This window comes from Phyllostomus discolor, chromosome 8 (genome assembly GCF_004126475.2).
Source record: "Phyllostomus discolor isolate MPI-MPIP mPhyDis1 chromosome 8, mPhyDis1.pri.v3, whole genome shotgun sequence".
In the NCBI taxonomy this organism is placed as follows: Eukaryota; Metazoa; Chordata; class Mammalia; order Chiroptera; family Phyllostomidae; genus Phyllostomus; species Phyllostomus discolor.
Window position 1 is genome coordinate 14,171,072 of NC_040910.2, and position 144,179 is coordinate 14,315,250.

At 44.5% G+C, this 144,179-nt stretch overlaps 1 protein-coding gene and 2 pseudogenes across 1 annotated transcript; all 3 read left to right on the forward strand.

Moving 5' to 3' along the window:
- The first annotated feature begins 16,562 nt into the window (after positions 1 to 16,562).
- Positions 16,563 to 17,058, forward strand: LOC114503580 (annotated as a pseudogene).
- Positions 17,059 to 18,779: 1,721 nt separating this feature from the next.
- Positions 18,780 to 19,596, forward strand: LOC114504189 (annotated as a pseudogene).
- Positions 19,597 to 26,603: 7,007 nt separating this feature from the next.
- Positions 26,604 to 108,960, forward strand: LOC114504168 (hedgehog interacting protein). Its single transcript, XM_028521879.2, has 13 exons — positions 26,604 to 27,391; positions 33,135 to 33,327; positions 39,690 to 39,846; positions 40,676 to 40,877; positions 80,448 to 80,599; positions 80,999 to 81,172; positions 81,625 to 81,768; positions 84,974 to 85,095; positions 87,365 to 87,488; positions 88,422 to 88,552; positions 91,100 to 91,181; positions 99,670 to 99,818; positions 102,170 to 108,960. Exons 1-13 carry the CDS (start codon positions 27,113 to 27,115, stop codon positions 102,361 to 102,363), a joined length of 2,103 nt encoding a protein of 700 aa, XP_028377680.1. The 5' UTR covers positions 26,604 to 27,112; the 3' UTR covers positions 102,364 to 108,960.
- Positions 108,961 to 144,179: the final 35,219 nt, after the last annotated feature.

Below are 144,179 nucleotides of genomic sequence, written 5' to 3' on the forward strand. Positions count from 1 at the left end.
TCCTTGAGCATCATGGAACTGGGCACTTTGGACCCAGTAGTCCAGCCTCTGACCCTCAGACCCCAAGACAAACCCACTGATTAGCTCAGGAATAAGATGCCCATTCTGTATTGCCAGGTATCATTTCCATGACTCAGATCGATGTACAACAAAAGGCATTAAATCAGGGCTCCATTCCAAGAAAGAGGCCTTACTCACGCCTGACTGAAAGTAGGAAAGGCACAAATCCATTTCCGAATGGCGGGCCCTGTATAACCTCAGAGCCACTTCAGTGGTCCCGTAGCTGACGGCCAACTGAGATTTTCGCTTCATTCATCTTTCGGAAAAGTACTTGGCCACATACATCAGCTGGAGTTCGCAAGCAGAGCAAGTAATGAAGAAAAGGGATGAATTTTAAAGGAGAATAAAACAACCACAACAGGACAAACAGCCCTGAATCACAAATTAGAATGCTCCCATTGGCAGGCGCACAAAGGTAATATTTTCACGAGAATGAATAGTCCCAGAAAAATCTGTTCTCCAATATCAGACACCACCAGGCCTTTCCTTCCAGATGAGACATGAATGTCTCCTTTTTCCACCTCATCTTTTTCAGTTATCCAAACAAAATTTTAGCAGCAGAACAAATAATGAATTTAGTCATTTTAGGTCCAATATTTCCTCATTAATGTATTAACTCCTGGCCTGGTAGTAGTCAAACAGGGCGCTCTGACTCCAGAATATTTCTTTCTCTTTCATCACCGTTAGAATTCCAATGCCACCTAGTAACTAATTATAATTCACTGCATTTTCCAAAAGGAGACCTTGAAACCTTAGAAGCGCTTTCATTTCATCCTAGGGAACCTTCTGGAGGCTTTGCATAATAGCACCGAGGCAGGCTGCTGTGTCAATGTTCTCTTTAACATTTGTCAGAACACTTTCACTTCCACCGCTCTGCTAGGAGGCTGTTGTTTCAGTTCAAAGTCTACGTGGAGGAGAGGATCCCCACGTATGAACGAGCACTTGCTTAACCACCTTCATGTCCCCAGTGCCATGCTGTTCAAATGCTCTGTATTCCTTCCTTTAGCTGTCATGCTGTTTTGGAGTGCAGTGTATGCCAGGGTCTAGCATTCGGCCTCAGACTTCTCATAACTATGCGTTAAATGACACTTTTACTTTCATCTGAGGCTAAGGGGCAAGTGGTAAAGGACAGAGTGTGGCCTGGGGCGGGGGTGTGTGGCTCAGGTCAGTTTTGGGGCCCCGAGTTGCTGCTCTCTACTCCAGAAGACAGAACATCTGGTTCTCCTCTCTTACGTAACCATTTTGAAAATAAATGACTGCCACCCTGGGTGGGATTTAAAATAAATGTAATTACAAAATCAACACCAATGAGAGAGGGAGAGAGAGAGAGAGAGAAAGAGAGAGAGAGGAGGGAAAAGGAGAGGAGAAGGAGAAGGAAGAGAAGGAAAGGAAAAGGAAGAAGACGGGAGAGGAGAAGAGGTGAGCAGGGAAGAGGAAGAAGAAGAGAAAGGAAGAGAAAACAGGTAGGAAACGTGTCCCTGTAGAAAGATCTGGACATGCACCTGGGACAGCCGTTGCCAGTGCTCACTGCTCTTGGCTGCGGGCGACAGCTGGGCGCGATCCAGTGTTGTCACTCATTCACTACCGAAGCTGTCACATGACTTGAGGTTGCAACACGGAGCCACAGTCCCAAAGCCTGAGAAGCAGTGCAGAGAGGAAGAGTAACACGCCCATTCCCTGCACGTTGCTACACCGCTGCTTTTGGAAAGATCTCAAAGTGCCCTCCATCACTTCTCATCTTTCCTTTACCTGACCTTCATTTTCCCTTCCCTTGTCTCATCACTTCCCCTTGAGAACACACTACACGCTGTATCTAAAGGCAGGGATACAGTCTAAGCCGTGGAGGATGGTGGAAGGCACCTCCTGCACCTGCCTCCTTCGCCCAGCCTTCCCGCCTAACTTCCCAGCCACCCCTGCTGCCACCCGTGGCTTCCGCGACACTAGTTAGGCCCCATTATTTCACAACCAAGTTTCCCAGCATCACCCTGCCCTTTTGCCCCCTTCCAGAAAAGACTTTTAGCCTGCCTAGAGTGCCTAAAGATCCCAATGCCATATCTTTTTTCAATCCACCCCTTCATTGCCATTACGGTCCGATCCATTCAACTCAGAGCAAAGCTATTTACCCTCTAGGTGCTTAATAACAGCCCTGGTCCCTGGCCTGCCAAAATAATGTCTCCAGGGACTCGACCCCGGGAGCTCTCCGCTTTTTCTCAGTGTTATTATACAATAAAGCTCTCTTTATAAGATTGTTTTTCAATTGAGTGTTGCAGACAGAGAGGGGGGTGGCAAGTCCTATTTACCTTCACAGTTTCATACCCATTCATCTCGAGAGGGAGCGTGTGTCTCTCTTGGACCACTGGGCGCTGCGGAGTGGAGCCAGGAAGGACAGAACAGTGTTCTCCTTCTGCTCCCCCATAAACCAGGCCTCGTGGCCCGGGCCCAGCAAGGCGGCCGCGCACTGCTCTGCATAGCAGCGAAGCCTGTGGTCTCCTCTCCCGGCCTCCCCAGGAAACACAGCCTAGAACTATAGTTGATCCACCTCTGAATAGAAGTGGTTTACTGTCTTTCTGCCGCCAACACCCCCCGCCTCCCTGCCCCAAAGTCCTTTTGGATTTTTTTTTCCCTTTGCAGGCCCCGTGGAGACGTCTCTCCGCTCAGTCAACATGGCAGTTGTCTCTGGCTGGGCCCTCTGGGCAGTAAATAGGTCAATTGTGACCAAAAAGGTTCCAGTTGCTGTTGCTTCTTGCTGCAGGTGGCAAGCAGGTTCCTGTGGGTGGTTCTCAGGGGGCTCCACTTATTACGACAGCCTGGCTTACCTGTTCTTTCTTCCTTTTTAGCCCTCTGGCCTCTAGCCCATTTCTGCAAAGGTAAGGGTGTCGTTTCTTCAACAAACAAGGGATTTCCTCTGCGCACTCATAGGTTTGGTTAAGCTCCACTGCTTTAATATTTCTCTTCTCCACTTAGGAGTTCTTTCCAAAAAGCACTACACCACAAGTGCTATTGGATGGCAGGCAATGCCAGGCTGTTTTTTAAAGTTTCATTTTGAGGACAAGCACTTGGAAAACCTCAGTCACCTGCCTGTGCCTGGGTGCTCACCAGGCTGTGGGCCTGCATATTCAGAGACTGAGTTCTTTTCTTTACCCTTTCATCAGGAAAGGGATAGACGTGGGGTCGGAATTATAGCACTGGATTTTACTACGGGTTAGTCAAGCCTCTTTGGGGAAAGGATGCTGCAGAAATAGGAGAGATCCGTTTCTTAAAGTTTTAAAATAATGTTAAGTACACAAACCATCTGTTGAGGGCTTCCTTCAAGCACTGGGTTATAGGCTTATACACACGACTCTGTGCAATCAATGCAATAACCCTATGAGGGTCTCATTACTATCTTCATTTTACAGATGTACACACAGGCTCAGACTAAGTAACCTGCCTACAGTCTCAGAAAATACCAAAGCAGATGTATGAATATGGAATTTATTGAATCTAAAACCTGTTCTATGAGGTGCCCTGCCAAACAACCTCCCTTACTGATAAAATGACATCATTTGAGCTGTCCTATCATAATTGTCATTGGGAATTTAAGGCAACATAGCTGCCAGCATTTTTTGCTCTATCTATCTATCTATCTATCTAATTTTTAAAAATCTGGACTACTGATCCCCAGGACACTTGAATATGCTTTTGCCCCTCCTGAATTATGTAAGGCCCATGTGCCTTACATGGCCTTTAGTGTATTTTTCTTTAAAAAAAAAAAAAGATACTAAAATATTCACTGTCCTTCGAGGCTAAATGCCGATGCCACTTTCTCCGTGAAAGTGTCTGGTTGTAATGTGTTCTCTCCCTCTTCATAAATTTTGGAGTCTCCGTCTCTCCCCGGCACCTAGCACAGGCCGAGGCCACACCTGCGGGTACCACTGACTCCCTAGAGAGGTGTTCGCTGCCGGCAGTCACCGCACCTCAGCCCCCTTGGCGTCCCCCCAAGACAGACGTTGGTGTCCTGCACCTGCCGTGGCGATTTGCTCAATGACACCTGTTCACAGACCTCATTTGTTATTTTTGGGGGCTTTTGTGTATTGAATTTTTATAGTTTGGATGGAATTCAGTGACTCTTTTAAAGGACTGTGGTCCTGGTGCATGGGAGTGCAGATTCCCTTCCAATTCTATGGCATAAGAATATTTTTTTAAAAATCAGCTCATTACAGGGGGAGCTCAAATAGGCTATGATCGGCACTCTGATAGAAGACAGCCTAAGAAGTTAAGAGTTTAGGAGAGGAAGACAGATGAAATCCAGGTACTGGGCTTAATGGAACCTCCTAGCAATGCCAGTGGACATTGCTGAGCAAACCTGTGGACACTGATGTGTTCCAGACATACAGATGCCCTCATGTGTGATACAGCTGAATTGTCACTTTGCCGATATTGCTGCCAGGCAGGAGGAGGGAACATTCACAGAATTTTTTTTTCTGCAACCAAAATAGTCAATAAATTCTATTCTTTCTTTTATTGGAGCCATCTTCTTATTTTTTCAGTCTCCAAATACTGATCACCCAGACATTCACATTCAGGAACAAAAAATATTCACAGACTTTGCCCTGGCTGGTGTGGCTCAGTGGATTGAGTGCTGGCTTGCAAAACAAAGGGTTGCCGGTTCGATTCCCAGTCAGAGCACACACCTAGGTTACAGGCCAGGTCTCTGGTAGGGGGCAAGAGGCAACCACACATTGAAGTTTCTCTCCCTCCCTTTCTCCCTCCCTTCCTCGCTCTCTAAAAATAAATAAATAAAATCTTTTTAAAAATATTTACAGATTTTGACTTTACTGCTCCTTAGCATTAACTCCTTAATATAAGCCTCAGATAACTTTTTGATTTTATTGGATCTAAGCAAAGAATATTTTTTTGGTCTTCATCATGGCGTTCACTGCATCATGGCCTTCATCGGGATGAGAGGTGAATCACCCACCACGGCCAATGACTTGAGTTATTAGGAAAGGTCATGGAATGTCTGCCTCCAGGGCTTAAAATAATACAGATGGTAGACTCTCCTCTTCCCTAGTTTGTTCAAATGTTTGTTCTGAAGCTTCGACTCAAACCGCCTCTCACTATGTCTTTCAGTCTCTGGTTTTAGGATTCATGTGTCTGTCCCATTGCAGGGTCCGAGAAGAGACTCAAAGGAATTCTAGAAGAAGGAAGCCTGGCAGTAGACTGTGCAGGAGGAAGTAAGGAGCTCTGAGGTTCTCAAGGGAGGGGCTTTACTTGTAGAGACTACTTCTTTCCTGTAAGGTTTGGCACACAGAGTTAGGCTCTAAGCGAGCAATGCAGTATCTTCCCACTGCTGGGCAGGCCGGGGAGCTCAGGATGCGGTGGCCCAAAGGGAGGGCCCATCAGGCTGGGAGAGAGGGAAGGGTGGGGGCCTGAGCCAGGGGAGGGCACATTTCTAGCTAACTGGGCACGGTGGCATCTCAGCACCTGCTTTGCTCTTTCGCAAACACTTCCTGCTGCCCCATGGGCAAGCATCCTAGAGCGAGGGCTTCCTTTCCTGGGTGTCTGCTGGGGGATGGGCGCTGCAGGTGGTCCGTGGGCACACCCCGTGGCTTTCGAAGTTAGTGCACAAAGCAATATGGCTGACGTCAGAGACCACTGGGCGTCGATGTTACCAGCTTCCATGCTTTAACAGGTAAAAAGTGACAGGGATGATACCAGCCACTGTGTGTGTGTGTGTGTGTGTGTGTGTGCATATGTGTGATATGTGTATGATACAGTCACTCTCCTTTGTTAGTGGAGGGGGAGACAAAAAGAACAAAAGTTGCAAAACAATGTAAGAAGTACTATCACGGCAAGAAAAGTAACGACACAAAGGTCAGAATCATCAAATCATGTTAATACTTTTATTGTTCAAAAGCCATACGCTTAGAAAGCAGCAAAGGCAAAGCAGTAGTTCTCGGTATTCTGTGAATAAAATACTTAAAAAATTCAAGCAAACAAAATTAAACATAATTAAATAAAATGGCTTCTCTAGAATGTGACTGCAAGATTACATTTTCCCTTTGCGGAACCCTATGGAAAAGAAAACAATTAAGACTTAGCCTTGGTAAAGCATTATGTGTTAGCCTTCTTTCCAAGTTTAAATTGATAGATGATTTTTTCATTCACTTAATAAAGAAGCGCAATAACCCATCTTTTGAATGAGTTAAGTGTAAATTAACCAGAAATACTTGTGCTTGGTAATGTCATTTATAAAATAATTGAGCTTGGTCAGGGTGTTGCTAATTTAAACAAGGTGGCCTAGCCTGCACATGACACGCTTGCCTTGACTAGGAGGTTCTTGGCTGCTGGCATCAGAATTTCCAAAGGATATTCCGGAAGACACCCACCTAGGAGTGACATTATCATAACAGGCTCCAGGGCCATCACTCACCAGGACCATCCTGGTCCCTCTACCCTTTCATTCAGAAAACAGTCTCTGGAAAGAAAAAGAAAAAAAATAAGGGAGTAGTTGGAAGAACTTGCGAGAAACGGAACATCTACGTTTCTCAGAATCACCGCTTTTCCTGTGGCGTTTCAGCAAGTGTCTTAATTTATTATATTATCTTTGCTTTTATGTCGCCTTGGGTGAGGCTCATTTCCACCTTTCCCTTTGAGTCATGCGGCATGGCTGCTCCTGGGAACGCTGACAGCAGGGGCTGAGTCATCCAGCCCAGAGGGAAAGCAAAGCTGCCGCGGATGACCACGGTTTCTCCAGACGCTGCAGTGGAGCTCCGAGCAGCAGGGGTTGCAAATTAACCAGCGCAGGTCCTTTCCTCCCGGCGGTGGCGAAGTCACACCGAAGAGCGATCAACAGCGATGCATCACGCGTGTATTGTTGTGGGGCGTCTCGTGGCTGCAAAGTGTCTTCCTGTCTTCAAGCATCTGGCAAAGCAGCTCCAGAGACAAGCGCTAGACAGAGACGAGATATGGGTTAGCAAACACGGAGTGGGGGTCTCACGGCGCAGTCCTCCGCCCCTTTAACAAACTGTGTTGTTTCTACCACCGCGCCCAACTGAACACAGACCAGGGACGAGGTGTAGGGACAGGACCCATTGGTCAACATTCCTCAGGAATGAGTTAACGCTCCTCAAGAGAGTTCTTGATCCGTGGAGGACCGTCTGCTTGAATGTGGTCAGAGAGGTAAGCAAACAGTTGGAATGCCCTTGACCCCAAGGACACCGAAGAAGGTGAGTCTGAGACGACAGTCGTCAGAAGCGTGCAATGCTGAACCGACTCGTGGCTTCTCTTTTCAAAGCGCTTGTCTCTTGCGTCTCTCAAGACGCAATCCTATCTCCTCCCTTAAAAGACCTTTAAGTTGAAAACTCTTCACCACCCCATCAGCACATCCGTGGGCCGCGCAGTCCACAGAGGTGTCACAGAGACATTCTACCGTTCACCCTTATTCGCCAGGTCTCTCCACTTCCCCGCCGCAGCTATCTGCCGTCCAAGGCCGCGCACCCAGGCACGCTCGCGCAGTGCCCTGCGTTGGCCTGAGTCTTCTCACGAAGTGTGGTGACTTCTGCACTTGCAATGGCTCAGCTCTGAAGGAGCCTGGGTTTGGCTCCCTTGGCCTAGCCTCAGGGAACCGTCAGTTCCCTGAGAACTGCATCTTAAACGTGTCAATGCTGTAACTGCCCAGCTGCTCTTCAGCAAACGGGACAGGAACGGATCTATTGCACAGATTGAAGCCAATGACTAACGTAAAGTGATGGCGTATTTACGCCAGATGTCACTTCGCATTAGCAGCAGTCGTCGAGGTGCAACCTACCTGAAATACACTTACAAACACCATAACAGTTTACTCGAAGACATTTGCTTCCCACAAATGATCTGCAAGTAACTCTGTTCTGCTTCTCTCGGTAAAGATGGCCTGAGAAATTTAAAAAAAAAAAAAAGGTTTTAAAAGAGCATTTAGGTTATAACATCACAAGATGATTTTCTTCTGTGGCTCATAAAATCATTATAGGGCAATTCCAAGCAAATGACTTTCAGTCCTGTGTGGTAAGGATGCATCAGTGGGTATGGGTCCAGTTTTCCTTCCAGAGTGACTTTTTTCAAGGGCACGAAGCCAGGGTGCCTTCATAGGTTGTGGAGTGTCTATTTAAAAAATTGGTCTTTCAACTTAAAAAATTACACATGCCCATCACTCAGATTTTTCAATAATAATAGGTACCAAATTTATTGGCTTCAAAACTATACAATTTTTTAAAAATAGACCAAAATACTGTGTTTTTATCTTGGGGTGGCAGATAGAAGGGATTATGATTTTCATTTCCTTTGCGATTTTCTGCATTTTCCACATTCTCTCCATCAAGAGTATTTCTTTTATAATCCGAAAAAAATTAAAGATGACTTGTAAAGTGAGCTGATTCGCATTGTACTCTGGGTATGTTCAGCAGCACCCATTATTCTGAGAAAACCCAAAATTTCCTTTCGAGAGGAAAAAAAATAAGGTTTATATAAGAATTATATAACCAGTTTCTGGTTGGCACCTTATTGAAAGAATTTTCTTTGAGTGACTTTCATGATCCAAAATATTAACTCAGCACATTTCCACTTTCTCTGCTCGGGGAGGCGCGTTAATTTCCTCCCACTGACTTCCGAGGGGTCTGTGCGTGAGCAGGCCGCGCAGGGGCGGGGCTGAGACCCGCCCTAGCGGGCGTCCGGCATCCCCCATCACGGCTCTCCTCGTGGTTTGCATAGCGCAGGGTTCTTCTGGGCCAGGAAAACAGTTGTTTATTAGGTTTTCCTTAAAAAGCCTGTGGAGCTGTAAAGAGGACTTCTTTAGACAAACAGCATGCAGGGGGTTTTCACAACACAACACGTTTGAGAAAGTGGAAACGTGTTACCCATTCGTTTGCTTCTCTCAATCAGAGTACTGTCGCTCGCCCAACTTGGGACCCGGACAAGCCTCTCTATTCTTTTTTAAGGCTCCTTTGAAATGGGTAGCCGTTAAAAAATTATTCTACATGTTTGTAATGTGATTAAAAATCCTGGTTTTTTTCACTGCCTTGAGGATTTTCTCCTTTATTCCTATTAACCCTGCTAGTTCAGGTAATAGTATAAAACCCAGTTTAACAGTTACATATTGATGGATAAAAGTGAACCGTTACATTTTTTCTGGTTTTCATAGTCCCTCCCACCCCCAGCTCCATGAGGAACTAGTATCAAGAAGTCAGCAAACCCCACTTCTCGGAATACACGATTCAGTATTTGCCCTTTAGCGTATGTTGTGTTATCAGCAGGACACTAGGCGTGGAAAATCTGATTCTGCCAGTGGATTTTAATTTAGTGATGAAGTAAAAGTAAAACAAAAAACATCCTCTGTGGTGTTTGGTTAGACAACTACTTGACTATGTATTTTTTAAGGGCACCTCACTTCTGTTTTATGTTCCTGCAATCCTGGGCGTCAACCTCCCTCCAAACAGCAGGTGTGAAATGGTATCAGTTAAGAAAGTACTAGCAGCCTGGGGCACCGTTCACACTTTTGTGAGACCCTCTTCCCTGGAGAGTGGGCGGGACCTCTGACTTGCTTCACACCAATAGGGTACAGCCAAGGGGACGGGACACAGCATGGTTATGCCTCTGTGATCACACTCCCCAAGACTGTAATGGCCCCTGTGAGAGACAGCCCCTCCTCCTTGCTGGCTTTAAAGAAGTACCTGCCGTGCAGTGAGATGACCCACGCCGAGGGCCACATGGGAAGCAACAGAAGGGGGATTCTGGCCAATGAAGAAGAAGAAACCGTCAGTTCCACAGCCTGTAAGAAACTCAAAGCTGCCAACAATCACAGGAGCTTGAAAGTGGATCCTTCCCCTTTGTGGAGACCGCAGCCCCCGCCGCCACCTTCAGAGCAGTGCGGAGGGGCCCTGAAGCTCAGCCCATGCTCCTAATTCACTGGAACTATGAGATAGAACAAGTCGGGTTTTAAGCTGCTAAGTTTGTGATGACATCATCATGAAGCACATACAACTAATGGACAGGATGTAGTCAACGAGAGGAACGTCGAACCAGAGGTGGCCACGAAGCACAGGGTGTTATTGCAGAAGGAGGTGCAGGAGGTAGGGGGAAGGAAGGAATCAGTGGAAATGAGGACAACTCAGAGGAACAGGTTGAATTGTCTGTTCCAAGAAGTCCAAGAAGTTATATTTGCAATGAGCTTCAGGCCTAAAGACAGACGATGAAAGAAGGTCCTGGGAACTCTCAGCAGTGCACATGCACACAGGTGTGGTCTCACCGGTAATGAGAGGAGGAGCACAATGCAGGGACACCTGCGTTTAGGATAAAACAATAATCCCAGCTTTCGGAATCACTGCAGAGAACTGACTGAGCCTGTATTTGTACCATGGCTCTGTCATTGACAAGCTACGTGACCATGAGAAATTTCTTCGGCTCACTGAGGTTTTGTTTCTTATGGAAAATGTCTTTTTTTCCATTATAGGATTTTGCTACAATAATTAAATGAGATGATATGTGCAAAACACTTATCGTCGCACCTGACATAAAGGGTTCAGATATGCTTTCTGTACTGGCTTTTCACACCAGAAACTTCATGTCACAAAAATAACTGATCAAATGCATTCAACGACTAGAAGGAAATGTCACACAGGTGTTGAACAGAGAAAGCTCTTAGAAGAACCTATATGAAAAAAAAATAGCCATATGTTTACACAAATAGAACAGCGCAAACGGAACTGAGAAATGCGTTACGTCCCAGAAGGCACGAAGGAAGAGAAAAATGCTGGTTTCTAGAGAAATGAGATAAGGCTGGATTACACACTTACAGAATGCAACACTGAATGTCAGAAATGTGATCTCATCTTCCCCCTGAGGATATACCAACTCAATATCCATACCTCACAAGATCAACGCATTTTAAAAAGCTCCTTTTCCTGACTGTGAGCGCAGACTGTGCCTCAGGCCTGCCCCCGTGTGCGGCGCTGGCCTTGGGGCTGGTCTCCCAGGCGGAGCCCCCGCCTTGTTCAGGATGAAAATACAGCCGTGCCTCCTCAGGTGCATATTAATCATGCTGAGCTACTCTTTAAAAGCAATAAACAACGCACACATGGTGATTAGGAGAGAATTATTTTTCATAGGAAAATAAAGTCTGGCTCCATATGTTTTGGATTCATGCTCCCAAAAATAAACCCACAATTCTCCATTCCCTTACCAAAAAGGGAAAAAATAATCATCTGTTTTAAAGAATAAGGAATCCTGACATCTTGGTTAATTTACATTTCTATCTATCCGAGTGTATTTCAAGAACTAGTTAATATTTGAGAATATGCATTTCAGCTATTTTAAATAGAAAAATCACATTTATGGAAGGCAAACAAACCAGAACACCCAAAAGGTTGGATCTTGGAGAACCTATGGTTTTATGACATACAAGTAGACTTTAAAGTTAGAAAGCTTTCTCTTATATCCAACATTTATTCTAAATTTATGCATGTAAAAATATCTGTAATGTCTACAAAATGCCCAGGTGTTTACAACATTTAATAAATGAAAATGTTTGCAGAACTTCAGGCCCTTGGGTAGGACATAAAATTCAGACATATTTCCAACCAAGACCTGAAAAACTTCTTTATAAGCAAACCGCTCATTTTGAAAATAAATCGGATACATGCTATCCATGAATTTTAAAATGAAGCAGAATCTGTGGTCTCGAACCACACCGCGTAGATAATTTTTTAATTATATCACATTCTATCAAGTCAGGTATATAGTTGCCTCAGATGTAATGGTTTCTTTGGCCCTAAAATTTAATGACTAAATTTTTGCTTTAGTCTGTCAGAACATTCCTTCACAAATACCTCTCTCCCCTTCCAGATCAAATAACCACAGAACTATTGCAAATCCACAGTTTTAACTACACGATAAAGGTTTTCATAACACACCATTTTTGCAGGGCAATTATTTATAGGATAAATAATATTTTAAATATTTATTTGAAATGTTTAAATGATCATATATTTAGGTTTGATCTAACTAGCTTCATACTGAATTAATCTTTTATATTTTATTTTATATTTTAAAGAAATGTTTTGCCAGATCGTCAAATTGCCACAATTGTACACAGCTTAGAATTTCTGAGGATTAGTTCTGTAGCTTCATTAAGGTAGCCTGTTTTGAATAAATAAGTCAGCATTTTTACATTATGCTTGAATTAAGTACATTTAGAAATAGAGCATGTTTTCATTCAATCATCAGTAAACATTCATTTGCATATGTTGTTTTTACGGATTGGTTGCCAAACATGTAGTTAAATGATAAATAGATACTCACTCATCCAGGAATTAAACTTTCCTACAGGGTGGTCTTGATATGAGTCAAAGCCAGAAAATTAATGCTTAGTTTCCAAAACACCTAATGCACACAAATGTAATTAATTCTATAGCTGTGTGGGCTTTCAATTCTGTGAATTTATAATGTCTTCCACACTTTATTAATTGTTTACATGGTTAAGGTATTGTAGTTTCTCACATCATTTATGTAGGGTCGAGATACAAATGAGTTAATTTAATTGATGTAATCATTAATTATTGAATCATCTCAGTTGTGATCATTCTGTTTATGAGGTCATTTCAGGATGCCAACTGTTTTCCATTATTTTATAATTAAGTCCCATTTCTGCACACCCTCAGTCCATTAGCTCACCCTTCCAATTCCATCGAAGGAAAACATATTAGCAAATTACACACTGCAGCTGATTCAGGTATTATAAGAAATTGACATTTACTAAGGAAAAACTCTAGTGGGTACTATAAAAATAACATTTTAAGTCATGGCGATTAAATTGGGCTATTTTTTAAAAAATTAATAAGTGTGAATCGACCAGACAACTCCAACAGACACAAGTGCCAGCCGTCACAGGAAATCTACACGGGAGATTCCTGTTGCCAGGCACCCAGGGATCTCCACCCAATCTCTCTCCCACTGACACCAGCTCTAGCCCCTGTGCAGAGCCGGGGATGTTCAATGGCTCATCAGCAGAATCTTGGAGACTCAAACACACTGTGAGATGCAGGGCTGGCTGCACAAGAGGTTAGGTGATCATGGCCATCACAGCCCCCGTCACTGTGCCCAGGGGCAGGGAATGTTGCAGAGAGAATCCATCTGACTCAGACATGATTCCATCGTTCCATGGTGGTTCCGACATGATTCCAGACCGACTGTAGAGATTTAGGAAAGGCCAGCTATTGGTAAGGAAACTTAGCAAATACCATCTGCTAATGGGCGCTGCTGCTTTTAGGGAATTTATACCTACCTATAGCCACAAAATTGTATTCAGCTGAAGAAGTAGGTATAATGTGCAAAGTATAACAAATAAAGTGTCATTAATATGTAGTCTCTCATAGTTGTTTTATAATCAGTTATATGTAGCCCAATAATTATAATGAATTATGAATAAATTAAATATAAATGGAATAGAATTAAAATTAAGTATAGAATTACAATTCTATTTCATATGATTTCATGAATTAAACCACAGTTATTTACATCTACATAGTAACTAAGAGTAAATATCATGGAAGGAAGCTTGAAAAAACAATACAACCTAAGTAAACAATATACATTTTTTGTGAAACTTATCATCAGTACATTTGGCAATACAATTTTGCTCATGACACCACAAAATATAAAGGCCATTATGTGAGGTGATAGAGGTGTGGTTGTGGTAACCACTTTACAATACACATTACGTCCTCACCATCGTTGATAGGTTCTTGGAAACCATGACTTTCAGTGAAACAGTGTATAAAGAAGTCAATTTTCCCATCGGCTGATATGCTGTTCCTACAGCATATTTCTGATCACAAAATATCACCAAACTTGTAAATAAAGACCCAAAACACTTTTAATATTAAACAGTGAAATAAATGTGAGCTATACATGCCTTGAAGACAGATGAATATAAACAAGTAAGACCACTATTTTCCAGCCAGCTGGGTGCCAGGTCAAGGTTACAGACTGAGCACATGAATGTACCTCCTCACTCTCCGCAGATCCCATCAAAATAGGGATATACCAGTTAAAAGGGGGAGGGTCAAAAACAGCAGTGAGAAGAACATGAGGGAGTTTGTCAGTGGATGAACTATTTCAACACAGTTCTAGAAGGTGAAAAAGGCGAGTGGAGGAATGAAGCAGACCAGGAAAAGACAAAACCCAGGATAAATAAGAAGAGGCTGCAGCTCACGAGGGAGCTATTCTGCCGTTCAGAGCTGGGGAGGGGCGGGGCTGCAGACCCAAGGATGCCAGGTGTGATAGGCAGCGGGGTACAGTGCAGGGCTGAGAACAGCAGCATTTACTGAAGTCTTGCTGCCGATTTCCCCATCTTTATATTCAGAATACACAACCAGGTGTTACCCTCCAGGTGAAAGAAAAAAAAGTAGAAGAAGGTTTTTTTTGTGTGTGTGTGTTTTCTAAGTAAACTGAACACACTGTCTAACATAAACAAAAGAAGTAACTGTTGCTAGTAGAGCAGAGAGAAAAACACATTCTGAGAGTCGGGGTTCCCCGGGGGTTCCCCAGGGTAACGGAGAGCCCAGAAGAAGGCCTGGGCGTGGCTCTGGGAACAAAGGGTGGTGGGCAGAGCTCAATGGCCTTGATATGAGAATGGGAGAGGTCATTAGGGTCACTGCTCACGATGACGGGCAAACATGGAAAATCATTGAAATACACTCTTCCCAGCTACTTTGTGAGGGTACAGATTATATGAAGCTACGAATCCCCCACTGACTTGGTGGCGGGGCCTGTTAGATCCAACAGTTTTAAAGAAGTTGAGTCAGTTATTAAAAACCTTCTCTCTCTCTCTCTCTCTCTCTCACACACACACACACACACACACACACACACACAAGATATTGTTAGACTTTTGCTTCTGGCCAAGATGGAGTAACAAGGACCGACCTTACCACACCACATGAAAAAACTGAACTGTCCTCATTAGAATATTATAACAGTGAGAACAAAAAAACTGGACAAGGCTTTTAGGCGTTGCACATCAACCGACTAAGCAGAGGATGTTGATCCCTGAGAGAGGGGAAACAGATAAGGTGAACCTTCCGACTGTCTGAGCTCACGGCCCAGATTTTCCAGGCTGCGGTACAGGGCGGGGGAACCCAAACAGAACAAGGCAGTGACCTGGAGTTGAGAAGAGACATACGAAGTCTAGAGAGGCCAAGAACTGGAGTTCAAAACGCAGAGTCCTGAGAGAAGGCAGCTGCGCAGGATAAGAGCGGTGGCGACCCACACAGGATCCCCTGTGTGTTTCCAGCTGAGTAGGGAGAAGCACATACGACTGTAGAGAGATTACCCAAGGAAAGGAAAAGAACGGCCTGGGAAGAGCAGATACTCAGACCTCAGACAGGTGCAAGGACACTTCGTGTTCCAATAAGCCAGAGGGGAAAACCTAATAATTCAAGGAGAATTGGGTAGAACACCTGTACAATGGCATTGCCCCAGTAGTGGAGAAAATTAGCCTTTAGATTAAAGGTGATCCTGGTTTCACCTGATAAGGTTTTAACAGCAGGCTTAAGAGATCAAGCTGTCACTAAGGCATTCAACTGCACTGCAGAGCAGAGCTCAAGAATACTTACAGGAATATAATACGTATTTAATAAGATAAAATCAAAATCTTTGGAATTTAATAAAAATTAGCAAGCATGCAAAGAAGTAGGAAAATATAAACTACAATAAAGACAAAAAAATCAATGAATAAACACAGTCCCGCAATTGGCATAGATAATAGAATTGTCAGACAAGGATGTCAATACAATTATTTTAACTGTATTCCACATATCCAGGAATGTAGCAGAAAGATCGAACAGGCAGATACAGACCTGAAGAGACTTTTAAAAGATCCAAATTTAACTCTTTGAGATAAAAGGAAAACATGCTTGAAGTTAAATATATGTAAGTGGAATAGGTTAAACAGCAGGTTAGACATTGGAGAATTAAAGATTAGTGAACTTAAAGATATAGAAACTATCTAAAATAAAATACAGAGAGAACAAAGAAAAAACATTAAGAAAGCTTCAATGAACTGTGGAACACTTTCACGTGGCCTATTATACATAATTAAAGTCCCCAAAGGAGGAGAAAATAATTGAAGAGATAATAAAAAAATCCAAATTTGATGAAATCTATAAACCCACAAATTCAAGAACTCAACAAACCCCGAGCGCAAGAAACAAGAAAATACAGGTATATTAGAATTAAGGGGCTTAAATCTACCAACAAAGGAAAAATGTGACAAGCAACTGGGGTTGGGGGGAAGGCACATTATATACAAAGGAACAAAATAAGAATGAGAGCGAGTTCTCATTGGGAAAAAAAAACAATTAAGACACTGGAGCAGTACCTTTAAAGTACTGAGGGAAAAGAAATCCTTCTAAACTTAAAATTATATACCCAGCAAAAATGTCTCTCAAAAACCAAAAGCAAGGGGTGGTCCTTCCCAAAGACCCCACCAGATGGCGGAAGTGGAGCAGAAGAAAGAAGCAGACCTTCTGCAAGCTCACCTGCCCCAGCAGGGATCTCCACCAACTCACCGCTCGCGTGCCCGTGAGCAGCCGATGCAAGTGTACAGCGCACGGCAGCAGCGGCAGCTGAGCCCGGGCCTGCGAAGGAAGCGGCACTCTCTGCTGAGTGTCTGTGCACCCGAGAAGAAGGCTCCCCGTGCCACCATGGAGAAGCCCACGGTGGGGAAGACACACCTGTGGGACGTGATCATCCTTCGGGAGCTAGTGGGCAGCATGGTGGGCGTCTACAGTAGCAAGGCCTTTGACCTTTGGAAATCAAGCCTGAGATAACTGGCTACCACTGCATGAGTTCTCCATCACCTGCAAGCCAGTGAAGCTCAGGCGTACCAGCACTGAGGAGGGGCTCTCCTCCACTCCTTGTTCTGTTCGGGTTCCCCCTCCCTGTATCCATAAACGTACGGACTTCTCTTTAAAAAAGGCAAAATGAAAACTTTTTCACACATACCAAAGCTGAAAATAAAATCATCAGAATTAGACACTTACTGTAAGAACTCATAACACACGTTCTTCAGGAAAATTCTATACTAAGGTATGAAGAGCACCAGAAATGGTTAAATATGTGTGTAAATATAAAAGACTTTTATTTTTATTTTTAAATCTTTCTAAAAGGTAAATATCTTTCTAAAGAAAAAAATAATAATATCCATTGAAATTTATAACATATGGGAAGCATATGTACAAGGTCTGGGAGGGAGAAATTAAAGTACACTGTTCCTGGCTGGCGTAGCTCAGTGGATTGAGCGCGGGCTGCAAACCAAAGTGTTGCAGGTTTGATTCCCAGTCAGGGCACATGCCTGGGTTGCAGGCCATGACCCCCAGCAACCGCACACTGATGTTTCTCTCTCTCTCTCCCTCCCTTCCCTCTCTAAAAATAAATAAATAAAGTCTTTAAAAAAAGTACACTGTTAAGTTTCTTATATTATACATGAAGCGGCATACTATTAACTGAAGATGCACTATGATGACCTAAAGATACTCCAAACTCTAATGTAAGCACACAAAAAAGAAAAACTCATGCCAAGGCAGAGAAGAAATGTAATAAATAAAATCTAAAAGAAGAGAAAAAGAATGAAAAGGGAATAAATGATAAATGGAACAAATAAAAAACAATAAGGTAATGGATTTTAAACCCAACTGGATCAGTAATCACATCAAATATAAAGAGTCTAAACACTTCAATTAAAAGCTATAAATTGTTGTATTGACAAAAGTAAGCAAAACTCAATTATATGCAGCCTACAATAAATGCACTTTAAATATAAAGACAGAAATAAAAATTGAAAAAATCTGTTAACACTCGTCAGAAGAAAGGGTGGTTGCAGTAATAACAAAGTAGATTTTGAACAAAAATTATTACCAAGGATAAGGGGCACTTTACAAAGACAAAAGGGGCATAATCCTGATGAATTAATTCATCAGGAAGATGTGACCACCCTAAATGCTTACGCAACCAATTAAGCGACCTTGAATATATACGGAACAAAGGCTGATGGAACTGAGAGAAGAAACAGAAAAATCTGTACTATAGTCAGAGATGTCGACATCCCTCTGTTTCTCAATAACTGAGAGAACATGCAGACAGAACACCAACAAGGAAGCAGGAGACAGAATGAATACTATCTACCAAACGGACCCACTCAACAATTACAGACACTCCACCCGACAACAGCAAAATGTAAGTTCTTTCGATCGTACCCAGAACTCGTACCAAGACTCACCATTGTCCTGACCATAAAAAATCTTCAAAATTTTTTTTAAAAAATCAATTCATACACATTATATTTACTCTACAATGGAATTGAATTAGAATCAACAACAGAAAGGTCTCCCCCTCCCCAAGCCCTAAGTATTTAGAAACTATATAAACCACTTTAAATAACCTGCGAGTCAAAGAAGACCTCCGAGGGGAAATCAGAAAATATTTTGAACAGAATGAAACGGAAAACACATTTCCAACTTTGTCAGACGTGGCTAAAGGAGTGTGGAGCAGAAAAGGTACAGCGCGAAACACCTGCATGAGGAAGTGGGAGGCGGCGCCCCCGGCAGTCCCCGCCCCCAGCAGTCCCCGCCCCCCGATCCGTCTCTTGCTTCAACACTATTTGGATGGGACAGACCCAGGGACCCACTTCCAGCCTCCCACCACCCTCCAACCTCTTTTCCAGTCACTACCGGAGGAACCACCTCAGCCATCCTCAGCCTCCGAGACCAGCCAACACCAGTTGTTGACCTTAATTCCTTATTGCCAAACAACCATGAGCTCCCACATTCACCAGAATTACTCCACCGATGACGTGAAGGCCACTGTCAACCGCCCGGCCACCCTGCACCTGCGGGCCTCCTACACCTACCTCTCTGTGGGCTTCTGTTTCCACCGTGATGATGGGGCTCTGCAGGGCGTGGGCCACTCCTTCTGCGAGTTGGCGGAGGAGAGGTGCAAAGGGCCTAGCAACTCCTGCTGGTGCAAAACCAGCATGGGGGCCACGTTCTCTTCCAGGACATCCAGAAGCCTTCCCACGATGAGTGGGGTCAAACTCAGGATGGCAGGGAAGCTGCCTTGGCCTTGGAGAAGCACCTGAACTGGACCCTTTTGGGTCTGCAGGCCCTGGGTTCTGCCCACACAGACCCTCCGCTGTGACTTCCCGGAGAACCACTTCCTGGGTGAGGAGGTGAAACTCATCAAGCAGATGGGAGACAAGCTGGCTCACCTCTACAGGCTGGTGGCCCCAGGCTGGGCTGGGCCAGCATCTCTTCCAAAGGCTCACCCTCATGCACGACTAGGAGCCTTTGGAGTCCAGAGGCTTTGAGGGGCTCCTCTCCATCCCCCTGTTTCTGGCTTCTGCCTGAGCCTCTCCCTGCAACCACTAGGCTGACATTTAACCACCCTGGAGCCCTCTCTCATGCGTTGGACCAAATGGAAACAATAAGGCTTTTTGCAGGAAAGAAAGAAAGAGAAAGAAAGAAAAAAGAAAGAAGAAAGGAGAAAGAAAATGAGAGCGGTCCCACATTATTTACTTTAGTTTCCATCTTAAGAAACTAGCAAAACCAGAGCAAATTATACCCCAAATAAGCAGAAGAGAGTAAACAATAAAGCTCAGAAGGGAAATCAATTAAATAAAAAACAAAAACAACGGACAAAATCAATGAAATCAAGAGCTAGCTTGTTCTTTGAGAAAACTCATTAAATCAGTAAACTCCTAGCCACAGGGATCAGGACATAAAAAAGAAGATACACATTAGCAACGATCATTACTACAGATTATATAAATAAATAGGGTCACAAGGAAACATTATGAACAGCTTTCTGCCCACAGCTGAAATGGACAAATTCCTCAAAAATATAAAATATAGCTGTCCATTCTCAGAATGGACAGCTCTGAGAATGGAGAAGAGTTCTCCAGAATGGAGAACTCTTCTGGGCACCTGGGGGTTTATGTCTCACTAGGGAGCAGCACACATGGTAACTGTTACGTGGGTTAGAAAAACAAGTCCACCCCACCCCACTCTGGCCTCAGGCGAGGACAGATTTGGTGGTGCATTCAGGTTCTAGAGGTCCTGTGGAATCAGGCCGAACCCGGGCACCAGCTCCCGTTCTTAGTTTCATCCTCACTTAGCCTTCTCCGGCTGCTTAGCATGCTCCTTCAATACATTGCTTGCCTCAGTTTCCCTCTTTGGGGCTCTTCTTAACAGCCTGCCCTAAGACAGGGCACCAGAGGGAGGCTGGAACACCAGGGTGAGCGAGGGGCCTTCATTCTCACTTTTAGCTGGCTTTCCTGCCCGCGCCACCCGGACAGTGAGCCCTTGTCTTGAGTTACGGATTAAATTGTGTCCTCCCCCACCTCCACCAAAAAAAGATGGTGACGTTCTAACCCCCAGCACCTGTGACTGTGACCTTATTTGAAAATAAGGTCTTTGCAGATGATCAAGTTAAGGTGAGGTGTATCTTAATCCACTGTGATGGATGTCCTTATAACAAAAGGAAGTGTGGACAGAGACAGACACACACAGAGGGAACCCAAGGGACAGGCCTGGAGAACACCATCTATGAAATGAGGACAGGAACCCCTGAGGCTGCCCGAACCAGCAGGGAGGCCCCGACAGGTCCTCCCTTGGATCCCTCAGAAGACACCAACCCTTCCCTCCCTTGGACCTCAGACTTCTAGCTTCCAGAACTGTGAGAGAATACATTTCTGTTGCTGTAAGCCACCTGGCGTGTGGTGCTTTGTGGGGTAGCCCTAGGACACTAACACCTCCTGACAGTGGCAGTCGGTTCCAGTCTCGAGTTTTCCACCAGTGCTCCCATAATCCACTCATTTCACCAATGGGGGGGTGGGGTGTCGACGCCGGCGGCGAAGCAGCCCCATCTCCTCAGTCCCACCAGGGCTCGCCAACCAGCTTCTCCGCTGTCAGCCCTGACCTGCCTTGTTCCCCAGTCCCCCGGGGTGGAGCCACTCTGGGCAGTTACTGGTGTCCTCTGGGGCTCCCCTTTGGCCCTTTCAGTTTCCCGATCCCCATTCAGCCAATTCCTTATATATAAGTCATTCTGTGGAAACAGGAACTAACTAGCAGAGTTTCTTTATCTCTGGCAAGACCCCGGAGCGACCACCATTTCACTCGCAATACAAGCCAAAGTCCACAACATAGTTTACCAGAGTCTCCGCTTTCCAGGCCCCGTCTCCTTCTCTGCCCCACCCCCTTTCTGGTCATTTCCTCTGTCACCTACTCTGCCCTAGCCCCCTGGGTCTCTTTGCGAACCCTTCAACATACCAAGCATGCTCGCTTCGTGGTTTTCGTCTTGCGGCTCCCTGTGCTTGCCCACATCCGCAAGCACGTGACCTGCTTCTTCAAGTTTCCCCTAATTTCCATGCCCTGGGCTGTGCCCACACTTCTGCAAACACCTTTGCTGACAATGCACAGCCACGTGCTTGCATGGCGATGTTTCAGTGAATGACAGACGCCATGTACAGCGATGGCCCAGCAAGAGCATCATGGAGCTGAATAATTCCTCTTACCTAGTGACGCCGTAGCCATGGTAACGTCACAACGTCTGTCACAGCACAAGGTATTTGTTCATGTGCGGTTGTGATGCTGGTGTAAACAAACCTACTGTGCTGCCAGTCCTACAAAAGCACGACACGTACGATCATCTACAGCCCATAATACTTGATAAGGACAATAAATGACTATGTTACTGCCTTATGTATTTACTATGATATACTACTTATTGTCAGAGTGTACTCTCTGTACTTACACAAACGTTTTCCGTAAAGCAGTATGCCCTGTGACGCCAGCAGCCACCTTGCATGTCTGCTGTTCACCGACGCTCTTGACCGTGTCATTGTCTCTTGTGCTTGATTCACTCTCGTGTCGTTCTGTGCAGCGATGTGCTGCGCAGGCGCGTAGGCGCGGGGCGGTGGGCCGGACTGCAGAGCCTCGGTGCGCAGCAGGCTGTGGCGTCTCGGTTTGTGCGTGTGCGCTCTGTGTTGTTCACAGGACACATCGCTCAGAACGCGCGCCCAGTGTAACGGTCGTGGAAGTGTAAACTGTGTGTAGAGCTCTTTCTCTCCACCCCCGTGCTCTCCCTCCCACGAGCCCTCCCCTTCACCGCGCTTGTCTTCTGGCAGACCATCCTTTTTCTCCCCCGACAGCACGCGAGCTCCGTGAGACCAGTTTTGTTCACTGCTGTGTCCACGGTGCCCAGAGCAGAGCCTGGCACACGGCAGAAGCCAGCTTTTGAAAAAAAGACCGAGTGAATAACTAGAAAAAAAACCCTACCAGCAGCCCTACCGTTGTGGCACTGTATTTGAATTATAACAGGCTCTAATTTTTTAAAGACGTGCACTTACTCTTTGGCTGTGTTGTTGCCCTTCCTCTGTGGAATTGATAGCAACGTCTCCTGAAATTTCTTCGTGATGATGTGCATTGTCTTCCTGTTTAATAATTTAAAGTTGTATAATGCCAATGTTTCCTCCATCGTCAGCCTCTGAAAAGTATTGCGCCAAAGGAGATTGGCCAGTCAGCAGCATTTGCTGAGAGGTTGCCATTGTGTGGTGAGACTGAACTGGACTCTTTTCTGGGGTCACCAAAGAAGGCAATGTCATTCTTGTCCTGTGGAGCTCACTGTGTCCTGGACAGTCAGCTCCCGCATGTGAAAAAAAAACGTCAGGGTTATCAACAACACACAAATAGAAACAACGAAAATGTACTACATACGTGCTGGTTAGATGAGACACAATGGCTGCTGGGCCATTCGAACTGGAATGATTCCTAGGAGGCTGAGTGGAAAGCTGGGACTTGAAGATCTATGAGGATAAGGTGGGAAAGGGGACTCGCAAAAGGAAATGACAACTATGTGAGCATGACTTCACTGGTTACCTGACCTTTAAACTACGCTACGAATTTGACCTAGAGCCTTCCTCTCTTAGTCACTGACTATATTCTGTGCTTTCCGTTTAATGTTTCACATTCTATTTTGAATTCAAATGGCTCTGTACCTTCAACGACAGGGTGGAGTCACTTCATAGACTCCTTCCAACCCATCTTCGGGTCTCAGCTAAAATACCGTTTTCACAAAGAGGCTTTTCCAGTTACTTAATCTGAAATGAGTGTGCCTTGTTGTTCTCTATCTTGGTATTTCTTTCCTAGTTGTTACCATTTTAACCATAAATTTGTGACTTGATCATGCCTTCCTTGCTAGATGATTAACTTCCTAGAAAGCAGGGTGCTTGTATTTTTTTCACAACTGTATACAGATTACTTAGCACAGTGCCCCTATATTTGTAGAAATGGAATGAAATAGTGCATACTTCCACAAAGCCCAGAAATCCATATGCAAAACTGATTGCAATACTGAAAATCATTTTATTTTAAACATTTACCGAACTTAAATTGGGCTAACTTCTGATACATAGAGATGTGTATCAACATAACTATAAGTACATACCCATATAAATATATACATACATAATTCATATACATGGTAATATTTGGAGCTTTACCAATTCAATTTCAATGATGTCAAATATTTCATCTTTTTTTCCCCTGCCCTTTCATCATCTTTTACATTAAACCTAAATTGTTCATGAGAATCTTTCTTCTATCTGAGGTGAGGAATACAATCCTGGATAGGACTGGTGCATGGGGGTAGGTTGGGTCCGGCTGCTCCTAGCCCACTCAGGGGGCCGTGGTGCCAACCGGAAGGAGCCACGCTGTCTGCAGTAGACGCGGCCACGCGCCGATGCACCGTGCTTGGTGAGTGGAGTTCAAGCAAGCCTTCGCTCCCATCTGCTGCCTCAGCCACATGCCCTGGTTCAGGTCACTGCCCGTGTGTAGGCAGCTGCCCCGATGGGGTTCCTTTGTGCTGGTGCGAGCGGGACATGGGGACCTGGCCACCCTTGTGCAGCTCCATTCCTTGCTTTAAAAAAAGACCGATGTGTCTGGATGAGTATGGTCGGGTGGAGTTCCGTCTTCTGAAGAGGGAGTCGTCCCTGACAAAGAAGTCCACTTTCCCATGCTCAGTGTGTGTACAGTGTGCCGCCTCCAAGGGAGCTTTCAAGGTTTAATCTTAGGGAATCACCGGATGTTGATTCTTGAGTCCTAGAAAGTGATGCTGTCAACCTGGCTGTGGTTGAGCTTTGTAATTTCCCTCTGCAAAAGGTAAAAATAAAAAAACCCAGAAGTTAGTTTCCATGTTAGCATGGCTTAGTGACCATTTGGAGGTTCTATCAGTGGCACTGAGAATAGGCTCAGCTGTCTCATCAGTGACCCAATTTATTGACTGCCATGATTGTCTCGTTTCTGTGATCCTTTATAAACTCTCTATATCTTGAAACTTAGGGTCATAAGTTATAACAGCTGCCTGTTTTATAACCACAAGTAATTTACCTGTAAGTGACCTTAGTCTCGAAGTACAACCATAAGGAAGGCCTGTTTTGAACCAACGAAGATGAATTCATCCTTTGGAGCGAGAGCTCAAATGACTAAGGCATAATTTTGGGAAGATTTTTATTTTGGAAAAAAGAACATAACACTGGTATTGGGGTATAGAGCCTTGGATAGCCAAACACCACCTAGGCTGGGTCCCTGGGTTCTAGTTTTTAAACAACCCGATTAGATGAGATTGTGTACGTGATTCAGTCTTGATGGGGTTCATCTCCAGATCTGTTTATTAAATGGGAGTTTCTCCTCTTAAGATCTTTATAACTCTATGCCATGTTTTATAAGTCCTCAAAACAGGGAAAATGTCAGATAGAGCCGTCTGTGGATCAGAAGAAACTTTTGGGATCCCATGTACACAGGACTCACGTGTATACACAACAGCCCCTGGGAGAAACGGTAAGTTTTTTTTATAGGGGGCCCTGAACTGAAGTCAGTACTGGGCTGAATAGTCCAGGAGATTTTTTCACTTATTCTAAATTGGTCATCTTTTGGGGGGGTGGGGGAGGGGGAGGATGTAGCTCCACTAGTAAATCCGGGCCCAGGAAGTGAAAGGGGCAGAAGCCTCATCTAGCCACCGGGCCCACTTTAACAGTAAGTATAGTTCAATCAGCTACCCATCTCCACCACCAACAACAACTTTCACATTAGCTTGGAGAAATTTATGCCCAGCAGTGAAGCAAATCCAAATACGGCCAACATTTCCTCCATTGCCAAAATGGGAAAACGTCCTTATCTCCTCTTCAAAATCCATCTACCAGAACCGTCATCTCCCCTGTGAAACATTCAAGTGGCACTAGGCACGCCTTGTGCTCAGTCCCTGTGATGCCCAACTTGTGCGGATCTCGAAAACGTCCGGTCACCACGCTTGATAACTTGCAGATCTTTTTAGAAACTCTTTCTTTAGGCAGACTATGTTTAACTGGTGGTGGGCGGGGGAGTTTAATTTATTTAGGTACATGGGAGACATAGGGCATCCCGCTTCTGGACCTCAGCAAACCTGCTACGAATTCTTCCTCCCGAACTAACGCCTCCGTATTGAAACCCCCAGGGAACTCTCCCCAGGAATTTTTTTTTTTTCCATTGAAAATGAAGCTGATTCGCAGCCAGCTTCTTCGCCTCTCCTCCACTTGGGGCAGGGGAAGCCTGCGTTCCGGGGGAGCGCCAGCGGGGCCTGGCAGAGCTCCAGGGCACAGGTGGGGGTCCCGCAAGGGGCGTCAGGGGCCAGACCGCCCAGGTGGGCGCAGTCCCTCCCGCCGTCAGACTCCGCCGCGCACCCTGTCCGCGCCGTTTCCGTAGCGCGCAGGACCTTAGGCAAGGACGGGCATCCTTCTCCGAAGTCTTCAAACCGTCTCCACCTACTCAGCGGCTCGCAGGATCGGGGTTGCACTCGCCACTAAACCAGACCCCAAGGAAGATCTTTATGGACTACAGCTTCACACTGAAAATCACCAGGGCACTGGGGGAGCCCGTGCGGGCCAGCAGGGGGAAGGGGCCGGAGAGCTCCCTCCAGCCACCTCCAGCGGTCTCAACTCATCCTCCCTCGGGGTGAGGGGCGGGCCGGGGCCCGGACGGGGAGGCCGAGGAGGGGGCCCCTCCCTCCTCACCTCCCGCGGCCCACTCCTACTCACTTTCTCTCCGAGACTCAGCTCCGCCGCCTATTTAGCCCGGGGTCGCGCGGAGGGGCTGCGGCCAGGAGAAAGGAGCCGGTGGGGACTCTCGGGACCTCGACCTAGCCCCAGGCCGACCAGCGGGAGGACCAGGGCGGTGGACGCCCCCACCTGGGCATCCCGGCAAGGCGGGCCCCTTGGGTTCCGCGTCCGGGAGGCTGGCTCCGAGAGCTCGGCCCGGCCCCCACCTCCGCCCGCCGCCGGGGCCCTCCACCCCTCCCAGCGCATCCCGGAGGTCGCTGGGCCCCGGGGACGCGCTCGCGCCCGGGCCGCCCCGTCCCCTCCCCCCAGTCCGGGCGGGGGCGCGCGAGAAGCGGTGACGTCAAGGGGCGCGCGGTGGCAGCACCTCCCCGCGCGCTAGTTAAAAAGAAGAAGAAAAGAGGGAACGAAACATGAGAGGCTGTGTGAGAAGCTGCAGCCGCCGGCAGAGGAGACCTCAGCATCATCTAGAGCCCAGCGCCGGCCCTGCGTTCGCCTGCCCCGCCGCCGCCGGTTCTGTTCCAGCTACTGTCTCACCTAAACAACTCCCGTTACACGGACCAGTGAACCTCCGCGGCCGGCTTCTCTTCTTCCTCCTCTTCCAGCTCCCCCTCCTCCCACTGCCCAGCTGCAGCAGAAAGCCCCTAGCCCCACTGACACTGGCACAGCTGTACACGGTGTCATCCGCACAACTTTCTCTCGCGCCTCGGGCTCCCCCAACGCACTGGACCATCGTCTTTTATTTTTGGCCAAGTTGCATCGTCCCCGCCACCTCCTTCTGCCTCGCAAGTGTCCCGCCGCCCTGCAGCCTCCTCCCGGCGCTGCGCCCTAGTGCCCCTGCTGGGCAGTGGCGTTCCCCTCCTCTCGCCCGCGCCCACCCCCGGCCGCTCCGGGCAGACGATGCTGAAGATGCTCTCATTTAAGCTGCTGCTGCTGGCCGTGGCTCTGGGCTTCTTCGAAGGAGATGCTAAGTTTGGGGAAAGGAACGAAGGGAGCGGAGCGAGGAGGAGAAGGTGCCTAAATGGGAACCCCCCGAAGCGCCTGAAAAGGAGAGATAGGCGGATGATGTCCCAGCTGGAGCTGCTCAGCGGGGGCGAGATGCTGTGCGGCGGCTTCTACCCCCGGCTGTCCTGCTGCCTGCGGAGTGACAGCGCGGGGCTGGGGCGCCTGGATCACAAGGTAGGCACGCACCCGCCTCGCCGCCGCGAGACTGGCATGCTGGCCGGGCGGGGTTCCCTGCGGCTCCGGCGACGCTGGTGGCCGGGAGAAGGGCGACACTTGTTTGGGAAGTTCTTTCTGATAACTTTTTTATAGCTGTAGCGTGGTTCGGGTGTGCGTTCCTCCGGGGTGCGCAGACACCTCGCCCACCCCCAGGAGTCCGCGGTCGGGATGCTGGGCAAAACCGTCTCAGAAAAGCTTCTGTGGTACCCGCGTTCGGGGCTGGGTAAATATTTTAAAAGAATCGCGATGAACAGTGTGTGTTGGATCGAGCCGGGCATGGGCTGCAGGGAAACTGTAAATTAGGGTGGCTGTGGTTTCCGGTTTATTTTTCTAGAGTGAAAAGATTCGTGCGTCTTTCTCCACGTGCTCGGTTAGGGAGAGGGCTGAATCGTCAAGGATGTTGAAGCATGGTTGGTTTATGATCCCCAGCCCCGTCAGAGGGGGGTGTCTAACGTTACAATCGTTAAACAGCGAAAAGGGAACTCCTGGGACTCCCGGTGAGAACCCGAAACACTGGCGAGAGATTTCGCTGGGGCGTAGTGACCCCAGAAAACCAAGACAATCCTCCGTCTCTGTTTGGAACGTTTGGTGGTACCATCAGTTCCGGCTTTCGGTGGTATTTCGTTGTGTGGGAGGACCTCCCCTGGAAACGTGTTTCAGGACTAGGAGCGCTGACGTTTTCCTCGTGTCGATAAGTTTAAACGAGTATGAAAAGGGTGTTGGCGGAGTGAAAAGGCAGGCTTGTTTTGGAGTTTGCAACATCTCCCGTGCCACGATGGGATGCAGTGATGTGTGCCGTCCACTGGACGCCTAAGAAAGGCTGGGGGGCGCGTCATTAACAATCGCCGCACGTGAAATAAACAATCAGGTGTCTTTGCTCCCCCCTCCCTTTCCCCACTTTAGGTTTCATTAAGAATGCCTCTGTTACAACACTGCAGTTGTGAAGGGCTGAGAGACTCTTGGAAAACCTGTGCTTCGGTCTTGCTGGCCCAGGCATAATAAAAAAAAAAAAAAAAAGAAAAAGAAAAAGAAAAATACCCAGGCTGAATCTAATTTTTATGCTCAGTTCACGGTAGATTTCACTCTATTCTCATGTAAACAGCTCCTACGAATCAACATATGTGTCTGGGTGGTATCTCTCACTTTGTTTTGTAACAAAAAGCCATATTGCATCATTTAATTTGCTCAAGTCATGCAAATAGGAAAAAATCAATAGGACAAAAAGGGGTCGACTTATCCTCCTCCCCACTAAACTGCTGCCCACACACAGCGTCCTGTTGCTTATGGCAAAAGAATAACAACAACACCATTGTGTTTGTTAGTTGGTTCACTAATGGGTGAAACTAGAGAACATCATTCTCTTTCAGTCCCCAGCTCTGTCCAAATGTTCATGCCTTTTGAGGCAGCATTTGTCCAACGCGCTCTATTCCCAGATGAGTGCGAACTGTCTTGCTGCAGGTTTTCAGCTGCAGCTCACTCTTTATTCTTACCATATGCAGCCGGAGCCTGAGATTCGGGGACAGATATTCCAGCATTTTATTCAAAACAATGTCATTAAGCTCCTGTGTTGTAATTGAATTAAGTTACAGAATAGCGACATTCACATCATCTGCAGGGCTGTGCCAGGACCCCAGAAGAGGCAGACATGCAGAGGGCAGTTTAGAAATTTCTCCCATTAAGTCCCCCTGTGTGCAGCGTGTACTGTGGGCACACCCAAGATCTCCAGCCCCCTGCCGTACTGAACAGGAGCATGGGGAATGAAAACTTTGTTCTGAACTAAATGTAGTGAAGGGGGGGGGGGAGGGGGCTGATGGTGATGGGAGTTATAATCCTTAAGAGAAGTTACATCAAGTTTTTTTTTTTCAAGACATCATTCTTTAGGAAGTAATCTGCCATGTTAGCTATCCACATGCCTTTCCGTTTTACATCCTTCCAATCTCCAACAAACCCCTACTCATTTGGGAAATGTGTCTGAATTAAATTGGGTGCACTGGATTTTGCTGGCTTCCCTACAAATGCTTTGCAAACCAACAATACTCAAATTGTTCAAATCAGAGACTTGACATAGCTGTGCCTGTGCATTCTTGACCTACCTTAGCTCTCAGGTTGTAATCGTTTCTGAAACATGTTATTTTATAATAAACTTCACCGTTTCCCTTCTTTCCCTAAGCCTTCTCGGTTTATAATATATGTGAGGGTCTTATTTCATAATGTGCGCACAGAAGAGATGATGGCTATTTGAAAGGGCTCTTTTTTGTTTATGAAAAAAAAATTTTTCCCCCCAGAAATATTTCTGCAACTTTTCAAGAAATGACAGGAGCAGCCTTTTCCTATTGGGGGAAAAAAAACTTCGTAGACAAATAGATAGTAGCAAACTGGGTAGAGTATTGAGCAGGCTCTGCTGTGCCATTAAATCCAGTTTCCAGGCTGACACATTTTCTCTCATGTGATGAACTAGCTTTGAGTTCAGTTCTTTAGCCCCAAAGTATTATGCTTTTATATTTTAAAGTTTTTTGGACATTTTAATAGTTTTATGTATTGTAATGAAATGGCTAACGACCATTAGAAATAATGATTGCCAACATTTAGGAAGTTATATTGTCTTAATATTTTTGCAGCTCCCACGTACAGCATGCTAAAAGGCTCTAATTCCCATTAGCCAAACTGAATCTGCAACTAGCAGAAATACCCCCCATTTCTAAAACTTAGACTGTAGCCACAGAAGCATAGAAGATCTCTCTACCTTGGGTGGTTTCACAGCCAAAGCTGTCAAGGAATGGGTGAAAAGTAATTGTTTTCAAGTGTGCCCTTTTACAATCATTTGTTTGCTCTGGCTCTTTCAGGGACAAAGGCTATTGTTGAACACATCCAACTAAACAAATAACTCATCCTGGGGTCCCTTTAGCAGCTGCCTTGGTACAATGATCTATTTACATATTAGCCTAAAATTGAAACTGAACTCTTTAATGACATAATCCAGCACTATAGTCCAGAGACCCATGGGTTCTACCCCACAGCTGAAGAGCCGTGTAGTCATATGATTTTTAGAAATAACGTTTTATGTACCAAGTGATCCTAAGGTGACATCTTAATATACTGGCATGCATTTTCTCCTTTTGTCCACTCCTCAGGCCCATGTGGGGGCCTTTTTATTCTCTTTGTTCAGTTGCTTGATAGATAAAGAGAAATACAGAAGGTCTCTGTCACCCATTTTACTATTTGTTGATAAGCTATAGTTGTAGGCCACGCTTCACTGTGTATTCCAGGATTTATCTTACCTTTTTTCTATGGATTTTACTTTTCATGTGGCTAAAGATTAAAGGATGACCTGCCAGATGTTATAAATTAGTCAGCAACAGCCACAATCATTACTAGGCATGCTGTAATAATGTTTCGAAGTTTTACATGATTTCCAAAAGTATATTTAGTTTAAACCACTATAATTTGATGGTTTCGTATATGGCTTTTAAAAATCGAAACAGGAAATTAGCTTAAATTTCTTCTTAAGATTGATGACATTGTCAGGCATAAAGTTAAGGACCTATATAGGCACAGACACATTGGCCGAAAAGGAAAAAAAATACCCTACACACACACAGCAGTACACATCTGTCCAAAACAGTGTTGCAGCTTGGGCTGAGTCGGTTTAATTGACTTCAGTAAGACTATTGGTTCATTGAAACCAAAGCCAGAATGATGGCTCTATCTATCTTCAAATGGGTATTTACACTGCAGACCTCACACAGAGCAAAATGTTACCATCCTGCTGGGCCGGAACAGCATGCAGCTTTCCAAAGAATAATATCATACTTGATTTCAGATAATTTATTGAATCCTATTCCTGAAACTTTTGATGAGAGATCCTGTGGCCAGGACACATTCCAAAAATTGTCCAAGACAAAATTCTTTAGGCACTAAAATCAAGCCCTTCCTGGAGAGCAGCTGGGAGCGGACATGGGGATCGTGTGGGCTCAGCTATTAAAGAAATGGAAGCATGCGTATTCCCCATAAAACCAAAGGTGATGGCACTGCAGCTTTTCAGCCGGCCTGAGAGGTGGTTTCAGCACCCTGCGGTGGTTTTGTTCTCAGAGGGCTGCTGTGTGATAAACAAACAGAACAAAGTCCAACAGTATTAATATTGAAAGATCTGGTGAGGCTGCCAGGGGTATGGACAATAAGAGACATTTAAAACATTCTTGGAATGCAAATTCTAAGTGCCTGGTGTATGTTTCCTTTTAGGAAACTTGAACCATTTAAGCAATTGTCATTCAAGCAAATTGATAAAAAATTAATATGTAAGTAGAGTTGTCATTAAAAATGACTTCTGAATGTTGTAGATCGTTACTGCATATTGTATTTTTTCCTGAAATTGGGTTTCTTCTACTGAATTTTTAATTACTGCATACTAAAATTTCAGCATGCTTGTATTAGACTATTTTTTAGTTGCTTTGCTCTCTCAGACCCAAATTTTGTGACCACCTAGAATATCTTCATTCCAAAAAAATAGAAGCCATACAATGCACTCAAATTAGAATCTCAATTTGTGGATGAAATGTTTGCTTTAAGAGATTCAAATATTAATTTCAGTTTATAGTTCTAAAGAAATGATAAAGTATAGCTATCATTACATAAGTTGGGAAAAGGTATAAAATGCAGTCACATTATGGTGTTTTTTAATATGAAAAATCAACTATTGACTTAGACAGCACCACATTTCACATCTCAGATATTGTGCTTGCCCTGGCTGGGATGGCTCCGTGGATGGAGTACTGGCCTGAGAATCAAATATTGTGCTGATATTATTCCTTTTTATTTATTCCAGGGACTCCTGGAGTCAGCTTTTTAAAGTTAGCAGTAGACACGGAGACCTAACCTCACTGAGTCGATGGCTCCCCAAGTGGTCTTACTGAAATAAAAGACATAAACTGTATAAATAAAGATAAAAGTATGCCTTTTCCCATTAGAACTCACTCAATAACTATACAAAAGTACTTTTATTAGACTCTTGTGTTTACTTTTGCATATAACATACCTGAGGAGCTAGTTAGAAAGTTTTTCCTGGCTAAGGTACAATGAATAATGAAAATTGCTCTTGAACCCATTTGATTCAGCCTCAGGTATCATTTTTATAAAACATGAAAGAGAAAAATTTTCCCCCACTTTAGAAAACTTTCCCTATGTAATCTGAAGATTGAAAATGAATTGAAATTAGAAAAATGTAATTCAAGTTCACATCTTTGAGACTGTCATATTAGGAATTCCAGGAGTGAAATAGATTTTTACCTAAGACACAAATACACCACGGTTTAAAAAATTCTGCTTTATATACTGTTGGATAAAGGTATTTTGGAATCTTAAAGCTAAGTATCAATCAGTATGCACTTTGAGGCAGAGTCAAGTGATAAAGGATTCAAGGGTCTACATATAATCGTCATTTATTTTTTTGCATCCAAAAGACAGACAAACCACTTTGATTTGCGAGAGTAAGATGACTTTTGTCCATTCCTACTCTGGGCCCTTGTATCCCATACAAGGGAGTACTTACGTCCTTATAAAGGCATTCTCTATTGTCACATGGTAATTCTTCTCAGACTACTGCGTTGGCTAAAGTATACTCTTCTACTTACATGATTACAAAAAAGAAGTAAGTAAACCTAACTTCATGTCACTAAAAAGTTTATCTCTGATTTCCGGCTTTCAGATATTTTCGGTGACCAACAACACTGAGTGTGGGAAGTTGCTGGAAGAAATCAAATGCGCGCTCTGCTCTCCGAATTCTCAGAGCCTGTTCCACTCGCCTGAGAGGGAAGCCATGGACAGAGACCTCGCGCTCCCCCTGCTCTGCAAAGACTATTGCAAAGAATTCTTCTACACCTGCCGAGGCCACATTCCAGGTAAAGAGATGCATAAATCCAATAAACCACTTCCAGGACACCTGTTCTGAAATGCTTGCATACAGGAGTGGAAAATGAATGTCATCTTTCAAAATACCTGTTCTTCCCTCATCGTTAACCTTATCAAATGTGTGCCCTTTTATTGCTGCCAAAGGGCATGACTGTCGTCTCAGTCCATAAGCAGTATGTTGGTTCTGTTGGAAACGTAATGATACAGTTGGCGATCTTCACACACATCGTGGTATCGGTTGGATTACCAACACATTTCTGGTTGGTGTCTTTACCCATCCAACGTTGGTATCAAGGCGGCCTCCTCTTCTACATGGCTGACACATCCGTGCAGACTGCCCACTGACTCTGAAAGTATTTCCTTAAATAAAATGCAACCTAAAATCCAAAAAAAAGCAGTGCCATACAGAGCACTTTCACATATAAGGACTAACTTGCTCCTCAGAACCCCCGGGAGGTGGGATGAGTAGAGTCATCTCCCCTTGACAGGTGAGGACAACTGAGCCTCAGGAGACCCCCGGGGCCCTAACCGAAGTGGTACAGTGAGAAAGTGATAGAGTGCGTGTGCAAGTGCTTGCACGCACAGTGTTCCAAATATACCTGCTCACCATCATGGGCTGGGCCCTGATAAACATATAGAGTCTTGGGTGTTGATTAATTTTACCATCAAAAGTTTGTAAACTTCGGTTGTTGGTTTAGTTGGAAGAATCAACATAGAGGTAGAGAAGAATTTAACGAGACAGATTCTGTTTAGTTAGGCAAAGCCACACACAAACAAATCTACTGAAGCTAACAGTTTATGAAGCTAAATGGCACCGAAGGAAAAGACAAGCTTCAAGAACTCTGGGATGCCCTGGGAGAATTTTTTTTTTTTGAACTGCTATGCACATTTCCCTTTTTTCTCTGACCCAGAAAAGTGTAGATTTCTTTGGTATTTTTTTATAGAGCTCCCTTAATAAGCTAGGAAAACATTTTGACTAGGTGGCCTGCTTCCTTTGCTGTGCCATAACATATATGTAAACGCATTCCATGTGAAAATATTATTATTGTCTTTATAAACTACAGCCATGTTCCCAAGGCTTTCCTGAAGCCAGCTGTTTCTTCCTCTTTATCACATTCCCCGAAGCAAAGGGGAACAGGTCACGGTTGCCTAGATGGCTTGTCGAGAAGCGATAACAGATTAGGTCCCATAAAGGTCCGCTGCACATTTCAAGCCTGGAAGGTTCGCCTTTACCACCCTAGGTTGAAAGCGATATCGACACTTAGCATTTTCATCCACCTCTCTCCCCTCGGAGATAAAGAAAACCGTGCTGGATTTAGGAACTCATCCGCGGGGGTCTTCCTGTATCTGAAGTTATTTTAGCTTCCAAAACAAACACCAGAAAGCGATATCCACTGTGGGAGAGAGCACAGCGGACAGCTCAGGAGCCAGAACGGCAAGCCCCTCACTCCCCAGATCAACAGATGTGGTGACGAATGACAAATTTATTTTTCTACAAAGTTTGTATATATGTAAAACTGCTGAAGTGCATCAAGATGTCAAGTGCTTTCGGTGGCCACCCAGGCTGCCTTGAAAGATAACCAGATGAAAGCTCCGCTCCAGCGGTGGACGGAGCCGCCGGGGCGCTGTCCCGGGCCAGGCCAGCAGGCTTCGGCAGCCAGCAGAGGGGCTCCCCCTGGGTCCGTCTAAAGCTGATAATTACTCTAAATGCGTGTCCACAGAGGGAGCGGGAATATGCTCTCTTTGCATTGCTTATGTTGATCAATTTGCTGGCCAGATCCTTGGCATGTAGGCTACCGCTTCCTAAAGCGTGATGAATAAGAGGGTAATCCTGCCCTTAGCCCTGGCCCCTAACCCAGGAGGCTCTTGAGGATTCTAGAACACAGATTTTTCAGAAATTGCTCAAAAGGCGAGTTTTTCAGTCTCTTTCATGACGTGGTTTACTTTTGTCTTAAATACAAAATGGCAAAAAAACCCCACCCTGCTTTGTGATTCTTTTTTTACAAGAAACTAGTCAACATATTTTGACTGTCCTCCTTAATACCTTCCCCTTTCTGAGCATCAAAAGCGTGATGAGGAAGGTACTGAGGGGTGTGTTTTGCTGAGGGAATTGCTGAAAGGGGTTGGAGATACTTCCAGAGACACCTTCACGTCTTCCTCACCCCATCCATGAAGAAGCACGTCCCTAAATGATCTGTCCCTTTGCTCCGCCTTCTGGGCTTTAAGAACACACTGGCCCCTTCAGAACACATGTGCCCCCGAGAGAAAGCTACTTTCTAGAAACTTTCATTCAGAAATATTCACGGTCTGCTTATTTTCCCAAAAAACGAGAAAGGAAGTTAAGGTAAAACTCACTGTAGTGAGGATGCACTCGAGTTTCATTAACCAGGTTCTCCCCTTGTGAACTTACTTCAGGAGGTAAATTCTTAAAACTCGAAAAAGACTGAAATTACATTAAAAGAAAAACACCCACACCCACGCAGGAGCTCCTTTCGGACACCACTGTGCTCTGCTGCCGCCCGAATTATGATGAACAGAGCGGACGCTCTGCTGCTCGCTGAAGGATGGTACTCTGCACTCTGCAAAGCCTTGCTTCCCCCATTACACCTGTCGCCCACATGATTTTTATCACTCTTAGAGCATCGTCTGTAGGTGGTTGTAGTGTGACATGTCTGTGCTCAATTAGTTCAGTTGGTTTAATCCCATTGCTAATGAGGCCAAGGTCAAGGACTTGATTCCACGGAGTTTCTCTAGTCCACAGCCACTCCTGACCCCAGTCAGATCTCTTACACATGTGTCTTATTAGGTCCCAGGACAGCAAACCAGAGGGAATGGATGGACACATCGAATCCACCATCCCTATTAGAAAAGTGCTCTGGAGTGCAGGCCTTAGTGACAGTGGGGGGCAGGGTAGCTCCCAGTTTTTCTTTATCATGATGAACACCACATGTAAGGAGGAAGAATAACTCTTCTCTAGCATACATGCTGAGAGAAAAGCTAGAGCTTAAAATTTTTCAGAGAGTATTTGTTTACATGACAGTGTTTTACAGGGTGCTGCGTGGTATCGTAGGATGGGGTTTGGGTCCAGGAGAACAGTTCCAGGTGCAAGACAGTGGATACATTATCAGGAGTTTAAACAACAAATATAGTTACTGGAACAATCAGTGAACTTCCGTCATTGGCAGACTTGATCTTATTATGGCGGTCTGAGGGGAGCTAAACACTCACTTGGAGAGAGATGCTCTTCGGTGTAGTCTCCCAAACAGAAGGGTACCATTTGGTGAACCGCATCTTCCCTGGCACTAACTGGTAGCCCAACATCCTGAACGGGATCCCTTTCTGCTTTTCCCAGAAAAAATCCACCGCATTCATTGGTTGTAAGGAAAATTCCCATATTATATGTAAAAGTCTTCTGATTGGCTCCCTCTCTCACACTTAGATGATTCACTGTGTCTAGATTCTGTAAAAAGCTTGGAGTAATTCCTTGCTAACCTTCTGTGTTTTGTTTTTAATATGCTAAGCGAGCATGGTACCTCTGGAGATCCAGAGTGTATGAATTGGCACCATCCATCTTCTGATTTCTCGTTTCCTCGTGTTTGTCCCCAGCTGTTAATTCCTTAGAAAGTGGGATCAGCCACCCGGACTGTTCCTTCATTTCCCCTTAAGATGGTATTGGTTTGCAGATTCTAAGGCTGGAATGCAGATTTTTTTTTAAAAAAAAAGGCAAATCCAAAATTTCTTCTGAATTATGCTTCAAAATTTTTCTGTGGCCCAAAATTTCTCCACATAATCAGTTATAAATATATCCATAGTCTGACACTCTTCCTAAATGTATGGAGATGGGTATGGGGGTCTTCCTTGTTTGAGGGTGCTTATACACCTGTATAAAATGTGTACATTACATAAATCTATATTTTATATATGATATCAATTATATAGGTATATAAGTAGAGATATTATATGATATGTGTATATATATCCAAACATAGAAAGATCTAGGCCAAAACTATTCAAAAGTTTGATGTAGCAACTCAGTTTTTCTTCTCTTCTTTCTACTCCAAGGAGACTTGTTGAACGATACTAGGCAGCTTTCCTCTGCATGCTTAGCCATTTTTTTAAAGATTTTATTTATTTATTTTTAGAGAGAGAAGGGAGAGAGAAAGAGAGAGGGAGAGAAACATCAATGTGCGGTTGCTGGGGGCCATGGCCTGCAACCCAGGCATATGCCCTGACTGGGAATCGAACCTGCAACACTTTGGTTCACAGCCCGAGCTCAGTCCACTGAGTTACACCAGCCAGTGCTGCATGGAAAGGCGAAAAAATTGACCTTTTCAAACAGTGAATTACTGCAGATGAGTAAACGTGGCTGCCGCTGTCATTCCTCTTCTTGATGTCTAATCCCTGATTTTTTTTTCAAAGAAAGATACTCCTTCCAGCTGCCTTGTCCCTTCCAGGGAACACCCTTCCCAGCTGCCTTGCCTCCTTTTTCGGGCCCCCAAAGGAAGATGTTTCTCAATAGCTTCATCAGATATTGGCCTTGCAGAGTCTGTCTCAGAAATTTAGGGGTGAGACATTTTACCCAAAAGTTAGGTCAAAAATCTACACCAAGTATTAACCATTTGGGATCCTCGGTTCCCAAGACTAGTTTTAGATTTGAGGGGACCTAGCTCAAGCTCACAGGAAATAAACTTGCATGCCTTACAGGTTCCATCAATAAGCCTCACTTGTTTGCCCTCAAATTCTTGTTCTTAGAAATCCATGCAGCCCTGGCTGGTGTAGCTCAGTGGATTGAGCGCGGGCTGCAAACCAAAGGGTCACTGGTTCGATTCCCAGTCAGGGCACATGCCTGGGTTGTGGGCCAGGTCCCCAGTGGGGGCCATGTGAGAAGCAACCACACATTGATGTTTCTCTCTCTCTTTCTCCCTCCCTTCCCCTCTCTCTAAAAATGAATAAAATATTTTAAAAAAAGAAATCCATGCAAATGGGAATGTGTTACACAGCTTCTGAACTTCCACTGAGTTCCTGTATCACAGTCTTGATGCGGGTATGATCATTTGATATGTTGGGCAAAAATGAAGATGTGAAACATAGTTAAAGGTATGAGACCAAAAGCAGGGTTTTAGGACTTCATGTAAAGTCAACTCCAGTAGCAACAAAGTCTTTTGATAGTAGAAATCATCAGAATATGGAAGTGAATTATTAACTAATACGCCCCCCTCCCAAAAAACCAATACCTAAACTCAAATCATAAAAGGAATGTCAAAATTCTGTCTTATCATAAAGCCCTCTTCTTATTCAAATATAGCCATTTTCATTTCATATAAAGTGTTAATATAGTAAGAAAAATGATCTATCTTTCAGATGCTTATTTTGCATTTTTGTTTTGGCTCATTGTAATTTTTTTTTTAGCGAAGAGTGGTATGTCAGCTATTCTGCTTGAGAAGATGGAAAGGGTATTTTCAATATAACTTTTGTCTTACAAAATAATTGTTATCTCCTATAAGTGAGGTGTAGGAAAAAGGCACCTACATATTTGAAAATGGTGGCTCTGTTATTAGCACCAATTCATTGCTTAATCATTGCACAGCGAATCAGTCATTTATTATAGCATATACTGACCTTGTGATCATCATTAGGTTTGTTGTTTAATCACTTGTGAGTGACAATGGAATAAGAGTTGTAAAACGGCCCAAACTACCACCCAACAGGTCTGTTTCTTGATTCTAACTTGTTTTTCTTAGGAAGTTACTAGTACTGTAAGGCAAAAAATGCTGACTAGTATCAGATAAGCTCATAAGGGCAACAGATGGTAATGGGGAAGCTTGAAAATAAGTCAATACACCTGGCTGGCGTAGCTCAGTGGGTTGAACGCGGGCTGCGAACCAAAGTGTCGCAGGTTCGAATCCTAGTCAGGGCACATGCCTGGGTTGTAGGCCATGGCCCCCAGCAACTGCACATTGATGTTTCTTTCTCTCTCTTTCTTCCTCTCTTCCCTCTCTAAAAAATAAATAAATAAAATCTTTAAAATTAAAAAAAAAGGAGAAGAAAATAAGTCAATACAGTTACAAGATTAATGCTGGGCTTATATAATGTATATTTTCTAGGAGCCCTTTAATATATCCAATATAGTATTATTTCACTTTTACCAAACCTCTTAAGTTTGGGTTAAAATATGGAAATCCCAAGCAACAAAAAAATACTTTTCTGTCCTTTTATTTTTGTCTATATACCAGTGCTTTCCTAGAATATTCATATAGTCTCTAAAAGTTCTTTTCCTGTAGTTTATCTTTCAAACAGGGTGTTTTTACATGACACCAAATATTGCTAATGAGTCTTTTTACATTTTTTAAAGGTTTTCTTCAAACTACTGCTGAGGAGTTTTGCTTTTACTATGCGAGGAGAGACGGTGGGCTGTGCTTCCCAGATTTCCCGAGAAAACAAATCAGAGGACCGGCGTCTAACTACTTGGACCAGATGGAAGAATACGACAAAGTGGAAGAGATCAGCAGGTTCATACACATAATTCCCTTGGATCTTTCCTTAAAAACCTGACAAATCTTGTGGTTTTGAAAGTGAATTGTCTGTCTTTGCTTGTGTCCAGCAGCTACATCCTTCTGGTGCTTTTTTTTTTAGTAGTTTGCTTCTCTGCAATCATATTAGCTTAAATGCTTTTAATACTTAGACTACTAATCTCCTGTTCTGCGCTTGGCTTCTCCATGAATCATGTGAGTTTTATGAGTATAGTATTAACTTGAAATATATGGTTGTTGTTACGTTACGGCACTGTGGAAATATTCAGGACAATGACTACTAGCAAATCAGAGTTTTATAAACAGATCTTAGAACTTTTTCTCTGAGTACCTCTCTGGCAGGTGTAATTATTATGAGTAAAGCTCATTTTAATGATATTCACTGAAAGATGTGATAATGAGCTTATGAAGTTTTAAAATACATACTTTTTGGTAATTTTTGAAGCTGGGTGATGGATGTGTGAATGGTAGTTCTTTTTTTAATTTTTAAAATTTTTTCAACAACAGTTTACATTCAGTATTATTTTGTATTCGTTTCAGACGTACAGCATAGTGGTTAGACAGTCACATACTTTACAAAGTGTTCCCCCCGATGTTTTGATTTTCTCTTTTCTTTTCCAATAGGAGGCAGGGGTTTTGTCCCCCCCTCCCAGTTGAAAAGAATTATATTGGGCCTTTGGGTGAGCAGCCCTTCAGGATTGTCCAAACCATTGATTCCTAGAGGAAATGTATTTTGAAAAGAATGCTATGTGCACCGCTTCCCTCCCGCACCTGAAGCAAGGCTGAGTGGTCTCTTTTCTTTGTTTAGAAAGCACAAGCACAGCTGCTTCTGCCTCCAGGAGGTGGTGAGCGGGCTGCGCCAGCCCGTGGGCGCCCTGCACAGTGGGGACGGCTCGCAGCGGCTCTTCATCCTGGAGAAAGAAGGGTACGTGAAGATACTCACGCCCGAAGGAGACATTTTCAAGGAGCCTTATTTGGACATTCACAAACTTGTTCAAAGTGGAATAAAGGTTGGCTTTTTCAATTTTCTTTATCTTTGCTCTGGCTATGTTAATTTTTATTTTAGTGTTATCCTCACTGAAGGTATTTCTTTGTAATAAAAGAATGTTTAAGGAGAAAAGAAGGAGACCACATAAGGGAACAATGGCAACTGAGTCGGGACAGTGATGTTAAATTTGTAATGTTATTTGGTGATATGAAGCAGTGCAACCAGATTGATATTTTGACATGCTTTCCTGATGTAATTTTCACATTTAAAATAAGTCTTGGTTTTATGAAGTATTTGTTGAAATGTTGTTCAGTCGGCATGATACTTACAATTGTAGAATTGTACAGCACCATTTGCTGGTAGAATCAAAGAGGCCTTGGCGTTATTTTGGCCTTTGCAATCATTCTTGATCACATCTGTTTCTGAGCCTGTGTCATAAAAGATGCTACTTACACTGTGACTTCCTTGTGCAATGTTTTTACAGGTAAGTCAAATATTTTTACCTACAGTAAGTCATCTTTATAACATATTACCACATTTTTTGCCTTCTTTCCCCCTTCTCCAATTTGAGCGCTCATGTTAAATAATCTAGTAGGTATATAAATAAAATTATCAAATTTGTTTCACAAGAGAGTAACACAGTATAATAGTAGCAGTACTAAGCTGTAAAGCAAATTTTGGCATTCTAAAATTAAGGCAGGTACAACAACTCATGACTATTTTAGAATGAAACAAGGTAATTATATATTATTTGGGAAGGACCGATTATCCTTTTCATTTCTTAACTGGAAAAAAACCCTAAAGGAGGATTTATACTCTTCTACTCGTATAGAAATAACTTCCTCCTTGTTTTGTTGAATTCTACTCAAAGGTAAGCACATCAAAACCAGAACAAACAAGTTGGAAAAAATACACATATACTCCAGACACCTTTATATTTGGTGCATACCATGTAAAATAATTAGAATGACGACTCAATTAGAATATAGGAAATGCCTTATGGTTGGGGCCACCCAGCCTCAAGTGCATATGGCGACAGACCACGTGGGTCAGTGAAACGTACTGCCTCGGAAAAGCACCTTGTACTTGTGGTCCTTGAAGAAAAAGGACTTCGGCACCAAGACACAGATCATTTGGAAAATCTGTTTAACTCCATAGTTTCAACTTTTTGCCAATAAAATTTTCCTTTAGCGTTCACCGCACATCATCAAAAGTCTCTTGAAACTTTTGTTTCAAGCACTAGTGTTTGGCACATGAGAGTTCAGTAACTATTCTGAGTGTGTTCCGATAGCTCACTGCCAGGGTAGCAGGTGAGCCAAGAGCAGGGGAGCAGCTACAAGGGCATTACTCAATAGAGTGTAGCTTTCTTACTGTGGAGGCTAACTAGGCTCTCTAAAAAAGAAAAAAAATTGGGGAAAGTATTTCTAAAAACTATTGCCTATAATCCCATTAATTAAAGAATATCACTATTAACATCTTGATATACTTTCTTCCAGTTTTTATATAAAAAGTAAATGAATTTTTCCTGACTATAAAGGTAATATAGGCCCATATTAATAAATGCAGAAACACACAAAAGAATATGTTTTCAGGCTCCTGGATATATGAATAGTTAGTGTGTACATGGCAATATTCTTTATTTGTCAACATTTTGCATAAGTCAGGCAAATAGGAATTTTCATAAATTATTATACATATCACTTCTTTACTATTCTTTCTGTTTTAAAATCCCAAGAGAGGGAATAAAGCCGTTTTAACAGAGCACAGTACTGGTGCCAATACTCAGATCACAGAATTAATAATGTATCCTAAACCCAACCTTCATATGTTTGAAATGAATACAAGACAAACCACAGTGGGATCCTCCATGATATTAATTAATGACCAGCATGAGTAGATTAAATCAGACATAAAGCAGAATTCCTGATCATAAGAGTTCCTGGCTGGAAGGGAATCTGAAATTCCTTTTCTGCTAATTGTCAATTAAGAATTGATAGTGATTTCTGTCACATGAGAAAGGACTGACCTTTTTGTGGCAGGAACTAGACTTGGTTGAGCCCCTTAAAGCTGTACGAGCCCTGATTCTTGGAGCCAGCAAAGAACCAGTCTTTCCGGGAACTCGGACAGCCCCTCCCAACACGGGCCCCAGCTGAAGCTAAACACGCTGTCTAGTCTGACACATCCAGGTGCTGCTGCCCAGATCTTGGGAGCTGTCAGTGCCCTGTGAGCATGACGGTCTGTAGTTTCATTGAGCAAAAGTTTTACGCAGAAATGCAAAGCACAAATTAAAGAGTTGACTTCTTTTTGCTAGAGAAAATTAATTGTGGAGCTAGATGAATGGATTGGATTCTATGCTATATGAATTGAAACTGCTGTTTCATTTAGGAAAAGATGACCCCATCCCCAGTAGCCCGCCCGGTCTATGCCCAAATCCTAATACTGAAATGATCCCTGGGATCAAGTAGTTGGACACCATTTGTCACTTGTCCTGTATCTTTAGGCATTCACTTGGCCTTCCACATGGTACTTGTTCACTTTGAGGAGGTGAATTAACTCTGGCAGCATGTAAGATTCTTGATAGAAAGTTTTTAAACACGGCATTTAAAAGGTTCAACAATTAATTCTAATTGGATCATTGCTTTGCCCATTAAATTTGTCCTGGTTTCATTCCTTTTCGGAATCTGGTATTCACTCTAGTTGCCGAAACTGCTATCACTCCTATTCCTTAAATATGTAGTCTACTAAAAATACCTGAAAGCCTCTCGTAAAAAAATGGCAAGGACACCAGAAGTTTCTCTAGTATAATTTCACCAAACGTTCCCCGGCCATCAAGCATCTGAAAGCCTGCCTTGGCTTTTCATGTGCGCAGCAGTAAAAACAAGCCTGCACCTGTCACCTGCACAGTCGCCCCTTAAGGAAACCAACAGCCCCTGATCTCTGCCACCGGCTCTCCTGAGCAGGCAGAGGAGGTGCGTCTCGCAGGCACAGCTCCTTTGGCTTGCAGTGTGCAGCAGGCAATGCAGAGAGACTCATCTGTCCTTGGGATGAGTGTGACTGGACCCCTGTCCCTTTCTATCTACTTGGATTCTCATTTCAAGAGGTGGGGGGAGGACGTAAGGCTGAAAGCTGCTGATTGTCCGGGTGACTGAGCCCATTGAGGTGAGGCTCTTGAGAGACAGCAGCCGGGTGCCCGGGAGCCTCAGGAGCATGTGGGGAGGACGCCGGTGTGTCAGGGCAAGCCCTGCCGGGACGGCCTCTGATTTCACGTGCTTGTACATCACACACAGAGTCGTGACCGTCAAAAGTGGAGTGAAATCCGAGGGCTCCAAGGCCTGTTTTTCTGAACTTTGTCAGATACCTACCTAACCTCTCACATTGTCCTCTGCCTTTAACTTGTGATCTTATGACACAGCCCAGGAGATGTTAGTGCGTTTTTGTTAAAGTGCTATGAATCGGAGCATAAGTTAGAAGCAATTTATGATTCAAAATTAGTATGGAAAACCTAGCACGCTCACAGGTACATGTGGCAATGGCTGGGCCACGTGGCAAACGCTTCCTCAGGAAAACTATTAGAAGCCCACTTTTAATCGCGCTTTCAGTTGGAAGAAAGCATGGGCTCATTGACAGAAAGCAGCAGAGTATATGTGGTAAATATTACGATGGAAGGATCACCATTTTGGAATGTTAAAAACGTTTTTGATCTAGCAAATGACTGCATTTGAAGTTGTTAAACCTCATCTTAAAAGAGAATTGCTGTGTTGTTGGAAATAACCATTAGGTAAAGTGCATTCGAAAAGCGGCCTGCCACTTTAGATTGCATAGTCTCCCCTAAAATTAAAATTGTTCAATGTCTTCCTTTTTTTGTAGTTTAAAGCTCTAGTTCCAAATGATTTAAGTTAAAATGTAGACAAAATGTAGCTCTACAAGTAAAATTTTTTGATACACTTAATTTTTTATATCAAAGTAGTAATGATACAGTATTAAACCCAACTATATTGTATTATTGAATGTTGCTGACCCTCTACATCAGAATGCCCTGCACTCTGTGAAAAATGTTTTCAATTTTAAATCAGTTTTCATTGTAAGTCTACTATGAGTGTCCACAGAGAAAAGCAAGCAATCCCTTAGGGAGGTGAAATCATCTCAGGGTAATTTCCTGTTTCGCTGTGTTAGTTTTCACGTGCGGAGTTCGCACGTCTACATTTTGGCATTGGCAATTCTGTCGGTAAGATGGTTTCGTCACTACGTACGGACATGCACGTGGGCGGCGTGGGCCAGGGTCGCTGGTGCACCCTGCACATCCCTTTCCAGCCTGCCGCCTTTCTCGTGGAAGTGGTGTGCCCAGCGCCTCCAGGTGGGGGGAGAGGGGCCTGCCTGCCCCTGCCTGCCTCCTGTAGAGGCACGGCAGAAGGGAGGAGGGTGTGCGCGTGACTGTCTGTGCATTTACCTAAGGCTTGCTGCACAGAGGAAACAGACTCTATAAACCTGACAAGTCCGGCGGTCATCATTTAAAACGAGTGAGAAACCAAGACACCTGGGCCCTGAGAAGGTCTCTGCCACCTTTAAAAAACCACCTGCCTGAGCGTGGTGGCAGCCACCATCTTACGGCCCGGCCAGCAAGAGAGAGAGAGAGACCTGTTGGGGATGTTCGTTGTTATCGCTGTTTCGTCTGATGAGAAGGAAATGTGGGTGACACAGAACTCTCTCTCAACCGGAGGAGGTAGCACAGCCCTCCCTGTCAGAGGCACTCAGTAGCTTTTCTTTCCCAATGCTCCAGTCTCTAAGCAAGCTGTCTTGTTAGCGTGGGCACGCTGGCCTTTTCTTATTAGACACAACTGCCATTTTTTAAGCACCTACTGTGCAGATTATTTCCATAATCCACGGGATTATTTCCGAAATCCCTACGGTAACCCTGGGAGGCAGGGATTGCCAGCCCATGTCACAGATGAGGAGACCGAGGCCCAGAAGTTAAATAAACTGCCCGAGATAAGGCAGTCAGTGTGTCACCAGGGCCGGATCTCCGGGGCAGCCTGGCTGAGGCTGGGCTCCCCGCCACAGCGCTCCGGGTGGGCAGACTGAGGAGCATGTTTAAGAAACAGAGGTTGGTGATGCTGGCGTTGGCCTGCTCAGTGCCACCTGTCCTGGCTGGTGGGACAGTGAGGCGGCTGCAGACCTAGACCTGCAGGCAGGCGGGTCCCAGACTCTGCGTTGACACCACATGCTGGGATTGGAACTCTAGGCAAGTTATTTAGCCTGTTCAGGTTTAGTTTCTTCATCTGCAAAGCAGAGGTAATAAAAGGTTGCACCCAGTACTGTCCATGCTTGATCTCATGTGAATCAGCGATACTTTATAAGCACTAGCTGGTACCGTCATCCGTCTTACTAACACGAAAAGGAGGGGAAGGAAAGGAAAATGCGCCAGCTCCGAGAATGACTCACAAGCTCCAGTGGCCACGGGGAATATGCTCCCTGATATTAACAGTGCCCCTTAATATGGGCCTGAATAATAATTTATGGAAATTCTGTGACAGTGTTAGCATTTGCACCAAAATTATATGGCAGTCCCTCGGAAATAAAGCTACACTGATGGATGCATGTGGGTTTTCATTCAGACGGATACATCTAGAACATATTTTTATTTAAATGTGTAACTAGAGAAGGACACCACCTTCATTTTTACAGCATCACCTATTGACATTCGCTGTCTGGCATCGCTACCTGCCTCGTTGTGCAGAGGCGCCCGGGCCCAGAGCTTGTCAGAGCAAGGGCCTAACCATGATTAAGCACAGACCAGCTGACCCACGAGGCCGGCAGCTACCTTTCATCAGAATTTCCTTGCTTTCAGAGTAGTTTTTCTAAACCTGGATATTATAGTAATGTATGTCTTTTTGTGTGTTTATTTTGGAACAGGGTTTGTGTCAATCTGCCCCAGAGTTAATAAATTGTAGGATTTGCAAAGGAAATATACTGGGACTGAAAACTAAGAAGGCACGTATTTTTGCTCGCTAGCAGCTACCCCTCCCAGCACAGACGTAGAATCTCAGGACCCGGGAGGGGAGGGGAGCCGGCGGGCAAAGGGCTGTGAAGTGCACATGCCATGCCATGATGCAGAGAGCGTTCGACTCAAACGAAAAAAAATTTCTTTTCAAAGCCGACCAAGGTTCCAGGAAGGCAGGGGAGGGAGAACTCTAAAGGAAGGTTTCAGTTACACAACAGCGACAACAAATGTCCCCTGATTTGTCCGTGCAATGTGCCGCGGCTCAGGCGTGAGAACACCCCCGTGGAAGGGGCAGGGCCGTCTGCAGCTCAGGACCCAGCCTACAGCAGACACGCCTCCTCTCGCGAGCACTCGGTGCTCGGGAGAAAAGTCCCGAAACCCGCAGGCCCGTCTGCCCTCTGGTTCGTCGCCGCCTTCCTCTGACCGACTTTGGGAGCTGACGTCATAGCCTTTTGCTTTTACTGGCTTCCTTGCTTTTTACATTAATACATGAAATATATCGATTTATTTATACAATAATGATATGTATATATAATAAATGTTATCAATTTCTGTATTTTTCAGACTACAAGATGCACCCCCCCAAATTTGGGAGGAATAATGGTGGTTAGTGCTGCTGTTGAGTTCTGTTTACATTTACATTGGTGAAATATTATGTTATTTGTGTTTATTAAATATTTTACCACTTTTTTGCTGCAAATTTTTTTTCCCTATTTTCCTCCTCTAAAACCTAGGTGCTCTTATGGTCTGAAAAATACGATACTACAATATATTTTAATATATTTGTTGGTAGTGTTCATCAGTTGACATTTAGGTATTTTAAAATCTATAAAGTCTATGATTACATTGAACTATCATCATGTCAAGGTGTCCAGAATGGGGCACGCATCTCAGGTGTTTCTTAAACCTGGATCATTGCCTAGAAATGAAAAACAACGTTGGACTTTTCAGTCAAAATATGCTTTGAAAAATAGTACTATTTATGGAGACCATTGTGTACTAAGTTATAATGAGAAAAGCTTGAGAACATCTTTTTCTAAATCATGTGATTTTCTATCCTCACATGACTCTGTGAGGCCAGGTGACAGTGCCCGTGGCCACAGCCGCTTGCAGGAGTCACCACGGAAAGGGAGGTGAAATTTGAATCCTTCAGAGAGCGAATTTCCATTTTACTCTGTCTGGGCATGCCATATAGAGTTTCGTTTTAAGTTCATCCATTCATTCACTTAAAATATTGCATAATTCCACAAGCCTAAAATCCAAATCACAGAAAATCTGTAAAAAAAATCACTATATGTTTAAGATAAAATACATACATATATGTAGTAGGACAAGACCAGAAAAAGAGACCATTAATGTATTTGATCTAAATTAATGCCATCATTGCTAGCAGTTGAAATGATTTAATCTGATTATAGAACTGAACCCAATAAACTGAAGCTACTGCAGAAATAAAACATTATGACCAAGGATCTTAAAGGTTTATATACTGCCACAAAATTCCCGAGAAAAGAACTTTCCATTCAAATATCAAATGTTCTTTCTCTTTAAGAGTAGTTAAACTCTACTTAAAAAAAAAATCAAATGAGCTGTTTCTAAACCAGCCTCTTATCCTAAAGCACCTTTGATCCAAATGGATCACAAACTTGAATAAAATGACATCTGTCCTCAGGCTATTTCTAGATAGGGAAACACATCTGTTCTAAGAGCCCTTAGTCAAAGGGCCAGAAGAATTCCTTAAAAAAAGAAAAGAAAAAACTCTGTACTCAGTATGGAGGGAAGAGGCTAGAGGTTGGAAGGAATTAGGAAAACACCACTCTTAAGAGGATAAAAAGATAACCGAATTTAATTCCTGCGAAACGCTTAGCCTTTCTAGGAAAGCCTGGGTGACGAGACTCCCACAGTGGAAGCGTCTTGGTGGATGGATGTGAACACACCTGTTCAGGAAGAGGGAAACAAAACCTGAACTGACTTCCCGCCACACACAGGTCACCAAACATCTGTCATAAGTTATCAATTACTAGCCTAGACTGGGCTCAAGCCTGTGACCTGAGGTTGAAAAAGCCACATAGCTCATTCTCTCTCTTACTCAGTCTGTGTTTTTTTCCCTGGACCCCCATTAAAGCTTCTGTGTAAATCTCCAGGGGGGTGGAAGATCGGGTTGACCCCACGACACTGATAATGTATTTACACCCAGGGTTTCTGTGAGCAGTACCCTGGGGCTGATCGTAGCTAGGATTTTGTGACTTGCGGTAATGTGGCTAGCTCCAAAAAGATTTACCCAATAGTTGGCATACTTCCTTAATTGCCTAAGTTTCTTAATTGCAACCTAAAGATAATGTCTCTTTGTGTGTGTGTGTGTGTGTGTGTGTGTGTTGTGTATTTTAAGATTTTGGCCTTTGATTAAATATCAATACATATAAAAAACCTCTGCAAAAAAACAACCAAAAACTCCCATGACTGCCCAGGTGAGCTACTTCCTTTGTAAATAATTAATTTTTGGAGGTAGTACTAAGTCAAACTTTTAGTGACAGCATCAACTGTCAACCCATTTGATCCTGAAGTGTCCCATCCCTGGAACATCCCACCTTCGCTGGAGACCTAGCCCTATGGGGCCACGGCACCCACCCATTGCCCACCCGAGGGCACCCGTTCAACCCACTGTTGAATGACTTGGAGCAATCTGCATAACTTTCTGGGATCTCTGAAGCCTATCTTTGGTCTAAGCTGAATGCTACCTTGGTCCTTTCCAGTTCTAAACTTCTGTGAAAATAGAAAGCAGTGCAAGAGAATTGTGGTCAAGACAAATGCAGGCGGTCCATGGGGCTCTGGCGTTGGGAGTCCAAGGTTGCCCGGGCTCAGTGTGCTGCTTACTCTGTCTTAGCCCGGTTTCCCCAGCTTGGATGGGACCCAGACACCCAGTCAGTCTCTCCCAGTGCAGAGCCCACAAGGCACCCACCACCCTGGCAAATAGGTGCACTCTCCATTGCTCCAGTTAAACTTGAGAAGCAGCCTAACTCAGCATAAGGGAGACTTCAGGGTTTTGGTGAACGGCCAGGGATGACAGGGTTGTATGTATGTTTTCAAACTGGGTTCGAAGGGAAGATACACCATGACCTTGGAGTGGGCAGTGCTTGGTGTGCTGAGGAGGAAACAGCACGGAGCTAAGTGGAGGAAGAGGACAGGGGTGTGAGCCGAGGAGAGTGCAGAGTTGAGCGTGGGTGTGTTGGTGGGTTCGGGAAGCATGCGCCAAGGACTGGAGGATCTTTGGCTTTCGCTCTGAGTGAAATGGGGAATCCCTGGAGGATTTTGAACAGAAGAGTGACAGGATCTGACAGAGTTTTAAACAAGTAAATAGGAGGCACATCAAAAATAGAGTAGGAGGGACCAGACAAGAAGCAGACAGTGGATGGAACACTGACCCCGCACACCAGCTCTGATCGGAATAGGCTGTGCGCCCTCGGGCCAGCCATTGCCCACCGGAGCCTCAGGGTTCCGTCTGGGGAATGAAAAGATCTACAATAGCTGAGGTTCCTATCCATTCCAATTTTCAGTGGGTCAGTAGTTGGAGGAATACGTAGAAAGTGACCCTAGTAAATGTTTAAGCATTTTTACACATGGTGATTACTGAATTTATGCCTTCTTTCCCATAGTTTTTTGTTTTTTTTTAAGACAAATTTTGAAACTTAGCGCATTAGCAGCACAGGACATTTCATGGGTGCTGGTGGAAGGCTGTGCGTTACAGAAGGGCACCACTCTGGGGATGTGAGGAAGAGGGGCTCACGCTGTGCGGGCTGGAAATGGTAGTTCGGGAAAGTGGTAGCTGCAACTAAAGACAAGTGGGCACACAGGTTCCTCCTTGGAGCGATGCACGTTTAAGTAGAAAAAGAGGGGGGTCAGATGATTGTTTTTGTAAATATAATTATACTTGGATTTAGCAATATAAGAGGCCAAAATCCAGGAATCTTAAAGTCAGAGAGGACTCCAGTGACGATGCAATACAACATTAAGGACCTCGGCTAAGGAGGATACGCATTTGCCGCTGTGGGGAATTTCTAACTAACTCTTTAAGTTATAACAAGAATGCTCTGATTTATAAAGTACCCATAATTCACTCTCAAAAGTAGAAATTCCCAGATATACTCTCAGTGAGGTTCTTTTCCCTTTGTTGTTGGCCGTTGAACCTCATTTAGCTAATCAATCCTTCGGGCTGTAAATTAAGCTGGGTGGGGGGGAGCTGTCTGCTCTCCTCTACCTGCAAGTGAATCTACAGCAGCGCATTCGGCTGGGGACGGAGTGAACTAGATGAGAAACACGGAAAGGGAAGGAGGCTCCTGCCTGATCATTTTACTTGCACGCGGAAGGATTTCAGTGTTTCCTTGAGAGAAGTCCCGTGGTGCCAATTAACCTAACTTATTCCAAAACAATTCTCTGGAAAGAATGCTTTTCATGGTGGGTGTTCCTGGAAATCATACGCCGCCTCCTCCTCCCCTGTTATTACCGAGACGTGCGCTTTGCCACCAAACATCCCAGCCTCGTTTCCACGCGCTGCGTAGATAGAGCTATTCCCCACACACAGTGGCAGGTAATCTGTTTTAATTTTGTCCAGTGCACACATATTTCAACCTTTAGTCATTTTTTGTTAATGTGGAAAAACCATCTCTACCTAATATGAAGCCAAATAGTTCATGTCAAAATTATCAAAAACACTAAAAGCAGGAGATTTGTTTTAATCAGGAAATGGCTTTTCTTGCAACATTTCTAAAGGACGTCGACTTTCTTGGCTTCCGAGGCATCTTCGTGCTTCTCTGAAATCCGGTGAGAACGCTCTCCCTCCAGCGCGAGGCAAAACCGGACGAGGAGAGACCGAGGAGGATTTTTAACTAAATTGGTAGTAAATACATTCTCTATTTTATTAGGCTGTTTTGGTGATTGCGGATTTCTGGAGTATTTTTTTAAAAACCTAATAAATCAATTAGCCAATGCTCCTTCTGAGCTTTAATTTGGCGAAGAGAATATATGTGCTTTTCATCAGGTCACGCATCTTTTTTAAGTCTGAAACCAACCGCACACAAAGAATTTAATTCTGACAGACATTTGTTCTCAGCATAAATACTGGAGGGCCCATAGTTGTCCCCACTTAATCATGCGTCTTAAAAGGGAATTCCAGAAGACTCGAGGCTCCCAGTGACCCCTGGTAAGGTGAGTTGTCAGTAAATTATTTTTATGATGTGCCCTAGGGAAGCAGCTCTGCTAGGGACTGGCTAGGACGCTGGCCCCTCTTGCCTGCGGGGGGATGACCTTTAACTTTATGTAACCTTTGCATTTCTAATGCCAAGTTCCTGGGAGGCATTCAGTCACAGGGGAGGATGTCGTATTAAAAGAGAGAGAGACCTCTCCCGAAGCCAGAAGGCAGTGTCCACTGCACAGTTGTTGGTAAGACTTCTAGGCGAAGCATGCCAGTTAAGCTTTTTGTTTCTGTGATTTAATTTTAAGTGCCAGACACTTAATGAGTTGAAGTGTAAATGAGTTCAAAAGGGATCCGTAGTTACCTTATGACTGTCTTGGGTGCCTTTTGGAAAACACGGTTAGAAAATTTAATCCCTGCAGCTTTTGCTAATTTGAATTTACTGTGGCCCTTGAAAATGTAGAAGAGCCATTAGAGGTGAACGATGGTATTCCAGCAGAATAAATGTATTTTGTCAAAAAATATGTCATTTTTGAGAACAGGTCTTGTCAGTTCTTTTGGTGTGGCCATTATGAGCGAGGTTTTATTGTGCTATTTGGGAGCAATAATGTACATGGAAATTATCAGGAAGTTTGATTCAGTTTTGTTTGAAAAAAATACCCTTATTTGGCTATATTAGACTGAACACATTGAAAAATAATGCTTTTTACAGGATATAAAATATAAAGCGATCCTTAATTCCCCATTAATGGTTAGGGCATGACTTAGGTATGTAAACCCAGATGTCTGTATTTGAGTTCCATTGTTTTAGTTCCGTGAATGTCTAATTTTTCTTCTTTTCCCATTACTTTTGGATGACATTTCATGGGCTGGTATTTTCAATTCCTTCCTAAAGAAAAGTATTTTTTTGCTCCGTTTTACTGTTTATAAGTGTATTATATGATTCAAAAATATGTATATACATTTTTATACATCTACATGTATAATAGAACACTGGGTAGTTGAATGAAATATTAATAAAATAACCTTTTAAAAAAACTACACACCTAATTTTTAAGCAGACAATGTGTAGGTGTATAGATACATAGACTAAAGGTGGAATATTTCCATAACCTCTTTGATTCACAGTTCATATGGTAGCTTAAGCAAAGCCACGCAGTGAGAGCCTTGCATTTGATGGCAACCCCTTGAGATCAACAATTAGCAGTCACAGAAGCAATTAATGTAACTTCAGTAATGTTTCAGTGGGGAAGGAAAGAGTTCAGCAAATTCTTTCCTGTAAACCGAAGGATCTGGCTCCAGAGCATATATAAACAAGATGTAAGATTTAAATATAGCTTAAATGCCACCCAGGAGTGAAACTCAATGGTAAAAGAGTTGTCAACAGAGAACACTCCTGAAGCGGGGAGGAAAATACTGAACCGACGACACGGATGTGAGAGGCAGCCAGAGGCCGCCCCCAGACCCGCCCGCAGCGTCTTCTGCCCCCAGCGCCACCCCCCAGGTGGTTTATCTTTGCATCCGGCAATCTTCGTAGTAAAACACGAAGTAGCCATAACTCACTGACAAATGTAGGAAGATTTTACTCAAAAACAATGGCACTCGATGTCACTATTTTGAAACACATTTTGAAAGTGATAGAATGAAATAGATGACATACAAAGATACTAATATTCAAACTGTCCTATGAACTTTGCTTATTTGAATCCTACCAAAAGCATTTCTTTGCCATCATGTCCGACACTGCTGAGATAGGACTCCGTGGTTTTTCATTGGTGCGTTTGTCTGGTTTTGTCAAAATTTTCATGTGAAAGTATCTTGATGGCTTGAACTACTATAGCCTGTTCCACATTGTCATTGTTTGGAGATTTGCTACTCAATGACCATTAAACATGGACAAGGAGACTCATTCCGGATATGTGTTAGGTACCGGACTGGGCCCATCTCTGGAACCCCACCCAAAACACAGGGCCTGGACTGTGCAGGTCGTGCCCCGCAGGAAAACCAAAGTTCTCTGACCAGATAAAAAAATGCATGGTGGGCAGGAAAAGCAACAGGAGTATGAGCAACTCAAATCTAATGAGGAAGAGAAAATAGAATAAATGACCTGGTACGTGCTATCGTCAAAGCTAAGTCTAAACAAAGTCTGGGGGAACCCAGTGGAAAGAGCAGGTGACTCCATCCAAGGGTGGTGGCGCCTCACACAGGGAACGATTCTTCAAGGGTATGGACAGACCAAGGGAAGAGCGTTCCATGCAGGAAGCATCATGAAGGGCTCGAGACCAGGCTACATATGTAGCCTGAGGCAAGAGACGGTGCCCAGAAGGGGTCTTCCACACTCAGCTAGGGATTCTGGGTTTCCTCCAATGGCAGAGGGTGGCCACAGGCATGGCCAGCACCCAGCAGTGTGTTGGGCTCCCATGGTGCCTGCCAGTTTCTTCAAGGTTCTGGGACCGCCCTATTTTCCCTTGGAGGGGTTCTGGGAGCTTCTCCTGGTCTGGAGGGGGAAGAAGCTTAAGAACTGAATCTAGAAAGAATTGAAAAATGAATAAAAGTGAACGCAAGGGGAGAAGATCCTAGGAAAAAGAGAAACTCGATTCAAATGGGCTTAATCAAAACGCAAAACAACCATGGGCTTTGTTTTCCCCGGCCGGGGCTTCCTTTTCCCCCAAGGTGGCCTCATCCTGGGGCAGGTGGCTTCCTGTGGCACACACAGTAGCCGCTCTGGGCCCACATCCTACCCTCTCAGCAATGCTAGAGGAACAGGAGTGGCTTTTCCCTACGAATTCCAACCCGAGTCCCCGAGCCGATGCCGTGCCAGGGCTCCAGTCACGGGCCACCACGCTCAGCCTGAGTCGTGTGCCCTTCTCTTCAGCCAGCATAGGTGATATGCATGGCCTGACGCAGCGACGTTTTCAGCCAGTGTGCCACAGTGTTTTTCAAACACGCAGTGCCTGCCTGTTTGGTCAGAGGCGATTGCCTCTTTCCCCTTCGACTGTTACCAAAAAAAAAAAAAAAAAGCCAGCAGCCAATACAACAATAGCCATCGGTGTGAATGAATCAAAATCATACCGTTTTTTTCCTCCGGTTGGCAAAAATATATTTTTCGGCGTGCTGCACAATTTTAGTTATCGGTTTTTGTGTGCCGTGAGAAGAGAGAGATGGGAAATCCCTGGTCTGAAGCACTGAGGGCCGCCGAGTGCGGAGGGGGTGATGCCCCAAAGGAAAATCCAAGCCCTGTTGCCAGCGGATAATCACTGCTCGTTGGACAAGAAGACCCTTCAGATCCCAGCCCAGGCTCTCAACAGTCAATCCCACCTCCAGGCCGCTTTAAATTATTTTTTAAAGGATTTTATTTATTTATTTATTTATTTATTTATTTATTTATTTATAGAGTGAGGGGAGGGGAGGGAGAAAGAGAGGGAGAGACACATCAATGAGTTGCCTCCCGCACTCGCCCTGACCGGGGATCAAACCTGTAACCTAGCCGTGTGCCCTGACCAGGAATCACACCCACAACCTTGTGGTGTACGGGACAACACTCCAACCAACAGAGCCACACTGACCAGGGCAGAGGGCACTTTCTTCCCGTGCACATGATACTGATTTGTTGCTTACGTCTGCTTTCGTTTGTACGACATGCGGTCCAACACAACCTAGATTTGATGTGGGCTTGAAAAGCCGTGTTGAATGTGTTCGCGTAGAAAGTTGACATGGTTTGGCCCTTCTGCTTTATTTCGCCACACCGGCCCCTGGTCAGACCATTCATTCTGCCACCTGATTGTGTCTGTGATGGGAAGGTCCAGGTAGGGATCCAGCCAGAGGACTGTTCACCAGAAGATGGTAATAAAGCTACTTTCTGTTTGATCAGAAAGCTGACAGAGCTGTGGAATTTGGCTCGGAGGAATCATCTGTTGTGCGAAGGTCCGTGTGTAGGAACATGCTGACCATTTCCTTGAGCTTGGTAGACCTGCAGAGCCAACACGGCTCGGCCCCCCACGGGGGAGGTGGCTATGGGGGTGTCCTTCAGTCACTGGTGATTCGTTCATCAGGCAAAGGTTGGCTGGACTTCTCACTGAGCCAGAGGAACTGGAAAAGGTCCAGAAATCCTGTCTTTTTTTTGTTGGTGGAGTACAACGAGTTAATCGTAAACACTCAGACAGAGATTCATAGCACTAGAGAGAAGGATGGAGGGAAGGAGGGCATTTGGGTCAGTGTCCCAGGGCTACCTACCTTCTAGGCAGGGCAGGTACCTCCCCATTTGCTGGTACAGTTATTTGGCGTGAGGCTGTCTCATTGTTCCCAGTATTAGACTGAAAAATGCTAAAATGCATAAACTTCACATTTCTCTGTAACAGGGAATGGGAACATCTTATTAACTGAATATTCTTATTAAATAATGATTGAAAAGGTACATGGGGAAAGATACCGATTGTCAAAGAGTGCACATGAAGCGTTGACGAGAACAGTACCAAACACTATTTATCCTTAGATGTAAAATGTAAAATATTGGAGTATTCAGATCGTCATTAGAAACGTGTTGAGTTCGCCGTCCCTTGCCATCCTGTAATGAAACCGTTGAGGCTAGATAAGTTCCAGAATTCAGTGATTTTTCAGATTTATACTAAGTCGGTCTGGTTCACACATGACGTATTACCTGCCAACCCAGGTGGGGCCAGGGATAGCAGTTTGTAACATTATTGTTAGTAGTAATATATTTGCGGGAAAACATCTGAATATTCAGACTGCGTAGAATAAATAAAGACTATAAACTGCTTCACAGCCGTTCAGGTCTAGTTCTTCTGACAAATAAATTTCCACTAAACCTATTTTTAAAAAAGCTTTTCAAAGCTTTGGGGGGTTCAGTATTGCCTAGCAGAGATTGCAAACGGGCTCAGTCCCAGTGCTGTGCTTTAGCGTCTCGTTGGGGTGGCCGTCAGTTTAACATCGCTTTTCAGGGACGGGCTGCGAAAGCGACATCAAGCAAAAATGGCTCCTAAGCTTCAAAGAAAACAGCTGTCACTAAGTGCTTTCGTTACAAAATCATAAAACTTTTAGAAGTTCGAAGGGGACCTCTGGAATCGTTCTGCAGTCGAGGAAATTAAAGCCTGCGGAGGCGCAGGGATTTGTTTGAGGTCAGCGAGGCGCGCAGAGCCGGACTGACATTGAATTACACGTAAAGGAAATGTCCTTCTTTAACACGTCTGCTGCTTCGCTGTAGGTTTCCCCAGAATGTTCACGTTTCTGAGTGACGGTGAACAGTGGATGAGAAACGAGGAGGACATGGGGGGGGGGGGGGGCTCTAGAGGCTGATTTACGGAGCAGTGGAAGCTGATAGCAGGGTGAGAACCTGCTACCACCCCACACCCCGAAGGCCAGACAGCGCGACGAATGGATTCCCGCTGGGGCGTCGCTATCTGTCGGCCGTTTGGTTGCTCGGAATCAAAGCAGACATCATGCTTTTCCCCGGACACAAAGGGAGGGCCTGTGTGGCTCTACCTGTCGCCGACCCACTCACCTTGTGTGACTTTTATTTCTTTCAGAACAACCCCGCTTGGCTTGGGGTGGTGAACACACAAGACAATATCCCAAGTGATGCAGACCTGTTTACCTGGAACCTGCATCATCTTACTAACCCATGCCACCCCCATAAATTCGGTTAAAAAATAAATTTAAAAAGACGCAAAAACACCCACAAATGTCAAAGTAAAACAAGAGAATTGCCTCCACTTCTCAATGATATTTCAGTGAGATGAGATTTCTCTGGGTAGAGAGCTATGAAATGGGAACATTACTGTTTGTTGATAGTTATTTGCAGGGGGAAAAATATGTGCAAAGCAAAATACAGATGAGATCGCTTTTTTAAAGTAGCATACTAAGATACTAAGAAAAAGTTAAAATTGTATTTACAAAAGCAAGGATGTATGAAATACACTCGTTAAAGATCATCAGTCCAATTTTTGTAGCTTGGCCTCTGTACAACACAGACGTCCCAGGGTAAGCTGACTCTTTTCTTTCCCAGGCTTGTTAGTTTCATTAGAGAACAAATTTCAGCTCTTTTCTCAAGGGCAGATGTCGATGAGGAGAAACCTGGAGGATGTGCATGCTCAGAAAGGTAGAAATACGTCGCTTTCAGCAGAGGAAGAAAGGCAGGACCTGAGAGAGACTGAGCACTGAAAACAAATCTCCGGGTTTGTAACCTGGCCCACGTGAAAATAGTCCCTTCCAGAACGGACCTCCGTGGTAGGATCACAGGAGTTTTTATGTTCTTAGTTAAGAATGTTGAAACCTTATTAACTGGCTTAGACTATTGATCTCCAATCTGATTGATGTTCCTCATTTTCGTTTTAAAATAAAGAATCTGGGATCAGCTTGAACAAAGGTAAAATATTTTCTCCATCTTCATCCCCACTTGGGATAAGTGACCAGAGCAAATGCTATTTACTTTATTCTTCATTTTTTAGAAATAAAGAGCAAATGCAGGATATTTAGGAGGAGTTTATGAATATAAAAGTTGACCTGTGGTTAAAAAAATGGCACTAATTACATAATTTTCTTTTTGTTTTAGTAATGTTAAATAATTAACAAAAGATCACTGTGGTTACAATCTGGTTCTTGGAAATTAAATTTAAGATTATAGTTAAATAACTTAATTTAAGCCTTGCAATAAGTTATACCACATATGTGGATATTTTGTAGCTTGTGGGCCAGAGTAAAGTACACTTAAGACATACTATGTAGTAATGACTTAGATTAAGAATTGGCAAACTACAGACAGAATCTGGCCCACTGCCTATTTTTATAAATAAAGTTTTATTAGAACACAGCCACACCATTTGTTTACATATTATCTATGGCTACTTTTGAGCTACAACATAGGAGTTGAGAAGTTGCCATACAGAGAGATTCTATGGCCTGCAAATCCTTAAATAGTCTCTATTTGGCCCTTTAAGAAAAATTTGGCTTATCTCAAGATTAGTTATTCTTAAAAACACTCCCCTCTGAGAAGTCATGTTGCTTTAAATCTTTGAAGACACTAGACTGCCATTTACACGGTGATATTTGAACAGATTAGGGATATCTTGAAAACTTGGTATATTTCTCTACATGTACACTTTTTATCAAAAAGTATGCTAATTGTTTCATGTTTGTATTTCCTAGGGCTTTGAATTTTTTTTAAATATGCATTTTGACATTTGGATTTTTACATAGATTAATTCTCATTCTTTTAATGTTTTTTTATTTTTTATTTTTTTAGGAGTTTATTTATTTATTTTTTAGAGAGGGAAAGGAGGGAGAAAGAGAGAGAGAGAAACATCAATGTGCGGTTGCTGGGGGCCATGGCCTGCAACCCAGACATGTGCCCTGACTGGGAATCGAACCTGTGACACTTTGGTTCGCAGCCCGTGCTCAATCCACTGAGCAATGCCAGCCAGGGCGGGCTTTGAATTTTTTAGGACATCATTACAAAGAACTATTTTTGAGAGTTCCATAGATGGGACTAGTGAGAAGAAAGTGGTAGAGGCACTTTTGATGGCATTCTGCAACTTCTGCTCTAAATGACTTACGGGAGGGGGGGGCGGGTTTCCATCAGTGATTGGCATGCCCAGGCTTTTATGGGTACACGCCTCGAATCCCAACCCTATTGGCTTGACCCCTGCATATACCGCTGCTCCCCACCACTCAGTGCGCCCCTGAGTGTATAACCGCATCCCCCTGCACTACCTGCAGCAGCCCTAGCCTGCTCTTGGTGATGTGCATCCTTTACACCCTCAACAGCTGCCACCGCCACTGGCTGCCACACGTTTCTGGAGGACAGGGACCGTACCGATGTCACCTACCTCCACTCAAGCCTTTGGCACCACTGACCATGCAGAGCTGATATTTTCATCTAAAAACAGACTTTCAGAATTTTCCTCCTTTGCCCATGCTCAAGAGTTGGAATACATATGAAAGTAAGGGTGGCCTTTCAATTTATCGTCCAAACTGGAATACTTCTGAGAGTAAAGAGAGGCTCATAATCGTTTTCCTAGAACACAGACCAGAAGTGTGCCCAAGTAAACTAGGATACATGGTCAGACTGCTTCGCGCATTTTAAAAGTACAGAGTATCCTTAACTATACTGTATCTGATCATTAAATCTTTACCATAAAATAGACACAACAATGACCTTGAGGATGGCAACAAAATTACCAAAAACAAAGATGTTTTAAAAGTTGAGGGAATGCCAATGAACTTGCACTGAGGTATTTTGTGTCTGCGAAAAGCAGCAGGATGATGACCCAGCCGCTTCCTCTTGCTTCCTACTTCCACCCCTTCCCCGCACCTTCCCTCCTGGTCAGTCACCAGGATCAGCAGGTGGGTGTCACCCTAGACAATGGCCACGAGAAGTAGGGGGAGAAAAGCAGAAGGAAGAAGGGAGCTGATGAAGGGTTGTGTTGGGATTAGGAAGCGATGTCTTGCACAAGCCACCTAGCTTCATCTTTCTTCCTGTTTAACAATCACTGCTTTCTAAAAGAAAAAAGCAGAGCTGGGCATGCATCGATCTTTCAGTAAGCTTCACTTGTACAGTAGAACTCGGGCACACGTTAAATTATGCAGTTCACTATATTAAGCCAGCACTTTCCAGTCCACCCAAAGTTTCCAGTAAAGCTCTGTCTGACCTTTGTATAAAAGACCACCTTTACTAGGTGACTTATTTTTGCTGCCCTCTTGGGTGGTCGAATGAGACAGATTTCCCTGCTGAACAACATACAACCTTCTTTTTGCCAACTGAACATTGCACTGGGCTGTGGCTTGGAGGAACAGTTTCTCAATACTATAAACAACACTTTCTTGGAACAGCTGGTTGCTTAAGCATAAAGAGAGGTTTACTCTTGGTTTTGCCTTGAGTAGCATACGAATTGGTTAAGGAAGTACATGTGGCTGACCCACCAAATTACAGTGGCCATGATATAATTAAGGTCAGTATCCTCCCTGGAGACCCTAAGAAGTATTATTATGACACCAAACTTAAAGAAAGGGAATTTTTTAAGAGCCAGGAAATTAGTGAGAAGCAGTCTTTGGGGAAATGTTGCAAAGTTAGAAAAAAAAAAGATCAGTAGGAACAGAATAAGATTTGTTCAAGGAAAAGGGCTGGTTAAAATACAACATTTTGTGTTCTGCGATCCTGAGTACCCTAAGTCAATATCTCTCAAAAGACGAGTGTGTCTAAAGATTAAAGATTCTACTGGAGTTGGGATGGGGGAGGAAAGGGGGGTTCCAGGTGCATGTGAAATGCTGAAAAGCAAGGAAAAATAGGAAGTGTTCCTAAAAGGGATTTTTGGCAAGGCATTTGCTCTCTGTTTACCCGAATTAAATTGTACTTAAAAGTAAAGTTTCTGATAACAACTTGGACTACTAAGTTACAGACTTAGTGCAGACTATTACAAGGTTATTAAAGGCGTAAAGGCCTCTGTGCAGAGAGAAGGGGACACAGGAATGAAGTTGTGGAGAGAAGTGGGGCTCACCGTAAGCCCACGGCCTTCTCCGCAAAGCCACCTGTGCCGTTGTCAGAGCTACGCGGGGACCAGAGTTCCTCAGAATGTGTGTGAAAGCTTCAACGCTAACAACAAAGGCGCTTAGACTGGATTTCCTTCCATTGCTCTATAGCTCTTAGGCTCCCTGACAGAGTGGTTTAAAATAAACGATCAAGGTTTATTTTATGATCAAAGACAAGGGTGATTTATTCTGCGGTAATATACCACAGCTTTGTCACTTTCCGTAATTGTTCTGTGCGGCCGGTCCTCATACCACTCATTGGTTGTTGCTGAATTACCGGGTGACCCTACTTTATGGGTGTCTGTCTAGGTACCAGCCACCCAGGTGGTAACTCCTGCGATATCCTAATGCCGTTCTCTTTATGCATCCTGCCCAAGAAGGCTACATTGCAGTAAACATTGCTTTCCTGTAAGTGGAGTGTTTGGGGGAGGAGGAGAAGGACCATCACTCAGTGTGAAGTGGGACCCCACGATGGTGCAGGTCGAACAAATCTCAGGACTGAATGCACTACCTGGCAAATCCATCTCTTACACAGGCAGTCTTCTGTATCCCTTCGGTGTAGACAATGCATTAATCATATACTAGTATAAAACTTAACGCTGCATTCCTGCTTAATTTCTACCAGTTTCACAGAGGCTATTTCAGCCTCCTAGAAGGAGGAACTGAGGAAGTTTATGACATAGGCTCAAAAGTCACTGAGCCTTACGTGGGAAGGGAGAGGCCAGCCCCGTGCAGCGTTTGGGTTCTGTCTGTGCAGAGCGGCCCTAGGTTACACTGGTGCGTCGGCATCCCCCTCCCTCCCACCATCAATCCCGTCATCTTCCCACCACAGAGCCAGAAAGGTCATTGGGTCTAATGAGTGCTTTAGGTGGTCCAGGTGCCGAATATCTTTTGGAATATTTTTGCTATTGGCCAATAGGTCATTTTAGCATTATCAAAGCTAAGGCTAAATGTGATACTTTACATTGTGTTTGCATACGCTTTTTAACTTAAGGAAGGCCATGGGCCTTTGCCAAGTTCTACTAGTTCCAGACGCACCCTACTGAATCCTGGCAACAGTCCTATAACCTGGCTATTATTATTCCTAATTTATAGAGGAGAACATTCATGCTTAGAAAACTTAGTAGTCTCCCCAATCTAGTAACTAGGATTCAAACTCATGTCTGTCTGACTCTAGTAACCATGCAAAATCCACCCAACAACCAGCCAAAATCCAACCTATGAACATTTGAAGACAATTTGCTCCAGAGCCAGCACTGATTCCCGAGTCTGCTGTCTTCTGTGAGCACACGTAACACACGAACACCCAGTGAGACCCGGGTCATGCTCCTGCTCCCACCAGCCTCTGATTCCAGGTACAGGTCAACTTCGGAAGAGTTTGTTGAAGCCGACAAAGAAGCTACCCGTGGCTTTGGCCTTGAGCCACACGAATTGTCAAGGAAGTTACGTGTGGCTTGCTAGAAGAGCCCCACTTTGATGCTAATTTTTCTCACTTGTCCCAGGCAGCCAACAGGTGGAGATACATTATTCACGAAAGTCTTGGGGAAGAGGCTCATGTGGTGAGGCCAGCCTTTTCCCTTTCCTGGGTGGGTGGAAAGTTTGATTTTCTACCGAAATAAATTGAGAGTCTAAATCTTAGAACTTGGAGAGAAGGGTTATACCCTTCTAATGTATCTGAAGAAACCTGGGGCTCTTTTGTGCTTTTGTTTTCCCAAGTCTGTTTCATCCTCCAAAAGACACATGCCACGGGAGTGTGTTAAGTGTCAAAGAACTCGTAAACGGGTAGATGCTAATTAGCTCTGCCAGATGAAACAGTTACAGAATGGGACAAGTGAGAAAGCGCATCATCTAAGAAGTGACACGCAAGAGTAGAAGGGTTGAGAATTCATTCTCATTACACAAAACTCGATTCTCCCGTGTCTCCTATTCTGCGTAAGTGGTCATTACTTATACGCTAGATGTGGGTAATTGCCATGGAAGTTGTGTGGGTTCTGAGTGGGAGCACCAAAAACTATAGCTATAAATGTCATCAGAGCACTCATTTCTCTAACAAGTTGGTGTCTTACAAATGTCACCCAGGGCCCATGCCGTACCAGTAGGCAAATACCATTTGGGGGCTGGTTTTGGATACTGAGACCATTTTGGTGACAGATAAATCTTTCCGAAGAGTTTGGGTTGCAGAAATGAAAACAATCTTTTCATATGTTGCTGGGTGAAGTCATACATTTGTCTCAGTCCATAGTGTTTAAGCTACATCTGCACAGTTACTTGTGATTTATAAAGATAATTTGACTTCAGAGCACTTTCATTAATGTATTTCATTTCACCCAGAAAGTGTTCTTTGTAACAAACAGGAAGCCTCACTAAATATAATCTGACGTTTAAGCAATGGAAAGGCACATAGATGATGTCGTACATTATAAATATTTTTTGTACTTGCTAGTTTATTTCTAAGGAAATTATGAAAATGACATCATAATGATGACTGACTTTTATTAGTGTTTTTGCTCTGGTGCTCTAAACAAATAGTTATAAAAAAACTGTCTAGTGTTATCCCTTAATATTCTACCTGGTGTTTTCTAGTAACAGGAATCCTAGGCAGTAATTCTAAGATTATGATATTATCTTTAGTGTTCTTTTACACTTTCATCATGAAAAACAGCATGTAGTAAAGTGCAAATTTTCTTAAAACTCACAATGGGAAATAATTACCTTCTATTTTTGTCTGAAGTACTGCTTGGATTAGTCTACAACTCGAAAAACAATCTCAGACTAGTATTTTATAGACCATCCACTTGCTGCTATCAGAGGAAGGCTTCTCATAATAAGCAATATGCCCCTTTGTTCTACTAATGCCAAATGGAAGTCATTAACATTCTGTGACTACTGAAGCTTTGCCCTAGTACCTCTTCTAAATTAATTCTTTTAAGTGACTTCAGTGATAAAATTGAGCCTTAAAAGAGTGTGGGGTAAAGATGTGCGGAATGCATAAGATGGAGCTAACAGTCTTACCGTCTTTCGTTCATACACTGAACAAATATTTGAGTGCCTAGTAGGTGCAGTCATTGGACTGTGTGGTGGGACACAGTCAAAGGGTAATGGACTTGACTTCCACACCAGAACTCTTCTGTATGGGGTAGGAAGACTGGTAGGGACGATCAACACAACATGACACGGTGGTGTGCGACGTGTCACGGAGTCAAGAGAGAGGGTGCCGAACTCAAGTCAGAGAAGACTGCAGGCAGTCCGCCCAGAGCAGCTGTGGAGATGGGGGTTCAGAGGGAACCACCACGGGTACACGTCAGGAGGTGAAGCCCAGGGAGCATTGAACTTGACTGTGTCGGGAACGAGAACACGAGCCAGGATGCGGAGCTGAGGCTGGAAGGGCAGGCTAGGGCCATCCTGTGGAAGGGGTTGGTGTTCCCTGTTAAATCACGTGGGCGTGTTGCTTCAGGGATGAGAGCCAGAAAGTTTGGTTTGGTTTCGCTGCTGTTTTCGGGAGGCAAGATAAAATGATGGCATCTGTCTGTTACAAACCTGTGTGAGGGAAGCGGGGGGGGAAGGCTCTTCTTACCATCACACACAGCCAATAGAAACCAGATACTGTGGTAGCCAAGGGAGAAGACTGAGCTGTCCCTCCTCTTGTCCACGGTTCCCTTGCCTTCGTTTAGATGTATAACCGGAAATGCACTGGTTCAGGGAAAACTTCGCTTTATCTGTGTGTGACCAGCTCAGCAGCAGTGGGTACCGCTCTCCCCAGCAGCAGGCAGGGCAGCCCCATCTCGGGCCCTTCCCCACTCTCGACCCTTCTGGAATGATGTACGGTAGCACACGAAATACTATCTCCTTGTACCTGTGACGTTCTGCTGCCTATCACATGATGGGGAGATGGCTAATTTTCCAATTTTTAAAAAATAACTTTTTAAATCACAGAAAAACATGGGTTCCCAGATACCTGGATTTTTAAGATTCACTTTGATATAGCCTTACGTGTTGGTTATAAGTGTAAGATAAAAAGATCCTATAAAAGTTTCATATCGTGCATATTAATTTTGATAGGTAATTTTATATTTCCTGATTCCCTACGCTGACCAAGCATGTAGGTGTAACGTGAAAGACAGTGTGTGGTGCATCTGAAATTGCTGAAGGAAGAGCGGAAGAAGGCAGTTTTTGGAGACTGCTGATGAGTTCGTGTCATCCTTAGGCTGATGAATTGCTGCCCGTAGACATGTGCTGTGATGACCATATGATGACTCTTGAAGTATTTGTGTAGTGTTTGCTAATGTGTTTTGTGTGTATGTTGCCGATATTCATAAACATAAGTATCTTTATTTAGGTAATTAAATGTGTCTGTGTAGACTTAGATTTTATATGTAAGAAGGCCTTTTCCACTTGGTCCCTTTGATCTCAAATATTAAAAACACAGAGCAGAATGAGCAGCGTCGCTGCCAGCACCTCACACGGAGAACCAGGTGTCCCAGCGGTGGCCGCACCGGGGGTCACCCCCCAGAGTCACTTGGCCACATGTGCCCTCAACTAAGGGGAAAAGCCAAACACTTCAGCCAACTATAGCTCTCCACTTGATGCCACCAAAATGGGGAACAAACAGTTTTTCCCATCAAAATGAAAAAATTGGAAGTGCTCAGGAGGACCAGTTGAGTTATCATTTCTTTTAGAGCTGACCTTACACATTTTAAGGGAGGCGTCGTGGTTTGGGGTCAAAGGTCTGACAGAAGGATCAATAAACGAATAAATGATCTTTGATCCCTGCACGTACTCTTAAACTCCATTCTCCCTGACATTTAAGGAGCGCGCCCCTACCGCCCACCGCCCTGTGTGTCAGCTGCAAGCTCGCCCCCGCCCTTTGCAGGGAGGAAGAAAAGAGCTGAGAAGTGAGCAGCTAATACTGCCCGCTGAGTGCTAGTCATGTACAATTTTTATTTTGTATATTTTTCATTGAAAAAGAAACGTTATGAAGCAGACATTATAATTCACTTACAGTAAGAAAGAAAAACCAGAAACTCAAAGGTGCTAAGTTACCTTTGCACCGAATCTCATGCAGAGTCAAAGGTCAAAGAGCCGGGAGGTCAGAAAGCGAGGACTCGAACCCAGCCCCGGTGTGCAGAACCTGTGCCCGTTCCACTCCGTGACACGTGCCCTCAAGAGAAAGCTCCCCAGTCAGTGTGCAGTCTCTGGTCCTCTTCCCCGACCTTTCCCTCTTCCCAAAGCATCACACTCAGGGGGGTGTCTCCCTGGGAGATGCTATTCTTTCCTCCCTTGGAATGTTCTTCTGTCTCTCTGGCCACTGGAAGTCTTGGCCTGAATGTAATCCTCAGAGAGGCCTTCCCTGACGCCAAGATCTGCACTGGACTCCGCCAATCGGCTTTCCCATAACACCCAATTCTTCCCTTTTATCATCCTCTTCAAAATGTATGTATTCACCTGCAGGCCTACTGTTCAAAGTCTCTTACCCGAACTAGAATGCAGTAGCCTGGCCACGGCATACAGCAACAATGCTGACCCCCATCAAGTGGCAACAGTGTGTGCGGGTCCACTCGACACTCTGTCCATGAACTACTTCCCAACAGCCTATGGGGTAAGAAATCCCCACCCCTGGTTTTGAAGGTGCTAAAACTGAGACACCGAGAGGCTAAGTAACCTTCCCCTGTAAAACAGCTAACAAGCAGAGGAGCCAAGTTGCAACCCCAGGCAATCCGCACCCCTGAGTCCATAACCTGGAACATGAATGAACAGGAATCGAGGCACAATGACATGGGAGCAACTGGCTTACCACCTTGGCCACCGGATGACTGAGTGGAGGGCTGGGGTCTGAGCCGAGGGCTGTGCAGGAAGCGAAGGTGGATGGCAATGGCGTTGTAGATGTTGAAGGTGGCGGGCCTGGCGTTCAGGAGGCTGGGACCTTCACAAACACGTCCTTGGCCCTGGGGTAGAACCAGGGACTGGTCTCCATGCGGCAATTCTGCGAATGAAGGTAGGAAGCATTCATGTGCCATCGGTTTTGTCCAAATTGCTCTACATGTTAAATGACGAACGTATTAGGAAACTGGTTTGTCTTCACTGTGTGGCTCTTCCCTTGGTTAACGGAGAACACAATCTCATGCAATTTCAATAACAGAAAATCCCCCGAGTTCTGACTTGTGGCCCAAAGTTATATTATTCCTAGATATGTAAAGTATATTCCCATTACGTTAAGAATTCTAGGGAACACAGCTTTCCCTCTGCATTGAAAACACCTGCTGGTAAATCTCCCACGGAAAAGGCGAATAGCCAGACACTGTCCTCCTTAAAATAAACCTTCGTGTATTTAAAGCAAGTTAAGTGTACTCACATTTTTTTCCAACTTAAGAAATCCAAGCCTCCTCCTTTAGTCTTTCTTCCTAAATCCTACTCTGATTTTATCATTACTTTCCTGTCTTTAACAAGGACTTCAGATTTCTCAGTCACCTGCAGTATGTAACTTCCCACACTTACTTCATCTTCATGGAGTGATGTCATAGTTTCCTGATGATAGAAACCATGACGTTGCAAAACTTTGTATTTTAAATGTTACATGATTTAATAGTAAAGATGCATTTTAAGAAGTACATATTAATTGTTTTTATTCAGAATTCATGTAAGTATGTAATATACCAAACATCAAAAGGAGCTGCTTAGGTTGGCTATCTGAGGCATGGCAAATGTTTGCTTTCTAAATGTTGATTTGTAACTAATGACATTTTGGAATTAGAATGATTTTTTTAGTGCAAGAATGGATTGATCATTTTTTTAGCCTCTTAATGTTGCTCAAATTCTGCATTTGATCATTTTGTAAAATAGTGGTTAATGAAAATATCAAAGAGCCAAAGAATTTGATTCTGCTCTTTTGGTAAATTGCAAGTTTAACTGACATATAAATCACATAAACACAAACTCTACTCAGAAAATAATTTTAAAAGTACCATAATTTTTACATGACCTTGAAGTTCCAGCCATCTATTACATAACTTCTCAAGAGAAGTCACATAGAGGAAACCTCGTATTTTCTTAAATTTATTAGTGCTTCTTGGTGGTCTAAGCTGTTGGGGTTTTTTTTCAAGGTTTCTTTTTCAAAGCAATAATCTTACTTAATTGTTTAATGTTTGTTCTCGTATAAGTCAATTTGAATTCTTCCTTGGAGTAACAATAGGAAATACATCATAATGCAGAACAGTGAAACATGGCAAGGAAACCCCGGTATACGAGGGTTACATTTCTGTCTAGCGATGTGAACATAATGCCTTTAGCTATATGGCCACCAGATTGGCCACACCTCTTAAAAAACAAACTTTATAAAAGCAAGAGGTCAAACTCATTAAAAATAATTTTGTTCCATTTTCTGACAGGAGGAAAAGAAGTATTTTTTCAAACTACAAAAGTATAAATCAGATGAAACTATCAAGGAAACATGTTTTATATTTTGGGGTTTACGGTTTAAAACAAAATGGTCAGACTTTAGGCCACAAAGATTTTAGCTGTCAAGATGGGAAATGAAATCCTGTGAGTCATTTTACTTCGTTTGTTTTTAATATAAAAATTTAATATTCCAAATAATTCCATTAAAAATTTACTCTTATTCTTATAAAAGTTAATAGCCCTTGTGCTCATAAAACTTTTATTAATACAATGGGAAAATTATTTTTCTTTATTATGGGCTTGGTCATCCTAAAAACGGTATTTCCAAGCTGTAAGACAATAGAAAGATGCCTCCTTTTTCTTACTCACCAAGCAAGATAAATTTGGGGCGGGGGAGGTGGGTTTGAAAAAGTTAATGCATTTTCTAAATTGTCTCCCTTGTTCCAAAGGACTTAATTTGTTTTTCAAAGAGATTTGCCCCATATTTGTCAATTTAATGACTTTTAAAATTGATTATACTTTAAGAAAGATCCTGAGAAGGAAATCCTTAAAAGAGTAAGAAGAGCAAAAATTGAACCCCCCCAAACATAAACAAATATTTCCTTTATCCAGTAGCATTATCTAATTTGGGGGGATACATGTATTTTTAATGATGTGCATATTCTTATGCACTCCTTGAGAAATCTTATATTCTTCATTAGTTTCTTCATTTAGATATCCATCCAAATCTGAATCAAAATTCAGTATCTTATTTCTACAAATATGTGTAAATATTGCTCTCTGGTAATTTTCACAACTGTTTGCCAATCTTAAGAATGCATATCCAAATCTTGGAAGAGCATTTTTACATAGAGTTTGTTCTGGATGGGGAGGGAGTATCCTTGTGACTCGCTATTGGTATTATTAGAGAACACACGTGTTGGGATTGATTTGTTTCCACTACACCTTTTCTTTGTTTTCTAAAGACATTACTTATGTTTAACTTTAGATTATTAAAAACACCATATATATTTTTTTAACTGAAAAGAAAGCAATATCCCTACCATGGCCAAATATATATGTTTTAACTCTAAAATAAAAATTCGGATTACCTCAAGTCTTGCAAATCATTCATTAATAAGCCCCTGGTAACATATACCATCTAACCCCCCGAAGAGATACAGACAGATCTCTATCAAAACTATGTGGTGAGCCTGATGCTAAATATAAGTATAAACGTGCCTTTCCATGCCTGCAATTTTCCGAAGTCCAGAAGTTCTTTGGATGGTAGGCAGCAAGATAATAATACTTCCTACATAATTTAAATGCATTCCTTATCTGATTGAAATGTAGGGCTACATATTCCCTACCTCCAAATCACATTCCCTCCCACAATCTTATATGATTGATCGATGGAATTTAAGGATGGCTCTTACGTCTCTGTGGTAGTAGCTATAATTTCAATGCAAATACCATGTTGGAATTTATGGAGTGACTTTTTTATCTGAGCAACCTTCTGCGAAAGACGAAAGATATTTACCAAGGAGTTTTCATTTGCCTCTCTCCCCCATTCAGTAACCAAGTGGACTCCTTGAAAGGGTTGTTCTGCTCTATTTTTCAGTGGTATGCTAGGTTTTATGTGTGTTTCATTGAAAAATCTGGTAGGAGATGCCTTTTCTTTCATGTGTGCTTTCTTTAATTAATGATTTATGTGATTAGTTAAACCCCAGGTTAATTTACAAAAAGATTTGGGTGCTACATGTTGAAAGGAACAGGTATGACAAAAAGTTTAAAACAAGAGAGTAAAGAAAAGAGGAGAATAACTGGAGGGAAAGGATCAAAGGGGTTTGAAGGAGAATAGAAATTCCCCGATGGTGGTCATGGGCTTGGGAGAGCTCATTGCGCCGGGCTGGCATCTCCCACACCAACCGGTGACATCACGCTGTCCCTTTGAAATCGGCCATGGAGACAGTATTTATGTCACGAAAATGTACACAAGTCAGGATCTTTTCCCCCAGATTGTCTGTGTATTAGCACATTGCTCTAAAACTGAAATTAACCTTTGTGTTAACATAACAGACATAAGCTGTATTATATCTCCCAAGAGAAAATGGCTCAGCTGTGAGCTTCATTTCATTCCCTTCTAGGGCTCTGGAAACCTCACTCCGAGAACAATGGGTTCTGATGGGGGAAGACAATCTATCCTTTGTTGGTTCTTTTCTTCATGTAGGACATATGTGATGGGGCGATGTAACAATAGTTTATATTATTCCTCCTCCAATCACAGGCCATCTAGGCCGCTTCTGGTTGTGCATGTTGAGCAAGATACTCAAATCCTTTACCAGAAAATAAGGATATAAAATAGCATTAAACTTTAGAGTTGTTATAAAGTTGAAGAAGATAATGCTTGCTAAATACTTAGCATTCTCTCTGGCACATACTAAGAGTTCAGTGCATGCCAACTTTTATGACAAGGTTTCTACTATAGATGAGACCCTTTATAAGACACCAGAAACACCAAGATGAGGCCCTGCCCTCGGGAAGCTTACAGTCTAGAGAACTGATCTAGTTCTTAATTTACATATCTGAGGTTTTGCCATGTGTAACAGTCTAACTGCCCAATATTGACCCTTTTACAATTCAGTCTAGAGATATATACTTTCAAAAATCTAAGGTCTAAGAAGAATTAAACCTGTAGACTGTAATAGAAGAATTAAGTGTAGTTACAAAGCTTTATACGTTATCATTTTTATTTCTTTTAAGTTCCCGTAAATATCCTTGTCATTTTTGTGAGACCTTTCATTTATTTTCATGAAGCCTAAATGCACAAGCATAAGAGCTTTGCTTTCTCTATGTGTTGGCAATTTTTTCTATAAATTTTCCTTCTTCAAAAAAAACATTGAGTGCTAGGATTTTGTTTTTGAGAAGACTTTAGACTTTTCATCATTTTATTACTTTGTTACTTTATTATTTCAAAAAGATGTTTCGCAGTTTGATGTTATTGAAGCCTTTATCTTTTACAGAGGATGTTTTGGAAAACTGAACTTTGGAAAACCACATTGTTAGTACTTGCCACATATTGAGACAAATAGTCCCTGGTGTTCAAGCCGTTCCCTGATACCACGTTGGGTGCCTTGGGCCGCGTGTAGTGGCGGCTCGCTCTAACAGCCGCTAACCACTACCTGGGCAAGGTGCAAGACACAAGTCAGTCCGCTAACTAATACGCCTAGTGCATCAAGTCCGACAGTCCAAACAGGTAAAAATGCCACAGGAAAACTGCAAATATGAAACTCAATTCGATTTGACAAATATATAGCTTATATAAAATAAATCATGCACAGACATGCACCAGCTATTGTGACCATAATCACTTTTAAGCGTGTAACTGAGTGTGTGTATACACTTTTCCCTATAGGCATGAGATGTCAAAAGAACGTTAGCGTATGGAATAAGCAGCAACTGGGGAGCTAGAAATCTAGATGATAACCACTTCTAGCGTCTTCCCTCTGTGCAGGTTGTAACCTAAACCCCAGGTGACTGACTTGTTTTGTTTACACTTGAAGAGCGTGGGGAAGAGAATCTCCGGAGAAAGCTGGTGGGACTTTCTGGTAGTTGGCCTCCATCTAGAATATATTCCATTCTCCCATGTGTACATGTTCTAATCTGTCTTTGCATTTGCTACCTGTAGAAGATAAAATGCGTAACCCTAAACACATTCGACACGGACCGGTTGCTGCATACCAGACAGTATATCCCCCATGAGGCCCTTCCCAGAAACACCGCCCTGCTGGGAACCGCCTGGCAGCTCCTCTTGGGAAGAAGAGCCTGTTGCTTGGTCAGGGGAGGGCGGCGGAGGTGGGTCTGGGTCCAGCCAGCATTTGAGAATCTCATGCGCTTTCTCAGAGCACCTGGAGTGGCAGGTAAATACCAATGATCAGAAAGAGCCCTTGACGAGCTGAGCTGATCCTCAGCATTCCGTGGTCAGAGAAGCAGAGAATGACTCAAGTACGTGAAGGACGTACCTGGAAGAAAAACCAAGTCTGGAAAAACAGAGGAAATTTTAAAGGAAGGTGGAGAATTAGCACTACAAGGGACAGGCCCTCGGAGGAGGCTGGGTTCACCCTCAGAGAAGAGGGGAAGCAAGAAAAGCTGAGAGTGAATAATAAAATGACACAAGATATTTTCTAAAAACGTTAAGTTCCAAAGTCAGATTGGTATGAAAGGGAGACTTCCACAGGATTTCATATATTCTTTCGCTTCAGTACAGTTATTCACGATTGCCTTCTTCCTACACAGGAGGATGGATTAAGGAATCTCTGTTTTTTCGAGGGGTGGGGAGAAGGTAACATTTTCTGACACCAAATAAGATTTTTTTCCCTCACGAACAAGTTATCCAACAGCAACTGGACGTCCAACACTCCGGCTCAGTCCTGACACCATCCTGACACTAACGGGGGTGCTAAGGCCTCTTAGCCCCACAGCTGGCCACCGCTTCAGGCGCCAACCACAAATGGGGTGCCCCAGCTGCCCACGTTTCTGGCCAGCTGACTCCAAATTCAGAGTTCCCCATAAGCGTCCCACCTTGGACTCAGGAATTCACTAGAACAACTCGCAGAACTCAGGAAAGTGTTGCACTTACTAGTACTGATATGTTTGAAAGGCCACAACTCAGGAACAGCTGAATGGAAACAAGGCATGGGAGGAGGGGTGCATCTGTGCCCTCTCCAGATGTGCCCCCTCCCAGCCCCCCCACGCGTGGGCCAGCCCCAAAGCTCTCCATCCCCCACTGCTCGGGGGTTTTTATGGAGGTTTCACTACATAGGTATCACTGATGAAGTCACTGGCTGTTGGTGATTGAACTCAGCCTCCAGTCCTTCCCTGCTCCCAGTAGGTTGGGGGTGAGGTGGAGGTGAGGCTGAAAGTTCCAATCCTGTAATCACATTTTCTGGTTCCTCTGACCACCTGCCCCCAACCTGAAGATTGCCAGGGACCCCTGCCTGAGTCCCCCTTTTTAGCATAAACTCCGGTAAGGCTGGCAGGGGTTCGTTATGAATAACAAAAGATGCTCCCATGGCTCAGGAAATCCCAATGGTTTCAGGAGCTGTGTGCCAGGAACTGGGGTGAAAGACCAAGTGTATTTTTCATTCTGTCCCAGAAACAGGTCATGCAACGACTCCCCAAGCTGACTGGGGACCCTCGAGGGACTGACTCCTCTCCCGAGACCAAACTAGACTTTGGAACCAGTGAAAAGCAATGCCTCTCATCTTCCCCAGGGAGAGGGAAGAAAATACTCCACAGTGTTTCAAAACTTATGAACAAAGCAAAATAATACAGTTTCGGTGAGCGTAATGTCCTCCGGTTAGGAGAACTGACCCTTAACTCTTGCATCCTGTGGTTAACACAGCATGAGCTTTGCTCTTGACTGAGTTCATCACTGACAGTGAGCCATGCCCACGTTAGCAGGCATCCTCCTTCTCGGCCTCCTCCCCACGATTCTGAAGGCGAAGGCTTACAAAGACAGAGCTTCCCTTACGTGTCTCCTTGTAAACTCACAGGTGAGCTTCACCAGTCATCTCTCTCAGGGCGCTCGCTGTGGCCATGGCCAAGATGGCTCAAGTAAGTCAGTCATAAGTAAAGCATCTTTTTAAAAAACATTAATATATCCAGTGGGGGCAAAAGAATGACCTTCTCCAAAAGATGTCTGCATCTTAATCTCCAGAACCTGTGACTAAGTTGTTACCCTACGTGGCAAAGGGAAATGAGGGCGGCAGCGGAATTAGACTACTAAAGACCGCATAGGGAGATTATCCTGGATTCCCTGGGGGAAGCGCGGTATCATCGCAGATTCTGAAAAGTGGAAGAGAGAGGAGGTCAGAGGTATGAGCTGTGCCATAAGATGAGGACTGGGCCGACAGCTGCTGGCTCTGAAGATGGAGTAGAGAGAACACAAAAAAGAAATGCAGATGGTGTCCAAACACTGGAAAAGGAGAGGAAATGGATTGTGCCCTAGGCAGGGGTGTCCAACCTTTTGGTGTCTCTGGGCCACAATGGAAAAGGAAGAGTTGTCTTGGGCTACACATTAGAGACACAAACACTAATGAAAACTGATGAGCAAAGAAAGGTTTTAAATAAATTGATGATTTCGTGTTGGGCCTCACTCATAGCCACCCTGGGCTGCATGCACCCCTCGGGCTGGGCCGTGGGTTGGACACCCCTGCTGGAGCCTTCAGAGGGGAGCACCACCCCACCGACACGTGTGTGGGAGCCTAGCGAGACTCATGCTGGACTCTCGCCTACAGATTTCAAGATCACAGGTTCGCATGCTTTCAAGTCCCTGTGTTTGTGGTGACTTTTTACAGCAGTGACAGAAAACTGACACAATCTGGTGTTACTTTTGAACTAACAATTCTAAAAGAAGTCTATTTTGCATTTCCGAAGAGCTAAAGGTTCCAGCCTCAGAGAAGTGAAGGTTTGTTTGCACGAGGAGGGGCCCATGGTGGCCCCCAAGTCCCCTGATGTGTGCCCGCAAAACGGAGACATGTGAGTGACATTGACAAAGGAAATGTGATGACTGTCCCTGTAATAAAAGCATATGTTTTATAGAGAGTTAAAATTGCCACCACTCTGTTCTTATGGTAATTCTTAGAAGCTGCTTCATTATTAAGAAGACGACAATTCTACTGGGGGTCTTCGTTCATACCCATGTACCCATATTACATACCCATTATGTAATATGGCATGTACGTAAAATAAATTAGAAGACAATCTTACTGTTTGAAGATGCTGCCTAATTCCTCATGTAATTGAGCGTTCATACAACTAAGCTTTTTTTCTTTTCCTTACCAAAATTTCAAGTGGCAAGACCTCAGATGTTAATATGCTAATGAGCCTTTGCGTCAGAGTTACCCAGAATATTTATTTATTTTCTTTAATACTTGTCTTTGGCCATGCACGCGTCTGGAAGTGTAGCATTGCTCGACTTCCCCCCGGAAGAGCCTCCTAAGAAAGTCTGGTGGGAATCAAAGCACTGAGAGCTGCCCTTTGTCAGCTGTTTCCACATATAAGCTCCTTAAGGGCAGGAGCTGGTTTCCACTGATTGTCTCAGCCCTAGCACCAAGCATGATGCGTAACACAGAGCAAGGCATTCAATAAATATTTGTTGAGCAAATGTTAAATACACACTTTTTTTTTTGACAAGGCAAGACCAAGGCATATCTTGAACTTGGCACTGCATTGTTAACCTTAAAGGACGCTTCATTGATTCCTCAATACCATGGGGCTGTTTTGTAGATTACTGAACCGGAAGCCAGTCAGTTGCCAAAAGATAGCTAAAAAAAAAACTGTGCAAAAATGGAAAATGGGGCTTCCGGTTAAGGCAAATTTTAAAGAGGCCAGCAATCAGGAAAAAATGAACCTTAACCCCACTGAAAGTATGAAGTGTTTTCTTCAAAACCGTATCACAATGAAAGACTGTGCTTTGCAATTTTTCTAAAAAAGAAAAAAATACTTTGTGGCATAATCATTCTGTGATTATTTCTTTTTTTTTTTCAAATACTAGATACTAAGTTTTCTTCAAAGACCAGGAATATTCTTAGTCAACTGGTTAGAACTTTGATCTGTCCTCCAGGGAAGAGTATATATATCCCCAAACCGTAAGACTAGATCTGATCTTGTACCTACATTAAAGTCATCAGTACTCTTTCTTTGGGGGTTTTGCCTCTTTTCTGTTGACCCTGTGAAATTTACCCTGAGAACTGAATGATCGTGGAATGGCAGTTAACTACTTACTAAGAGTCCCTTGGGGTGGGGGTGAGGATGGTTGTGATTTACTCTGAAACAGGGCTCGATCTCAAAGTTCCACAGTACATAGGGACATTACTTTTCCCGTCGTTCAACTCCCTGGTTTTGGAGAGTCAGCTGTGCTCGGCGTGGGGCTGTCTAGAAGCTGATGTGTTGGGAAGGCTGAGAAAAAGGGGAAGGAACGAGACTCTCATGGGAGCTGACGATGCTCCGGGGAGGCTTCAGTGAGTTTAAAAAACAAAAACAAAAACAAAAAACCATGACCCGGACAGAGGACACTCTAACGTGTTTGTGCGTCACTTGCTGCCCGTGGGCTCCAGCAGCGATTGCACTCCCGGGAGCAGAGTACACGCTCAAAGCGCTTAGTATGCGTGACGCAGTCCGAAGTCCGAGATCATGTGCACATGTGGACAAATCGCTGCTGTGCACATGAGTAAGGATAAACATTCTGGATATTAGTTAACAGTTTTCAAAAGCATAATGTTAGAAGTCGGTGCCTTTTTTGAAAGCCGTCTTCCATTTGCCATTCTACTAATGCGCTTTTCTCCCTGTTAGCAGCTTGGCCAAACTAATAATCCCTAGGGGTTCACGCCCTCCAGATGCTCACTAGAAACAGTTCCATAATTTGACATTTCCATAAGCGGCACGTAGTGAGCGAAAGGATGGGAAGGAGTAAGAAGAGAATCTGTGATATTGGCACAAGGACTTTCTGAGACCCTGGAGAGCTAGCTGGTCAGGCTCTCGGGCTGGGGCAGTGACCCGGGGTAAAGGCTGTCGTTGTAGCGGCCACGGAGCCCTGAGGCCTCAAATGCCTGGTGGTGTTTCTGGTGCTATGGCCTCTGACCCTGGTCCACAGTTCAGCCTTCAGTGGCCAATCAACACACTTTGTGTAGAGCTGGAAAAATGACCCAGACCTCACAGGAGGGTTTGCAGCAGAGAGGTGAGCCTTCAGCACTTTCATCTCCTGACCGCCGGGGACCCCTCATTCCCGGTCTCTGGACATTTTGGGGTTGGGTTATACTATGTGATTTGAAGAGCTAATTTCAAGAAACACTGTAGGATATTTATACAATACATTCAAGTTTTCATCAATGTAGTTATGAAAAGGAGTATTTCTCTGAAATAAGAGTAATTAGTCATGTTTCTTAACCAATCGGAACACTATTTTGTACCTGGACATTGACTTAAAAATATGAATGCATATTTAATGTTTAAACAATGTAAAAGGATGAAAAAAAGAAAAAGATACTTATGTGTATATATGTACATGTGACAGATGAGTGAATTTGGATATAAGGTATATATGGAACTTCTTTACATTGCTCTACAAGTTCTCTGTGAGGTTGAAATTATTGTTTAAACATTTACATAAATATTATAATGCATGTAAAAAATATGAAGTCATATGTAAAGATTAAACAAATATAAATCAGATAACCTGAACATTTCGAAATTATTGACATTTTTAAAATTGCTTTTTAAATTTATTTCTTGTCATTCAAATGTCTCATTCTCTGTCCATATTTGGCACTTTCACCAATATCAACGATGTCCCCAAACTCCCTCATGTGACAGGTGACACCTGGGATTTGAGTCCATCTCTTGTCCCAGCAATCTCCCCCTCTGTCCATGAATTCTGCATTTCTAACTCCTGAAAGGCAACCAGTGCAGTTGGAAACCTGTTGCCATCCAACTCCAATTGGATTTCAGGCAATTTGATTAAAAACTACAAAAGAGCTACTTTCAACCAAAGCTTCTTAGAGTGGAGCACAAACATTTGTGAAGTGGGCGCACAGCTCGTCCCCTGCACTTGCGGCTTCAGAGGCAATCTGGGCGGAGGAGGAATTACCCGCAGACCAAGCCCCACCCCCAGGGGGGGTGACCTCACACAGAGGTCAAGGAGGTTTACATGTGCAGTGGCTTTTCTGCAACTGAACCTTAGTCGCACATCCCAGCTTTCAAAGTTTCATAAGAAAGGCCAGAGATGTTGGCTTCATGAAAATGTTAAAAGCAAACCAGTAACATCAAGTTGATATTAAAATCCTCATAACAAGATAATCTGAAAGATAGAGGCTCCTACATAAATCATAGTCATTAGGGCCTTACTCTTCAATGAGATTGTCCTTTTGATTAAAATTAATATTAAGCATGCAAATGATGATATTATGCATATTATGAAATTATTGCATATTGTTATATGCAAATGAAGAGGCTGATATTTTCTTTTTTGACATTTGAACAATGGTTTGCTAGTTGTGGGGTATTCATGTTGACTTTCTTATTTATAGTCTTACAGTTCGGATGTTTCCACTTTGGATGGCACATATCGGAAAGCGTTTTTTCTTTAATCCAGGAAATCAACAATGTTTACCAACACTGAGCTTTTATGCCTAAATCTTAAAATTCTCAAATCTCTGTAGAATACAAACTCCGAAGAGATTTGTGCATTGCTAGCAATACATGCTGTTCTGGGGACAAGATGCACGAGAGTGCCCCCGTACTGAGCATAACCGTGAGGGGCTGCCATGTCGGAGACCGCTGGCCCCCCTCTCATGCTTCTGAGGAGTGATTCATAACTTCTTGCCGTAGGAGGTGTGTTTTTCATGAGGGTGCATATAAGGTGGTGTACTAGCAGCCTTCAATTTCTGTGTCACTCTTTTCACCGCTGTGGGTAACATCAGACAGCAGAGAAAATGCTCTCTGGCTCCCTGGGATACGAACCTCAGTCTCTGACCTAGATAATTGTAGATATTTTGATTTCCTTAGAGAAATTCCTAGACTACTTGTGGGATAAAACAAATGCTAAAAGACCGAGTTGCGTTTCAAGCTGAATTAGCAGAAAATAAAGATAAAATGCCTTTCTATTTAGGAACATGATGATGTTTTAATTGTTACAGCATTTGGCATGCCTAATGTACACAGTCCTTGACATTCACATAATAACAAAAGAAAGTTGTTTGGGAGTTTTATTTCCTAGTGTCCCCTCTCCTCCCTCATAGTTCTCCCACCCCCCTCTCAGCCCTGGCTTTTTGCTCTCCTCCCGTTTCCCCATCCTTCTGTAAAGAAACACACTGAGCAGTGAAGGGGTCCATGGAAAAATACCTCATTGCTATGTAGATAGGCCAGGGCCGCTTATTACCTCGCTATGATGAACAGACCACCATCGTTGTGACAACTGATGGAGATGCCTCCGGGCTAAAACAAAGGTTTACATATTACACAAGCAATTTAACTGTTTTCTAAACATAATGCCAAGACAGTGGGAGTTGGCAGCCCACACTGTGTTTTAGGTTTTGGAGACTTGGATTAGAAGTGACTGCTGATTATGAACCTTTTTATTTGTCTTCCACGGACTACAGGCAACCCTAGTAACCCGGCAGAGAATGCGTCCCGGCACTCAAAGCCTGTCGTCCCAGCTCCCCAAGATTACGTGCACAAATCACTCGACAGAAGTGGTGGAAGTGCCCTGTGCGTAGATAACCACACAGGGCAACTGGCTCACCCTCACCCTGAAAGAGTTCCGCAAAGTGAAACGTTTCATAATCCTTTTTTGTGCAGTAGGCAAGGAAGCAAAGAAAAGAGTTTGGGCAAAGATTATCCAGAAGAAAGAAAGAGGCTCTTTTGGGGTTCCAGTGGAAACACAACAAAGGACATAATTAACTTCCCGATTCTTTGTGTTTTTCATTGGACTGCAGGGAGGAGATGAAAGAGGACTGCTAAGCCTTGCATTCCACCCCAATTACAAGAAAAACGGAAAGCTGTATGTGTCTTATACCACCAACCAGGAGCGGTGGGCTATGGGGCCTCACGACCACATTCTCCGAGTCGTGGAATACACAGTATCCAGGTATCCCTGAAACGCATGCAGGCATAAACATTTTTTTATCGTATTTTCTCTATATCTCTTCATTGTTTTGTCTAGAAATTATAAATAGATAACCAAACGGTGGCAACAATTAAACCCATAAATCTCCACCTTGCTTAAAACCCCACGTGCGTCTTGAAAGAGAAATGTGAAAAATAATAGCTTTGGTACTTTTCCTCAGCTACCTTTCACCCTCGGTGCTACTTCTGTAACTTGGAAAATGACGTAACTTCTTGGTCATTTTTTATTAGCCCCATTTCAAGGACAGCTTTCCCCTTTACGGGCCAGGTGTCTGCTTCCCTAGGTGCGCACTCTTTCCTTTCCGGGGGATGCACTGTGCAGCCCTAACAGTCATCCCGTTGTTTCCTCCGCACCATGCAGGAAAAACCCCCACCAAGTGGATTCGAGAACGGCCCGGGTGTTTCTCGAAGTGGCAGAGCTCCACAGAAAGCACCTGGGAGGCCAGCTGCTGTTCGGCCCCGACGGCTTCCTTTACATCATTCTCGGCGACGGGATGATCACGCTGGATGACATGGAAGAAATGGACGGGTTAAGGTGAAAAACAAAACAAAAAACGGATTCCACTTGATGTTAACATGTCCTAAGTGCCAGGAGAAAGGGTCAGAGCAAGTGATCTGTCGCCGTGGTTAAAGGCCTCGCTTTGGTTCTCAGTGTCTGCACTTGTAACACGGAGTGGCAGACATTCGGTAGCACACAGCTGTCGGTAGCACGCGGTTGGCGTAGTTTTGCAAGGTGCCAGGCCGAGGCGCGCTGACTCGAGTTACTGCGCGCTGCGCGGTGTGCACGCAGCCCTGGAAAGCGAGCAGCAGCGCCTTGTCCTCCGCCGCTGTCCTGGACGGCCATGCTGCCGTCACCATCTGCAATTTGGGGCTTGTATCATTGTGTCTCAGATAGGGGGGTGATCTGGGGAGCAGCCTGTCCACATTTGGCGTAGGTGAAGCATGTAACGAAAGCAAAAACACTTATGTCGTCCTCCCGTTTCTCAGCGACTTCACAGGGTCTGTGCTCCGGCTGGACGTGGACACGGACATGTGCAGCATGCCCTATTCCATCCCGCGCAGCAACCCGCACTTCAACAGCACCAACCAGCCGCCCGAGGTGTTCGCCCACGGCCTCCACGACCCAGGCAGGTGAGAACGCCCGTCGGGGTTCAGGAACCGGGAGAAGAAAGAGGGGTCCCGGCCCAGGGCGGTCAAAAGCGTGATGCAAGGCTGCACCTCTGAAATCGCACCGGCTCGGTATCCGAGCCAGCAGTCAGCCCTGGATTCTATTAATGCCAGAAGCAGATTTGGACGGCAGATTAGACACATTCATGGAGAAAAATCGCCTTCCAGTTTGGAGGGCTATTATTAGAGAGACACTGTTGGCCCACATAATGATTCAGACTTCAGTCTGAATAACAAGTGGCATGCCAACCCTGTGTCTCCGTCCATCCGTCCATACGATACTTTCTTATGCCTTAAACGAGGGTGGTAAGAGCTACCTTGCAAGGATGCTGTGATGATTTAAAACAGATCTGTAAGTAAAGCACGAAATGGAGTGTCTGACACACGTGGTAGATTTTAAGTAAATTACAGCTTTTATTATCATAGCTTCACGTAATATATGTGACGATTCCATATCGATTTGTAAGGAGTTGACTCAATGTTGACATTCTTCTCCTTCAAAAAAAATCACAAGCACTAAGGGAATTCTAAATGAAATATTGACTTCTTACTATAATGAGCCACCAAGAAAGCCATACTAAGAAGGACGTAGAGTGAAAAAGTTGGGGTACGCTTTAAAAAGCTGTGAAGTCTGATGCAGCCGTTCTGTGATGAAAGCTTCACCCAGTCCACAGGCGAAGGGCTCTCTGGCCAGGTTCATTCGTTTACTAGCTGAAGTATTATTGCTGTGTAATGTTTATTGAGTGTTCACTGTGTGCAAGGTGAGTATGTTTCGAACTTTTTATTTTCATAATCCCTCATGCCCTTCATCTCCCCCGCCCCCCATCAAAGTCCAAGTCTACACTTCATTTCCTCTTTGGCATCTCAGCAGATCTTAAACTCCGTGCCACAGGGAATACTTAAGGTGGGTTCAGGATGTGGAGGAAACTGTCACATTCCATTCCTACAGCTCAGGGCTCACAGATGCCACCACAAAGCAGCACTTTGAAGTCCAGCGGCCTGAGTCATCACACCCCACCGGCGCTTCACTTCCAGCCGATTCCCCCGGGGGTGGGGGGGGGGGAGCTGGACCTCAGGGTAAAAGCACAGGGCGAGGTGCCCGCACAGACCTACCTGCGGCAGCGCGCCTGCGCAGGCGAGTCCCTCCTCCCTGGCGGCAGACGGCGGAAGGCGCAGTCCTGCTTCCCCCCCAAGGTTATTTTGGGCAGAGGAAGATTTGATAAAGCAGAAAGGGGACTAAAACAATCATTGGCCACACGTAAAGCTGACTTTTATGAAGCAGCACCTTGGTACACAGGACTGAGCTAAGGATCTTATGCTCATCACCGCTGTGCCCCTCAGGAGCGCTCCGAGGGGGTTGGCCTCAGGCCCCCCACCTTCTGATAAAGCTTCAGGTCTTTCAGAGCACTTCCAAGTGCACGACAACGTCGAGTGGAAGGCACAGAGGTCTCCCACATACCCCCTGCCGCCCCACGTGCCCGGCCTCCCCCACTATTGCTATCCACCCCCTAGAGCGGTCCATTCGTGACAACTGCTGAGCCTCCACGGACTCATCATACTCACTCCAAGTCCACAGTCTACAATGGGCGCACTTGGTGGTGTGCATGGTATGCAGGTTTGGACAGATATGTAACAACACATGTCTACCGTTACAGGATCATACAGAAGTTTCACTCTTTTTTCACATGAGAAACTCAAGGTTAGAAAGGTCAAGTGGTTCTCAGTGGGCCCAGGACTCAGCCAGAGTAAAGACCTGTTGGCCGCCAGCAACTGAAGGCGTGGTGGGGAAAGGCCTGGCCTTTTCCTCCAGGTGTGCTCTTTCTTGTCAGGAACAGGTCAGACCTATTTTTTTGCAGGGAGGGTTACAGTGTCCTCTTAAAAAGAAAAGCAAGATAGGGGACATTTTCTCACCCTGTATGTGTTTAGTTCCACCTTAAGTCACAGCGTGACCATGTCGCAGTCCCTGCCTGCCGGGCACCGTAAGCGGCGAACCGGTCCTGAGAGCGGACAGCGGAGGGGCTGCTGCCTGCCGCAGAGCTGCCGACCCGGCTTTGGCAGGCCGCGCCTGTAGTGTCCCCGTGACGAACGGGATCGTCTGGAGGCGGCAGTTTTTTTGCTTTGCTGTTGTTTAAATAATTGCTACGTGCTGCCTGAGACCCAGAACCTTCTCTCAGATTTATTTTTTAATTTATGTAATTGCCCTGAGGGCTTGTGTGTGTGTGTGTGGCCTAAACAGTGATTTTAATGGATAACTTGGCCATATCCAGAAACATTCTTTCATGTGTACTGCTTTGGAGGAAGGGGTCGTGCCACTGACGTCTCGCAGGTCATGGCCAGAGATGCTGCTGCACATCGCACAGTACTCGGGACAGCACTCCGTCCCCACGGGTCCATAACGACAAGTTTGACAAACCTAAAAACCATGCAACACTGTTTTCCATATTTGTGAGAACTTCAAAATTACATCATTCAACTTGATTCTCCCCCCAATCCAAACCCCTCCTGGCTAGCCCCTCGTGGACTTAAACATTGAGCAAGCAGTGAGCTCTTTCTGTATGGCCAGGTTTCCGCTGGGTGGTGCAGAGACACAGGAGCAGGAAGTGGCTCCTGTCCTCATGGAGTTCACAGTCAGTAACTTAAGTCACAGGTAAACTCTGGTCCGGAGCGTGAAGACGAAAGTCAACTGTAAGACCTCCGTCGTCGTGGGACCAGGTTTATTTATTCCCTAAATTGGAGTGCGCGCTTCCCTTTGGTAGAGCGGCCTGCGTCTGAGAGTGTGGCAATTCTGTGGGAAACGCACAGAATGAATACATCACTAATTCCGTGTTTTATGTCGCACAAGTGGGTGGACACTACAGCGGATTCTTGTTCTTCCACCTCAGCAGCTCCGTGTCCATGTGATATTCCTTCATGGCAGAGTCACAAGGGTTTCAATTCATGATGGAGGAAGACACCAGGGGAAATTAAGAAATATTCTCTAGAGATCGTTACGCTTCAGGAAAATGAACAAATACATCAGGATGTTTCCTCCAGCCTCTTCTAGGGAATCCAGACTCAGCAGCCCAACCAAAGGGCCCTTGCCGGCCCACACAGGGTTCCCACGTCGGGGCTGTCCGGGCGGAGCGCGGGAGGTACACGTAGGAGCTCATGTGTCCCGTTTGCTCCGCAGGTGTGCTGTGGACCGGCATCCCACCGACGTGAACATCAATCTAACAATACTCTGTTCAGACTCCAATGGAAAGAACAGATCGTCAGCCAGAATCCTACAGATAATAAAGGGGAAAGATTATGGTGAGTAGGGCATCATTTGTTGGCTTTGCTTTAGTTTGGGTTTTAGCTTATTTTAGCATAGTAATTGAAGAGAAAAGGATTTCTGCAAAGCGAGCACTAAGAAGGCAGGAAAACCCTGGCCTAACAGTGGTGAGGGACGAGATGGCTCACTTGTCAAAGGTCCGGTGACACTCACGGCCCTGGGGGCTCCATTCAGGTAATTACCTTTCCCGCAGATTCAGTGTGGTGCTCTGTAGGTCCCCAAAATTTAATGGGGACCCTCAAAAGTGAGCAGTTTATATTTTGCTCATCTGAGAATCAAGATGAATACCTTCTATTTATTTCATATGTAAGGGAGAACTTGTCTTAACATCTTACATGCAGAGGAAAAAAACAAGTGTTGAAGGTAAGACATTTTTCAATAACCAGCATTCTAATCTTAGCAATTAGGAAAATTATAAGTGTCTCAAATAAGAATGCAATTTTTAAATGTGGGGTTCTTTTTGAGAAAACAAAGTAATGGCCTTACAAAAACATGGTACTTACCCAAGTCATGGAAATGGGATGTTTAGACATTCCTTTTAATGCCATGACTACTACTGAGAGACACATAAAAAAGAAAATTGGATAATATGAAGTCAAAGATGCTTAACATTTTCAGTGTTTTAGTATTTACTCCTTTTGGAGGAAGCAATTTATCAAACATAGTAGATTAAGATTATTAAATTGATTGCTTCTTCTATTTGCTCACTCAATACAGGTATTTATTTAGTACCAGGAGTGAAGCAGCTGTGTTCGTTCATGTGGTATTCGGTTATTTTACTTTATTTTTTTCAGGTATTTGTGTGTGTCTGTGTGCATCCTACAAAAGCCAAAGCAAAGAATAATGTGGTTTGCAAAACAAATCTAATGAGTCACTAGCTTGATGGAGTTCCAGCTATATTTGTCGATTAAGCTAAATTCTACCTCAGTGGGGGCCCAGTTGAAACTGGTCACAATACTGGCAGCCCTACATTCGTGTATTAAACACATATCCACAGAGCCCTGCCAAAAAGTATGCATATATCCAATCACCATGATGCACACTTTAAATATCTTACAATTTTGTTTGTCAGTGATACCTCAGTAAAGCTGAAAAAAGAAAACCCAAATAACCACATGCACAGTGTTCACTACCTGCCAGCCCCGGTAGTGAGCACTGTACAAACTTTACACATTTCATGCACGGAACAACCCCATGCGACAGGCACGGCTATTGGCCACACTGTCCAGATGAGGAAACTGAGACACCGGAGGTTACCTATCGCACAGTGTACGCTGGCAGGGCCTGGATTTGAACCCCGGCAGCCTGACTCCAGAGTTTATGTCCTCTGTCATTCAATTATTCCACCTCTCAGTGTACTGATTATTTAAAACCTATTTCTCTACTTTTTATATGATCGTATTCACCATAATCACACAGGGTGGGGGGAGGGCTTTAAAATTACTGTCTTTCCACAAAAGTTTGTGCCTGAAATACTGCCTGTTGATAGTGACTTACTGATACTAAGCACATAGGGTACCTGATAAGGAGTAAGAACTTTCCAGATTGATTTGCAGCGGGCTTTAGGTCTTTCCCACGGCAATTAGCACACATGTCTTCAGTACGTAACGACACGTGCGGAAAGGTTCAGTGCCAGGCCCGTACGAAGGGGACCCAGAAGGAATGGCTGCGGTGACTTTATTAGCCACGTAACTCTACCAGTCAGCAAAACTATCAAATATTATAAATGAAGACATTACTTGACTAAGGGACAATGTCTTAAATGTACAGATGTGGTTTTTAAAGATCTTTTATGTACTGTGTTATTATTTTCCTTAACGTGTGGGCTCTTAAGTGGGTTATATAACGTAACAGAGGTCTGATACAATGTATTAAGTGAATGCAGAAGCATTCCTACAAAAACTTCAATGTTAAGAAATTATTATTTTAAGTATTTTGGTTCTAAAGTAAATAACCATGATTTCCAAAGTGCCCAGACATGAATTTCACTGAAACCTTGTTATGTCTTGGCAGTTAGAATAACAGCAAACATTTCAGAGCAGCCCCACTCCATTTAGCTGTACATGCAGGTCCTTTATATGTTATACCGTTTAAGCAACAGGAGTAGCTATTTTCACCAAATATCTATAGCCAAGCTCCACGTTGTGTATACCACGGAACGCACTTCAGAGTTCAAGTAAATGACTGGAATAATTGTTGCATGGCCTACCTTACTTTTATCTAATGCTACTGTTCCTTCCTTTCCAGAAAGCGAGCCGTCACTTTTGGAATTCAAGCCATTCAGTAACGGTCCTTTGGTCGGCGGGTTTGTTTACCGGGGCTGCCAGTCGGAAAGGCTGTACGGGAGCTACGTCTTTGGAGACCGTGACGGGTAGGTGTCCGGATCCCGTGAAGGTCATGTGGTGTACCCATTGATCGGCGGGCAGACCGCCATGCGATGTCCAGATGAGTGTCTCCCTTTGGGAGGCAGCTCCAGGACACACACAAATATTATTTATTTTTACTTCCACTCTGCACGGTGGTTTCAAGAACTACCTAAGAGATGCTTTTTAAACAGACTTGATCAAGTTCATAAACCAATTTTGTGAAGCACAAAGAAGGCTTCGGAAGGACTTTTCATATGATTTAGGCTCTTCCCTTCCTTTTTACCGTACGTTTACCATGATAATGAGTAATTTGAAAAACTATCATCTTACATGAGTTCATAAATATTTTAAAGATTATCTTGGAAGGCTGAGAATTTTTGCTTTTGCCTGCCTTTCAGAACTTCTGGCAAGTTAATTCGTGTCTATTGGTAAGAATACTCCAGAATGAAGTTTTAGCCTGAAGTTTAGAGGTCACCTTGTGGATGATTTTAAGAAATTTCTGGGATGAAACCCCAGTTAAGAATCTTGTTTCCCGAGTCGCTGCTGGCATTCAGGCCGATGGCAGAGCTGACCTGCTGGTGGCTACAAGCACCGAGAAAAGCGAACTGACCCCACGGCCTTCCCCTGTCCGTTTCTCTGGCTGATGGCTCAGCACGGAGTCTAGTCCTACAGAGGACGTATCATCCCTGGGTGAGGGGAGGGCTTTTCTCAGACCCAGGTACTTCTCGTGCGCCCCGCCAACAAACTCTCCTCCTCGAGTACTTTCTCCCCACGTGGGAATTTCACAGTATCCACACACGTCATGGGCTATATACTGTTTTCCTCTTTAGAAGCCAGGCCTATGGCACAACAATTATGTAGAGTGTTATTTAAACATCTGATTGTGTTGTTTTTTTTTAAGCAAAGTCACGTGGGTTTACGGCATGTTTGTGTTGTAGGAATTTCTTAACTCTCCAGCAGAGCCCCGTGACCAGGCAATGGCAAGAAAAACCACTCTGTCTCGGCAACGGTGCTTCCTGTCGGGGGTACTTTTCCGGTCACGTGCTGGGATTTGGAGAAGATGAACTAGGTAACATACAGACTGTCCCTATCGAGTTCCTTTCTCACCCCCCTGCTGGACAGGTGGGGTCCTGCTCAGAAGAATAAGCATAACCCTCTCGTGCTCTGTTCGCTGAAACTGTAACAGCAAAGGGGCCTGCTATAGAGATTTCAGGTGGTCCAGTTTTGTACTCTCAATAACCTGTCTCAGGGATGGGCGGGAGGAGTGTGGGTCTTCACATCTTTTTTTTTAATTTTAATTAATTTATTTATTTAGAGAGGGAAGGGAGGGAGAAGGAGAGAGAGAGAGAAACATCAATGTGCGGTTGCTGGGGGTCGTGGCCTGCAACCCATGAATGTGCCCTAACTGGGAATCGAACCTGCGATGCTTTGGTTTGCAGTCCGCGCTCAATCCACTGAGCTACGCCAGCCAGGGCACATCTTGTTTCCAATATGAAAGTAACCAATGCAGGAACATGGGAGGCAGGAACAAAAAGATAAGTTCTGAGTCCTGAAGGGAAAAGTTTTAAATGTCTAGTGATATTTTTTTGATGCATCTGAGTCCTTTGTTTATATTTTTATCTGAAAACCTTTCTATTTATCCACGTCTCTTGGAATAAATTAAAATGTTGCAATCTGAATTTCACCTTATACTTTATTTCCTAATTTCTAAAAAAATGTTTGCCCACTGGGGCACAAAATTTGTGCAGAATAATCTGTTTGTAGACCTGCTTTCAACGGAGTGGAAGTTATCTCTTTGTTGATGATCTACGAGATAACATAAATTTATTTGTTGGTTTGTCATCAAAGTGTCTGCAAAAAGAAGTTGAAATTGGAATGTGATCACAGTGGAAATGCTACTAATTTTAAACTTCTGAGATGAATGTCACTTTCATAGCGACTCCCTTTAAGCAAACATGATGACCCCCACAAGCAGCCATGACTACTGTGCCCCTTTACTGTCAGAGACGAGTTTCTTGGTGTTGAGCAGGAGTTGTGTTTCCCATCTAAATCTGAACATTTTCTCTAAAACTGCAGATTTGGGTTCCCTATAGCAAACAGAGGATTCATCAGAAATAGTTGCACGCCACTTCCTTAGGCTAACGAGGACCTCAGATAAGATTCCTGAAATGCATAACACATATTTCAGGGCCACAGGGATACAATGACTCAGAGAAGAGAAATCCGGCCTGTCCTTTTCTTGTTCCAGCATTGAAAGCATTTTACAATTAATTTTGCCTTTGATATTCTCCTGCCCCACTCATAGGAACCAGAAAGATACCCCTTTTATGTAAGTTTATGGAACCTAAACGTCATTGGCATACTGTTAATTTAAAATACAAACTAGGATTGAGTTGCTCGGGGCAGAGTTAGGGATGACTGTTTGGGTGTTGTGACTGAGGCGTGGAGATTCCCCCGGTCCCTGCTACAGATAACTCGCCGTCGGTGCCCCTTTCAGCAGCCCTGGTCCAGACACCCAGGGGTCTGTCTGTCGACTGCTGTCGGGAGCAGAACCAACGAATGAGGCACATGCTTTTCGTGTAAACCTATACATCCTTTTCAAGAGTAAGAAAGTAGTAGGGTTTGCTTAATACATATATACTGTATGCCAATCAGCAGTAAGTGCTTAGGAGAAAAAAACTAGTTGTGAAGAGGGACAGAGATTGCCGGAGGCTGGGACCGGGCAGTTTTCAACAGCGCAGCCAGGACAGGTGGTACGTTAGCACAGACTTGAAGGAGGCAGGTGGAAGGAGAACCTGCTGGTGATCTGCAGGGAGCGAGACCCGAGGCAGGAGCCCGGGACAGGAACGTGCCTCACCTGTTCGAGGCCGAGAGGCCAGCGAGGCTAAAGAGGGAATGAGGGGGTAAGACGTGGCAGACGAGGTCAGAGCAATACAGGGAAACAGCACAGGCTGCTCTCAGAACTTACTCTTCTTCTGAGAGGGATCAGAAGCCCTCGGAGGATATGGACACAAGCGTGTGATCCAACCTAGAGGGTCTCACTGGCTTTACGAGATGCACCGCGGCCGGTACATCGAGAGAAAACGTGGAAGGACAGGACAGAGTACATCGAGAGAAAACGTGGAAGGACAGGACAGAAGCAGGGGGATCAGTTCGGGGGCTGCTGCTGCGATCCAGGCGAGAAGCTACTATCTGCCTGCACTGGAGCAGCAGTGGGAGGCGAAGGGAAGTGAGCGAGATCCGGGTGAGCGTGAAGGTGGACGTGTGAAACGGGCACGGTCTTTAGGCAGGTGATCTTCCTGAGGTGGGCTGTGTGTGTGCACACACACACGTATATACACGTACGCATACTGTACATATAAAATACCTGCCCTGGCTGGCATGGCTCAGCGGATGAGTGCCGGCCTGTGAATCAAGAAGTCGCTGGTGTGATACGTGCCTGGGTTGCGGGCCAGGTCCCCCCAGTCAATGTTTCTCTCCCTCTTTTTCTCTCTTCCTTCCCCTCTCTCTAAAAGTAAATACACAAAATCTTAAAAAGTAAGATAATCTGCTAGGGAACAGGAAGTAAAGCCTTGTAATAACTGTGGATTAATTCATTGTATATCTCTCTACATAGGGGAAGTTTACATTCTATCAAGTAGTAAAAGTATGACCCAGACTCACAATGGAAAACTCTACAAAATTGTAGATCCCAAAAGGTAAGATTTTGTTTTATATTTGTTTAAGAAATGTTATTCTCCGCATTGTTGTTGCACATTCAAATTAGTGACGGACAGAGTGCAATTAGCAACCAAGAAAGATGGCTGCTCCTGCCCTGTCCGTAGACTGTGTGTGGCCCTGAGAGTCCCTGAGGGCCAGGCTGGGCTGTGCCGAGACCTAAAGGCCTTATTGCAACCCCGTATTCACGCCATTCTTGTCGCCATCCGGGAGCAGCGTTACGGTTGTGGAATGAGTCCTCAGTTAAACGCAGAGGAGGACCTGGATTTGTGGGGAGGTGGCGTCAGCTCTCCTCGTGGGAGACAATGAACCCTCCCTGTCTTTCGAGAAAACTAGAAACATGCTGGCAGGTGTTACAGCTGCCTACTGTGATTTTTGTTGGGCAATCGGGGGAAGTTACTTTGGCAGTTCAACATCTGAGCCTCATTTCCAGACTGTCTGGAAGCTCAGAGCTCGCAGGCAGGCCGCTGTGAAGAGACAAACGAAAACTGAGTGTTTTGTCATGTACCTCAGCAGAAAGAAGATCTGAAGGTTATAATCCTTTAAAGAGTATATTGACCCCTCCCCTGGCCTCTCCACCCATCCATCACACACACACACACACACACACACACACACACACACACATGATGTTCAAATGATCCTGAATCATAATGAGTCAGTTGTGAATTTCATGGATAAAACCGGGCTATCGGAAGCCACTGCAATTATGTACTGTCTAACAGATACTAGCCGCAAGTGGAAGAGCCACTATTACAAAACGTACGTATCCTCACAAACACGACTGGTGTTGAACGCCAGTACCTGTCGGAGCCCAGCGACGACACCATGCTGAGAATTTCAGATTAGTGCTGTACTAACTTATCTTCCTAGACCCATCTGCAAATCTCAATTCCTGAATTTCAAGTCTTTTAGAAAAATAAATTCTAGCAATCTGAAAAAAAATTTACTAAAAGCAGTCATTTAGCTCTGTTTTTAAATTATTTGCAAGTTGTAAGTTGTGTACGTTTTTCTGGAAAAGTCTCCGACTAACAAAATGGAGATTCTTGTCCTTTTACCACACCACAAACCACTGTCTTTTCTGAGAAAAACAGAGGTTGCCATTGGCCCTGCAGAGCAAAAAGAAGACTATCCAATTCTAGACAGTGTCCCCACGGCGTCACACGCAGGCGTCGATCACGCAGTGATGGCGTTCCTCTCTAACGGTGCCCGTTTTCAGTCACTGTCAGGAAAGGACCCGTCTGTGCCCTCCGGGGGCCGGGGGTGGTGGCGGGGTTCTCTTCTTCCTTGAGTATGAAACCAATGTTCTGTTTGTGAAAAGCAAAGTAATGAATGAAAAAAATATATATATATCAGACTCCTCCGTGATGGTGGAAGTTGGCAATGCGAAGAGCGAAATTCAAACTAATGTTAATTCATAAAAATGTCATCAATCTAATGAGTCATAACGAGGCCTGGGGATTTCACTCCCATCTCATGCCATTAGTTTCAAAATAGCCATTGTTTTTCCATTGCGTTTGTCAGAGCCGATCTGCTTATGCAAGCTTCCTGGTCGTGGTGCAATTAATTCTCCCTCCTCCTCGAGAAAGTCTTTCCCTCTTCGTCTGGATTGTTTAGTCTGCCGGTGGTGCACCGAGGTGAATTTTACACCTTCAACCCATTATTAGGGTCTAATTACCAGGGTTGCCGGGAGGGACCTTGGCTTTGCGATCCGAGGGCCGCCACTAGGAGGGTGGTCTCAGCGTGTCATACCTGAAAGGCCCGGCTTCCCGCTCCGGTGCCTGTGTCTGCTGAGCCGTGTCACGCGCGGGCCAGGGTTAAGATGCATGTTTGGCTTTCGGAAGGTGGGGGGAGGGACGGAGTCCCCAAGACACCGTCCTTGTACACGGGCATGGGTGGACCCTTCGAAATGAAACTGACTGCAAGAAAACCAGTGTTTTCATAAACATTGGTTGGGGGCCTCACGTTGTTTTGATTTGGATGCCAGCATTTGTTATTATAGTATTTCTGTCTAGATGAGTTGGACTTCTCTAGGAGTACACACGTGAGTGTCTGTGAGCGGGATTATTTTGAAAACACAAGCTAATTACTAGCCTCCCAGTGTTCAGGACGCCTGCCTGAAAGCAAAGTGTTTTTCTAAAAGTTTTGAGGGAGAAATGAAAGAAAAGGCCTCATCTACTGAAAAGGAAAAAAAACAATATAGAGACATTTCTTGTTACATCAAAAATCTATCTCAAATTAAAAGCTTAGGTTGATTGTATTCTTGTGGAGGGGCCGGATTTGTTAGAATAATGTTTTCAAAGTAAGTTGCAAACATCAATTGGCTCCTGGCCCTGGATGAGAAGAATGACAAATGATAAAATTTTTATATTCTATGTGAGATGTCACGGAAGTTACTTTCTTACCAGAGGATTGGTTGCTTCTATTTTTCCCTACACAACCCCCCCCCATACACACACACGCCACTCACTCACATTCAAAAAAGATGAGGGAGTTTACAAACCATTTGCAATATTCTTAAGCCACTTTGGGGGAAAGCGGGCAAGGTTCCAGCAGCATCAGCTCCATCCGTGAGGACAGTGCGGTGCGGGGCTCCACATTACAGAACCATTCACATTAATGCACAATCGTTTACATGAGGAGTGGGCCTACTACTTCTCAGAAAAGGGTGGCCAGATAACCTCTTATAAAAACCAAGTGCCATTATTGAACATGGAAAAGAAAAAGAAAATTCAATGAGGATACAACCAGGTTTTCTAAGGCTTCACTAAAACCGTGGAGTTAGCTTAAGGAAAACTCAGAAAAAGGGAGAATTTTGCCTCCAGGTCATAACGTTGAACTCTTCCCCAGGAGGGTCTTCCGTGGCGGAGCAGTCATATCTCACAGCGCGTGGGGTGAAGCCCCAGTCCATACCCATATGCCAACCTGTTGGGCCAACACACCGGCCCTCCCCACCCAGGTCTGTGGTCCTGGGTCCTGCGTGCCCAATCTGGGGTGCTCTTTCCACCAGCAGCTCCAGAAAGCAGATTCCAGGACAGTGAGCACAAGAGCCGAGGAGTCATTGTAGTTTCCCTCAGCAGTGCGGCCCGGGACAGGTCACGGGTAGGAGCGAGTCTCCCCCAGTAGGACCGGGAGTCGGTTGGTCTTGTCTCCGAACCTCCTTCGGCCGGCCCCTGCGCGCAGTCATTTCCTGCAATGCACCGCTTTGCCCGCTGGTAAGGTGCCGGCAATGATCACGCTGCCCTGCCTCCTCCCTGCATGTTCCAGGAAGATCATTAGCTAATCTATTTAAAAGATACTAAATTCTTTAGTACTGTTGGTGTGCATTCCATGCCAGGAAGAATGACTTGCAGGTGATCTCTTTGACATCTGAGGTTGTGTTAGTTCCAAACTAGGGTAAAAGTGCCCGCAGAGCTAGCTGTGAAGAGCTCCTCATCCCTGGTGTCTGAACACCCAGGAGCCCACCAGCACCCTTGGGTGCTGGCTGCTTCTGAAGTCGTTTCAGGGTCAAGCATCGCTCCTGCGGGACAGAAACCAACGAATTCTAACAGAGTTGTGAATTTCCCAAGCTTTTTTGTTAGACAACACCCTCTTTTGCACTTTTGACAAAGATGCTTTCATTTTTGTTTCAGATGACCGTCAACCAAATGACTTTTTTTTTCTTTTTTAATGTTTCTGGGATTGTTTCCCCGGGAATTTGTACAACAGAATTCTTCATCACGTTGATTTCATTACCACGTCCGCAGTGCGTTTTAACCTACTGCCTATCCGTTCCCCTGCCAATCCTGGCAGACCATTCCCTGAAGAGGCCTATAAATGCACAACGCAAATTCCAGGCTGGAGAGGTCATTCCACAGAAAGGTGGCACCTCCAACTCCTGGGTGACCCATATCCAAAACAGCTCCTCCTGCCCCCTCCCTGCAGCTCCCCTCCAAGGCCCCACTCACTGCCCTGTGTTTATTTTCCTAAAATATCTTCGTCCTGATGGTTACTATACTGGGTACTGAAGAGGGCCGGGTTTTGTGTGTGTGTTTTTTCTAATCACTCCGTAAGAGGAAGTCGGTGCTGTGTGTCCCCTGCATGTGTCGCAGGGAGCCGGCAGGCAGCTCGGCCATCCCAGGGAAAGTCGTGCACAGCAGAGAGGCGTTAGCCCGACAAGCCCGTTGCGTCCCCGTTCATCAGTCAAAGTTTCATGCACGTGGCCCCCCTAGGTTGATAAATCCCCACCGTGCCTGTTGACCCAGCTGCCAAGTCCTCTTGCCGCGGGCGGTGTTTTCATGGCCACCCTGACGGTAACACAAACTGTTTAGCAGCTCCATTGACCTTCCAGCTATTAACAGGGACACGGGCCCCACCAGGGACTAGTTTTCAAACATGACAGAATTTCTTAGCGCTAGAGGTCATGAACAAGCCTGTGCCCTATAAAAATCCATTCAGCACGGTGGGTTGGAAGTCAGTCAAAACGACGAGGCAGCACGTTCCACAGTTTCGCTACTATGATTTTCCTGCGTAGCCTGTAACGAAAAGTGGATACATCTGCCAGCTTATCTGTTATTCTTAAGGGGCCGTAGTTTACGTTGTGGTGGTGCACGGGGCCTAAAAAACTAACAAATCCTTTCTGAGCTGTAATACAGCATCTGAAGGCTGAAATGTTAAAGGTATGTTATGGAAAAATAGGGCGAGAGCAAAGTAAAAATTTCTAACGAATGGATGAGCACACATATAATACATGTAGTAATGGCCTAAGCACAACTAGAAGTTTTTTCATGCTTTACCAGGATTTGCATGTTTACGTATGAACCATACTTATGTGACCCATGCAGTGCTGTGGGGGACCACCTCCACTTGTTTCAAAGTAAACAGAAAAGATCATGTAATGCTGTAGTTTGTGAAAAAATTATTTAATGGTCATGTTCCTTTTAAGTGATTATATCATTCTTATTATATGGATGCTATAGTCTCAAACTATCCATTTTAAACGTTGGACTATCAGCTCCTAGAGTAATTGTACAGCTTGCTCTGAAAACGTGATTGAGTTCCCACTTATAAATGGCATTTGTTAAAAAGACACAAAATGGAGAATGTGAGTAGTGAAGGATATGTTCTCCAAAATGAGACTCATTTGTTAAAGAGTTGAAGCCTCTGAAAAACATTTCTTTGAATCCCCGTGTTTCTCCCTGGCCTGGTGAGAGATAACATCGAACCTTCTGGACACCCCACACCTCCGCTGGGGGGCGGCGTGTGGCCAGATGCTGCAGCGCTGGAGACTCGGGCGGCTTTTATCTCCCGTATAACAGCCACAGAAATTTGTAAAAAGATGTTTTCTAGAGGAAAATGTACTTTTTAAAGAAAAAAAACTACCTATTAGCATCATTTTTTAAAACTAATTCATTTTTGTCGAGTTAAAAAATCGGTTGCTGCAATGACTTGCTTTTGTCAACATGGACAAATGAATCAAAAAGTGTAACATCAAAATTTGGGAATGTAGCTTCATGTCGTTTATAGTCCAGAAAAACTGCCTGAGAAAAGGGTCTACCGTGTGTGTTCAATTCCACTTAACGAAAATCCGTTGGATGCCTGTGTAGTGTTCTCCTAGCTCCCATGAATGTCAGTGGCTGAAGGAGACAAAGTGCTTTGGTGGCTTACATGCCGTCGTTCTAGAACACCCCTCAGTCCCACGCTGACGGCTCCCCTGCCCGCATTCCCGTGTCCCTTCATCTGCGCCCGAGTCACAGCAGAGCTCGCACTGAGTTCCAGTTCTGTGTCTGCACATCTGCCTCCTCCACGGCATCTCCGTGAGGGGCGGGGCTCCGTCTTGTTTATGTCTCACCCCCACGAAGAGCACAGCACGTGCCCGCCTAGTGACGGGTCTTGACGAGGATCCAATATGCAGGTTTTGTCCTCAGAAAGCCTTTGTTCCAATGGGGAAGGGGGAAAAGAGGATAACCCATTCTTTAAGAGACATCAAGCCCTATGAGAAATGGGCAATGTTTTATATAGTTTTCAGGTGAATGCATTCTCAATAGAATAATAGTTTCAAAGAGAAAGAAAATGTATTGGACCTGCTAAACGAGGAATGTTGGTTGTCAACTTCATAAAAGAAGAAAAAGATGATTGCTCCAGGTATTCAAATAAAACTGTATGTGGCAGCCACACCATCTTATATAATATATAAGCGAAAGTAAACAGGCCAAATATAAAATAATGTTACCCATAGGTAGATAAACATTTACTAAATCTTAGGCAGAAGAACAAGTTAGATTCCATCCAAATCTGTGTTTCCGTATATATGAATGCTTGATCAAAAGTGGCCAAAGCGTCCAGCTGGAGGGTCAGCGTGCAGACGAGGATCGGAGAGCCGCCCCGAGGGACTGCTCCTCAGCACCGGGCGCTGGCTCTCATGTCCAACTTCTTTCCCCAGTGGATTCCCACGTGACGCAACGCCCTTGAACTCTGCCGCAAGCAGGCAACACCTCCTGGTTGTTGTCCTTTAACCGGAGCCACCTACACTGTTGATCTAAATGGGGCCTTGTCTTTAGATTCATCCGCCCAGGCGCATAAGCCACATTGTGGAGTACACACGAGTGACGCGCCTCCGTGTTTTGCGTCCCACGGAACATGTAAGATGTTTCTGACACCCTCTGCTTCCAGCTCTCCCTTCTTGAACGAGTCAGAGAAAGGGCAAGGGAGTGAGTAACAAGTGAGACTGGATAAACAGAATCTCAGTGACCAGTCAACGTTGAACGACACCTGTGTGCTCAATGCCACTTGGTAAGTGACCACGGCAGGTGACTCAGGGACTTCCCGCCTACTGACAGATGGCTCCTCGGATGGTCCCAAATGCCACCACCACCTCACAGAGGGAGAATTGCCGAGGAGGAAGAAAGAGGGCACATTTGAGCGAGGCGAGCACAACAAGGAGAAGGCAGAGATGATGCCCCCACTTTGCTCGGCACAGCCGTCAGAGAGACCCCCGGAGAGACCCCCCTGGGAAGCCCACAGAGCTATCCATTAATGTTTTCGGAGTGACAAGGTGCTCAGTCCATGGAATGCCTTAGGGACCTTTCTGGAAACAGACCATTTCTCCATTTCAATAAGCAGTTGAATGGATGTAAGCAGGTTTTCTGAATTGTCACGTTAGTTGTAAAACACAGTACTTTCAACTTAGACTGGGACTTTTATGGGCGAGAGAAGCTAAAGCAGTCGCTGTGTATTTTTAATACGGTTTTGAGTCATGGCAGAAACAGCCTGAGGTCAGCCCCGCAATTATGATTGCCATTCACCGTGCCCATAGGAGCAAAACTGGGGGAGACTGCGTCTTGAGGGCCTGATTACTCTCATCTCTCAGAAGGCTACATCGTTTACCCCTTACCGTGGTTCTGACCTATAATTATCACCTTCTCGGTTACGGTGCTTAAGGAATCCAACTGCTCTGGCCGCTCTAATGAGGGCAGTTTGACTGGTGAGGACGTTCGTTTGCATTCCTTTCTCACCAGCCTGGGGCACAGGCAGCAGGGGCTGATGGGAAGCGCACCACCGGCTGCCCATCCTCTCCCAAAGATCACCAGGTGGTGAGGGGTTTGGCACACCCACACCTTCAGCCTGGCGCAGCCTGAAAGACGGCCTCTTCCTCCCGATGCAGCTGGAACCCTAAACCTCTTCTGAAGGCACCTGGATCCCTCTCTGAATGATGGCTGTCACAGGGCAAATAAAGGGAAATCTGTGACTTTTTACTTGGCAGATAAGATGTTTCTCTTTGCTACCCAGGGCATTCTTTTTCTGCCTAGGAGGACACAATGTTAAATTTTAAACATATATATATATACACACTCACCTATGTGTGTATCAGTGTTGACATGAGGGGTTGAAATTTTGAGGCAATAGAACACACACACACACACACACGCAGCGGGATAGCCCTTCAAGAAACTCAGTCTAAATAAAGTATCTGAAAACGAGTGTAAAACTGAAACAAAAATAGATTCCCAAGCTTTTTAGGCTACGAGCATTCATTTTGATGAATACCTTCAGCTGTGCGATATTGCCCACTAGGTGCATAACAAGTGAAACCTATCTCCGATACTATTCCTAAAAATGTTTGTAGATCTGGGGGGAAAGTTTAAAAAACAGCTATATATATATATATCTTTATTTTTAAATTGGTAATTGCTAGAAGTTCTTAGCCAGTAAATGTAAAATATCAATATAACTACATTTTTTAATCTGTTTATTTGGATCATGATCAAGTTTCTTAGGATGTTTGTCACGTACTCTCTGGTTGAAGACTGGTTAGTTGGTTTTCCATTCTTAGAAAGTCGTCAAAAAGAAAGGGAGTTGCCAATCTCTCTGAGTCACTTCAAAAAATGGTCTGCTTAGAAAGCAAGAGAGATGCTTTGTCAGAGTCGTAGGTTTCCTCCCTGCATTGACTTTCACCCACAATGCACTCCCCACCGCTGTCTCCCGATGCAGACCTCTGGTGCCCGAGACGTGCCGAGTGGCCGTGCAGCCTGCCCAGACGTTGGCCTCCGAGTGCTCCCGGCTCTGTCGCAACGGCTACTGCACCCCCACGGGGACCTGCTGCTGCAGCCCAGGATGGGAAGGGGACTTCTGCAGGATCGGTTAGTATTTCCCTTGTCCCCGGGAAACACGGGGCATCGGATGGTCCTAAGGGACTCGAGAACTTGACACCAAGTTATCTCTTCTAGAATTATCGAGTGTTCAACCTTCAGTCATCTCCAGTAATATGAATGCTCGGTTTGCTCCTGAAGGAGTAAATGAAATCTTCCCCATTTTCTCAATGCAAACAATTCACATACATAAGTTAGACATAAACATAAAAGACATTTAAATAAGTGCATCCTTTCAAAGAGTAGAAATTGGAAGCAGGTCATCTGTCTAGGCTCTCAGTCCTGGGTGGGAGATTCCCCACCAGCCAAAGCCCCTCTGCAGTGTCCGAGTTCTCCCGACACCCCACAAATGCCTCTCTAACGTAACTGCTTGCTCTCTGGCTACAGTGCACCAAGAACAGGGTATTCGGTGGGTGTTACTGAATAAAAGGGGGAAACGCAATTACCTAGAGGCATATGTGAGATTTTTAACTCCTTTTTGCCGCTCCCTGTAAACCATCAACCAGGTGTCAGGAGGGACATCCCAGGATTCCTCTGACCTCACCTGGGGTTTTCCTCATTCACATGCAGTGATGTTCAAATTCTACTTGGTGTGAAATTAAAAATAAAACAAAAAAAACCCTACATAAATGTAGATACTTGGAGTTGAAGAGGTATATGCTGAAAATGCATTTTCAGGAGAAATAGATTTTCCCTTTCCATTGTCTCCGTATCAGATGTTGGGTGTGAACGCAGCCTATTGTGGTAATCGTTTCACAATCTGTTTAGTTTCTGGCATGCAGAGCAGCACGCCAGAAACTCGAAATTTGTACAGTGATGTATATCAGCTATTTCTCAAGTAAAACTGGAAAAAAGTTGCCATCAGGATAAAAAAGTGCATTTTCAACAACCAGCATGTGCATATTGCTTACAAAAAATTTGTATCTCTGCTATTTCAAATATTACAGTATCTCTTGCCAATGAAAATGAAAAGCCCCATTCTTAATTCATAAGTTTTATCTTTTTTTAATCCTAAACATGTATTTGTTACAGAAAAGTCACAACCCTAACTTGTCTACTTGATACATGGTGTGACAAAAACTGGCCGACATTTAAAGCCACACAGACAGTCTGCACTGTAAGCTTAAATTGTTTCGGCATTAATAACACTGCATGATTGATTGATACTATGGTTACATATCCAGCAAAGAGCTATCAGAATTAAAATCCAACAGAAATTAAGTAATTACATTATTTAAGACAAATAATAGGTGATATAAATGAACACAGATATTGTCTGAGTTAACGTCAAGTTCTATTTCAATAAAAGTACTTTAATTTTTCCACAAAATCCATTTAAATAATTTGAATATACAAGATAAGCCAGGACCATTTTATAAAAGTAAACCATTCATATCTGTGACCCAAGCTAGAATTTTATTCCTATACTCACATAGCTGACTCATCTCCCACAAATTCAAAGGAGAGAAAATATCCGTTTCCTTTTTGTTCCTCTTTTGGATTTTGATTAATGCGTTTGCAAAGATTAAAATGACCCTGTCCCCTGAACCCACAAGGAAATGCATTCAAGGAATTTGACTCTGCCTACAGGGCTACCTGCCCAGATTTAGCCTGTCAGTAAAAGCCGGTTAAGTTACAGACTGGCTCTGCTCTCTCCATCCCAAATCTTGGCCCTCTCACCGATGCTGTGGTGATCCGGTCCTTCTGTGCTGAAGGTCTCTCCTGTCGAGTAGCCCTGAAAAGGACTGCAACAAACGTCCTTGGGTGGCCGACCGCACTGACCCAGGAAGGACCTTCCACGTGCACAGAGGCGAGGCCTGAGCCGGGTCCCTGCTGGGAGCGTGGAGGAGGGTCCTGGGGAGTCCAAGTGGTAGACACTCCATCTAGCGGGTCGGTCAAGAACTGACTGTGCCTTTATGTTGCACTGGAGACGCTCAAGCCGGGGGTGTCTCTCGTGGGCCAGGCCCTCTTCACCTCGAGGCCCGGCCTGGGGGAGTGGGCGCAGAGCTCTCCTTGGAAGGCCCTGCGCTGGGACTGCCTTAGTGGAGCCGAGAGGTAAAAGAACTGAAATCCCCGTTTTAAGGAGTCAGTTATGCAAGGGATTGAACATGCTCCCGTGATCTGTGCTTCTCCGGAAACGTCTCGCGTTCCCGGCTGAGGTCCGGCCCCCGAAGAACTGTAGGTCCGAGAGCGCTCTTCCCGCTCTGTCTGTATTACCTTTCGGGTCCATTTGCGTCCAGCTCCCACCTTCTCTCCCTCCCTTCCCTTACTCCTCAAATGTGCGGGCTGTTTCTGACACACACAATGGGAGTGTGATTTCATTGCTTTCTCCCCCCTCCCAGCAAAATGCGAGCCGGCGTGCCGCCACGGCGGAGTGTGCATCAGACCCAGCAAGTGCCTCTGCAAGAAAGGGTACCTCGGCCCCCAGTGCGAACACGTGGACAGAAACGTCCGCCGGGTGACCCGGGCAGGTATTCTTGACCAGATCATTGACATGACATCCTATTTGCTGGATCTAACAAGTTACATTGTATAGTTTCTGGGACTGTTTGGAAGATTCCTTTCCAGTGGGCATTTATTTTTTATCCTGTCATTAAAAAGAAAGACTGTTACCCCGCTACACACTCCTGTGATTTCATTTTTCTTCTCTTAATTTAAAAGTAGTTTCCAGAAACGTGCGGAGTCTGTGTGTGTGTGTGTGTTGGTGCATGTGTCCACATGCGCACGGACACGCACCCACTCACAACCCCAGGACGTGGGTGTGGTTGCAGAACAGATGGGTTTTAAAAATATATATTTCCTCGTGTGGAGCAATTTACGCAGAAATTCCACTGTAAATTGATAACGGCATTTTTATGTCACCAGAAGAGATTATTTGACTTCCCAGGAATTTTCTGTCTGTAATAACTAAAGTCAACTTTAATGGAGTTTTGAAACATTACCGTGCAATCTGATGGAACTAATAAAAAAGGCAATATTTTTATATTAAAGGACTATAATGTGAGAATGTTTCAGAACTCCCTGATGGATTTCAGTGTGGGCAACTTGATATAAAATTGTAATCTTCGTTTTTATCATTGTATCCAATTACAGAATGTTATGCACTTACCTTTTTATTGGCAGAGAAATCTGGTTACTCTAGCTTAATATCAAGACTGTTTTCAAGTGTCTTATAATTAAATCATAACAGCATATTCTAAAACCAATCTTCCTAAAAGGTCTGCTTTTATTGTATATTTTATTTAACAATAGGCACTGGGTTTGTGTTACATATTTATATTTTTTATTTTATTTTTATAATATAGACATCACCTAGATGAAACACCTTTACCCTGTCCTGTAAAATACTAAAGTTACATTTTTCACCAACTTAATTGGAAAGAAGGGGAGTGAGAAAGCAGACAGCCTTAAAGGTGCTGTGGATCTAACCTAGCAGTGGATCCTTGGGCCGACATGTAATCACTAACGACGGATGAAAAAGCAAGAAAACAGCCAATCCTTATAAAATTCCAGCATTAAACGTTGGTCAAGTGCTTTTCACCATAGCGAGACTGTCAGTGGATGTGATTAGAATGTCACAGATGGCACACTCAGTCGCACCCCACTGGACAAGAACTCACTCGTTTTTAACAAACCTTGGCTATATTAAGCGGTCACTTGGACACATTTTTAATATAGTAATTCTTGCCAAATATGACTCGTGTATATGTTCCTGCAGGACTCAGTGAAAACCCTCCGTGGTGAATGTATGAATCAGTTTCTGTAAATGTTCTGTCCAGGTTTGGAAAGCAATGCTATGTTCTAACTTACAATTGCAAAACATCGGATAGACAATTCTCTTAACGGTTTTCAAGGCCAGCTCCCCGTGTTTGGATTGTGACAAAATTGTAAGGCCTCTTTGCACTACTGAAAAAAAAAAACCTATCGTGACACACGCACACCCTCTATAGGTTCCCCTTCACTGAACAGTGGTCCCTCCAGAATCTAAATTGGAGAGTAGTGGAGATTATGCAGCAAGGGCTGACTTTCCAGACCTGCTCCTTACTTTTAGGAATACGAACCTCAATTAAAAAGAATACGACCTCGCCACTAGGACTCCTCTATTGTTTTAAAGCAGGAGAGATGCAATTAGAGTGCAGGGAGCATTTGTGCAGGAAGCACAGCGTGGAAAGATCGGTGAAGTGCACTGTGCTTGTCTTCCGTATATGATGACTTAAGTTTCGAGTGACCTCATGCCAAATGGAAATGGGTTGAGAAATCTTGGTTCAGTGCCTAGTGGACAATAGCCTGCATTAAAAAGTGCATGCATAATTTTGCACAATTTAGATTCAATTGACAGTCTATTCAAAGAAGTCTCAGGATTAAATGAGCATGGAGACCAAATTGCCCTCTTACCCCAGAAAAGGGGTGGTCCCTGCTAGTCACGCTAACACTTCATTGGACCAACAGTGTGACAAATCTTGCAATGAACCCTGCAGTAGCCTTCATCTGTAGGTTAATAGCAGTCTTTTGTCTCCACGGCTTTCTCTTCGTAGCCCTTTTACTGAATTCCATCACAGAAAGTTTTACAATTAAAAAAAAAATGTCCTGACAACCATTTTTGTAAATGAACCTTACCATCTAATTGTCCCTTATTCAGCATGGTGACATTAACAGAATGTGAACTTCTTGTGAGGGAGCCAGCTGTCTAAACCTGGCAGATTGTGCAGTTTTATTACACATTCTCCCAGTCATCGCTTCGCTGAAAGCAATCACGATATTGCTATAGAAGGAGCAAAATCTGAAAATCCAGCCTTTCTCCTTACGTCCCTAATCTTTCCACCTCTTCCAAAAGAACCCTTGCCAAAAACAAGGTGTGATATTGCCATTAGTTCTCCTCTTTAAAAATATCTATATTAAACTGACCAGACCCACATTTTGGCACAGGCCTCTCTCCCCAGGAACACATGTGCCCCAGGTGTCACTGCCTTTGCTCTTGTGAGTCCTTGGAAGGAAAGACCAAAGTCTTCCAAAAAGGAAGAGAGCGAGGCCTGCGGACATTATGCCTGAGCAAAGAACAGAAAGTTGTTTCTTTCCGTTCTCAGAAAAGACATAAATAGCAGAGGTTAACGGATGGCTACGCGTTTTGAAATCAGTGGTCATTTCCAAAATCTTTGGAACTTTTCAAGGAGGTTTTTAAAACATGTGACTGGAGAATTGTCTTCAGTGATTCATAAAAAGGGACTGAGAGGAAGTGGTTAAACAGTATGAGCTAAGGAAAAGCGATGGCCCCGTCACACGGTGGCGGCATCCGCGCCAGCTCGGCCCAGGGCGCGCCCCGTCCACAGGGAAGAACAGTGCCCTCGCTGGGAACACAGGTGTGTGAAACAAAGCAGCGAAGTAGGGAAAGGTCTGTGGTTGTGCCTTTGTCCATTCCAGAGCTTAACATATGGGTGTCAGTTTAATCGGAACCGCTGTTATGGCAGGTTATAAAGAGTTGGAAAAAAAGCTTTCTGCCATGGCTTCTGCCACGCTTTTCCCTAGTTCAGAGAACCTTGATTTCCTGCCAGTCACATGTGGTGATGAGAAGAGCACAGGACTGACACATTATTAAAGTGAAAAGAAGGGGCGATTTCAGAAACCCGAGTGATGATAAAAAGTACTTGCATCCATACCTTTCTTGGAATTTTGTTTTAATGTGGCTATTATAAAAAATTTGTTTCATCACAAAGAGTACTCTGATATTTTCTCAGATTAAGGGGATTATCTCTTAAAGAGCAAAGAAACCTACACCAGCATATACACACAAGCTAAATAGAAAACTTTTTCATTTGCATACTTCAGAACGAGCACTTCTGTATTTATTTGTTTGAAAATAATTAGGTAATAATGTACTAACAAGTTTAATATATTTCTTTTTAATATCGTTTGTATCTCTGAATCACATACAAAAGTCTACTAGGTATGAAGGCATGAGGTTAGATGCTACACCTAGGGTCATTTAAAGTACACAATAATTTAACCTTTTATTAGTCAAACTTTTCATTTTAAAAGATAAAAGAGAAACCAAGTCCAAATTTTTAAGAGAAAAAATAAGGCATAGCACAGGCAGTTGTAGTTGGCCGATCAATAAAGTTTCTGAGCATCTCTATAGAATGTTACTTATGAGACCTATTTCTCTCTCTCTCTCTCCCCCTCTCTCTCCCCCTCTCCCCGCTCCCTGCCCACCCCAGTATAGCCTTTTTCCTTTTAACCCCTCTCTTCTCTATTTCTGTTTGTTTTTTTAACTCAACAAACATGTCCTCAGTACACCCATAATGAAGACGTCCCGGCGTAGGTTGCTATCAATTTTTGCTGGTTATGACCTTTTATTTATTTTCCTGGAAAATAGCCTCTCCTGGTCTCACATTCGCTGGGACTCTGTATTGTGAAGACCAGGAGATAAACAGGAACACCCCAGACTGATCTCTGACAGTCACTGAAAGGCGTGATCAAAAGCAGAAGTGACCACCAGCCAGATGCCCCCGTTCAGCCAGAACTCCCTCACAGACACAGAAAAGACATGCCAATAGCCCCAGCAAAGAGCCTTAGCTAAAGGCAGGGAACGTTAGTAGCTATTTCCTAGAAGAAGATTATTCCAAATCTATGAGGAAAGAATAAGAAACAGTTCCTCAGTGGAGACGTTAGCATCTTCTTTTCCCGCCTCAGATGACACTTGAAGGTGCAGAGAACTCAGACCCCACGCCCGGTAAACGTGCATATTTCTGTAACACCCCAGGAAGGTAGTGGGCCTGTTCCTGTGAATGCTGGCGACACCTGTAGACAGTTCCTCTTTAGAACATCCGAGAGAAATATATGTTTGTTTTCTTACCTTCCTTCTCTTCACCACACCAACACGAGCTAGCCATGTGTCCAGTACTGCATAGAATGTCAACGAAGGTGGGAAACCTAAGAACAGAAGCATTCTGATATCAAAAATATGACCGTAGAAACTGCCAAACACTAGTCCTAGCCAACTTCGACACTTCTTTCTCTTAAATATCTCCTCGTAAGTTTTGGAAGCTGCCTTAGAATAAGTGTTTAGGAGAGTAAGATGCATTCCCGAGCACACGAGGGGGTGTTGTAGTGTGGCCGTGAGAGATTTCTTCGTTTGTCAGATTGGCACGTTTCTTAAATTCTTCATTTACCGACCCAAATTCTTCAAATACCAACCAAGGTAGATCCGTCATTTACCTCGCTTACTTTTATATCGGTCACATACAAGTTGGTTGGAAAAATTTTTTAAATAACTAATGGATCTTTTGTATCAATAAAAAACTAGGCTCAAAAGCTTACTGCTTTTTTTTAAGCCAGATTACATAGTAGTTTACCAAAAAAAAAGTATCAATATGAATTCTAAGGTTACCTCTCATGTACATCACAAAGTCAAGATGAAATGATGTCACATTTCAGTCAGGATGGTTTTGCAAGTGTAGGTGATGTATTATTTAAAATCAAGCTACATACACACACATATATAAGCAAGTTAACTTAAAAGTTTGGTGAGTTATCCTGACTATAATCTCTGAGTTAAAAAGACATTTTGGCATGTAAGATAGAAAGAACAGAGCATTAACAGTGATGGGAAATTCATAATAGTTAAATATAAAATAAACTTTGTCTTTGCAGTTAGAAACTAATTCTTGTCCATTTCCTTTTGAACTAATAAGTAGCTAGCAACACTTTCCATTCGCATGGACAGTGTATGATCAGGTTTGGGATAGCCTATGCCCAAAAATATATTTTGGATATTTCTTTACATTATATTCTTAAAATCTGAGACAACTTTCCTAGAATAAGGTAAGATTTCATGTATAATAGAGCCTAATACTACTTAATACATTAATACATTCTATTCATAACACTATTGTTGAGAAATCAAGTTGACAACTTTATCAGATATCAGATACACTGATGGGACATTTTTGGACACGCATTTCACCAAGAACTATGTAGTAACAAGGTAAATGACACTGAGGTATTACGGAATTGGTGGAGCTTGATTCCCTAGGATATGTGAAAGAAGACTATTTATTTAAAAGAAACCCATCTAATTAAAATGAAAACACTGCTAAATCATTATCCTTCACAGGCGTAAGAGAAATCTAAAAAGAAACTCCCCAGTCTTCCTGGGCTCTGTCTGGGACGCCCTTGGTGCAATTTTAAAGAACGGTTGCCTCTGTCATTCTTCTGATACATTTCGGTTTCCCTGCTTGTCCGCTTCCCTTCCAGTTGCTGACAATTGGGGTGATTCGTCCCTAATCTCACATGCAGAAGATAGCCACCCAATCCTTGCTTGAATTCCTAGTAACGGAGGGCAGAAGGCTGTGTGAACAAGTACAAAAGCAGGTGCATGTTTGAGGGAGCAGAGCTGATGCATGCACTAGCTGGGATTCCTACAAATGTTCACCTGAAAAGAAGCACGCAGACTCATTGGCTCAGAGGATCCCTGTACATTTGCATTACTCTGATTTATTTAACCAAGTTATTACAATACACATTTCTCTTTGATCAGCCTTCTATTATTCAGCCATCCATCCATTCATTAGTTTCAGTAAATATTTACTGAGGGACCTAGTGTGATTATGTGACATAGAACAGGCCAGGACATTCATCATGGGGGATTGTGAGCCCAGTGGTATGATAAACGCGTTTGAATCGAAAGGTACTAATCACGCCCAACCCGCTCCGATTCAGCTCAGCGTTAGAATCCAGCGCTAGGAGTACAGATGGCCGAAAGTACACCTGTGTGTATCTGTACATGTGCACACACCCATGTATATATATTTATCTATCTGTACAAACACGACATATGTATACACACTATCTATGTAATATATAATATATGTATAATGCATATAAATTCTAACAAGTGTATTTGTGTTATCTTTAAAATAGAACAACTGTATCTTGAAGTGGTAAATGCAGAGAATTGGTTTTTATTGTTGATCTGTGGATTTAATGATTTTTTTAGGTGAAAAGGATGTTTAAGTGTACAATTTCTTTTCTTAATTTAATATATTTATGTAAATGCATGCCTGAAATTTGGTTAGATTGACTGTGTTTTGTGCCTTTTAACATGATCAAATGTATTAAACTTTATCTTACGACCTGAGACACATGTGCTATTTTAAAATTCTTTTTTTTGTTTTAGTATTTAAAAGTGTTCCTAAATGTTCATCCTGATCATAGGAACTCCAATTTTTAGGTGCTCTATACCCAAACTACTTCCTCAGAATATTCTTGCCTTTTGTCATTTTTCACGTTCTGAGTTTAAAATTGTTCTCCCCCAAATGTATGCCAATGCTGAAGGTCAGCTTCACTGTGTGGGTGCATTAGGCAGCCTTGAGATGTTTTATGGGCTTCAGTGTACTCGAAGCTGTAAAAGACTTCAGTCGGATCCTCTCAGGTAAGTAAGACTTAAGAGGGATGTAAACGAGCCGCTGAGAGCACTGAGAGCCCAGTCTGAAGGGAAGAGGCAAGCAGAGAGGGCGGGGCATGAGAAACGGGGGTTGCAGACTCCCCCAGACTTTGCTGACCTTGCCACTTAGCTTCCCATTAACCCCATGGAGAGTATTTATGTAAGGACAGGTATGCTGTTTTGAACATGGGTATTAAACCTGCCAGTATTCTTTAGAGCGAAATGCTTTCATCTAGTCTCCTTTCTCCTTGACTAAATACAGCTCTGACTCATCAGGAAGAAAAGCTCTGTCTCTATGACGTTTGCTAAGAGAATAAAATGTGTTACAAGCTGATTCACAGAGGCCCTTAGTTTGGGTGACTCCCTGGTTTTGAGTTAGGCAACGTGGCACCAGGAGAAGTGTCCTTGAACTCCCTCCGCGCTGGCCCAGGGAGCCCTGGCGACCTCTCCCTGTTGACCTCTGCTCTCCCACATCTCAGAATCCGTCCCAGTGGTCTCGCCCATGTGTAATCACCCTCCTTGTTTCTTGTGCAGATCTGGTCTCTCCGACCAGATCAGAAGCCTCCGGGGGGCATGTCTCCTCTTTCTGGATTCTCTGGCAGACTCAGAGCAGCCCCTGCACACTTGCCATCAGGAAAAGAATAACAATATGTCCCTAACAGCCTAGAGGCGGATGGGGTTTCTTGCCCTTGCCGATCGGGCCCTTCACCGTCCCCTCACTGACTCCGTAGCTCTGCCCTCACCAGTGGCATCGATTGCCGGCATTACTGTCCCTTCGTGGTGAATGCCTGGCGTGGTTCTGTGTTCCCTTTCCAGACTGAGTGAGCTACATCCATGAGTTAAGACATAGGAAGAGAGAGAACACAGTAGAACCACAAAGGGACACACCAAGATTGCCCTCAGGAGCGCATGATAAAAAACCACGGCCTCGAAGCCCACTGTGATCACAGCGAGTGGGGCCACAGGGGCCCCACCTCCGAAGCTGACCCGTGGCCCTTAAACGATCTAGGTGGCCACCAGAGCAAAAGGCTGTCATCCCCGCAGTTGTCCCTAAGAAGTTTCAGAGCTCACATCTGCACTGTTAAAACTGTCCATTCCTGCGCTGCCCAGGAAACTGGCATCTCATGGGAGAGACAGTTCCAGGAACCGGCTCCTTTATGTTCACTTCTGTAAAAGAATGTTTAGAGTAACGTACTATTGACAACGGAAGCACAAGTTCAAATAGCAGCCACACTTAGTCCTCAATCAGAAAAACACACAGTCTCCTCTACTGGCAGTTCCAAAGAGTTCTCTCTGGAGATTAAATCCTACTATCATTCAAATACCTGAAAGGATAACAGGAAGAACATCAGCTGGGATGAAATATCTTCTGCATTGTCACAAGTTTTTCTTTGATTTCTGTACAATCTTCTCCATGAGAAAACAGGCAGACAGAGTTTAAAAGGGGGGAGGGTGGGGCAGGAGAGGAGAGGGAAGCCTGGTGGCTCCTGAAGACGAAGCTCATTCTTCTCGGGACTCTGCCCACATCAGAAACGACTCGAGCTCACTGTTGCGATTTAATAAGGTGTCCTCAGATCCCTTTCACATATTTACAGCCTTCTAATTAAAGCTCCTTGATGCAAAATCCCTGCGGTTCACGTAAGTCAATTTAGATGATCACAGTTACTCCGTTGCATGCTCCACAGCCACCAGACGCCGCGCACGCCAGCTGTGCCTGCAGGAGCCCTGGGCTGGGGCTGGGGCTGTGCCTGCGGCCCCGGCCTCGTGTCTCCCAGTGGTTAGCTGGGTGGCACTGGGCGAGTCCTTCACTGCACTGGGGCTCTTGCCTTAGGAGTAAAGTGAGACTTCGGTTCCTTGCAACTCAACCAGCTATTGTTATTAAATGTTATTAATCCTGGGATGCACATGTATATTGCAAACTTGAAATTGTAAGTCTCAGAGAGGAGTCCAGGAACTACTCCTTTTTGTTCATTTGTGGTGGCTACATAATTAGAAAAGACACTCTTACTCATTTTTCTCTGGTCTCCCTGCCTCTTCTCCTCCTCCCTCTGGGGTTCCCTGTTGCCTTCTCAGATGTGTTCTCTGAGTCTTTTTCTGGTCCTCCCATCTATATACGGTTTATTCTTTTATTTACATTGTATTTTTCTTTCTTTTTTTTTAAAGATTTTATTTATTTATTTTTAGAGAGAGAAGGGAGGGAGAAAGAGAGAAAGAGAGAAACATCGATGTGCAGTTGCTGGGGGCCGTGGCCTGCAACCCAGGCATGTACCCTGACTGGGAATCGAACCTGCAACATTTTGGTTCGCAGCCCGCGCTCAATCCACCGAGCTCCGCCAGCCAGGGCTACATTTTATTTTTCAATTAAAGCTGACATTCAACATTATTTTGTATTGGTTTCGGGTGTACAGCATAGTGGTTGGACAATCGTATACTTTACAGAGTGATCCCCTGATACTTCAAGTGCCCACCTGGCACCATGTGCAGTTATTACAATGTTATCGGCTATATTCCCTGTATTCTCTGCATCCCCGTAACTGTTTTGTTACTACCAATTGATACTTCTTAATCCCTTCACCCTTTTCACCCAGGGCCCCAACCCCCTCCCCCTCTGGCCACCATCCGACTGTTCTCTGTGTCTACAAATCTGTTTCTATTTTGTTTGTCCCTTTATTTTGTTCTCCAGATTCTACATGTAAGTGAAATCATATGGTATTTGTCTTCCACTGTCTGACCGACTTCACTGAGCACAATACCCTCTAGGTCCATCCATGCTGTCTCGAAAGGTAAGACTTCATTCTTCTGTAGCCAAGTAATATTGCGTTGTGTATACATCCCACAGCTCTTCTATCTACTTGTCTATCGACAGAAATGGAAGTGCTTCCACTTCTTGGCTATTGGAAATAACGCTGCAATGAACACAGGGGTACACATATTCTTCGGAATTAGTGTTTGGGGTTCCTTCAGATATATTCCCACAAGTGGAATCGCTGGGGCCTAAGGCAGTTCTGGAATCCTGTAACACCCCTAAAGCTCTCACTCTTGAATGTAGTTTCTGTCATCATTTGTCCTTGTGGTGGAGAAGGGCGCTGTGACAGGGAGGCTGCCACTCCCTCCAGAGCCCTTAGAGTCCAGCTTTGCAACTGTCAGCAGCGTCCCTCTTCCACGAACTGTGTTCCCAAGAAGACTGTCGCAGGCACGCTACCTGACAGAGAGATGCCATGTTCTGGGCGGATACGGGGCATAAATGCCTGCAAGACATCATCTAAAAGGCAGGCGATTCAGGATACAGAGGACGTGCCAGCACGAGTCTGCGGGCCGGCCTCACAGCACCACCAACTGGGTGGCGGAGACACCGCACCTCATCGCCGCCCAGCGCTGCAGGCCAGAGGTCTGAAACCCAGGTGTGGCAGAGCTGGGTCCTGCTGAGGGTCACGAGGGAAGGACCTGTTCCGGCCTCTCTCCCTGGGTGGTGGACGGCCGTCTTCTCCCGGTCTTCACAGAGTCTCCCTGCTACACACGTCTGCGTCCCAGTTTCCCCTTTTCACAAGGACACCAGCCGTACTGGATGGGGGCTCGCCCTAACGACCTCATTTTAATTTGATTACCTCTGTAAAGACCTTATCTCAAAACCAGGGCACATGCAGAGGTACTGAGGTTTAGGAGTCCAAAATATGAATTGGGCGGGGAGACAGAGTTCAATCCAACCCATTAACACTGTGCCCCAGACACCACGCGAGACTTCCCGAGGTCTCATTTGAATGTCTAAAGCAGCGCTCCCCGAACTTCAGCGTGCCCCCAGTCACCTGGGCGCTGGGCCAAACACAGGTTCTGACTCAGAGGGGCTGGGTGGGGCTCAGGCCGCGCCTCTCTAGTAAACCGCCAGGGGACGCTCACGCCGCTGGTCTGAGTGCCCCACTCGGAAGCACGAGGGTCTAAGGCTTTACGGGCTGCGTGGACTTCAAGGGCAGACTAGGGATGCAGGAAAAGGCTCAATGGAAAGATGACTTTTGGCCTCCAAAAAGCAAACAACGGTTTTATCCTGTATCTGAATTTCAACGCTGCATTTAGTCCAGTAGAAGGTGCCACATAGAGAGACTATGTGGGGGGCGGGGGGGAGGGCAGTCCTTCCCCATCATCGTCATCACGCTGGAGCTCTGGGCTGCTGTGACGACAGCGGCGGTCGCATTGTGGTCGCCAGGCAAGGGCGATCTTTGCATGAACGGTGGACTCCACGTGTCCGTTGAAGATAAGCAGGGCTGCTAAAGGGACGCACACCGTAAAATAAAGTGCATGTTTGTTTTAAGCTGTGTAAATTCTGCCACGGTAGTGTGTGGTCGTCACAGAAAGCTACCAACAACTCCTATCAAAAGAAGAAAATTTAAAAAGAGAGATATCACTGTGAATAAATATACTTAAGATATAAACCTTGAAAAAAAGAAAATGAACTTCTCTGTTATGCTGAATTTTCAGAAATAAGATTTTATACTTTCATCTTAACACCAAGATATAATCATGAAACTTAAAAGTCGTAAACACATCTAGAATCAGATCAAAATGTCTTGGAAGCAGCTCTTAGGGCTATTCACTGTGGAACGAGTCTTAATATCTGATGCAAACACTGATGCGTATTTTCAGGGCAGGGCTGCCCAGAAGAACTTCCCATGACGACGGAGGCGTCCTGCAGCTGCAGCGCCCAACACGGCAGCCACTGGCCACGTGCAGCCATCAAGCATTTGTGGGCAGCTGATCCTAACGAGGAACTTAAGGCTTCATTTTATTTCATTTTAAGTAAATTGAAGTTGCTTGTAAAAAATAGAGTGTCTCTTTATATTAGCTACTTCGAAAATCAGCGCTAAAGGCAATCCACACGATCCGGTTAAAACGTCTTGGTGACGCATGTGTTTGACGGTCCCTTCTATACAATTCACAGTGAAATGCTTCACATTCCCTTGAACTTTGTTTGGAGCCTGTAGGTTATTCCAAATCGTACTACACATACTCTCTGCTCTGAAGTGTTTCACATTGGCCTTTCCCCAAAACCAATAAAATTCTTAACTCTAGGCACAGTTTTATAGTACAGTCAAAATCTAGCGTGCCCTCTGATCACGTGCACACACCCCTCTGAGTGTGATGAGGGGCCTGGCACCACCACACACAGAGAGGGCTGCTGGTGGAGAAAAGGGACAGGGGCTGACACTCGTCACATGCCCAGCCCTCCTCTGTGTGAGAGAAAGTGCAGACAGGGGACCAGTGGCATGAGGGTGCCCCTATGTGCCTTTATGTTTTGTTCTATAAAATTCTCCTGGAAGAGAAGAATTTTGGAGCAATAGCAAATAATATTTAAAGAGAGAAAATAAAATCCATTCAGCTCTCTAACGATCTCACCTCATGCAACTTGAAGTGCCCATGAGGCATAAGCAAGAAGCTACATCCAAGGGCAATGTTGAGGCCCAAAGAGAGAGTGGGGAACAGATCCCTCCCTCAATGGGAGTGGCCAAAGAAGGCATAAGACAGCATAGTGATCCAGCAGATCCCAGTGGAAATAAGTGGGGTGACAGCAATAACACCTACTGTCTACTTGGTGCTGTGTGCGAGGCTCCTCTTCCAAGTACCATCAGGACTGGGAAGGGTCTGAGAGTTCACTCTAATCAGGAGCTAACAAGCAGCCTGCCGTGATCTCATGGACGCCGGCAGAAGACGCAAGACTCCCGGGTTGGAAACGAAGAACAGTTTATTATTCACCAGACGGGTCATAACCAGCAAGTAGTTCTCTGAGCCCCGATTCCCAAAGAAGGGCCAGGCGATGCTTGCACAGCAGTGGGCTAAGTTGCAGAAGAGGAACTCTGAGCTTCGGGACACTAAATCTTTTATGATGGACAGCAGACAAACCTACCTGACCTCTGCATTAGAGGGAGAAGCTATCCCTGTCTTCCAAGGCTGTTTGCTAGACAAGCACCCCTGAAGAAATAGTCCGCAAGAAAGGCAGTCGGTGCTTCTGCTTACCAGATGTGCAGAAACACCAAAGACCCTTGGAGAATTGTTATCCAGTGAGCATTCCGCCAGTGCAGACTCATTTAACCTTCTCGGCAACCGTGTGAGGTAGGGAGCCTGGCACCATTTTCCAAAGGAGGGAATGGAGGGACCCAGCTGTTCAGGGGCAGAGTGAAGATCTGAATCCAGCAGTCTGGCTCGCGAGCGGCCTGGTCCGGCAGAAATACTATGTGAGCTACATGTATCATTTTAAATTTTCTAGTAGCCACATTAAAAAAGTAAAGAGAAACAGGTGGAAGTAATTTTAATAATATATTTTATATGACTCCAGGTAGCCAGAATATGATCATTTCAACATGTAATCAATATATACATCATTAAGGAAATATTTCACATTCTTTTTTTTAATACTAAGTCTTTGAAAAAACGAGTGTGTATTCAACACTTAGAATGTATATTAACTCAGACAGGAAATTTTTATCTAAATACTTGACAGTGGAAGAGGTAGATTCACATACCCAGGCTGTTCCAAACACACTTAGTACCGTTCCAGGAGCTGACTCAAGTCTCAGTTGTAAAGGTAAACTAATGAGAACTAAGCGCATGAAACCTTCAGTTCTTAAGTCTTAGTAGCCACACTGCAAGCGCCCGATGGCCGCCCCTGGCTAATGGCTCCTCCATCGTGCAGAGCAACTTTGGGCCCCAGCCCGTCACCTCCGTGCGCACCTGCCTCAGGAAGGAAGTGCATCAAGAATGCACAGCGTTGTAACTTACTCCTTTGTTCTTCTGCTTTCACTGTTTCACAGAGTCACAGACTCTGCTCGCTGGTGCCTGCCCTGGAGGTGTGTCCAGGGCAGCTCAGAGAAGGCAAGCAGTGCACGGGTCAGACTCCCAGGCTCACCATCCCAGCCCCAGTGGGGTCCGGACTCCCTCGTTTCCGCCACCTGTCAGCTGTGTGACTGCACACGTCCTTCCTGGCCTCCCAGAGCCCAGTGCCCTGTCTAGAACATCAGGCAACAGCAGCAGCTCTGGGGATTCAATGAGGCTGCTGACGTGAAGGCCCTGGCACGGTGCTCGGCACGCAGTTCTTGCTAAATAAATATCAGTCATCACTTGGTGACTCTAGTAAACTTAACAGAAGAGACCTCCAAAAAACGTCTAGTAGCACACCATTTTAAGATGCCCGTTGGCTTCCTGGAGAGAGGCCTTGCTGACGTAGCTGTGCAGCCCAATGTCACCCTCTAGTGCCCTCTAGTGTCAAACACCTCAAACAGCAGGCGTCGCTCACCAAACCTCCAGGAAACCAAACCTCTGAGAGACTGGAAGAGCTCAGACACTGTCTGACCCAGATCCCGGGCCCTCCCTCAGCCCCGGGGCATTAGTGCTCTGTCTTTTAGATCTGTCCTAATGGCCCTTAAATGTCCTTTCTCTCCAGTTACCCGCAGATCTCCTGGACAGCAGTCTATGATTCACACAGTACGAAGCAGAGCCTGTTTCTAATCAGCCCCCAGGTCATTTCAATGTCCCTTCCCCTGAGACCTTCTCTGAGTAGCAAACCTTCAGGGGACTTGACCCATCCCTCCAAATCTCTCAAAAGGAACCTCTGAGTTGTTGGACTAAGGTATTGCAGCATGAAGCTAAAGGTTGTCTTCTTTCTTCTATGGACACGCGCAAGAAGAAACACCCAAACTGGAGACCGAAGCTGACATACATTGGACTTTCAAGGATGTCTTTAAAGACAGCAACGGTATTCTTTCAAGGAGTGTGGCCCAGCAAGGGAAAGAGAGGGCAGGGGGGTCAGTTTGGCAATTCTCATACTCCCTTGACATTAGGGTACAATGTAAGGTCACGTGCTATTCTAATAATATAGAGTATCTATGGATTAATGATAACTGTACAAAGTAACCTGTGTTCATAGTCCATGCCCATGATAACCTGGACTGGGTAACGGCACGGTGGTGGGACCGTGGGCCAGCAATGGAAACTGAGTCAGAATCTCAGCAGCCACTGATCGGTGGTCTTTCCAATGTCATAGGCAGGAGGAGTCAGAAAGCTAACATCGGGAAGAAATTAGCATCTATACTGATTCCATATTTGGTAAACTGGATACAAGGATAACTGCCACGTGGTTTGCCAACATCAAAGGAGATACCACGTGAAAGTACGTTGAAAATGGTGTTTCGTGGATAAGAATATAATGTGTATCTGATGGATCAGACTGGTCCAGCATCTCTTCAGCAAAATAGACAGCATCGTTTATTTCTGGTAAGGAGAAAAAGTCCAGAGGTACTTGGAATTCATTTAAATTTGTCTATCTGGTTTTTTTTTAAATTACAATTACAGTGACTTAATTACACCAGACTTCCAGGTATTCGTGCTGCCTGCCACAACATGCTGCCCAGTTCATGATACTGTTTACCCGTGTCTTGTTTTCAAACATTTATTCCTGACGATGAGTTTACTGCGCTACAGTGCAGTCACGCTTTGCTGGTACGTCTGCCTGTGATCTAGCTGGACTCGCTTGGTTACCAACTTTGGTAAACACGAAGTCCGAGGGGATGGCAGAGGCATACTGTGTATCAAACGTGGCAGTCACGTGGGTGGTCTATTCCATTTACCTCGCAAAACACTGTGCTAGTACCACTGTAGGCCTGAGCTCACCTAACCCCCTTCCCACCATGGACATATGGGAAGTCCGGCCTCTACACTTCCTTGTTTCATTGTAAGAAATGACTTTGTTTCTGTTGGCTTCTTAGAAGCTTGTTTGAAAGCATCTCACTTCTACTTCTTTTGACTTGGGACCTCATATGAATGCCCTTCCCCTGATTGATTCCCTCTGTAGAACTAGATTTAAATTAAAAACAAACCCCTCATATCAATGCACTGTACATACAAGAGATGTAAAGGGAGAAAGTCTGACTACCAGATTAGAGAAAAAAAACAAAAATAAGGAAACCCAGCCCTACATTTCTATAGGGAGAGAAAAATCAAAGAAAGAAGGTAGTAGGAAGGAGGGGACAGGAAGAAAGAGAAAGTAAGAGAAGGAGAGAGAGAGCAAAAAAAGAGGAGGAAGGAAAGGAGGGAGGGAGAGAGAAGAAGAAACTGGGAGGCTTTCTTTCTGTATACATTCTCTCGTTTCGTTAACACATTAAAACCGGACATGGGGACTAGGAAATAGTGATTTCATCACAGGATCAGCTCAAGAACGAACGCATACAGCGATCGGCCACCAGTTAATAACCCGTCGCTGAAACCTAGTCCCGGCCCAGCCGGGCACGCAAAGGTGCGCCCAGGGCGGGCTCTTCGTTCTCCAAGTGCCGAGACTGCGGAGGGAGCAGTAACACCCGGGTATTAAAGACAACACTGCTTGTGTCTAAAAGTACTCACAAGGCAGAGCAAAGTTTTTTATTCAATCCGATCCATATTAGTTAGTTATTTATGTAAGGCCTGTGTCGGGGGCCTGGGCCAACCAAGAGAGAAGTGTGAGGTCTTGTGTTACAATCCAGACTCCAGGTGAGGTTTCTTTCTGCTTAGTCCATTAAGTAAATACGTCATCGCTTGTCACCCCGAGCACTCTTAGGATTCCCTGCTGTTCGTTCCCACATCGCTGTCTAGGCCCTAGTGGAGGACCCAGCCAGCCCAACAACAGCTTCCCACTGACCCCTGGCGTCACAAGCTCCCGATGTCCACTGTGTGGGTTGGCCTGCCTATTCAACTCCAGGTCAAGGGCTCTGCTCTTCTTTTTGTTCTAGTGTTCTGGAGCCACTTCACGAGAGGTAGAAGGAGCTGCGACAAGATACAAACCCAGGTTCAGAAACGTTTATTTGCAGGCAGGTAGCCTGGACTAGGGACAGGCCGGCATGGTCACATTGCTCCAAACATAACATCTCCGGTTAATGCTCTAGGAAGTTAAAGTCCCTGATGAAAAAAAGAGACAACCTGAATACTGCTGCAGAAGCAAAGCGGGATGTGGAGCTCTTCCATGTTAGAACCTCACACCGCCAGCCTTACATCATTATCCAATTTGCTTCCGGCCTCGCTATAGAAGAAGAGCAGCAACGCTAATAATATTCGTAAGGAATCCTCACCTGACAGCCACCGTGTGAAGACACGTCCCACTTCCTCGGAGAGACACTCAAAGTGCATTCCACGTGCGTCCCTAAAAAGCGCTCACACGACCCACACCACCTCCCAAACTGCTTGAGAAACTTTGACCAGACCAATTCAACCTCAATTCCACTTGCTCCCAAATGACTTTCTAAGCAATTTAACAAAACACTTGAGGTATAGAGAATAGAGAGCTGAACTAATGGAGGGGAAAAACAAAACTTAACGGCAGCCCCCAAATGCCCAGCAAACAGTTCCTTACCGAGATGCGGAAAATTATATGGAAAGCTAATCACTGGCCAATTGCCTCACTTCCTGGCCAGGTCAAATGTGATCTATAGAATCATTCCATTGGGCATCTGTAGGGAAAATCCCCTCCCCACCCCACGGCCCTGCACTGGGGGGCCTTGGAGAGTGGCTGGGAGAGCTAGCTGGGCAGAAGACTAGCAGGGAGAAGGTGCTTGATCAGCGAACACTGCATTTCTAATCGGGTCTGGGTCATGTGCTCCTGGGGCAAGACGGCGGAGGAGCACAGACAGAGCCTCGGCATGCCCGTGTCTCCCCAGTGAGGACTCGGTAGCACTGGAGAAATGTCGGCTTAAACGGAAGAGGTAGGGAGGCTTCTTGCTGCTGCTGTGCGGGCATCGCTTCCCCCTTCAGAAAGTGGGCGGGTCAAAGGGGAAAGACCGTTTCACAAGTGACGCGTTTCGGTTTCGTGAAAGACTTGAGTGGAAGCACCAACGTGTCCTGGCATTTGGGCGTTCACCCCACGACGGCACCCCCCTCCCTCTAGGCTGGTGGTACAGGAGTAATCAGGACGCACGCGGTCCAGCCCTCAGAGCACACGCGTTCTCAGGAGGCAGACATAACAGAGAAAACGACAACAAAGACTATAGTACATGCTGTAAGAAATGGTATTGTGGCAGGTTGTCTTTTCCGAGGTGGTGTGCATCAAGATCTCCCCTCACACATGCTTTCCTAGAGTCACCCCCCAGCAAAACGTGCAGTCTTACTCCCCCACCCTTGAACCCGGGCCATTAAAAAGTAGCAATGATGCTAAGTGACTTTCAGTGCCACTGTCATGGAAGGTTACATGACTTCTATCTTGCTCATAAGAACTTATGGCTTTGGAAGCCTTCAGCCTTCACAGAGGCAGTGGGACTCCCCTGAGCCCACCATGCTGGGAAGAAGCACCTAAAACTAGTCTTTCTGGAGAGATCAGGAGACAGTAAGAAGGACAGGGATGTCCATCTGGGCCAGCCACTCCAGCCCCATACTGCCATCCACAGCTGCAGTCACCTCCTGCCTGCAACGGCGTGACAGACCCCAAGCAAAAGCCAATGCCATGGGCCAAGCCTTTCCTTAATTTCTGTCCCAAAGAAACTTAGAGATCTAACAAGAGCATAACTTTTGCTTTAAACCACAAATTTTGGGAGTGCACTCTTGCATAGTAATTGAGAAACAGAACGGTTCAGAGGGAAACGCGCAGGGCGATGGCAAAGAGAGAAAGTGGGAGTGAGAGCCACTTTAAACAGGGAGGCCATGGCAATGTCATCTCAGGAGGAAGCTGTGCAGAGCTCGGAAAGGGGCATCCCTGACAGAAGCAAAAACCAAGACCTGGAGGGTAGGGAGGACGTGGAGGCCAGGCTAGCCGGAGTGCTGAGAGCAAAGGGAGGAACGGGGTTGGAGATGCAGGCGGGAGATGATCATGCAAGGTCTTGCAGGCGCCGGTGAAGAGTTTGGGCTTCCTTTTCAATACTTGGGAAAGCCCTTGCGTGATTTAAAGCCACTCCCACCAGTCCATGCTCATTTCTCCAGCTGCCTTGGTTTCAAGGCTCTCCCCCTTGGCCACAGCTCCCTTGGCATGTGACCATTAATCCCCAAAATGGGCCCGGTGTCCACTGGAGACTGAAATCGAGTGACATCAAAGAGAGTACGTCCACAACCCCAGTCACCAATTTCTGCCCATATTGCCGTATCCTGTGTCTTCCCTAGATTAGATATTGACCCGCTACTCTCTGCATTTTCCTGGTGCCCAGGATGGTCCTGACTCTCTCAACCTTGCATTCTCTTTTATTTCCGTCTCCACAGTCATCCCCCCAACAAGGAACTTCATTTCTGTATTACCCCATGGACCCTACCACTGCATACATACTCGTTGAATGAATGACTTGCAAAACAATGCAAAACCACAAGACACACACCAAACGCTTGATTTTGTAGCCAAATCTTGCACGTTTAGTAAACTGTAATCTGAAGACCCCATCCTCAACTGTATATCCTGATGAGTCGGTTCTTCTGGGTGAAGTCCCTGGTGCCCAAGGCCTCCCATAAATCTGCCCCAATTCCCCAGGTCTGTGGAGTCTGCTCCTTTAAAGAACGTTTGAAATTCTAAAGATGCTCCCAGGCACTTCAGCTCGGTGAGCAGAGAAGGGAGGTGGAGGGGGGTGGGATGAGTTGGGCCAGGGTGGACCGGGTGGTCGACTGGTTCTTATCATAACTGTTTAGTTTCACTGACGTTTTCCTCTGGGCTGCTCAGGTCCGGGGCCGTGTTATTTGATGTGGAGCACCTGCCTTCACACAGGGAGCGCGGCAGCCCACCCTGCCGACAGCAGCGTGGCAGGGTCTGCGCTGCGGAATTGTGCAGCGGGGCTGCAAGGGGGACGCCCACCAGCTTCTGTCTGGTTCATAGGGTTCTGGCTCAGAGGGAATCACTCCAACCATAGTGGCAGGAGTACTAGAGGCCCTCCTGGTGCCTTTAGCTCCTGTGGGGAAGAGCAAGCCTGTCAGCACACCTAAGCCATTTGATTTTGCTCAGCGGCCACTTGCACAGGCCTCAACTCACTCTTTGATGAGATAGGAGGGAGAGTTGAGTGAAACCCTAGACTATAGCGTATTAAGCTGATTTTCAGGGAGAACTCGGCCTTGTCCAATCACAGCTGTATTCACAGTGAAGGCTATGTGACTCAGAGAGAGAATTCCATCCTGAGAATCCAGGACACTCACAGGTGACTCGGGAGTGGCCCTTCTCCAACTTTCCTGTCCATGAGAAGTACCTGGGCATCTCAGAAAAGTGAGGCTTTGATACGGTGGGTGGAGAGTGGGCTTCCATCTCTGTGTTTCTAACAGGCTTCCAGGTGAAGCTGATATCCGCCCTGGTCCAGGGCCACCGTCAGGGGGGCAAAAGTCTGGTTTACACCCCAGATCTCACAGCCCATGCTCCATGCACAGTGGTTCCCAAAGCACTGTCCCCAGGGCGGCAGCATCAACGTCGCCTGGGAACTTGTTAAAAAGGAGAGTTCCCAGGCCCCGGCCCAAACCAGGGATTCCAGCGGTGAGGCTGGGCACTCGGTGTGTTAATGGGCCCTCCGGGGATGCTTGGGCACCCTGGAGCTTGAGAATCGAGGTTCGCTCAGAAGAACAGAAGAGTTTTAGCCGCTGGCTCCAAACGTTGACCTCCGACCCACCACTCTAGAATCAACAAGTGGGATGTATTTAACACACATCTAGAGTTTAGAATTTACATTCATTTGAAAGTGTTTCCTTCTCATCATCCACAAGCAATTGGGATATTAAAATCCTCAGCATTTTTTTTTTGCATTTAAAAAGATTAATCCCACCCTGGCTGGCGTAGCTCAGTGGATTGAGCGTGGGCTGCGAACCAAAGTGTCGCAGGTTCGATTCCCAGCCAGGGTACTTGCCTGGGTTGCAGGCCATAACCCCCAGCAACCCCACATTGATGTTTCTCTCTCTATCTCCCTCCCTTCCCTCTCTAGAAAGAAATAAATACAATCTTTAAAAAAAAAAAAGGTTAATCCCTTCAGGCCTCATTTAACAGTCCTCTGGTTCTATCATAGGATCTGTGGGCTAGTCCACCATCTGAAAAGCCAGCCTCTCCGTGCCCAGGTGTGGACACCAGGCCAGGAAGCAGGAACTGGGGTTACCGGAGCCCAGGGACATCTCCCAGCATTCCCAGGGGCCTACGGCTGTCCCCGGAGGGAGGCACAGAGACGGCTCAGTGGCATCTCAGACTGAAAGACGGTGGTCCCAGGAGGCACTTCTTCTGCTCCTGTCGGGTAAACCAAATGGGTCACCTCCCCGAACGTGAGTGGCAGGATCAATAGCCTAGGAATAATTAGATTAGCTTCCCAGCATAGGCTGGAAAAACATCTCTCACCTCAGGCCTCGAGGCAAAATTCCCAGGGCTGCCAGGACCCCGTTAACTGTCTCTCACCTCGGAGAGTGCACAAGGTCACGTCCCCCCACAGGTCACCAGAGAAGGGGGAGCCTGGAGCCTGTCCAGGCCACATCACACCGCCCGGTGCGAGTCAGGCCTACGGGCTTCGTACCTTCTCTGGTTTCAACTTTCACAACTGGGACCACTTTGCAATTTCAGTTTTAAGAGTAATCTTGGGGAGAAATACATAAACCCCTGACTCATTCCTTCTGGACTCGAATGGGGCTAGCCCAAGGCTGCGCGGCAATTGAATAGTGCTGACTAATAATACCTTACACTCCTGTGGCCCTGTCCATGTGACAACCTCCCGGGTGACCTCACCGACCCCTGAAACAAGTTCTGAGAAATCCAGGGGGAATGCTATTATCTCCATCTCTCAGATGGGAAAAAAGAGGGCATGGCGAACCGCCCAGGGCTCCTCCTCTGCTCACGACGAGGCTCCGGGCTGCAAGCAGGTGGAGAGCTGCAGGGCACCGAAGGGGCACAGGGGGGGGAGGGGGGCAGACACTCGGCAACCCGGGCAGGAAAGACCCGCAGCTGAAATGGAGGCCACGGCTAGTGCAGAACCAACAGAATTACTGAAAAACAGAAAGAGGGTTGGCTTTGGGATTTGTGTTGCTGTTGTTTTGTTTCAGGATACATATTTTTATGTCTCCGAGCTTTGCTTTGGTTTTTATTCGGGTCTGGGTAGGGAGGTCATTGCTTTAACTCTCCTCAGTGCTCAAGGTCATCTTGTGAAGTCCTGCCCAAAGGTCGGGGGCTAAGCTTGCACTTACGATTCTGACCCTTCGTTTCCTGGCTGTTCACAGATTCCAGCTTCTTTTCCCCAATACTGCTTTTGTAATCCACATTTTATTTATGCAACAATTGCAAAAATTTCCCCAAGGGGTCATTGAGGATATTATCAAAAGTACCTCAGATTTCCGGAACTGATAAGTTAATATTTAAAACTTTTGAGAATGGTGCAATTGCCTTTCTTTCTTTCTTCCTTTCTTTTTTTTTTTTTCTTTCCTATTTTAAAATGTCAAAGGCTTCCTGACATGCTCTGGCCATGGAAATGGAACATATTTTCTCATTAGGTTAATTAATGGCTCTGCTTGGGTGGCATAATTTGGTGTAAGTTTCCTTTTAGAATTCTGTCATAACTAAAAAGGATCTTATTTTTGTTATGTTTTGTGGTGTCTTTAAATTTTTATGACTTCTACTTTGTTTAGTCTGTGTGTAATCCTTCTTTTGAAACCTAATGTCCTAGAAAATTTACAGTTTTCTCTCAAAACTGGCACTTTTTTCATTTTATGGCGATTCCGGTTTCTTGGGTTCTCGCTAGAGCTTCGTTCAAGTCCTTAAGGTGTAATTCGCAGCTCGGGGAATTTATGATTACATCGTCAAAGTCATATATTAAACCTGACAAGAAGCCGTTCATTAATCTCTGAAATACAGCCAGGTGTGATGTAGTGAAGTGAGCCTTCCCGCTGAGAACAGCTGAAGCACCCGCAGCTGCCCCTCCCCCCCTTGCTGGGGAGGATTCCTTCCTCTCCACTGCCAAGGCCACCTGGGTGGGGACCGCGAGGGCCAAACGCCCTTCCTCTGCCAGATGTGGTCTTCCTACAGCTCTGCATCTTCTGCGCCCTTCCGTGCATCTGTTCCATAAGCAAACACTTACTGAGAGCCTCCCCTGGGTCAGGCACCAGGGGGACCTGGAAAGACAGCCATGACTAAAACAGAGAGTCCCTTCCTTCAAGGGGCTTATAGTTTCAGGTCTCACTATAAATAAAGGCCCAAGTCTCCCTCACTCGGCACCACCAAACCGCTGTGCAATGCACCACAGTGCCTGAATGGGCGGCGTGTCTTCTGGGCCCGGATGGAGCTTTGATGTGAAGTGGCTCCCATTAACAGTGCCTCTTAAAGGCGTTTCCAAAGTCCCCTCTGCTTGCCTCTGTGAGACAGGGCGGACTCCCTGCATTGCGGTGTTCTGCAACACGGGAGCAACGTGGGGGGGGGGGGGGGGGGGCGGTGGAGAGCTGGCGAGACCTGCGCATGCCTGGAGTTCAGTCCAGAGCGAAACGCCAATGTTGGCCGGTATGCTCACGAGGGAAACGGGGGAGGGTGTTCAGGGACCCTCTGCACTGCCTTGGCACCTTTAGTTCCCAAACCACTCCAAAACAAAAAAGTTTATGTTAAAAATGTTTGCTTTCAAAACGGAATCCTTAAAATGAATAACAAAATGCCACTTAAAAAAAAAAGCGAATAGTAGGCATGAGAAAAAAGATATAGCTCCCAATGTCACGTGACAGTTTTATTCCTGAAACTAAGGAGAAATACGTCTAGAAATCCAAAACCCAGAAGCTGACATTCTACTAAAGACATAGTCTCACTGGATGTTTCCCTCTCTCTCTCTCCTGCTGCTTGTAGGTTGCTCTCATTAGTTTTAAGATCTCCTACTGAAAGGTGTTTAAAGGCACAAGTGGGTGGAAGAATCGTATGTCCCAAGTTAAAGGGGCAACACTCCAACCTTTTTATTTTTTAACTCTGAGTGCACAATACTTGTTCTTTCCATCATTGCCACCTCCCCTAATTCACACACACTCACACAGACTCACAATCACATACACAATGACTCTCACACACACACACTCACACACACTCTCACACACCTACTCTCTCTCACCACCCCGCCCCCATCCCTGCTGAAGCACAGCCAGCTCGTCCTTCCCTCTCTGCACACTCTCTGCTCACGTTCCTGCCCCTGCCCAGCCGCGTAGAACCCTCTCCGCACGCAACATAACCAGTACTTCTGCGTGCAGACTGAAGCTATTCGGGAAGACTTGGCTGACGGCATCCAGTAGGCAAGTCTGGTTGGGTTAGTCTAGTTACACTTCGGGGCGGCCACACAATACATGCCACGCACACTCCCACATCGGTCTCATCGGGGAGGGTTGCCCGTCTCAAAATAGGAACGGTGGTATTGAAAGCAGTATTTTTTAGCTAGCTGCACGCTTGAAGAGATACTGGTTTCCAAAACCTCCAAAGTGCTGCCGTAACAAGGAAGGGACTTCCCCAAAGAGCAGTGAGCCTTGCTTGCCCCATTCCAAGGGATGGACATTTCTCCCAACCCTGGGGAGTGGCCCATAGGATTAGAATGGCAGTGCCAGGAGGATTCTCAGAGATCACCTGACATCATTTTATCTCATTAAAGACGAGAAAAACAGGCCGGGGTGGGGCCTAATGACCGAGCTGGGCCACATGCAGACACCCAGGTGCCGGGGCCACTGTCACCTCCTCTGTGCCACGCTGGCCCATCATCCGGGACCCTAGCTCTGGGGGCTTTAAGATGAATACTCAGAAAATTGGCTTTGTGTTTCCTACCTTCTTTATTTAAACGAAACAGTGTGTGCACACAGGTCATTTGTAAATCGGGACGTACCACACACGTCCCGTGTCATTGATGCTGTCATCCCTATTATGTGCATTAGGGCTGCGAGAGACACAAGGCGTGCAAATTCTACACGCTCTATAGTGGAAAGAAAGGAAATGTTTACATGCCAAGGATCGTCTCCTGCTCTATCCCGCCTGATTTCCCACGGGGTCCCCTGTTCTCTTTGTGAACCTGCTTCTTAAAATCCCTTTCCTGCTTTCGGACCTTCATTCTCTCTTTTTCGAGTATATAGAAGCTGACGAGGAGGGCTCACTGAAAGAACAGAGCCCCAGGTTTCTAGAAAGGCTCTGCAAATGGGAAGTGAAACCACATCACGCCGTTCATCTGCCAAAAGTAATAAGCCCGCCAGCCTCCGCGCCCTCTTGACTTCGTCAGCAGCCAGCGCTCCCCATTCCGCCCTTTCCTTGCAAAGGAAAAGGGAAAAAAGGCCAGGCGAAGAATGCCAGGCAAATCAAACCATGGGAAAAACAACACCTTCCAACTCGGGGCCAAATCCTCCTTTCCGGTCCCCGTCGCAGATGTTGCGTCCGGTATGCTTGGCAGGGACCCGGCTCTTGGAACAAGATGCAAAACGCAGGTTAGCGCGAAGACATGGGCCAGAGACTGCTTGTTAATTTTTAATTCATAGTTACGGAGCCTGAGAAATCTCACCGTGACCTCGTTTATACAATACAAAACGAATCCATGTACAGGAATACACCTTTAAGGAATGTACCTTTCGATTTCCAGAAAAAATGAAATGAACTACTTACTCCTCAGATCAGAGAGTCTGTGCTGATCATTAATTGGTAGAACGAATGACAAATGCAAGATTCACTATTCCAATATTTGCCCCAAACGGAAGTCGCTGTGAGAAATCCAGCCCAGGAAAGTCATCCTTGATTCTTTTTCTCAATTTGAATTCACCTGCCTCCTCCTCTCCCAAACCAGTACAGGGTCATTTGGAGACCAGTGCAAAAGCCCACCTTCTCAACGTTGGCTTTCATCTTTCCAGTCAACCAAGAGTGGCAACCGAGAGAAAAACCAGACAAACAAATGCGTATGCTGAAACATCCTTTCTAAAATATAAGACTTCGGACTGAAAATCAAATCATCTAGATCTCCATTCCTGCTCCTGGGTGGCATCCCTGGGTTCTCAAACTCCTTCTGAGTCCTCCAACATTCATTTTAATCATGAGGATCATTTCTTCCAGCTCTCATCATCTTATTTTACTACCCCTAAAACTAGATTTCTATTAAACAGGCAGGAACCCATCTGTATCTTCAAAAATGGCTGTCACATGGGTACATGCTTCTACCTGGAGGTGGGTGTTAAGGGGGAAAACAAAAGTCTTATGACCAGAAAAAAACACAGTCTTCCTCATTAGAGCACCATTCCTGTTTCCATTCATTTCCCAGCCACTGAACATTCACTGCTTTCTGGACCCAGGGTTTCTTCCGAGAGAGTGAACACAGCAGCAAACTCAAGTGCATCCAGGGAAACTTTTTCTGCAGTGATGAAAAATCAACCAAGATGATAACATATTGGAGGCCTTGCTTCCTGGTTAATCCCTGTTTTAAACCGGGTTCTACCGCAAAGTGTGGAAGGAAGGAGCTAGCAGGTGCTGAGCCCACACTCTGCATCAGTGTGAATGCTCCACGTTTGCCATTCATTGAATCACCTAATCCCAACACTCACAGAGAGACAGTAACATCCCCATTTTACAGAGGTAGAACACCAAGGCACCAAGTAGAGTCACTTATCTAAGGTCGCTTCTATGCAATAAATGCTAGGACAGAAATTTAAATGAAATGTGCCTAATTCCTAAGCCTCTCCTCCACAGCATACAAGCTTGTTTGTGCAGTGCTTTGCCTCTTGGAGGAGATTTAGCTTATTAATGCTATCTAAGTTAAGTTTCCTTTCCCAAGATAACTGAACACAGAGGCATGTAAATACAACGCTGTTTAAACTGTCAGGCACTAAGTATTGGATTTGGTTGAGTACTGACATAAATTCAAAATAAAGAAGAAAAGAATATTCTTATCTGCAAGTATGAAAAGCGATGCATGATCCCCCTCGCGGAAGACCCAACCAGCGTTTCACAAGTCCCTGAAGGGATGACGCAGCAGGCTGAGCAGACTTCATACTGGTCGTTCTTTTCAAATACTCCCCTACCTTGCCCTGACTTCAACCCAGAGTTTCAAGGGCCAAACGATGCAGCAGGAAGAAGCCAGGCTGCAGGGCAAGCGCTGGTCAAAGGCATGCCTTGCAGCGTGGAAGGACCACCACATTGGAAAACCGAAGAACTGCCCCGATAGCTTTGTTTTCGGCTATGAGAGGAGGCTTTTTGAAGTTCACTGACTGGGATTCAACTCCCCAAACATCTCATCCCATCCTCCCCCTCCACAAACACAGGCTATTTATTTACCTCTCTCCACCCTCCCATGGCTGACAAAACCAGGGGCCGGCAGGGGGACGTGGCAGGAGGACCCTCCAGGTGTCCCGCTCCGAGGGATGCGAGGGGCTCAGGTTCCAGCTCACTGCAGCACCCCTCCCCCACCCCGCCCCCCTGACTCCTTCATCTGGCACCCATCACTCACGCTGACAGGCACGCCTTACACCTTTGGCTGCCTTCGTGGGAGGTGTTTATCAACAAGGGCACCTGTCTGTGACGCCAGACCTTCCCGGGAGCGGAGGGGGAGACCACGGATTACATGTTTGGGGAGAGTCTGCGCCTGAATGTTCCCAACAGCTGGGGCTGCCCCATATAGACCTCAGCGAGGTTTGTGTTGCAGGAGAGAGAGAGAGAAGCCGGTGCCTTGTCTTTGTATTGGAAACACATCTGCAAACCTGCCACATTCTGCAGCAAGTGAACCAAAGGTAAACAGTTAATAGCGCTTGGAACTCTACCCCTTCTCCATTAAGGGGGGTTAAACCATGTTGGTTAAATGAAAAGTTGGGCTGAAACTGGATTCTTCTCCAAACACAAAAGGAGCTTGTAATTTCAAGCATTTTCCTCCTTGGATTTAATCATGAATATTAAGTATTGGCACCCACGTGCCAGAGTAGCAAACTAAAGACCACCCATCGACTTAATTCCAGAGGATTGTTCCATGTAACCCAAGCTCCAGAATCTGAGAGTGAGTGATGCTAGTCACCACTGCCCATAACAAAGGCCAACGGGTTTATGGCAACTGGACCTTTTCATTTTTCACCAGTTTATTTTCAGATAGCTGGGGAAATATTTTCCACTTGTGTGTGATGATATGATTTTAAACCATCCTGACTAGTTTCTCAATTAGCCAGGATCACCCCAAATGCCTCTGACATCGAATCATTGGCTCGAAAGGCCATTCTTCAGTGATGAAATTTAAGCAAAACTTAATTTGAACCCAACAACCCACAAGATCCTAATTCATAAAAGCCAATTGACTTTCATATTCGTAGCATTTGCCACATCCTAATTATCATTCTTTTTATTTGTTTTTAAGTATTTTCATTCTCTTCAGGCCCAAAGACTCCAGCCTTCTCCAACCAACGCCAACATTCCATCTTCCTCCCTTGCCACATTTCAAAGGGAAATGAAAGATTCTACCCTTTGTCAGTTCAAAGTCAAGAGTGCGCTCCTTTTCCTCCTGAAAACAAGAAACCGCAGATGTTTCAAAGATCTGTGATTTAAATCACTTCTGCAACTGAGACATGATGACAAAAACAAAAAAAAAACACATTCTTAATGCACGTTTGCCTGGAAAAATAAACTGCGTTGCAGGGAGGAATGCAGAGTAAGGCCATCGCAGAAACCCAGAGGCGTAATCCAGTTAAACTCCTTGACCTGCATCAAATGTTGACACTTCTGACTCCTCTGTCAGAACAAGAGAGTTTTCTGGGACATGTCTGCCACGTTGCTTAAAAGTCCCGCCACCTAGTGGAAGAAGTGGATAAACCAGACCTCCAATAACCTGCAGGACGGGGAAACACTGAGAAAAATAACTCCTCTATCAACAAGACTTCCCTTGACAAATCCTACTGGGTTAGCTTAGGCCCGATTTTCATAAAACGCCAAGATTCACAGAAATGGGTTGTTTTACCTTTCCCTGTTCAAATGCATCCCATTCAAGATAGAGTCTTCAGTGCAAGCCCTCAGGACTCGAGGTAGAATCCACAAATAGCTTATGGTAATCGTTCTGTTAATCTGCTTTGGCTGACGGTTTTCAAAAACGGATTCCACAGAGTTCGGAAATAAACCAAAACCACTCCAGCTTTCCCTGGTGGTGGGCACTCCACTAGGCACTTAATCCTCCAAAGGCTCAGCAGGAGAACTCTTTAGAGAAGGGATTTCTGTAGTTGGCTAAGGGAAAACATCCTGCCTGAACAGGAAGGTAGGTCATTAGTGGCTGGACCTCACAGACAGCCACTAAGTTTCTGAGAAAACTTCCTGATGAGTCATGCTGAAGAGGAAGGCTCCAGAAAGGCTTTGAGCAGAGTACTATTCTTGAGTAAGATCCGCAAGGTATGCTTGGCCCCTGGGTTATCAACAGATGTGTTACGACAGCAGTTTCTTGGGAGCTGGGAGGCGTGAGGCTGCCTGCCTGTCTGTCTGCGTGGCTGGGGAGGCCTCGCTCTAGGACGGACGGCATCAGAAACAGGGCGGGATCACTACACACTGCAAAGGAACGGGTGTCTGTGATGCCAGGCCACTTAACGCGCTGGCCATGGGCCGGAGCCTATTTTAGAGTGTTTTTTTGTCCATGCTTAAATGCAACTGCTGTTCGGCAAATGCCTACCAGTTCTTTCTAAAAGTCTGGGGCTGTTCAGAGGGAAACCACATTTGCTTCTGCTAACAAAATGATGATTCCAGGCTCCATCAGTTATATCTTCGATTTCATCTCCTATCTCTGGGGTAAATGATCTAGTGGCAAATACTTGGAGATAAATGATCTACCAGTGAACACTTGTGAGGTTTAAATTTACATGTATCAAGTACTTGGAAAGGAATTATGAAACACAGACCGAACACTCCATATTCAAGAAATATGTGCCTTTATTCAAACTTTCCATGATTTGTTCATTTTTTTAAACAAACGCCATTGTTTACAGACCCAGATTTGCCTTCACAGAGAATTTATTTCATAATTTCAGACTAAAGTGTTTCCCATAATTTAATTATTAGTATTGCTACACTCAGGGAGAGTTTTTCCATCACTCTTACAGAAAATATTTTTTTTTGCTTTTAAAAACAAAAAACCTTTAAAGCTGGTTCAGAATAAAAGAACTATAATATTCCCAAATAATGTGAAATCTACTTTTCTACCACAGGGTCATTATCATTTTATCATTTTATCAGTCATTTCTAATGATTTTCCTTGCCACTCCTATGGTTACGTGGTCATCTTTCTCAAAGAAGTAAATGAGAAACTAACAAATGAACTTGAGACCTACTCTTCAAGAAATATTACAGTCCTTCAGGGTGAAATTAAAGGACACTAGACAGTAACCCAAATCTATGTGAAGAAAAATAAGCACCAGTAAAGGTAACTGCATAGGTAAAAATAAAAGAGTAGATAAAATTTAACCTATTTTTCCCCTGTTTATGATTTAAAAGACAATTGCATCTAAAAACAGAGCACCAAAACACACACAGCAACAACTGACAGAAACAGACAATTCCACAATAGTTGCTGGTGTCTTTAATACTCCACTTTTGATAACAGAACAACTAGACAAAAGACCAACAATTACACTGAAGGCTTAAATAGCATTATAAGCCGACTATACATAACAGAGGTCCATGAACCGCTCTACCCAGCAGCAGTCGAATGCACATTCTTCTCCACTGTACATGAGACACTCTCCAGGTCAGATCATATGTTAGGACGTGAAACAAGTGTCAATGCACTTAAAAGGACTGGAGTCATACAAAGCATGTTTTCTAACTGCAAGAGAAAGAACTTAGAAAACAATAACAAAAGGATATTTTAAAAATTCACAAATACATGAAAATTAACAACACATTCTTTAAAAATAAAACAGTGTTTCAAAGAAGAAATCACAAGGCAATTGGAAAATGCTTTGAGATGAATAGACCTAAAATATAACACACCAAAATTTATGGATGCAGTTGAAGCAGTGTTCAGTGGGAAATTTATAGCTGTAAATGTCTCCATTAAGAAAAAAGAAGGATTTCAAATTAATAGCCTTTCTACCTTAAAAGAAGCCCTCCCACCTTAAGGAAGTTTTCTTTTTTGAGGAAATTAACAGGCTAATTCTAAAATTCATATGGACTTCCAAGGAACTCAAAACAGCCACAAAAACTTAGAAAAGAACAAATTTAGAGGACACACTCTTCCTAATTTCAAACTTACAAAAAACGACAGCAATCAAGACTGTGTAGTACTCGCATAAGGACATACAGATCGATGGTTTAGAGTTGAGAGTCCAGAAATAAACCCACACACCTACCATCAATGAACTTAGACTAGTATGCCAAGAGCATTCAATGGTATAAAGAATGGTCTTTTCAACAAATGGTACCCAGAGTTCTTAAAGAACTCGTAACTAAACAATAAAAAGACAGACAGCCCTAAAAATGGGCAAAGGATTCTTCATGTAACTATCACTAAGTTTCCACTTATTTCAGCTCACAGAAATGATCCATGCTTCCTGTTGAAATAAATATCTCATTTGCTTTTTGTAAATCTCCTAATATAAAATCGGGGGGGGGGGCAGGGGAGAAGCTGGTATAAAACAAACTTAAAATGTGGGGTGTATTTTTATGTGATTTTTGAAAACTTAAAAAGCAAAGAAATTACAAATCTAAATTTTATAGACTTACTCCATTGTGAGTTTCCAACAAAAATAATAGTGCTCATTTTTTAATATTTTATTAATTTTAAAATTTGATATGATAATCATATATATGATTTGATACCTTAGAATGACTTGATAAAATAATTTTATAATTGAGAAACACTGATCTTTTATAATGAAATGTTTGAAGAAATGTTTGAGTAAACTGAAAATCTCAGAAAAATAAATAAAATTCTCAGAAGATGACCTCATTCAAGGACAACTAAGAAGCCTTAAATGCAGAAACTAGCATTTGTCAAATAGGTTTGCAAAGAGAGAAATTTATTTAAGACAAAATTAAAATATACACACATTTTAAAAGCACAAAAAAAAACCCAGTCCTCATATACTGCTGGTGGGTGTGTAAAATGGTGCAGCCTCTATGAAAAACAGTTTGGCAATTTGTAGAAAAATTAAATGTGTTTAACATATGACCCAGCAATTCTGCTCTTAGATATATACCCAAGAGATCTGATATATGTTCAACCAAAAACATGGACACACATGTTCAAATTTTCAGCTACCCTGGATTGTCCTCCAGAAGTCAAAGGCTCCATGAAACATCCTTCATCTTCCCGCCTTCCTGCCCAGCCTCTCTCCGCTCACAGGTACAGCTTCCGGCCACTAATGAATGGATGTGCTGGGTGAATGCTCCACCCGCCCCACCCTTCCAAAGCCACAGCTCGGAGGCCTGTTCTTCGCCCTCTCCCAGAGCGCTCTGTGGGATAAAGCCCCAGTCACTTACAACAGTAGCCTGTTTTGTAACCCAAGTTTTCCATGTCACTTCACTGCTCCCTGACCTTGCTTTCCTCGAGTCACTCCCCAAATAACCTACACACACTCCAGCTCCATCTGTGGATCGGATTCTATGGGAAGTCAAATTAAGACAAGTGTATCATGGGGGATGAATTCACACTCTTGTCTGTCCATTTTTAGTGAAGGAAATTTGTAGGGGCTATTTGGCACGATCTCTTGGTTTTCTTTACAACACTCGGTATTTGTCTAATGCTCCACTTAAACTTGGAGAAAATATTTATCCAGCAAGATACATCAAGGTGTATGTGAGTGTATTCATTGTTGCTGGGGCTGCCATAACAAAGTACCACAGACTGGGTGGATTAAACAACAGAAATTATCTCACAGCTCTGGATGCTGGAAGTCCAAAATCAAGGTGTTGGCAGGTTGGTTTCTTCTGAGGCCTCCCTCCTGGGCTTGCAGATGGTTGCCTTCTCCCTGTGTCTTTTGATGGTCTTCCTTTTGTGTGTCTGTGTCCTGACCTTGTCTTCTTATCAGAGATCAGTCATATTGTATGCAGGCCTACCTTAATAGCTTCATTTTAACTTAAGTACGGCTTTAAAGGCCCTGTTTCAAATACAGTCACATTCTACGGTTCTGAGGGCTAGGACTTCAATTATGAATTTGATGATAGGAGAGATTCAACCCATAACAGTGGTATCTACGTATTGTGTTACTTTTGTGTATGGAGGCAAAATGTCTTACGAAGAGAAGATTAGCACAATATGGACCACAAAATACAGTAAGTCCTCACTCAGTGTAGTTGATAGGCTGTGTGACTTCAAGAGAAATGGCATATAATGAAACCAATGTCACCACCAGCTCACTGATATAAACAAGAGTTAAGTTCCTAGATGCCTCATCAACCTTATTACAAACCGACATTGAGTGAGATGATGTTATTGGAGCACCCGGCCTTTCTTTAAACCTCAACGCTCAGCATTCTAGAGCAGACCAAGCTTCCTCCCCCAAAAGAACTAAGGGAAAAAGGTATTGAAACAAAGAATGAAAATACTGTAACAGGAAGAAATCTGTGAGTTCCCCGAGTAGCATGACCACGTTCCTGACAAATAGTCCCGCCACAGCCCTCAGAGTGAAAGCTATTCTGTCCTTGTTTCAAGTCCCCAAGAGCCACCAGCCAGCGGCTCTGGCGGTCTTCACCTCATCACCCCTGGAGGCTGGATATGACAGACTTACTTTGTATCTTAAGACTGCATTACACAGCCATTCCTCCATGACATCAACGCGGACACTGATGGCCAGAGACTAATGCTAGACTCTCTCCATCCTGTAGATGGATAGAGAGAATCCTGACTGGCTCTGCATGACTGTAGAGTGTGATGATAGCATGATTTACGACCAGCGGTGCTGATGTGGCTTTTACTCAGTGTTATGTTATAAACATACTGAGAAAAACACTTAGGCCACATCACAAGCTAATGCCATCTGAGCATTTTGATGATATTGTGATCCAAGACTCAAGAATATATTTCATGATGGAGATGGGTGGAATGTGAAAGCATGAATACTGTGATCAAAGGGATAATAAAATTTGCCTATTTCTGCCTAACAAATGACCTGTCAGTTACAGAAACCGTCTCCACTCAACTCCGTACCTTTTTGAATGTTGCCAAAGCGAGTGCTATCTTTCCTTACCACGGGAATTTCTGGCTCTTCTGGGCCTCCTTCCTGCACAGATTTTATGGCTAGAAGAGCATACTGAAGTACAGGTAGAGACCGCTGGGTCAGGAGGCCAAGCCGAATTTGTCCGCTTCCTGGTGCGTGTCTCCGGGTCACAGGGTTCTTTTCTTCTCTTCCCTTTTCTTTCTTTCTTTCTTTCTTTTTTTTTTTTTTTAACAGAACTTTGTGTAGGCTCCTGATCTTTCCAGATCTGTGGCAATCTGGGTCCTGTTTTCTCTTCCCCAGATGCACTTTCAGTTGCTGCCTTTTTTCAATCAACTTCCAGATGTTGTTGCTTATTCGCTTTATTTCCAGCACATTTTATCCTTTCCTGAACTTCTGCATAATTGCCTGCAATGCCACCTTCCCTCCCCTCCTCCACCACGTGCGGATGAATTCCAGAGACCTGCCGCAATGACTCTGAATTCAGTTGGCCCCTCCCCGCCCCAGCGGAGTGTGCCCCGGCCCTGAAAGTGAAAGGGACGACTGGTCTGCAGGAGAAGTGCCTTCCGCACGCGCTCCCAGCTGATAGCCAGATGCCGTGGAGGTCCAGGCCCGCTATTGTGTAAAAATCTCTACAGGGAGGAAGAACGGCCCTGAAGTACAAACCGCAGTTTGTTTTAGAACTTTTTTTTAAATAAATAATCTCTTTGTGCAAATATCAAACCAGGAAGCCAGAAATGTTTTTTTAATTATCACCAAACAACATAAAAATTGTAAAGAGGACTTCCCTTCTGTAATTCCTCACGCGTTTGGCACTATTTGGAAATGAGATCGTCCACATAATTTCTCAGACAACAGAAACATGTCTCAAATCATTGCAAATCTTAACCATATTAAGATAAATCTTTCTAGAATTCCTAACATTGTAGAATGTGTTGATCATAATCTAATGTTTTCCTAATGATTCAGGGTCAAGGTTATAAATATCAGCACGCCCTAAGGTTTATGAGAGGCTAGTCCACTTTCCCTTACAGCAGGGTTCCTCAGCTCGGCACTGCTGACCCCGGCCCTGGGTAACCCTTTGCTGTGGGAGGACCGCCCAGGCATTGTAGGGTGTTTAGTAGCACCCCAGCCCTCTATCCACCAGGTACCAGTAGCACCAGCTCCTCAGCTGTGAAACCAGTAATGTATTCAGTAGAAGGATGTGTACCGTCATCACATAGTCTCAACACTGATCTGGAGACCCTAGTCAGTGCAATAGAAAAGAAAAGGGGAAAAAAAGTTATAAAGATTGGAAAGAAGAAAAAAACTGACATGCATGTCTTCTTGCAGAAGACATGACCATCTATTGGGTTGGCCAAAAAGTCCGTTTAGTTTTTTCTATAAAATAAAAGACACAGTTTTCATTTTCACCAGTAACTTTACTGATTTGGATATTTTGAGTATGCCGGGTATCTTCCGCTATTGGCTTCTAGTGGGTAGAGGCCACGGGTGCTGCTGAACATCTTCTGGTGCATAAGATAGTCCCACAGCAGAGTTATTTGGCCAAAATGGCAATAGTAGCAAGAAACTTCGCAAACCATTTCTGACACTTCCCATCAGTCACAGCACCTTCTACATATACTACACAAATCTGTTTTTGCACTTCTACCTTTCTTGAAATAATAAAGCATAATATGCCAAAAATGTTGCATATCTTCTTCCATCTTCAATATTAAAATGGCTGCACAAAAATTCACCAGTTTTGGTACTTTTTTTTAAATGCATGCTGATATGACAGCTGTCACAATACAATCTAACAAAATTGTTTCAAATGGACTTAAAGACTACTAAGCACTATTAGAGCCATTGTATGGAAAAAAACTAAACGAACTTTTAAGGCCAACCCGATATATGGAAAATCCAAAATAATCTTCAAACTATTAGAATTAATAAGCGAATGTAGAGTGTCACTAAAAATAAAATTAATATACAAAAATTAATTGTATTTCTATAACCTTAGCAAAAAACAACTGGAAAATGAAAATTAAAAAAAAATGCTTCATACAATTTTATAAAAAAAATCAAATAACCAGAAAAGAATCTAACAAGAGATGTGTATGATAGTTATATAAAATATTAAAGAGGAATTAAAGAAGACCTAAATTAAAGAAAGACACAACATGCTAATAGATTGGAAGAACTCCAGATTATTAAGATTTCAATTCTCCCCAAATTTATCTTTGAATCCATAGTCAATAAAAGCCAAAACCAAACCCCAGCAGTGATTTTTTTAATTGACAAATAAATCTAAAATTTATATGGAAATTTGAAGGACTTGGAAAAACAATCTTGAAATAGAGCTAATTTGGAGGAATAATACTATCAGATTGTGAGACCTATAATAAGGGTACAGTAATTAAGATTATATGATATTGGACCAATGGAACAGAAAAAAGAATTATATTTAAACCTACCCAAATACAATCAAATAATTTACAAAAACATACCACTGAAATTCTCTGGGGAAAAGATAATAACTTTAGTACATAATACTGGAGCAATTAGATATCTATATGGAAAAAAGTGAAACTTTATGCCTATTTCACACCATAAGCAAAAATTAATTTGAGTTTATCATAGATGTAAATATAAAAGGTAAAAACATAAAAACGTTTTGAACAAATGTAAAAATATCTTCGTGACTTGGGAGCAGGCAAATATTTCTTAAACAAGATGCAAAAGTTACTAACCATAAAAGAAAAAAAATTGTTACATTGGATTTAGTTAACCTTAATAATTTATGTTCATTGAAAGATGCCACTAAGAGGTCAAAAGACTAGTCAGACAGTGGGAGAAGATATCTACAATACAAAAACCCAGCAAAGGACTTGTGTACAAAATGTGTCTTTAACAATAATTTAAAATTGAGCAAAAGAAATAACCAGATGTATTAGAAAACAAGATATACAAATGACCAATGAATATATGAAAAAATAAAATAATTTTTAAAAAATATTTTATTCATTTATTTATTTTTTTAGAGAGGGAAGGGAGGGAGGGAGAGAGAGAGAGAGAGACAGAGAGAGAGAGAGAAGCATCAATGTGTGGTTGCTGGGGGTTATGGCCTGCAACCCAAGAATGTACCCTGGCTGGGAATCGAACGTGGGACACTTTGGTTCCCAGCCCAAGCTCAATCCACTGAGCTATGCCAGCCAGGGCAAATAAAATAATTTTTCAACACAGTTAGTAGAAAATAAAAATACCTTGGAAGGGCTATGAGAATTACCCTTCCACTGTAGATAACCAGAAAAGTCGACCAAATATGTGAAACAGCTCCTTTCAGACATCGGACAACAGGCAGCTGTGGCCTGTGATCGCTGAGAAAAGGGAAGCCAGTAAGATGAGCCCCGTGAGCCCCAAGTGGCAGTCTCCAGACAGCTCCAGGAAGGGGTTATATATGGCCAAGTGACCTCACAGAGGTCAGGAAGGTCAAGGGGAGTCGAATTTATGGAGCAGAATGCCAGAGATGAGGAAACTCTAAAGAGAGAGCCCTAAAAATCTACAAAGGAATTCTGTGGACTGTTGGGCCGAGCACCCATCTCCACAACCGTGGAAAAAGCTCCTTGAGCCTGAGAGCAGGCAAGCAGTAGGCCACAGCACTCCCAGCACGGGGCTAGGAATACGTGTAGTTCAACATTCTTAGAGAGACCTCATAACACACAGAGCATTCAGTAGAGCCCTCACATAGGTCCAGCTTCATATTGGGGATAAACTAGCCCTAGAGTGAAGACTGCTCCGAACTCACCCTGGCAAGAACCCACAGGATCAAACTGATCTGTATGACTTAACAACAAAGTACTTATTCTTTAAAGGAATACAACCAAATCAGGAGCTTGACAATGTCCAATTCAGCGTGTGGAATCCAATAAGAAAATAATGAGGCATGCAGAGTTAAAAACAGAACAAGAAATGACGATTATGATAAAACTATCAGATATTGACTAGGCAGAAAGCAGGCTGGTGATTGCAAGGTCACTGGCCTGTAGAGGATCACTAGGGTCTATCAGGCATATGACCTAACTAGTGCTGATCAGGTGATTCCTGCTTGACTGGCTTATGATTCTGTTTCCGGGAAAGGTGAAACTATAATTGAGTTAGTGACATGGTGCTTAACACAAGTGACTCCATTTGGGGCCTGTGGTCTTTTAATTTTTTTTAAGATCCATGACAGATAGGAATATTACAATAAGAGTACGAACACAATGCAAAGAAAGCTGGTCATTTCATTCTGACATTAGTATAACATCACAAATAATCTGATACTGATCTGTACTACAAAAGATGAGTAGAATTGGAAACAACTGAGGTTAAGTAAAAGCACAGAATTACACAAATCACTTTTTGAAATGGCAACAATTTCTGTGGCTGCAGAGAGTACAAAGAGTAGAGTGATTCTCTTCGGGAGACCAGATACCTGTAAACAAGAGGAATCTGATAGGGGACTCAGAGTTAAAGATTTTAGCTGCAGTCATATAGTTCATAGGCTTAGGTGACTGCATGTGAAAAGCTGTTATTCCAGGGACTGGAATGCATGACCACATAACTCCAAGAGGCCCACAAGCAATCCAGCCTTGTGCCCCAGGGCGTCTGCAAGCCACAGAGATGGCATCTGGGCCACTGTGTTCCAGGGAGTGAACGTCCACGACACAGATAAAGAATTATTGATCAACAGATAAAGAAGTGCTGTAACGCTTATCTAAGTAACCTTTTTTCCAAATCCCTTACCTACCCTCGTCTTCTCCCTTATAAAAGGGTCGGCTTGGGATGAGGTGTTAGGATGTGAAGGCGTTTTTTGACGGTATATAACCCCCTGTCTTCTCAGATCACCTGCATCTGAATGAAGCACCCATAAAGATTCAACCCTTGTCTCTCCTTATTGGTTCTGGCAGTGACAGGCAGCATGGCCACCAACTTCGCTGGTTTCGAATCCCCGTCAGTTTTTGTTATCTATTTTTCCTCTGCTCAGAAAGCAGGAGGAGAGGCGCACTGCCCACGTGAAGTACTACTGGTCAGGACCTGTGCAGGAGGAAAACGACGTGTATGTTGTGGGGGGAACTGGGTACTGGAGGTCTAGAATGAACAATTTACACCAAAGTGAAGAGCAGACAGAAAGAAGGTGCACGGGCAGCAGACAGAGAAACCAGTAAAGCTGGAAACAGATTAGAGAAAAATCCCAGGAGGCCCCGTTTCACCCTAATTTCTGTGGTTTTTCTGATGAAGATGTGGTGGTAATGGTTTCAGGGTTAATCAGAGAGCCATGCGTCTTAAATCTCACATATAAACCCGATGAAAAGAGACCCGCTTCAGTGGTGTTTTAGTGACACAAAGGCTGGAAGGGAAAAAAAGATTTGCATAGTAATGGCTGTCATTGCTTGAAAGCTGCACGGTGCTTTCAGAGACCCTAAGGACCACCAGATCAGGAATTCAAACCACACCCTGGGAAGGCTGGGCTTCCTTTTGTTAAAAAGAAAAACTGAGGATCCCCGAAGTCAGTCGCCCAGGCAGTGAAATGCAAAGCCCTGGCTCCCCTCTAACCACTGGAATATTTGCCATGGGGACCCACACCCACGCGGGGCGTTGCCAAAACCCCAAGAAAGTACCATGACTAAGATCCTTGTCTTCCTCTGGGTACTATTTCCACCAGCTTCTGATGTCTCTTCCTTGACATTTCACAAAACAGAGAAAAGGGAGACAAAAAAACATGCCTGAGAAAAGGCCAAGTATGAAGAATTTGATTTTGGCATCCTCTCTAGGAGGTCCTACCTACTTCCTCGACCCGTGGAAGGCTTGTGGTTGGACCCACAGCACAGGAAGAACACAGCTGCAGCTTCTATAAAAGACTACGCTGTAAGCAAAAGCATTGATTAGATATATGAATAACAATAACAGCCAATAATTATTAAACCCCTACAGTGTGTTAGGCATGATACAAAGAATTTTACAAAGAAAACTTATAAGATCCTGCCGTGGCTGGTGGGGCTCAGTGGTTTGAGCACCGGCCTGCAAATCAAAATGTAGCCAGTTCAATCCTCAGTCAGAGCATGTGCCTGGGCTGCAGCCAGGTCCCCAGCTGGGGGGTGTGCGAGAGGCAACCAATTACATGTTCAAGTTTCTCTCCGTTTCTTTCTCCCTCCCTTCTTCTCTCTCTAAAATAATGATAATAATAAAATCTTAAAAAACAAACTTACAAGACCCTGAGAATGATTTTATGAAAGAGGTACTTTTATTACCCCCATTTTAGAGTGGAAAAAGGTGAGACACAAAGAAGTTATATAACTTCCCCAAGATCAACACAATAAGAAAGTGGCAAAGTCAAGGTTCAGTCTCAGTAGTCTGATCCCAGAGCCCGTATACTCAAGCACTATGCATACTGCCTCTTAAAGAACTTAGAAATGACGCCACTTTACATTAAACTTTTCCAGAGAATAAAAGAACACTTTCTTTTTTTAGTATATTTTTAAAATATTTTATTTATTATTTATTTTTAGAGAGAAAAGGGAGGGAGAAAGAAAGAGAAACATGAATGTGCAGTTGCTAGGGGCCGTGGCCTGCAACCCAGGCATGTGCCCTGACTGGGAATCGAACCTGCAACACTTTAGTTTGCAGCTCGCGCTCAATCCACTGAGCTACGCCAGCCAGGGCTAGAAGAATACTTTCTGATTCATTTTATAAAACCAGAATAAACTTTACTTAAACCTGACAAGGCTATGACAAAAAAGGAAAACTACAAGCCAATCTGTCTTGGGAAGATGGAGGCAAAACATAGTACATAAAATATTAGCAAATTGACTTCAGAGAATTCTTACGAATAAATAAAATACAACCTGATAGAAAAATGGGATTTTAGCCCTGGCTGGCATAGCTCAGTGGATTGAGCACGGGCTGCAGACCAAAGTGTTGCAGGTTCAATTCCCAGTCAGGGCACATGCCTGGGTTGCAGGCCACAGCCCCCAGCAACCTCACATTGGTGTTTCTCTCTCTCTCTTCCTCCCTTCCCTCTCTAAAAATAAATAAATAAAAATCTTTACAAAAAAAAATGGGATTTCACAAAAGATATCCAAATGGCACATAAACTTCTTTCTAAAGTGTTCAATGTCATTAATCATCAGGGATAAGCAAATTAAAGCCATAGCGTGTTCACCAGAATTACTAAAATTAAAATTATAATATTGGGAGTTGGTGAGGATATAAAATAAGAGGAATTCTCACACACCACCAATGGGAGCATAAATTGGTATGGTCATTTTAGAGAAGAATCTAGAAGTATTTGCCAAAGCACATAAACAGACTCTGCAGCCCAGAGATTCCACTCTTGTGCTTACACTCAACAGAAAGGCATATATGTGCACCAAAAGGCACAAACAAAAATGGAATAGCACCTTTATTCATAAAAGTAAAAAAGTGAGCCCTGGCTGGTGTGACTCAGTGGATTGACTGCCAGCCCACAAACCCAATGGTCCCTGATCTGATTCCTGTCAGGGCGCATGCCTGGGTTGCAGGCCAGGTCCTGGGTTTAGGGAACGCAGCACAAGAGGCAACTGAATGATGTATCTCTCTCTTTCTCCTGCCTCCTGCTCTTCCCCTCTCTCTAAAAATAAATTTAAAAATCTTTTTTTAAAAAGTAAAATAGTGAAAACAACCTAAATACCTATTAACAATGAAACAGATAAATAGATTGTGTTGTATTTATACGAAGCCTATACACAATCATTTGAATGAATACCATAAATTATAATATTAAGCTAAAGAAGCCAGACACAGAAGTGGATATACATTATGATTCCATTTACATGCAAGCAGATCGATGGTGATAAAAGTCAGAAGAGCGTGTATCTCTGGGAAGAGGTTGTAGCAAC

Bases quoted from the DNA above. Each gene is read 5' to 3' on its own strand.
- LOC114504168 (XM_028521879.2), top strand. From the start codon at position 27,113: ATGCTGAAGATGCTCTCATTTAAGCTGCTGCTGCTGGCCGTGGCTCTG. The intron at 39,847-40,675 runs GTTCATACACAT...TTCTTTGTTTAG, and splicing joins AAAGTGGAAGAGATCAGCAG to AAAGCACAAGCACAGCTGCT. The intron at 81,173-81,624 runs GTGAAAAACAAA...CCCGTTTCTCAG, and splicing joins GAAGAAATGGACGGGTTAAG to CGACTTCACAGGGTCTGTGC.